The sequence below is a fragment of the Prunus avium genome, chromosome 1 (genome assembly GCF_965620075.1).
Source record: "Prunus avium chromosome 1, drPruAviu1.hap1.1, whole genome shotgun sequence".
Classification (NCBI taxonomy): domain Eukaryota; kingdom Viridiplantae; phylum Streptophyta; class Magnoliopsida; order Rosales; family Rosaceae; genus Prunus; species Prunus avium.
In genome coordinates, this window is record NC_142284.1 from 4,604,742 (window position 1) to 4,718,474 (window position 113,733).

Below are 113,733 nucleotides of genomic sequence, written 5' to 3' on the forward strand. Positions count from 1 at the left end.
TAGATAATGTTTATTGACTTCTTCGTAACTCAACTTTTGTCACGAAATGATTTTTCGACACTCCTTATGTTGAACGCAATACTGGTCACGATTGCTTCAAACTCGCCAGAGGAAAACCGTCACCACGGTCTTGGTGCCTTCAACCATATGAGTCACCGAACATGCAAACGAATGAAATATGAATGATGAAGGTATTTGATAAATCACAAAGTAAACATGGAACACTTGATGACTTATCTCAAAGATGTGTACAGCAGCTTTTGTTAGGAAATTTAGATGCTCAACCTAAATGTCTAAAAGCTATAATTGAAACAATCGTCCTATCTTTATACAGACCTATTCTCCTATTTCCAAGAGAATTGCATAAAGCCAAGAGATAAAATCTTGCCTAATCATATTTGATTCTCTCGACAATTTCGTCAGCTTATGCGTTCTTTAAAATAACTTCCAATCCCATCAATTGTTATTCTAGGAAACAATACATACAAAGATGAAACAATTAAACCAAATAGAACGTGCTCTCCAAGTCAAAGATGAAAAAGGATATTTTAACTTAAACCAAAATAAGGTCCAACTAGGAAAGTAATCTCAAGAGATAAAATATAATCCTATTAAAAATAGGACTAACATAAAAGTATTTGAGTGAAAAAAACTCCAACTAAAAATCTTATAATGAATGCATGATTATGTCATGATTTACCTGAAACCAGTTTCCTTATTCGATAAAGTCACACTTTGAAAATCCAGGATTGAATGTATTGCGTCAAAGCTTCCAGTAAAATATATTCACACACTAATTACCGACCTATGCTAGAGTCTAGGAAATGCCAATACAATTTTCATACTAATACTCAATTGGACCCCAGGGTATCAATTTTATTAATTTACACCATTACGTTTGCAATATCGTCCAATTTCATCATTATATTAAGTTGACCATGTGATCAATTGTTAAATGCTGACGTGTATACTGTGGAACCCACCTACTAACCAACTAGTTCCTAAAAAAAATTATATAAAATGATAAAATAACATAAATTAAAAGAAATAAACTTAAAAAATCTCAACCCCTCCCCAGGCAAACAAACCCAATGCCCCCTATTCACCCCCTCTTGCCCCACACCAACCCTAGCCCCCATCCATCTCTCTCTAGTGTCAGCTCGTGGCGGAACACCAAAACCCAATTCTAGTAAGAAAAAAAAAATGAATGTAGATTTTTTGAGAGTAACAAAGCAACGCACAATTCAAAATTCAGATTTCATAAGCGAAATAAATAAAAAATAAAGGAAGGAAGATTTTTTTAGAGTAACAAAGCAAACATCAATGGAAAATCAAAGCAGTATGATTAGCCTATGACTGGGACGAAGCGGCTACGGAACTAGAAAAATGGAGAAGCTTGATTTCAACTTGCGTCGACTCGACGTCTGAATATGTTCGCGATAGCGGCGCCCCCACCCTTTCCCCACCATATCACCCTCCCTCTCTTCATCCCGCTTTCTCTCTATCTTCGTCCCACTCTCCCCTAGCTCCCCTTCCCTATCAATATATACAAATTATGCTTGGAGTGAGGTATGGAGGGATAGCCTAGGTGAGAGAGTTGTGCTCAGAGGCTCGTTTTCTCGCAGAACGATTAGCAGCCTCAAGGAGCATAGAGCCCAATTGAAGAGCGCGATCGATAAACTTGGTCTGATTGGCATCGCAGGACCTAGACTAGAGAAGCCTCTCGAAGGAGAGGTCGATGGTGAAAGAGGGGGGGAATTGGAGAACTCGAGAAGATGGGATGGAGGAGAAAGGGATGGAGAGAGAGACAAAGGGACGAGAAGAGGGAGGGGGGCTTGGGTGGGTGCGCTATAGGGGTGGTTGCAGTTCGGTAACCGCGAATTTTTGCCCAAACTGCAAACCGACCGACTATTTGCGTCGTGAATTAGCGGTTTAAAACCGCAAGTTCTTTTTGTGTCATAAAAATCCAACTTCTCAAGCATATATAAATTCACAATCTCCTCAACTTCTCAAGCATTCACAATCTAAAGAAAATTAAAGTTCAATTCCAAGCATTCCAATTAAAGTTAAACTTTTCAAGCATTCCAATTCCAAATTTTTTAAAGTTACAAACCAAAAGGAAAATGCAATGCAAAATGAATTAAAGTTACAACCCGAAAGAAAATCTAATTCAAAGTTAATTAAAGTTACAAACTAAAAGGAAAATGCAATGCACCAATGTTACAAACTAAAGTTACAAACTCAAGTGTTAGTGGTGGTGAGTGGATTTGAAGAACCCCGTTGTGTTGTTTGAGCACCAATGCTATCTACAAATAAAACAACATAAGTTTAGTACATTTTATTATAAGAAGAAGCATAAATAACATGAGCATAAATAAACTAATTACTTACAAGTTGTCATATATTCCATTTCCTTGTAGAATTCAACCTCATCATCCGTTGGTTCCTTGTAAAAGGAAAATTCGTCCGCTCTAAGCCAATCATTAGTACACACTAATGCCTCTACCATTTTAGGATGCAAAGAACTTCTAAAAGGATCCACAATTCTCTTGCCTAGGCTAAAAGCATTTTCACTAGCAACCGTAGAACTTGGAATTGCAAAGATATCCTTGGCAACTTGTGAAAGAATAGGATATTTTACATATAATATAATATAGACAATATTATTTAAAATATATTCGCGGTTTGCGGTAACCGCAAGTTTTGAAAATCAAATACCGCAACCGCAACCGCAAATGCGGTTCGGTTTACCGCGATTGCGGTTTCATTGCCGTAAATTATCGGTTGGTTTTTGCGGTTTTTCGGTTTTTTGGTATAAAATGCCACCCCTAGTGCGCTGTGTGTCTGGTTGTTTTATTTTTTATATTTTTATATATTTAGTTTTTGTTTAATTATATATTATTTTATCATTTTATGTAATAAAAATTTGGGAATTGATTAGTGGATGGGTCCCACAGTAGACACGTCAGCATTTAACGATTGACCACATGGTCAACTTAACAGAATGATGAAATTGGACGATGTTGCAAACGTAAGGGTGTAAATTGATAAAATTGATACCCTAGGGTCCATATTGAGAACCATTCCAAACTTGTAGGGTGTCTTTTGTCGTTAGCCCATTCCCTTTTATTAAAGGGTTAAATAACCTTTTTGGTCATTGAGTTTTACACGAAATTTCAATTTGGTCGCATGGAAAAATATTTAGCAAAATTAATCACTGCATTACCCAAATTTTACAATATGTAGACTTGTTGTTAGTTTCCATTAAGTTAGTGGGTTAAAAACCTCTAGATTTTACACGGAATTTCATTTTGGTCACTCAAAAAAAAAAAAAAAAACCCATGCAAATGTTATGCTCTTGCAACTTTGTTATAAACTTCTTTTTTACTTTTTATTTTTTGTCAAATCCATGTATTGACATAGTTATGGATTTGAATTTTTGTGAATCTGAGAATGTGATAATGATTGAGAGAAGGGCGGAACTAAACAATTTTCAACGGGTGGGCTAACTAAATTATTAGCTTGAAATCTAATAATTTTTTTTGTTGTACCCATAATTTCTAAAGTTTTTCTAGAAATAAAAGGATTCATTAAATCATATCTACCACACTAATTTATAGGTCCACCCAATAATTTTCAATAAGCTTTAACATAAAATAAGTACATATTAAATGAACACAAAAAAGCTTCACAAATGCAAATTGCAAAAATATAAACAATTAAGTTTTGCACATATATTAGTTGTAAGCATAAAAACAATGAAATTAGAGCCATATTAGCAAATGGGTGAATTTCACTTAGAAAATTGCTTCTCTTTTGGAGACAAATCAATGAAAAATATTAAAATTGAGGAGTTAGAGTTGAGGACTAGCGTTGATGTGGGACAATTTTTGACAGTGGCCACAACACGGAAGACCTTTAACTATATGCACTGGCATTGGTTGTGTATTGTTATATATGTATTTAGGTTAACATAGCGGGTTGTATACGCAACAAAAATAATAGTAGGAAGTGTATTCTTTTTTTTGTTTTTCCCCAAAACCTTCCCTGGGCTATATCCCACAGGAGCCGAAAAAACTTGCCTGCACCGGGGATAGGACACTCCTATCCCCCTCCAATCGCAACACGCCACGTGTCCAACTTTGTCAAAAAATGGACACATGGCGGGTTGTGATTGGAGGGGGATAGGACTGTTGTCCTATTCCCGGTGCATGCAAGTCTCACTCCACATGAGCCCATCTATGTGGTTCCGCCTGTGGATTAAGATTATAATTGGAGCTTTTTGGAAAGATGGATTTGCCTTTCTATGTGGTGTTAACCCTTGGTGAATGATTAAGAATTTTCATTCAGATATGAACTTATTTTATCATGATATGATTATTTTTTTAAATCTCTTTGCTATTTGTTACCTTGATTATTTGAGGGGATTCTTAAACCTTATTAATATGAATTAGTTAAAGAATAAGTTTAGCTTTAATTGATACTACACCTACCATAAATTTTTAGCATATGAGCAACCTATGCAAGAGCATATCATTTTCATTGCTTAATGACCAAATTGAAATTTCATATAAAATTCAATAACCAAGAGAGTACTTAACCCAACCACTTAACGGAAACTAAATGCATTTCTATAAATTGTAAACTTTGAGTAAAACAATAACCAATTTGAAATTTCCAATAAAATTCAGTGATCAATTTGAAAATTTCTATAAAATTCATAGACCAAAAATATATTTAACAATTCTTTTTAATATTGAAAAATAAATAGCATTGTTGGTGGTTCTTCATTTACTAGCTCCAAGCAATATTGTATAGGTAAATATTCTTAAGCGCTCGAACTACAAGCCTCTTTCATACTACAAGCCTCTTTCCTTTAACTAAATGTTATTTATATGCATGAATTAAATAAAAAACAAGGTTGCATCTCTGTGTAAATTCTTAAATACGGGGAAGATATTTTAAAAAAATGTGATTAATCTATATATCTTATTTGAGAACAATCAATTTGTTGATAAATCGGCAACAAATCGGTTTCCATAGAAGAGAATTTGCATATGTTTTGTACTGCGAAATGAAATCACTATAATAATGGTTAGATCCACTTAGAAGCCCCCTAGAGAGGCCATCTTGCTCTTGTATTAGATAGCCACCCACAGGTGCTGTGCTGGTAAGCACTGAACCTATCAAAACATATTCTAAGAAAGAAAGACGCACACATTTTGGAATATGCATTTGTGCCTGATATAGGGAAGCTTGACAGGGGCTATCGGAAATACCCATACAAAACCAGACAACCTTACTCAATACTGATTATATGGCCATCAAATTCAATCAAAAGTCAACCCGAAACTGCGAGGAATCAATTATTGTTTTACCCTCTCGTGAGTCATATCTAATTGAAAAACCATCCATGTCAATATAGACCATAGCCTTCATCCATCATTTACAAAACAGATCATATCAGATAGACATATAACACTTCCAACAATTGGCATACAAGATGCCTTCTAGTGGTAACCAACGGGAGCTGGTGCCTCTCTCAATTCCTTGCCCTGAAAATGAATATCCTGCATACACAAAGGCAGACAGAATCCGGAAATCCAGAATTAATAAGACGAGCCTTGAGATAATGTAAAGAACACGTGAACATGGTTGTCTGTTTATAGGAAAACAGGCTAAAACAGACACGGGTGCTCATTATAGGCTTCACAAAATGAATTAGAATCGTGAAAGCTTCCACAGAAAACAGAGCTCAACACATCTAAACAATTGACAAACTTGTAAAACCAATGAAAGGCATGATAATGGAAAAGGTGTTTAATACTCACAGATGCAAAATGGTTGACATCTCGATGATGAGCTTCATCAGCACGAATCACAGTAATAACATCCTTCAGTGTAGAATCTTTAGGAAGCCTCCAGTAGTCAATTGCGATTGCAGGAGCCCGTACATTTTCAATCTTGCCACTATCGATATCCTTCAAATACTCTGTATAAGAGTGTATAGCCTCCTCCTCCAGATACCCAACAACCCTATGTGCCAGTTTGGGGGACAGCACATAAAGAACAAAGAAGGCATTGAAGAACACTCCCTGCACAGCGAGAACCAGTAGTCTCTCGTACCACGCGGGCTTCACAAGTTCCACCATCGTCATGAGGTGCATCCTCTCATTCTCTGCCTCTTCAAGTAAAGCCTTGATCCAACCACCACTCTGCTGGAACTTGCGGAGAGACCTTAAGTGCAGTAGCATTCCTCCCACCATACCAGGTACAGCTGCCACAGTTTCCAGCATCATTGCACGGCACCCATACCGCCTCTGAAACATACATTTCACTAGTTCAGAACTTCAGATCATATTGGAAAGAAAAGTAAAAAAAAAAAGGCTTTAACCATGACTTTTAACTAGTATGATTATGAACAATAACTTAGGAAGCTTCTACACAGATTACAACTCCTGACAACAAAGATTGCAAATGTTTACCCACAAAAATCAACAAACTTGACATGCATTTACAATAAAAAGTGGTTCCATTTTTCGCCTTGAAACCCAAGAAGTTATAGAGCTAACTACATTTCCCCTAATTGATGTTTACGGAGAGATTCCCTTAATGGAATGTAGATAAACTAATTAAAGAATACCAGCTATGCATAACTCTGTGACCATATAAGCAATAACAAACAGTCTGATCAACAACGCTGTTTTCTCTTCACACCAATGTTCTCAGTAAAATTCAGTAAACAAAAATGAGAGGAAAACAATGATAACATGAACCAAAAATATTCTACGATTGACATGTTCTGCTTCTTGTGTCAATCGATTGTATTGAAAAATTAGTATTTGCAAAACATGAAAGAGATTAAAAATAAGCAAAAAGTAACAAAAACCTGAAAGAAAACATCAGTTGGAATCCGAAGAAGCTTGACGGTCCTATACGCAACTCTGTCCAGAAACGTCTTCGGCACATGATGCTTGCTCAGATCAATCGACAAGTCTGGCTTATAAGTCTCCCATGGCTACATGGATTAAACAAAATTCAAGATCTGCTAATTCATATATATAAACAAAATTCAAAAATTCAAAAATATATAAATATAATTCTGACTAGTGCTTCTAACCATGAAGCAATTCCAAGGCCACTCACTCCCGTCCTCCCTTGTGATCTTCGGCCTCTGAATCCCCCAGTAATTCGAAACGACAACGCTATCACTTCCTTTCTTGGCGTCGTCGGAGACCGAGCTCTGGCTCTCCTTCTGCTCCTTCTCCCCCAGCGACGCCGTTTCAGCAGACTGCGGCACCGTGCTCATCATCCTCCTCCAGTAAAACCCGCCCAAAACGTCACCGTTCCGGTGATTCAGAAACTCGGCGCCGTCCAAAGGCCTGACGGGCACCGCCGTGGAAATGTAGCGGTTGCAGTTCCGGCCGCCGAGCAGGCCGCCGACAACCGACCTCACCGCGATCCGGTTCATCTTCTACGGTCCGAGAGGGTTTTAGAGATCGTTAATTTGGGGTTTTTTTTTGTAATAAATCGGTTACTTAGTTGATTTTGTGTGGCTTTTGAGTCTTCAGGGACAAGCAGTAGGGACATATATTATATATGGCAAAGGAGCAGAAGTTACTGGAAAGGGTTTTGATCTCCTGTTTCGCGGGAAGATCAAATGATTTTACGCCGTTTGCTTGGAGAGCAAGTTCGGCATTTATTTCTTCCATCACGTCAATCTCGTTGGACAATGGCGGTTATGTTGTGTGTGTGTGTGTGGGTGGGATTAGTAATTCTCTGCGCTCAGTGCTACAATTCTTCATCTTTCTCCTAGAAAATTTATTTACTGTTCACCTGTGTGCAGAAAAGTCAATGGTAAAATCACTGTCTTGACCAGCAGCAAAACTTGAGTTAAACGGGGATAGTCAAGTGAAAAAAATTTCACGTATGACGTATTGTGCTCGATGGAATAACAAAACAGTTATATTTTCGTTCCAACTTCCACGCAAGTGTTTTCCACTTGACCTGACCCTGTGTGTAATTTTATATGTGGAATTACGGAATTACCCTTCGCTGGATTCGAAGCACCTAGGAGACGTTGTCATGGGCATTGCTGGGTGGTTCGGACAATTGCGTGGCTCCATCTATTTTGGACACCCGCTTCCTTTTGTCTAAATGTTTTATGTGGAATTACGGAACTGCCCTTATCTGGATTCCAAATACGCGGGACTTTGTCATGGACACTGCTGGGGTGGTTCGGACAATTACGTGGCTCCAATTATTTTGGACACCTGCACTTACGTCGCTGCTACTTTTTAGTGACACGTGTACGACGGTGGTATTTCCAAATAGCACCGGCGGACTTTTATATTTCAAAATTCGTCATTGAAAATTCTGTAAAGGCAGATGTGGGGCAGGAACCATGTACCAGTTTTCTAATTACAATTAAAAAAGGAAAACACATGGCATGCACTTTAATTTAATTATCAAATTTACTTGCTTCCCTAGGAGGTAGAAATTATCAAACATTCTAATCATATAGAATTGGGCATGCTCCAATGGAAATGACAAGCAAAAGCAATTAGATTTGTCAATTTGATTATTATTTGTTTGCACTTTTTCAAGTCAAGTCAGGTGTGCACCAGTTGAACTTTCCCATCCTCAATGTTGTGATGTATCGAAGATGTGAGTTAGGCTAATTAGTGTACTCTTTACACTCGAGTTCGATTTGTCTTTCGTAATTTCGTGTAATTTAGACTATCACTGGTATATTAAAAAAAAGGGGCTAACTCATCCTGATTATAAAAATATGCCACTATATCCAATCAAAACGAAATTAAGAAGATAGAAAACATGCTGTTTACAATCTTATTAGATGTGTTTATATAAATCATTTATAATCTTTACGAATATACAAGAGAAAGAATTTATTAGATCATAAAGAAAGAAAAAAAACTCTTTTAATTCTTGACGTACATACAAGATGACTTTTAGTGATAACCAAGGGGAGCTGGTGCTTCTCTCAACTCCTTTCCCTGAAAATGAATATCCTGCAAAACAAAACACAAAACAGATGAGAAACCCAAATTGATAAGACACACCACCTTAAGATAAGATTATTTTGAGACAAATAATGCTGCTCCATGTATCAAAGGAAGAAGTAACAAAAATTGTAAAGATCATGGAAAGGCAATTTATAATGCTCACAGATGCAAAATGGTTGACGTCGCGATGGTGAGCTTCATCGGCCCGAATCACAGTGATAACATCGTGAAGTGTGGCATCCTTAGGCAGCCTCCAGTAGTCAATTGCGATTGCAGGAGCCTTCACATTTTCAATGTTGCCATTTTCAATATCCTTCAAGTAATCTGTGTACGACTGCACAGCTTCCTCCTCCAGATACCCAACAACCCTATGAGCCAGTTTTGGGGAAAGCGCATAAAGCACAAAGAAGGCATTGAAGAACACTCCCTGAACGGCGAGAACCAGAAGCCTCTCGTGCCACGCGGGCTTCACGAGTTCCACCACCGTCATCAGGTGCATCCTCTCATTCTCTGCCTCTTCAAGTAAAGCTTTGATCCAGCCACCGCTGTGCTCGAATTTACGGAGAGACTTCAAATGCAGCATCATGCCTCCCACCATTCCGGGGACAGCTGCCACAGTTTCCAGCATCATTGCATGGCACCCATGCCGCTTCTGCAACATGAATAATGTTCAGTTTATAATTTCCTCCAACCATGTCAACTTTTTATGTTCCCCTTTTATAATTTACTAAGAACAAACATCGAAATTCCGAAATTCACAAATTCACAAGCATTTTTACATTGATTCAAGCTTGTAACAGAGTCATAACATAAAATCAAAACAAAAGGGGAAAAAAAGAAGATGCGAGTGAGAAGGTAACAAATCAAAACCTGAAAGTAAAGATCCGAAAGAACTCGAAGAGACTTGACAGTCCTGAACGCCGTTTTGTCCAGAAACGTCTTCGGCACATGGTGCTTGCTCAGATCAATCGACAAGTCCGCTTCATAAGTCTCCCATGGCTGCACTCAAAATTCAAAATTCCATAAATAAATAAATAAATCATTTCAATAATTCAAAGTAGTCTAATTAGTCCTCCTCCTGACCTTGAAGCAATTCCATGGCCACTCAGTCCCGTCCTCCCTTTTAATCTTGGGCCTCTGAATACCCCAGTAACTGGAAACGACAACGCTACCATTGTCGTTCGAGCTCTCCTTCTTCTGTTCCTTCTCCGCCAACGGCGTCGTTTCGCCAGTCGACCCCGTGCTCATCATCATCCTAGTCCTCCACTGAAACGCGCCCAAAACGCCGTCGCTCCTCCGTCTCAGAAACTCCGAGCTCTCCAACGGCCTCACCGCCACCGCCGTCGAAATGTAGCGATTGAAGTTCCGGCCATTGGCGACACCTCCGATCACCGACTTCAATACGACCCTGTTCATCTTCGTCGCTCAAATTTGGGTTTTTGCTTGTAGAAAATCGATTTGTTTTTTCTTTTGTCGTGGTGAAGCTGAAGCGGGCTTGAGCATTTTATATGGTGATTGATTTCCCTGGAAAGTTTGAAATTCAACGGTAAAATTTTGGCAGTTGACGATCTTGACTTTGCCAACTCTCTTCGTTTTGTCTAGATTCCAAGTCTGTGGGGTTGTATCGGTGCGGTCAAATTGCGTGGACCGATAAAATTCTTGCGTCCCACGTCGGAGTTTAGGGAGTGACACGTGTCCATGTTGGTACTTTCCGGGAAGGGGCTGACCGGCGCGGCGGCTGAGAGAGGTAAGAAAGAATTGACTATTTCAATCATTCATAAGAAAGAATCAAGCATATCCTCAATCCCGATTCCCGACTATGCATCTAGAACAAAAACACAGTCTTATTCGGTATAAACAGTGGCAGTAGTCCCGTTCTCCTGGACCCTGTGGTTAACGACCCTTGGATTAGATCTAAGGGTTGAGAAAAAAAACTGACTAAAAAATTATAATTGTATCATCAAAACACTATTTTGATTATTAAAAATAAGTTAGAAAAAAACCAAACAACCACCACCATCATCCGATTGAAAAGAGGCAGAACTTTCCACCAGCAGGTGATCAACTTCCACCCTTAGAAAATTCTAAATAAAATCTTTAAAAACAACATCTCTATAAAATAAAATAAAAAAAGGCAGCCCCACCACATTAGATCTCCCCATCGCCTGTCTCAGACCCGCGTCCACCTGCCCCTCTCTGTATGTTTCTCGATGACTCTCTATCATGTGGGATGGGTGTGGTGAGAAGAAAAATCCAGTACATCTAGCCACCCACACAACGGTGAATTGTCGTTTTCGGAATCTCGCCCCTCCTCTCGACCAGATTGACACCAATGACCAGATTCTCTCATGGGTAGGGTCCTTCATCGCCACCATTCAAATGGGTCAGTTGTAGGATCGTGTTGAGGCCGCGAACGAGCTCGCTTCCCCTAGTTTGTTGTAATTTCAACCGGAGTTGGTGGCTGTGAGCGTCGATGGATGCAAGAACATGTTCTTCGTTTTCGCCAGAGAGCGTGTTTTGCTTTCTTTTACTTTTTTAATTTTAGTTTTTGTTAAATAAAATTAATATAAAATGATAACATATTGATTTTTAAACTTGTTTTTAATCTAATGGTTGGTGACCACATTTTCCTTGGACAATAAAAGAGAATAAAGCCGAACGGCTATACTATTTTGGAAAAAAAAAACAGGTATAGCCGGGCGGCTATACTATTTATAAATGTAAAAAAACCGGCCTAGCGCTTAAGGGCTCAAGTGTCAAACAGGTATAGCCGCGCGGCTATACGGTTTTTAAAAAAAATACCCCAGCATAGCCGCGCGGCTATACTATTTTTGGGAAAAAAGGACACGTGTAGCGCTACACGTATCAAAACAAGTATATCCGATCGGCTATACTATTTTTGTTTCAAAAAAATGCCCCAGGCTATACGTTGTTGGGAAAAAAAAAAAAGCATTACCGTAGTATAGCCGAGCGGCGATACTATTTAAATATTATATTTTAAAAGTTTAGCCTACCTTTTATTAATTTTTTTTTTTATAAAAAAAGTTCCCTCCTAATTGCATTAGTTTATACTTTATTGATATTAATTGGTTAGTTTCAACATATCCAGAGTGGATATTGAAGAGAGAAATTTCAGAGTAAATCAATATAAGAGTTCAATTTTTTTTTTTCTTCTTTTTTTGTGGGAATGTTTGCTTTTAATCTAACTCGTTCTCTCGAGTGAAACTTGTTGGAGGAGCAAATCAATATTATTCTAATAATTTAATTAAACAATTAAATTAAACAACAAATAGAATAATGAAATTAAATATGGCTAACAATTAAAAACTATTCCAATAGGTATTAGATAAGGACAAATTCAATCAAACAAAAACATTATATAATATTTGAATTTTAAAAATAATTCAAATAAATAAATAAATAATTAACTAATCGGATTTAATTTAAATCACAAAGCCAAGATGTGTATAGAAAACAGTTGGATTACTGAAAAATATGTACATACGTGTATAATACGAGTATTAAACATGAAAATGCTAAATTATTTATATGGGTAATAACTTTGGCAAAGTAAAAAATCAAAGGAGACAATAGCTACTCGAGTAATGTCCTAATAGTAATAGATAATGCTCTAAACTACTCTTATCGATAAAAGAAAATCGAAGGGGACTATATATATGAGAAAGCAGTTTGACGTTTGGTAAACTTTTTGATAAAAGTGTTGTTAGTACAATAATCAGTTTCTAAGTGTTTGGTAAATTTTTTGTGAAAGTGTTGTGAGCTGTGCATAATGACTAAAAATGTCATTATATTGAAATGACTTTTCTATTCAAGTGTTTGATAAAAGGGAAAGCACTTTCACGTTCACTTATATATTTTGTATTAAATATGTTTCCATCACACCGTAAAAATTATTTTAATTAGAAAATAAATAAAGTATTATGTTGAAAATTAAATATTTGTATCCAAAAGCTAATTAGTAATTATATTAATTAAATAAGACTAAGATATTACTCAATTAAAATATTACAAAAGAAATAATAATTAAAATATCCCTACATGCATTAGAACTGTAAGTGGCATTCTTTGCTCGGCCTATCTCTTGGGTTACGCTGCACACAGAAAGACCTACATGCATGAAATAATCTCACAACTTCATGTAGATCACCCGAGTCCCCTATTGATGTATCAAGCACTTCAATGGACCAGCCTTTTGTGTATAGCATCCATGCCTAAAAGAATTTATCAAAAGTTCAAAATCACTGGGCTTACTTAAAAGAAGAAATGAAAACAAAATAAGGGCCCATTCGGTAACGTTTTAAGGGGTTGTTTTCATTTTCAGAGAACAACAACGAGGCAAAAACACGTTCTGTGGCCCAAAAATAGAAAACACTGAGAATGTTTTCATAAAATGAAAACAAGTTCATGTGTACTTGTAGAAAACATAAAAAAAGTTGTTTTCATTCTCATGGGAAACATTTTCATAAAAATTACTCACATATTATTATTTCAAATTGTACTACCAGACACGTTTTCATTGTTTTTGTTTTCTGAAGATCTTTTCTAATTAATCTACCAGAGGCATTTTCATTTCCTGAAAATACAAATTTGTTTTCTTGTTTTCATTCTTTGAAAATATTATAAGAAAACATTCTTCGAAAATGTTACCGAACGGGCACTAAGTAAATTCTATGTTTCTCTTCCCACTCACTATCTCTAGCACCAACCCACCAAAACTATAGACATCGAATTTTATCGAGTAGAACCCATCAATTGTGTATTCTGAGGACATGTAACCACTACAAACCAGTCAATCAAGAACTAAGTTCACAAGCAAATCAAGTATACTATATGTGTGTATTGGTTCTTTTGTGATATATACTTACTATGTTGCAACCGCTTTCTTGGTTTTTAAGAGCACAAAATAATTCAGAGATGGCTGCTTTACTATTTTGGAACTGTGCGTGGCTTCTTTACTATTTTGGACTCCATCTTCTTATAAGAAGTTTCGCCAATTAACTAAGACATCCGTTAATTGCTTCTCCCCAATATGCTCATTTCCAGAAGCTACAGAAGTCTTTGTTTCTCCTATAACTGAGATAAGAAATCATAAGCATTACACGAGATCTCTTTCTTCGCTATCTGCATGATTATGTTCAACAACACAAGTGTTACCACATAAAGGAAGGAAGGTAGGTTCAATAAATGACAAGGCAACAAAATTACCAACCACAGTCACAACCGCGCTACAATTTCGATGTTGAGAAGATATATAATCTTAACTTGTTAGGAAAGAATTGGACACCCAAAAATAACACCTAAATATATTACCAATTTTATTAAACTTAAAAGAAGACTTGAAGTATAACCAATTCTGCAGTTCCAAAATAAATAAAATAATAATTTGTAAGTCATATCCCTTGCTTGGACTGGAAATAGGTGATGAGTGCCTCATTGTTGGAACTGTGCGTGGCTCCTTTACTATTTTGGACTCCATCTTCTTATAAGAAGTTTCGCCAATTAACTAAGACATCCGTTAATTGCTTCTCCCCAATATGCTCATTTCCACTAAGAGTATATCAAACAGCAAAAACTTTCACTATCTAGCGTGTACTCAATCATCCATATATACAAGGGGAGAATGGAGATGATGTGGCTCATAGAATCAAAGCACGATAGGTAAAATGGAGGGTTTTGTTAGAAAACAGACATATTCATATTAGCCAAATGTTACAACCAGCACAGTGATATGCACACCTCTATCTCTGTTTCTCTAACGGCATATTAACCATTATTAGACACAAATTCTTAAGAGATCAGATTAAAATATTTGTCACCTTTTGAATCCTTCAAAATTGGAGATGTTTGCTGAATAATCTTTGCTACCCTTCAAAATTGAAGGGTCATTGCCTCAACCACAAAAACCTGGTTGGGTCATTGCCCTCGAGTCAAATTTATCTCGATGTAATCCTTGAATATGAACAAAACAAACACAGCCAAAGATACGAAGATGAGAAAGATCAATTTTCCTTCCTTTGAGAATTTCAAGAGGAGATTTGTAGTTAAGAACTCGACTTGGAAGCCTATTGATCGCATAGGCTGCCGTAAGAACTCCTTGAGACCAAAACTTCTTAGGAACATTCATTTGCAGCATGAGCGACCGCGTTTTTTCAAGGAGATCACGATTTTTTCTCTCTGCCACCCCATTTTGTTGGGGTGTGCCAACACAACTTGTCTGATGAATTACACCATAAGAACTTAAGTATTGTGAAAGGGTACTGTTCATAAATTCAGTACCATTGTCAGATCTCAGAACTTTAAGCTGGGCTGAAAATTGATTCATTATAAGCTGATGGAACTCTTTGAAGACAGAAGCAACCTCACTCTTTGATTTCAATAGATATAACCAAGTAGCCCGAGAGAAATCATCGACAAAGATAAGAAAATATTTAAAGCCATCAAAAGATTCTAAGGGTGCTGGCCCCCATACATCTGAGTGAACAATCTCAAAAGGTCTGGTAGTTTTTGACAATGAATGACTAAATGGCAGACGTGTCTGCTTTGAAAAATGGCAAATATCACAATCTTGGGATGCCTTATCCAGTGCTGGAAATAAGCTTGACAAAACAGATTCAGAGGGATGTCCCAGACGTTGATGCCACAAAACACGATTTGGGAGAGAATTGACTTGGAGCCCTCTTGAGTTGTTAGGAAAATGATGAAGAAGATACAACCCATTTGAGTAAACACCTTCACCAATCTTCTTCTTGGTAATTCGATCCTGAAAAATCACATTAGAAGGAGAAAAAATGGCATCACAATTTAAGGAATTTGTCAGTTTCCCTACCGACAACAACTGAAAAGGGAATGATGGCACGTATAAGGCAGTAGACTCAACATCTGTACCAAGAAATTTAACCTTCCCTTGGCCCAAAACTGAGACATCAGTACCATTAGCTACAGAGACAGAGTGAGCCTTAGTGAAATTCTTAAATTCACAAAGATACTGTTTTTGATTCGTCATGTGATCGGTGGCTCCCGAATCTATAACCCAAACATTTGACATAGTGCTGGAAATAAGAGCAGTCACAAAGGCTTTGACAATACCTGAGACATCAGAAGTAGATGTTTTTCCATATTGTTGAAGAAAATTAGCAAACTGGCCAAGAAGAGTAGTAGAGTTCGAGGCAAGATTTGCTCCAGCATTATTGGAGAGACTTGCATCAATTTTACAATTGGGATTCTCATTTTTTTGGTGGAGATACGCAGCAAACTCACCAAGAAAAGCTGAAGGGTTGGTGGTGAATTTTTCAAAATCATCAGCAGCAGAAACTTGATTGGCACTGTGTTTTTGTTCTCCCTTGCCTTCCTTTCCAAATTTTGGTTTCAAATGAGGGTGGAGAATCCAACACCTATCCTTGGTGTGACCTTTTTGTTCGCAATAACTACACTCCAGATTGCCTTTTTTTCCTTTGAAATTTTTGCTTGCTTGTTTTTTAGCACCAGCTACAAAAGCTTTAGATTCAGAACTTCCAGCGCCTGATTTGGTTTCTACGTTCATGACTTTCTTCCTTACCTCTTCTCGTTGAATAGTAGTACAAACAGTATTGAAAGAAGGCATTTCAGCACTCATCAAAATGTGACTGCGTAAGTCTTCATAATTTGGATCCAAACTTGCCAAGAGTTGGAAAATTTTATCCTCTTCAGCCCTTTTCAAAAGAGTGGCTGAATCAATAGTATGAGGTCTGTAAAGATCTAGCTCATTCCACATGCCTTTAAGCTTTCCCAGATGTTCAATAAAAGATTTTCCATCTTGATTCACCCCAGCAATATCCTTCTTTAGTTGAAAAATCCTGGCTGCATTATTTTGATTTCCATACATTTCTTTGACAGCAGTCCAAAGATGTTGTGCAGAATCAGAAAAACTGAAAATCTCAGCAACCTGAGGCTCCATAGAGTTGAGCAACCAAGACATGACAAGTTGATCCTTGCAGAACCAATCCTCATACTTTGGATCATCAACAGCGGGTGCAGGAATATTTCCATTGATGAAGCCAAGTTTCGATCTTCCTCCAAGAGCCAAACTGACAGCTCTTGACCAAGGAATATAGTTAAATCCATTTAGAAGAACCGAACAAAGGCGAAGATTGGGATTCCCATCAGATTCGCCGGGAAAAACAGAAGCTCTCCCAGAAGAATCACCCATTGAGAAGACAAAGAGACAGGATTTTCAAAGGTCCTGCTCTGATACCATGTAGAAATCAGAGAAAAAGAAGAAAACAGAACCACACAAGTTTAACGAGGTTCGGCAAATTTGAACCTACGTCCCCGGTGAAGTTTGAGATTCTTATTCATCGTATGGATATCAGTACAACAGGCTGCATATATAGGCAAGCCTTTTACAGTCATTAGAAGCAGCAATAAAGACTTTTACAGTACCAAGAAAATACAGTTGTTGGAAGATGAAGAGTTTCCAGCAACTGTAAGAAGACAAAGAGTTTCCAGCAGCAGTTAATTATTTTACACATTCCAATATGCTTGCTTCGGCTTCCCAATCTCAATATCAAGCTCAAATTTGCAGCTAAACTTTTTCAATTTCGGGTTTCAGACTTTCAGTCAATCGCAGTGTTCGAAAAATTGGCCTAGGCGGGTGGCTAGGCGGCTAGGATGGCGCTAGGCGACTAGGCGGCTAGGCGGGCGCTAAGCGGCTAGGCGGGCCTCCTAGGCGGGTTGGGTCTTTTTTCGGTGCCGAAGAGGGAGGACGAAGCAGCCGAAACCGCTTGAGTTGATGGAGAAGTGAAATGGCTGCGATTGCGTCTGCAAGCTCCGTCCTCTGCGAGTGCAAGCTTCGTGTTCGTTTCGAATGTATTTAAAGAGTATAGCCGACCGGCTATACTGCTTAAATATTCGAATATATTAATATTTAACGAGTATAGCCGAACGGCCATACGTTTAAAATATCCGAATGTATTTAGACAGTACAGCCGTGCGGCTATAATGTTTAAATATACAATTTTGTCATATCAATTTCGGGTTTAGGGCTAAAATACCACTTTAGCCCATTGGGCTAGAGTTATTTCTTCAATTATTTTATTTATACAAGCGATATTGGGGAATAAGAATTTAAATTCTTTCTTATACCTCCCATTCTAATGATTTCATATATTAGCCCATTTGGGCAAGAATAAAAAATTAATTTTATTTATAACACATAATATAGGTTAAACCCATAAATACAAACCAAAAAAAAAAAAAAAAAAAAACAGGATAGGGACCTACCAACATTTTGTGGATCAAAGAATGTTGAATTTCATAGTATAAATTGCTTGTATAGCAATTTACTTCCTAAAATGTATCCATTGTAATTATGAGCTAAACTCAATTACAGCCTTTTTTTTCTCATTACACTTGACAATCACGCTCTTCTGCTATTAGAGATATTAGTTTGCGCTGTATTCTATGTAGATGAAAAATTGGATACAAAACAGTCTAACGAGACAACGAAGAGAAGTTTGCAGTTATGTTTGGAAATTAATAGAAGGTATCAGAGGTCATATGACATTGATATATGAACTATTCTAAATGAGAATTCAAATATGTGTTAGATGAGAAGTAGCATCTCATTCTTGAATATAACATATTATTTCATTTGTCTACTGGTTGTGCCTGTTGTTAAGTTGGTGCAACCAACATTTTTTCACCAAGAAATTTTTCCTCAACCTCGAAGAAATTTAGCTAGGAAAACCTTTGGTGGGAAGGGAAAGTTAAGATAGAAATAGAGGCAAAGCCAAGGGTGAAGAACAATCACGAGCACATGTGATATTACAAAAAATGTAGCGAAGGAATTTAGAATGACCATTTTCCAAATGAAGCACACATCTTATAATGAAATCAAGATAGGAACTTATAACAAGCCCTCATTAGAGTACAATGTCCAAAAACACAAGATAAACACCACACCACACCACACTCAACACACATAATTGCTCATTAGTGTTGTAAATATAAAAAAAGATGAGATATCGCTTAGTACAATCAAATAGTTCTTCATTCCTAGTTGCCCAAATCATTGAAAGTATCGTGCAAATCATTGAGCATTTCATCCCATGTCTCCTCCACATGCAGATGAAATGAGTATGCATCAACAAGAAGAACAAAGTTGTCCATACCACGAAGAAATTCAGGAAATTCAGAACCCTCGCACATAAATTTACTAATATGAGAAGCAAGCTTTGATATTTCATCATCGTTCTCATCGAAACCAGAACAATCTCTGGCGTCCAACATCACCATATCTTTGCATTCGCGCAGCAACGTGACAAGACCATCCTGATTAACTTTTGCACCCTTCACCACTTAGCATTAGAACTATAACAGGCACACTCAGCCTATCTTCTGGGTTCCACTGCACACATGAATTAATCTCACAACTTCATGTGGATCACCTGGGTCCCATATTGATGTATCAAGCACTTCAATGGACATGCCTTCTGTGTATGGCATCCATGCCTATAAGAATTTATCAAAAGTTCAAAACCATTGTGCTTATTTAAAAGAAGAAACAAAAACAAGCAATGATTAAATTCTATATTTCTATTTTCCACTCACTATCTCTAGCACCAACACACCAAAACTATAGACATCGGATTTTATCGAGTAGAACTCATCAATTGCATATTCTGGGGACGTGTAACCACTACAAACTAGTCAATCAGAAACTAAGTTAATAAGCAAATCAAATATACTATATGCATTATGTTTTGGTTCTTTTGTGATTTATACTTACTATGCTGCAACAACTTTCTTGGTTTTTAAGTGCACAAAATAATTCATAAAAATTAATTACTATTTGATGAGTAATTTATGAAACAAATTAAATATTTAAATACTAATTATTCACAAAAAAATAATAACTAAAAGCTAATTAGTAATTATATTAATTAAATAAGACTAAGATATTACTCAATTAAAATATTACTAAAGAAATAATAATTAAAAGACCTATGTGCATTACAACTGTAAGTGGCATGCTCTGCTCGGTCTATCTCCCGGATTACGCTGCACACAAAAAAGACCTACATGCATGAAATAATCTTACAACTTCATGCAGATCACCTGAGTCCCCTATTGATGTATCAAGCACTTCAATGGACCATCCTTCTGTGTATAGCATCCATGCCAAAAAGAATTTATCAAAAGTTCAAAATCATCATGCGTACTCAAAAGAAGAAACGAAAACAAACAATAAGTAAATTCTATGTTTCTCTTCCCACTCACTATCTCTAGCACCAACCCACCAAAACTATAGACATCAAATTTTATCGAGTAGAACCCATCAATTGTGTATTCTGAGGACATGTAACCACTACAAACCATTCGATCAAGAACTAAGTTCACAAGCAAATCAAGTATACTATATGTATGTATTGGTTCTTTTGTGATGTATACTTACTATGTTGCAACCACTTTCTTGGTTTTTAAGAGCACAAAATAATTCATAAAAATTAATTACTATTTGATAAGTAATTTATGAAACAAATAATAACTAAAAGCTAATTAGTAATTCAATTAAAAATATTAATTAATTAGCTATTCCAAAAAATAATAATTTTTCCCTATGAAAATTAAAGTCTGAAAAATATTAAAACATAATAATTACTATTTATTAAGTAATATAATTTTTGAATTTAATTAAAATATTTAATACTAATTGTTCACTAAAGAAAGAATGATTAAAACAAAATTACAAATAAAATTACTTAAAATAAAGCAAAGATATTATTTAATTACAAAAAAGAAAATAAAAAAACCTAAAGAAACTAATTTAATATTGCACAGCCGCCCAGGCCGCCTAGCCTGATTTTTTGAAAATATCCTTGTGATTCTTTATGTTATCGGCTTGATCTTGCCTCTTATGTTGCCCACGTCAATTCTGGTCAATCATGGAATTGAAAATTGTCGTTGACGTTGTCTGCCAAAGAACAAATAGCATGCGAAGATCACCTGTTAGACCCTTTTGTTGAGAATTTCGTAGTCGAAAATCAAAGTCTACTTCTGGTAAGCCCTCAAAATCGTCAAAATAATCTTGTTCTGGTCTATTTCTTTGTTGTTTTTACAAGGAAAACTATATCTTATTCATAACAGAGAAAGAAAATATTGAATTTCTAAAGAGTTGTATTTTGTATTATCAAATCATAATCTATTACAATTGTGCAGAGATGAATATAAAGGAGACAAACCCTCCTACATGAGACTTAGGGAAGGTAAACGGCAGCCCCTTTAATTAAGAACAACCTTCTATACAAATAGTTCCTAAACACAAGAAAGAGAACTACATGGGGAACGGGAATACACAGACAAACAAAAAACGCTGGACAACTTCCAATACAATGCTGGCACGCTGGACAACTTCCAATACTCCCCCTCAAGCTGGATCCAGAAGGTTGATGGATCCAAGCTTGGATAGAAGCCTTTGAAACTGATGAGAAGCCAAAGGTTTGGTGAATATGTCGGCCAACTGATCGAAGCTTCTTGTATAATGGGTCTGAATCACCTGCGACTGGACTTGTTCCCGAACATAATGACAGTCAACTTCGATGTGTTTCGTTCTCTCATGAAACACTGGGTTTGATGCTATGTGCATTGCTGCCTGGTTATCACAGAATAAGGACATAGGATGAGTTGTAAACACACCTAAATCACATAGAAGACCCTTTAGCCATATCAGTTCACACGCAGTTGAGGCCATTGCTCGGTATTCAGCTTCGGCACTTGATCTTGCGATGACAGTTTGCTTTTTACTCTTCCATGTGACCAGGTTCCCACCTACGAAAGTACAGTAACCAGTTGTGGACTTGCGATCGATTGCGTTTCCTGCCCAATCAGCATCGCAATATCCCATGATTTGGGTGTTCTCATTCTTCTTCATGATGATGCCACGACCCACAGACCCTTTTAAGTAGCGTAGGATCCTTTTAACAAGGTTCAAATGTTCGACTGTGGGAGATTGCATGAATTGGCTTGCGATACTCACTGAATATGTTATGTCAGGTCTGGTGATTGTTAGGTAGATCAACTTACCAACAAGTCTTTGATAATAGCTTATATTCGTGAGTGGCGTGCCCTCCAAGCTGAGTTTAAGCTTGCTATCAAGGGGAGTTATTGCTGGTTTAGCATTGCTCATGTTAGCTTCCTTGAGCAGATCTATAACATACTTTCTTTGATTAAGAAATAATCCCTTGTGTGAAGTTGCCATTTCTATTCCAAGAAAATACTTCAAAACACCAAGGTCTTTAATTGCAAACCTTTGTTGAAGTGATTGTTTGAGCTTGGAGATCTCTTCAGCATTATCACCTGTAATTATTAAGTCATCGACATAGATCAACACAACTAATTTTCCCACAGCTCCAGTGCGAACAAACAATGATGAATCGGCATTACTTCTTTTGAAACCAATACTCTGAAGAACTGAACTTAGCTTGGCATACCAAGCTCGAGGAGATTGTTTCAGTCCATAAATTGATTTGTGCAATTTGCACACTAAATCAGGTTCATTGTTTTGAGGATGTCCTGGTGGCAATTTCATGTAGACTTCTTCTTCGAGATCACCGTGCAAAAAAGCATTCTTCACGTCCATCTGATACATGGACCATCCCTTGTTGACCGCAACAGACAATAGAACCCTAACTGAGTTCATTTTCGCAACAGGTGCAAATGTTTCTTTGTAATCCACCTCGAATGTTTGAGTGAATCCCCGAGCCACCAGCCTTGCTTTATGCCTCTCAATGGAACCATCTGAATTAAATTTGATCTTATAGATCCACTTACAACCCACTGCCCTTTTTCCTTTTGGAAGTTTGGTGATGCTCCAGGTTTGGTGCTGGTCTAGAGCTTTAAGTTCTTCTTGCATTGCCTCTTTCCACACAGCATGGTTGTTAGCCTCATGAAAATTCTGAGGCTCACTGTAACTTGAAATATTGTTTAGAAATGCAGCATGTGAGGGAGTCACCCTTTGGTATGATACACAATGGGAGATCGGATGCTTGGGTTTGTAGGTGACAAAATCTTGAAACCTTGTGGGGGGTTGTCTATCACGCATAGGATTGCGTCGTGGTGCTGCAAGTGTTGTCTCACACTCATTCAAATCTTCAGATACATCTTGAAGTTCACCTTGGTTGTCACCATCCTCATGCAGTGTCTCATCAGGCTGAGTGGCTTCATTGTTACTCTCAGTGAATGGTACACTGAGACTTTTATTTGTTGAAGCATAAGGAATGTTGAGCTCAATTCTTGGTAGAGGAAACAAATCCAAGACACACTCCCCTTGAATTGTGGTTTCAAGTAACTTGCTGTAAAAAGGATTAGTTTCATGGAATCGAACATCTTTAGACACAATCATTTTTCTCAGTTGGGGATTATAACACTTATATCCCTTTTGTGTTGATGAATAACCAAGAAAGATGCATTTAACAGCTCTAGGGTCCAATTTATCTCGATGATGAGGTTGGACATGAACAAAACAAATACAACCAAAGACTCTAAGATGTGAAATATCAACTTTTCTTCCTTTCATGACCTCTATGGGAGATTTAAAGCCCAAGACTCGGCTAGGTAGTCTATTAATGAGGTAAGCCGCTGCCATGACTCCTTGAGACCAAAATCTCTTTGGTACATTCATTTGTAGCATTAAAGCTCTAGTTTTTTCAAGTAAATCACGGTTTTTTCTTTCCGCTATGCCATTTTGTTGAGGAGTGCCAACACAACTTGTTTGATGCATGATGCCATGATTGCTCAAATATTGTGTCATGACATGGGACATATATTCGGTGCCATTGTCAGACCTTAAGGTTTGAATTTGAGAAGAGAAATGGTTTGTAACAAGATTATGAAAATCCTTAAACACTTCCATAACTTCGTTTTTAGACTTTAAAAGGTACAACCATGTGGCTCTAGAGAAATCATCCACAAAAATTACAAAATACTTAAAACCATCAAAAGATTCACTCGTTGGCCCCCATACATCCGAATGAACAAGTTCAAACATCTTACTAGCCCTGGATAAAGATGAGCTAAAAGGTAGTCTAGTGGCCTTAGACATATGGCAGGTTTCACATGAAATGGAATCCTTCCCTAGGTTTGGCAACAAGGTTGACAAAATAGGTTGCGAAGGATGAGCTAAACGTTGATGCCACAATTGGTTATCTTGAAGCGAGGTGGACTTGGCTTGAAAAACTCTGGGACTGCTCTTTGATATGTAATAGAGGCCATCTAGAAAAAACCCTTCACCAATCGTCTTCTTGGTGACACAATCCTGAAAAATGACATTGTGAGGAGAGAAGATGGCTAAACAATTCAAGTTATTGGTGATTTTTCCCACAGATAGCAGTTGAAATGGAAAGGAAGGAACATATAAGGCCACTGACTCAATTTTATCTGACATCAAATTGATTTTTCCCTTTCCCAAGACATCAGCACCCTCACCATTTGCAATTGAGACTTGAGAAGGTTTTGATAATTTTTCAAACTTATGAAACTTAGACACATGGTTGGTCATGTGATCTGTGGCACCCGAATCTACAACCCAAAAATCATGCAACATATTTACATTAAGAGCAGTTTTGAAAGCATTCATGACACCTTGCCTGTCTTGTTGAGGTATGTGTTCAGTGTCTGCCAGAAAACCAGCAAACTTGCCTAGCAACGCTGACGAGTTTCCATCTTCAATACTGGTTGTATGGTTACTTCCAGCCCCTCCATTTTTGCTTTGAAGATACGATGCAAACTCATTTATAAGTGCAGTTGGATTTGCTGTGAAGTTCTTGAGTGTATCAGATCCATTGAAGATGGAGACAGATGCATGGTTGGCTCTGTGTGTAGTACGATTCAGCCTTTGTGAGCCCTTGTTTTCTTTCATGAAATTAGGTTTTAATTCTGGGTGCAAAATCCAACATGTCTCCTTAACATGACCAGGGTAGTTACAGTGTTGGCACTTCAAGTTTGGATGCTTCCCTCTGTACTTCCTCTCGTTGGTTAGATAAGCCCTTGCTTCAGATACATTGGCCTTTGTACCAATGTTCATGACTTTTCTACGTACTTCTTCACGTTGAATAGTTGAACATACACTGGTGAAGGAAGGGAGTTCGGTGTTCATGAGTATGTGGCTTCGTAGGTCTTCATATTCTGAGTCAAGACTGGACAAGAGTTGAAATATCTTGTCTTCTTCAGCCCTCTTTAGTAACGTAGAAGCATCAGTTGTATGCGGGCGATATGTTTCCAGCTCATTCCACATGCTCTTCATGCTACCTAGAAGTTGTACAAAAGGCTTTCCTTCTTGTTGCAGGTTGGAGATGTCCTTCTTCAATTGGAAAACGCGTGCAGCATTGTTCTGACTGCTGTACATTTCCTTGACAGTCTCCCATAGCTTGGATGATGATTCAGAGTAACTGAATATTTCAGCTAGTTTACGTTCCATAGAATTTAGGAGCCACGACATAACCAGCTGATCTTTGCTAAGCCAGGATTCATAAGTTGATGAAGAAGCATCAGGGGCTTCGATGCTTCCATTTATGAATCCTAACTTGGACCTTCCTCCTAGAGCAAGAGATACTGCTCTCGACCAGGGCAAGTAGTTAAACTCATTCAACAAGACTGAGCTTAATCTTTGATTTGGATTTACATCCACCTCAGACAAATTCACGGATGAAGGAACTTGTGAACTTTCTGCTTCAGACCCAAAAGGATTATCTTCAGCCATTTTGAAGGTTGAAGGAGATCAGATAGAAGTAACGCAGAAGCAGATTATTTTCCCTGCTCTGATACCATATTGAATTTCTAAAGAGTTGTATTTTGTATTATCAAATCATAATCTATTACAATTGTGCAGAGATGAATATAAAGGAGACAAACCCTCCTACATGAGACTTAGGGAAGGTAAACGGCAGCCCCTTTAATTAAGAACAACCTTCTATACAAATAGTTCCTAAACACAAGAAAGAGAACTACATGGGGAACGGGAATACACAGACAAACAAAAAACGCTGGACAACTTCCAATACAATGCTGGCACGCTGGACAACTTCCAATAGAAAACCTACAAGATAGATGGGCTAGAAAGGAAACAGAGAAAGGAAAACTATTTCTTTGTTCTTTTCGTCTTCAAAGATATCTTGTAGAATTACAAGCCTTTTCTTGTCTGGGAATTTATATGATGATCAATTGGTTCTTGTGCATGAATTGCTTTTTGGATATTGGTTATAGATCACTGGTTTGCAAATGGTAGTTTATAACGATTATAAACTATAATGATCACCCAGGCCAAACAAAATATGATGACCTCATTATTCCAAATGATAGAAATAGATGCTGATATTTGAAGATGAAAGTACATAATCAGTTAATATGAAATTGCTGACATCTTACTTTCTGAAGGTAAATATTATAGGTGTTCTTATATGTCTCAGTTGCATGCAAAGATGGGTCCACTTTTCTAGTTTCTCTAGGTAGAAGATGTAGTCTCTTGTGCTACTGATGGTGAGGCTTCTACAATACATGATCTGGACTTTTCTTCGTTGCGCTCCCAGTTAGATCTTCTGGCTGCAGTAAGTGCTTAGAGTGTTAAGTCTATATCGAGCACCTTGGACAGTGGATTGCTGCAGGCACCTGATGGTGACGGTGGATCAAGAGACTACGTGAGATTTACCAGACGCCAGTGGGAAAGATGGTGCAGCTACTGAACCTTGGGATGATTCTTCAAAATCTGATGTTGCGGAGCTTGACACTTCAATTTTCCTTTCTTTTGATTCGAGAAATGAAGAACCGTATGAGAAAGCCGTACAGCGGTATTGTAGTTCTGTCTTGTTTCAAAATTCATTCAAATGGACAATTACTCGATAACTTCTTCAGTTGACTTCTATTGTTATCTTCTTCCGGTGTTCTGTATGAATGTTTATACATTCTGGCATATTTACTTTGAATTCTAGGGTGGGACTCACATTGCTAAGTCAGTTTTTCGAATTGTATGATCAACTAAGATACATACTCAGAGATCTTCCACTAGAAATAAAGCATGATCGTATGACTAGTTCTAGTGCTGAAAAGCCATGGACTGACAGAAGACTTCGTAAAAATAAGGAAATTTATGAGAAAAATACTTTAGTTTCTATGGACTTTTATGCATAAATTATCTGGTTTTGGAGAGCATATATATTTGGAATTGCCTCTTTTTTTTTTCTTTTTTTTTTTAAAGGGAAGGGAGGGTGTGTTATTGGCTGCAATTCTGTTCTTCTCTTGTTTGCTTTCCAGATAATTTTGTCATCATGCTTACAATTGAAGGTGGCATTTCTATTTCCAGTCACTGATTGCTGTCATTTAACAGATTGATAGATGAAGGAAAACTCATGGACGCTCTTGCACTTTCTGATCGCTTACGTAAAGGAGCTTCAGATCAGTTACTCCTGCTAATCATTGAATGGTTAATTGACCAACCTCCGTCAAATCCGGCAGAGAGTATATTTAAGTCAGGAACCAAAATATGGTCCCGAACTGCAAAATAGTCTGCGTTCCCACACCAACCCTTTTCCCTGGGGGCATTAATGTTGTAACCTGCTCCTGATCCTTCTCCAATCATAGTACAGAAACCATCATCAATAGCTGGATAAAAGGCTTCCAAACTCATGCCCGAAAGTAGCACAGCTCCATACTGTCATCATAACTAGAACTTTAATCTTTTGTGAGACAAGTCAACCAAGCAAGTTACAAGCTAGAAGCTGATCTAATGAGAAAAACTTTTGATAGAATGCAAAAACTTAGAAATTGTTTTCACAATAAGGAGTCTCTCAGTCAACTACAACCAAATTTTGATACCGTAGGCCAGAGATGGCTACTTCCATGAGATGGTGCAGGCCAACTTCCCCATCATTATCCAAGGACTTGAACAGATTATGGCCACCCCTGGTCACCGACGACAAGACACGGGCACCGTCTCGTAGGGGTCGAGATGCCAAAACACAATATGTGGCATTGCATCACCTTAGCCTTTCTCCTTAAGATTTTTTTGTAATGCCTCATAATCCGACTCCCAGCAACTACCACCAGCCCTATCAAAGTTTTCCAAACGGGTGAGCACAAACACCTTCTTGTCCATCTGATCCGACCTCAAATTCCCATCCACAGCCACTTGGAGAATCATATCAAACACTTTGCGAAAATAAATTTCCATGCCGCAGACCATCCTCCCCACAGAGGCGCACTTGGACATAAGAGCATCATTGTCAATGTCATCCCCCAAATTATGCAGCTCAAGCTCTGCTCTGCTCAATGTCATGGGGATTGTGGATCCAACTTCCCCATGACGTGTTGATGGCCAACTTCCCCATCGTTATCCAAGAAGGACTTGAACAAATTATTGGAGAAGGGCAACATCTCCTTATGATAGTTGCTTCACCCACATAACTCAAATACCAAAACCATGCAACCAGAAGACAGAAAAGAGCTCTCAATGTCTTGGAAGATATCAGTCCAAAGATTGGATCGAGGAAGCCAGTTAGCATTGAGGATGAGAGGCATTTTTTTGTGAAAATGCATAGGCTTTAGAATGGACCTTACATGGAGGTCGTGCTTGGAACCCACCAATGAATTCTCCAGTTGTGGATGCATCAAGGATGAAGCCTCCCCTAAAGAAAGAAACATCAATGAAGCTTTTGGGAGCACTTAATTAACTTGATATATGTAAATATGTAAAACAGCAGCCATGACAAAACAGTGCATTCAGAACATAAACATAGGATGCAAAAGCGATCCCACTAGAAGATTTAAGTTGAAAAAGAAAAAAAACCACACATATTCTCAAGCAACATTTTTCTGATCAACTTCTAATACCAAACAATATATTAACTCTAATTCAAATCACAACATGAGTTGTTGAAATCATGATAGAACACACATACGTAACATCTTAAAAGGAGAAGTTACCCACTTCCAAGGAGCATCTCGAGCAGGAAGATTCGAAAGCTTTAGACTAAGACTAGAAAAAAATTTCACGAGATCTCTTTCTTCACTATCTGCATGATTATGTTCAACAACACAAGTGTTACCACATAAAGGAAGGAAGGTAGGTTCAATAAATGACAAGGCAACAAAATTACCAACCACAATCACAACTATGTTACAATTTCGATGTTGCGAAGACATATACTCTTAACTTGTGAGGAAAGAATTGGACACCCAAAAATAACACCTAAATATATTACCAATTTTATTAAACTTAAAAGAAGACTTAAAGTATAACCAATTCTGCAGTTCCAAAATAAATAAAATAATAATTTGTAAGTCATATCCCTTGCTGGATGAGTGCCTCAATGTTGGAACTGTGCCTGGCTCCTTTACTATTTTGGACTCCATCTTCTTATAAGAAGTTTCGCCAATTAACTAAGACATCCGTTAATTGCTTCTCCCCAATATGCTCATTTCCAGAAGCTACGGAAGTCTTCGTTTCTCCTATAACTGAGATAAGAAATCATAAGAGCATTGCACATATACCATCCATTTACCAGAGGAATAAAATGCTGCCTTCACACTTTTAATAACACATCCAAAATATTTTGAACAAAAAAAAGCTGAGTAGATACAACAAGTCTGTCTCAACACATTTACTAACCAAATTCTGTTGCATGAACTCTACAATAAGAGCAATTTATAATTTTTCTTTTTATAAGAAACACAAATTAAGTTACAAACTTTCATTAAAACAAAGAAAGAGAATCGTGATGCAGAAGACACTGTTGATAATAATAGTGAAGATTTTTTGTACCATTCCTTCTACTCAGTTCTGATGATTTGACTTCAGTAGCAGGCAAAGTTGCATCTACTAGATGGTCACTGGAACCATATTCCTTTGAATTCTGCTAACCAAGTGGAGCCTTTGGATCTGACGAAGACATAAGAGCAACCAATTGCACCACTAAGAGTATATCAAAAAGCAAAAACTTTCACTATCTAGCGTGTACTCAATCATCCATATATACAAGGGGAGAATGGAGATGATGTGGCTCATAGAATCAAAGCACGATAGGTAAAATGGAGGGTTTTGTTAAGCATATATATAGTGTGATCATCATATTTTGCTAGAATTGAAAGCTAAGTTTATAGAACATTTGTTAGACCAGCCACGCTATATGGGATTGAATGCTGGACAGTTAGAAAACAGACATATTCATAGTTCCCGTAGGTACATATTAGCCAAATGTTACAACCTGCACAGTGATATGCACACCTCTATCTCTGTTCCTCTAACGGCATATTAACCATTATTAGACACAAATTCTTAAGAGATCAGATTAAAATATTTGTCAACTTTTGAATCCTTCAAAATTGGAGATGTTGGCTGAATAATCTTTGCTACCCTTCAAAATTGAAGGGTCATTGCCTCAACCTCAAAAACCTGGTTGGGAGAGAGCCTAGAGAGAAGAGAATAAGGCGGGAAACAGGGCGAGGAATGGAATTAGATGAATTAAGAGTCTCATGATCTCTTCTTCTATGGACCTGACTTGTGCTTGCTTCGGTTTCCCAATCTCAAGATCAAGCTCAAATTTGCAGCTAAACTTTTTCAATTTCGGGTTTCAGACTTTCAGTCAATCGCAGTGTTCGAAAAATCGGCCTAGGTGGGCGGCTAGGCGGCTAGGCGGCTAGGCGGGCTGCTGGGCGGCTAGGCGGCTAGGCGGGCCTCCTAGGCGGGTTGGGTCTTTTTTCGGTGCCGAACAGGGAGGACAAAGCAGTCGAAACCGCTTGAGTTGATGGAGAAGCGAAATGGCTGCGACTGCGTCTGCAAGCTCCGTCCTCTGAGAGTGCAAGCTTCATGTTCGTTTTGAATATTTTTAAAGCGTATAGCCGCACGGCTATACTCTTAAAATATTCGAATATATTAATATTTAACATGTATAGCCGAACGGCTATACTTTTAAAATATCCGAATGTATTTAAGAAAGTGTAGCCGCTCGGCTATATGTTTTAAATATACAATTTTGTCATATCAATTTAGGGTTTAGGGCTAAAATACCTCTTTAGCCATTTGGGCTAGAGTTATTTCTTCAATTATTTTATTTATACAAGCGATATTGGGGAATGAGAATTTAAATTCTTTCTGATACCTCCCATTCTAATGATTTCAGCTAATAGCCCATTTGGGCAAGAATAAAAAATTAATTTTATTTATAACAAATAATACAGGTTAATCCCATAAATACAAAAAAACAAAAAAACAAAAGAACAAAACAAAAAGAAAAAAAAAAGGGATAGGGACCTGCCAACATTTTGTGGATCAAAGAATAATTTCATAGTATAAATTGCTTTTTAAAATATCCAAAAGATGTTAATACTAAAAGTTGTACTTGGGTGTTCGGAATAAAAGGGAATATACCAATTTTGTATGACACAATGTTTCTGGTAGAAACAAGGAATGTTGGGTTTCTCCATATTTACAGATGTAGTCATACTTCCTTATTGCACATTTACGGAGACCAACATATTATCTTTAAGGGTTATTAAATACACGGAGCATATCACCAGAAGCGATTCCCTAAAGATGTATAAATAGCTGGGCTAAAGCTATATAATGCGTCATAAAGTTTAATCCCTTAAACAAAATCCCTGAAGGATTGAAATTGTATGAAGCAAGTCCCAGAAGGACGTGTGCCTGAAGCACAAATTTTGTACTCAATACTAATGTGTATAAATTGCCTCAATGAGTACATTAATTATGATATGGTTGCAACACATTACAACTCCCGAAGAGTTGATAATTGAATCAAAACTCCTGAAGAGTTAATACTTGGTCAAAACTCCTGAAGAGTTCAAGAAATATAATTGTCTCGGCCTGAAGATCGAGCATTACGCCAACGAGATTATTGCTTATACTAAAAAAGTATTGAAGCATTTTATGTAGATTATCCGTTGGGCACTTAAAGGATTTTCCGGAAATATACTGGACCGGACATTGTATTTTCCAGATAGAACTCAACTTCATCACCATCACTTTGGGACATATTTGATGCTATCTCCGCATAACATCATATACGGGCATATTTTTTTCAAGTGAACTTACAAATAGTCCAAATTTTGTTGGATACACGGACTCTGGAAATTTCTATGGTCGCTTATTGGAAAAAGTTAGTCATGAAGATTTCAGGGGGAGATATTCTTCAGGGGGAGCATCCAACAATATTACAAGATTGACTCACAGAAGCAGTGTCAATTATATGATATCCAGTAAGATGATCAGCAGTATGGCTTAAAGATATTTTGCCAAGCATCAGGGGGAGTGTGCTATCAATAAAGACCTTCACACACTGTACTCTTTTTCCTTCGTCCAGGTTTTTATCCCACTGGATTTTTCCTGGCAAGGTTTTAACGAGGCAGTGTTGCACGCGTGTCAATATACACAGAATTTTATGTTACACATGGTTAAGTACTCTTTTTCCCTTCGACCAGTTTTTGTCCCACTAGGTTTTACTGGCAAGGTTTTTAACGAGGCATATTCCATACATGTGGTCTCCAAGGGGGAGTGTTGTAAAGAATGTGGTGGAGCCCACACAAAGAAAATAGGAAAATGATAGTCAAAGGTTTAATGACGATGTTGGGGGAAGATTTTGGAGATGCATTGCACATCCACGGGAAGCCAAGAGACTTTGCCTATAAGTGGACTTCCTCCCTTCATTGTAATATAGAGAACATAAGAAAGTCTAAATGAAAATATCAGATTTCTATTACAGCTCAAGTTTTCTCTATATTCTCTCCACAATCTCTTTAGTTTTATAACAATCTACAAAATCAACTAAATGGGCTTAATTTTTCTTTGAGAGAGGTTCTTTATTCTTATTATCTACTTATTCATTGTATGACAACCTATGTACTAGGTATATCAACATTATATAACGTACCGAAAGTGATTTACCCAACAATTCCATATATTCCCTACTTCTTTGCTTTTTCATTAATTAATGTGGCATTCTATCTCACCACTTTAAAATGTTGTTGCACCAACAATTGCTCATGTTGATAACAGAAGAAGAAAAGAAGAATCGAGAAGCTTCATGATGATAGAGAGAAAACAGAAAAGAAGAAGAATTCAAGAAACTGATCTTTCTGTTATTGACCGAATGACTTACACTTTACGCGTGATAGGTTTTTATGTTACAAGTACACCAATAGCAGCCAAGTAATCGGGCTAACTAATCTAACTAACCTGAGACTAAACACATGATTTACTATAGCAGCCTAACAATACTCACGCGTCACCTAACTAATCATTAGGCAAACAGATTCAACTCCACATTTCCAACCTATAAATTGATAAACACCCTGCAAACAAAATGCATATCCTCCTTACAAAAACAAAACACAAAGATGAATCAATTGAGGGTGTTGCTAGTGACATTTTTGCTCGCGGCTATTGGTGTCGCTGCAATGCCAGCCACGCAGTTCAGATCTAGCGGCGGCATTCTTGACACACATATTCGTATTACCAACGGTCTAGGTCCAGACGTAGATCTCAGTATTCATTGTAAGTCTGCAGATGATGATCTAGGAGAACATCTGATTCATTATGAAACTGTCTATGGGTTTGATTTCAGAATTAAGATTTTTGGGGGTACACAATTCTTTTGTAGCTTTCAGTGGCCTGGCCAATTCCATTGGTTTGATATTTTCATACAAGATAGAGATAACTGCGAGAATTGTGCATGGTTGATCAAAGCTGACGGTCCACGCAGATTTAACAGTGAAACTCGTAGTTATGATGATGTATATCAGTGGAACGAGTAAATTTGTGTCGACGCATAGCTAGTAGAAGAAACTTCAAACATGGGACTATAATATCAAGTACTTATGTTGACGTGGGACTATAATATCAAGTACTTCAGACTTACCTACACTTGTTACCCACCCGAAGTTCTTTACTTTTTATTAACCTTGCATATATTGATTATGTTATGAGTAGAATAGTTATATATATATATAGGGAGCTTCTCCAATGCGAACTCCAAGATGCGAACTCCAATGCGAACTTGTGTTTTAACCGTTGGATGACTTGTGTGCTTTATTTTCTTTCTTTTCGCTCTTCATCCAACAGTTAAAACACAAGTTCGCATTGGAGTTCGCATCTTGAAGTTCGCATTGGAGAAGCTCCCTATATATATATATATATATATATATATATATATATATATATATAAAATTCGGGGATATTCGGGGCAGGTTTGGGAGGCATTCCCTCGACGGGAACAGGGACAGGGATTCCCTAAAAGTTCTAACTGGGGATAGGGGTGGGGATGAATAGCAGGGAAGGGGATGATATTGTGATACCCAGCTCCGAACCAGCCCGTTACCATCCCTAGATGGGAAGATAGGACAATGAGTAGAGATAGCAGCACTCACAAAAAAAAAACAAAAAAACAAAAAACAAAAAAAAGAAGAAGAATTACTATGAGGGTAAATTCGCCATTCCCATTACAACCACAACTCATCCCACCTTTTTCTTTCTTTTCCTAATGTTTTAAAAAAAAAATAAAAAAAAAGTTGAAAGTTTGTTACTTTCCTATTATTTTGCTTGTAAAATTACAATGTAAATTACTTTTGTTTAAATAGAAGTTTATGTTCAGTTCTCATGTTTCTTGATATTTAAATTTTTAGTTTTATAAATAAATAAATAAATATATATATATAATAAAAAATTGGGGTGTGACAAGAGGAGGAGGGGTCGGGACCTCCTCCCCGTCACTGAGATGGAGCGGAGTTGGATGTGGGTTTTCGCTAGTTGAGATAGAAAGCGGTGCTTCCAAACCCTCGAGGAGAGGTAAGCACATCAAGTCATGTAGTGTAGCGGCACTTTGACCAAGATAAAAATCACCCATTGAAATAAAATCCTAACTCTCTTGATTCTAGGAATTAGGAATACCCAGAACAATGAGAGAATGTATGTAATTCTCAAATCTAGAGAGGAAGCACTTGTAGGGAGAAACTCAATTTCATTCAACATATTCAAAATTTGTTTTACACCACCAAACTCAAACAACTATTAATAGACATTACATTGATAAATGGAAAAAAGGCCTCTTCTTTTTTTTTTTTTTTTTTTTCTTTCACTTACAATAGTAGACTGATGCAACGAGAAACATTTTTCATCTTTTTCAATATGAAAAAAATGTTTGGCTAAGGAAGAGCTTATCATACATTGGCCGGACAACATTTATGAATTCTACCTCAATAATATTTTAGAAAAACAAATATTATATATAGTAAAACTAACCTAGAAACAAAAAAACATTTATGGTAACAACAAAATTTATGCAATAATTACCATATAAAGAAATATAAATGTGGTAAATATTTCTTATTAAGAATAAGTTGGCGGTGATGCGGGACAAAGCATTTACAGTATTCCACAACCCAAAAAAAAAAAAAAATATCAATTACAGATAACCTATTAAAGAAAAAGGATGAATGTGGCAATATATTTCTTACCAAAAATAACTTTGGCATGATGTGACACCCATACATGAATATCATATACTGGACAATATTCATGGTATTTATTGTTGATGGGGGCATATTCTAATATGTATTAGGTAGATACTTATATGTGTGAATCTCTCCAAAGCAGTCTTGGCCTATAAATTGTTGGGCATCCCACATACCCAATGTGTCTCAACATACAAAATACATACAAAGATGGACAAATTGATCATTTTGTTACTGATTTTTGCACTCATTACCATGTGTGAGGGTAAATTTTGGGGTATAACGCATGTTAAAATTATCAATGGTTTGGAACCACCGGCAGATGTTAGTGTTCATTGTAAATCCAAAGACGATGATCTTGGTGCTCGTCAACTTCAGTACAATGCTAGCTTTCAGTTTCAGTTTAAGCCCAACTTTTGGGGAAGTACACAATTCTACTGCAGCTTTGTGTGGCCAAAACAAATTCAGTGGTTCGACATTTTCAAACACAGCAGAGATGATTGCAAGTTTTGTACGTGGATTGTCAAAACTGGAGGTCCATGTATGTACAATTATGCCTCTGAGAGCTTTGATCAATGTCATCCCTGGAACAAGAAAATTTGATGTGCATATTACAACTTGATCAAGGGTTGCTCTGAGTTGTGTTCTAACTTTCCATTCATGAATAAATGTTTTGTTTTGACTTCTCTTTTTCTGTTTTTTTTTTTTCCCCTGAGTGCATGACATCTTAGATATATCCATTGGGCAATTTCGGTACTACTACCATAACATTTTTTCTAGTAAAATAAATATGCATTGGCAGTCCAAAAAAAAAAAAGACAAAAAGAAATATGCATTAAGAAAACCAGTACCCTCAAAGCATACTGAAGTAAAGGTGAATAATAACCATGAGATGTGGTGTGGTGGTAGCTCACCTCATTCCTTAACCATGAGGTTGGGGGTTCGATCCCCTCCCATGGGAATGGAGCGCATTTCGTGGCCAGCCGTTTACCTCCATTGGGAGAGCTCCCGCGGCGAAAGGGATTAGTCACTACTGTTAACCGGAAAACGTTTGACAATTTTTTTTGGGTGCTGATGATTTTTCCACTTCCCTTTTGTCCACTTACAATCCCTTTTATTTTATAATTCTTTTTACAATAACATATAAGGGAGTATTGTTTATACCCAGATGAACGGCCAATAAGAACAAGACACGTGGAAGAAATCGAGCCTGGTCATGGTTGCCCTCGGCACCCAGCCTACCGATCCGTCTATTAGGGCAACGCCCTCTCCTGGGACACATGGCATGCTCATCATTGATGTCCACAGTCCCACATCGAAATTCTAAACAAAGTGCACACATCCCAAGGCCTATAAAGGAGGCCAACTATCCCAAAATAGAGGTAATCAGAACTAACGGCATACAAGCCTATTGATCTGTCAGTTTAATTTACTAAATCCGAACTTACTTAAGCATTGGAGAGCCTTCTGCCGGTACCACACCGGTGCCCTAGGTCTTACCGAGCGTTTTCTCATATTGCAGATCATGCTCCCTACCGAGACCACAAGGATACCGAAGGCCCAAAATCACTAAGTTGAGCTTAAGAGTGCTAAATCACTTTTTCGCATCAACAAGTATAATTTCCAACAAAGAGAGTGTAAGTAGTTAAAAGAGAAGTGGGAAAATCAATTCTCTCTTTTTTACTTATTTATTATCAAACCTAAGACAAATTTGTTCAAAGGGGAAATAAAATTCTATGCCCTTTAGTTTGACCTAGGTTTAGTTTTAACTGTTTAATCAAATTCCATTGTTTACTAATAGTTTCAATTGGTCGAAACTATAATTTCCTCAATTGTTTAGAAGGTGGTGATGATGGTGATGGTGGTGGCAATGGCCATGGTAAGGCGGTGGTGGCAATGGCCATGATGTTAGTAGGGATGGTGGCATCAACGAGGATGGTGATGGTCATTTCCAAGTTAATGTGGTGGTGGCAACGACATAAAAATTGAAAATGAAAAGAAATATACACAAACCCTTTTTTTTTTCTTTTTTTTTTTTTGGAGAAAGAAAGAGATTTTTCATTAATCATGAAAAAGAAACATCAGCAGCCAAACGAGTGCCATCCCACCCGATCTTCAACTTTGGGACCATTGTTGTCCTTGTTGCAGTCACCCAACCCACCGCCAGTACCAATTAGGTCAAATTGTGGATTTAGCAACGAGGAAGATGTGCGGGTTGGGTCCAAAGCCCTCCATCTTTCTTGTTCTAGTTTTCATAGTTGATGATCTTATAAGTCCAAAGCTGAGACTCAGATATGGTTTTTCGTACTAGTTTCATTAATCATTATGTCTATTTGTTTTTTGTTTTTTTTTTTATCATGAAGTTTATTTGGGTTGGTGAATCTGTATTATTGCTCTTTCTTCTTTGCACTCCAGAGGATACAGAGAAGATATGTCATGGCTCGAGCCATCATGAAAATAAATTAAGGAAAACAACTGATGTTAGGGATTACATAGATGAGTATATATCCCTTGCATCGGATTTTTTTTTTTCTTTTCATGCAAGGTTAAATCTGGTGTTCAAAAAACTGGAGTTTTTTTTTCCTAAATTTTTCTGTAAAAGTTTTGCAATGATGGTGATAGTACCACGAAGGTTAGGCCTTCTCCAATCCATTTGGTCTTAAACTCAAATTTTCTCCCTCTAAAAAGTAACTACTTGGGTTTTTCCCGAACTCAAACCCTTTTTCCCCCAACCCTTCAGACTCAAATTTTAAATCTGCAACTTTATTAAATTGTTTAAGAGTGGTTTAATTCTAATTTTTTTTTTAAATGGATAACTTTTCTTCATTTAATCTTTTTAAATAACTTCATAATTTAATTTTTTAAACAATTTGACCTAAAAAAGATTGAAATCCCACAAAAATAATTTTATTCCAAAAGAAACACACAATACTTCAAATTCACCATACATGAAACCCAATAGGAATAATTTTTGGGGTTGGATCTGATTTAGATTAATTTAAAATATTATTTTAACCATTTGATTTAAATTTCAGCCGTTGGATCTTTATTTTTATCATTAAAATAGCTTGAATTTAATATGAATCATTGATTTGAGTTACTATTGGAATTATAAATAAAATTAAATAAAAAGATTATGTTTGAATTGTTGCCATTGGATTCCAATGACAACATCACCAGGCTTGCCACGTGGCGAGACAATAGCTACAGCACAGCAGCAGTGGCGGGGCCCACAGATTCTTCCTTGCACATGGACTGCTTCTGCTTTGAGTGGGCTCCATCAAAACATTTTCCAGTCCAAGCAATAGCTAGACTAGTATTTGACCCCAAATTTGAGTTTTCCCAAATTTTGGCTCTTACTTTTCTTGAGTTTGGAGATGAATTAGGCTATAATTTGGGATTATTTGGGTTTGGCCTCATGAGTTGGAGATGGCCTTATGAAAGAGCTGTAGAGCGGCAATGGAGGGTGTTCTTAGGTTGTGGCTGCGTTCAATGGATGAAAGATGTCTATTTAAGATATAAACATATAAAAGTTATATAAATTAATACAAATTAACCAAATAAAATAAGATAAAATAAAATGAAGGATGTGGCAATCACTTGGATTACCATATCATATGCCATGTCAGTTGGTAATAAATAGTTGTTATAAGAGTTGGTATATATCTCCTCTAACAACCATCTATATTTATCGAGTGGCAAATATGGTAGCTAACAATTTAGCTGATCTTGGCCATCCACATATGAACTTTCATGTATCTGTAATTTTACATATTAAAATTTCAGATGTATACAAGCATTTATAGTATATGAAATTTCCAAAGAGAATTCTCTTTGTAATTGACATTCATTTATAAAAAATATAAATAAATATTAAAAAAAAGCATTTATAGTATTCTACAACAAAAAAAGATATCTTGTCAATGAAAAGAAAATATATAACCTACGAAAGAAAAAGGATGAATAGTATAACTTGGACAACTTTCATATTCTAACGTATATTAGGTATGTGTGGATGTCTCCGGAACACTCTTGCCCTATAAATTTCTACGCATCCCACACACTAAATGTGTATCAACATACAAAAATACAAGCAAAGATGGAGCGATGGATCATCATCATATCGTTGATTTTTGCACTGATTACCATTTGTGAGGGTAATCTTTGTGGAATTATCAATGGTTTGGTTCCAAAGTCGGATGTTCTCGTTCATTGTAAATCCAAAGAAGACGATCTTGGCGTTCACCTACTTCACTACAATGCTACCTATGAGTTTGAATTCAAGCCCAACATTTGGGGAACTACACGATTCTACTGCAGCTTTACGTGGCCATCCCGAATTGAATGGTTCGACATTTACAAACACCAGAGGGATGAACTGGCGTATTGTTTGTGGATGGTCAAGCCTGATGGTCCATGTAGGTACAATCGTGACCACAAGAGCTTTGCTGATTGCTATAAATGGAACAACAAAATTTGATGTGCGTATACGGCTGATGGTTGTTACAGTCTTGTCAAGGATTCCTCTAAGTTCTTGTGTTCTAGTTATGGATCCACAAATTAATGTTCTTTTTTGGGCTGAGTTCATGAATTAATGTTTTTTTATAAGATTCGAAAGGATCTAAAAGTGAGTGAAGTTTATATTCATTAATAAGAATAAAAATCAGTTGGTTGAGTTTTTCCACCTCTACCAATGCGGGCAAAGGTTCAAAACCCTTTTGTTGATTGTTTGTCCAAAAATGATGATTTCATAATTGGGTGATTTGCAGCAACCTCCGTCAAAGACGATGTAGAATCAAATTTAGAGGACATGAGCAGCATTACGGAGTTGGTTTTGAGAGTAGAATTTGATTGAGAACATAGACTAAAAGGGGTGATGTGTGGAACTTCAATCTAACCATGGCTTAGAAGAAACCACCACAATGGGTTTTTTATTCAAAACGCCCAGTGGACTTATTCATTAACCTAAAAGGAAAAGAAGATAAGAGAGGAGGGGGAGGAGGAGCAGTGACGCTTCTTCCTCCTCCCCCCTCTATGGAATTTTCCTTTAGGACTCACAGAGGGAGAGAGCGGCTAGGATTTGGTAATCAGTTGTATATCAAAAAGTCGTCATTTCTAAAATTCAAAGAGAGATTGAGTTTTTAAAAAATATAACTTTACGAATAAAGGTTAAATTATGTATTTCAAATATGTTACCCAAACAAGAAACTTTACAAATTATAGAATATTAATTTCCGTCATTTATGAATTCCTTTGTACTTTTAAATTTCCTCATCCAAACGCACTGTTAGTGTTCTTCTATTGTCCCAGATATTTGGTATCTCCTCCCACACTTATCCATATTTATCGAGTGGCAAGTATGGTAGCTAATTAACAGTTTAGCTGATCTTGGCCATCAATATATAATCATTCATGTATTCTGTAATTTTACATCTTATGTTCTTTTTAGACTAAAATTTCACTTGTGTGGTAATAGAATATGTTGATTCTCTTCTTGACCAAAAATTAAGAAGAAAAAAAAGGAAAAAAGCATTTATAGTATTGTACCAAAAATATATATAACTTGTCAATGAAAAGATATAACCTATGAAAGAAAAAGGATGAATACTAACATGTATTAGGTATGTGTGGATGTCTCTATAGAACACTCTTGTATAAATTTCTACGCATCCCACACACTAAATGTGTCTCAACATACAAAAATACAAGCAAAGATGGATCGATGGATCATCATCATATCGTTGATTTTTGCACTCATTACCATGTGTGAGGGTATGACTTGTGGAATTATCAATGGTTTACTGAATCCAAAGTCGGATGTTCTCGTTCATTGTAAATCCAAAAATGACGATCTTGGCATTCACCGACTTCACTACAATGCTAGCTTTGAGTTTCATTTCTCGCCCAACTTTTGGGGAACTACACAATTCTACTGCAGCTTTGGGTGCCCATCTCGAATCGAATGGTTCGACGTTTACAAGCACAAGAGGAATGCATATGATTTATGTTTGTGGATGGTCAAGCATGATGGTCCATGTAGGTTCGATCATGGCCACCAGAGCTTTGATGATTGCTTTAAATGGAACAACAGAATTTGATGTGCGTATACGGCTGATGGTTGTTACATATGGCGGGCTATGGTTGGCAAAATTGACATATATATATATATAAGCAAAAGAAAAGATGCCTCTGCTTCTCTGTGATCATATCTGGGGTGGAGGTTCTAGGTTCGTGCGTGCTGGTGTTGCGGCCTAGGGTAGAGGGTTCTGGGTTTGTGGTGCTGGGGTTGGGGAAAGAAGAGATCGTGGGGGGAAGTGGGAGAGCGCAGAGGAGGGGAGAGAGAGAGAGAGAGAGAGAGAGAGAGAGAAATTATGAATTTTCCAAATTGCCCTTAATTTTGACAGAAAATTTAACTGAGTTGACGGAAAAACCAATGATACAACATGAGATCTAATTGAAACACCACCATAACAATTTAACAATATGAGGGACGAAAAGTAAAGTTTGGTCTTAGTCGAGGGACCATTGCTACAATTTTGCCTAATAAAAAATACGTAATCCAAATCATATCATATCATTACTTCATATCTTGGTTATCTTTCACAAATTGTACCCAGCATGTGACCTCTATTGGCCTCACTACCCAATGTCCCCATTTGGTACATTTATCCTTCAGATACTCCTTCACTGAAGTTCTCATGTTCCATAAATAGTACGTACTTCACAAAAACTTCAAAAATATATATATATTGTATAAAATATTGCACAAATTAGACTTGCTTCACTTAAAAATATAGAGAGATTTGTAAATAGAATAAATCCATGATTTTCACATTAATCACAAATAAAAACTTTTAGAACACATTACATAACCCACACACCAGGATAATGATAATTATAAAATCTTGCAAGACAAACCCACATGTTCTCCATCTTGTTTCTCTCTCTTCTTCTTCTTCTTCTTCTTCTTCTAGCTATGGAAGTAACAAGCATATTAGAATCTTAAGGGAATAAATGACTCATTCCTTTCCACCAATGATATCATAAGGGAATATGTGATTCATTCATTTCCACCAACGATATCATAAAGGAATATGGGACTCATTCACTTCTACCAATGATATCTTTACACAACTTGTCACTACTACAAAAAATGAAATAGACGACAGGGATCCACTGTCGTTGTGATGCTTTGAAAACCGTCGTTAAATCGATAGCCATCTTTTGAAGTATCAAACTACGACAGCTTTTTACCATCATTGTTTATCTGTAAAGACGAGGGTTTTTAGCAATGACCGTCGTTGTTCTGATGTAAAGACGACAGTCTTTTGTTAAAAACTGTGGTTGTTTATGGGTAAAGACGACAATTTATTAAAAATTGCCGTCATTTATGGGTAAAGATTTCGGTATTTTGTTAAAAACTATCGTTGATTGTATATAAAGATGACAGTATTGTTTTAAAAATGGAGACAGTATTGTGTTAACAGTAGTCATTGATTATATATATAGACAACAATTTTTCCAATAAAACCATCATTTTATTATCTTTAAAAATGACGTCTAATAAGTTCCCAAGCTGTCACATTTTAGTTTTTTGTTTCCTATGATTCTATACAACGATTTTAACTAGAAAGCCAATTATAATGCTTTATTAACGAATATATAAACTCAAAATTTATTTTTTTCATAAAACTTGAAGATTCAATAGTTATTACATAGTCAACCAATCTTTATTCTATTACATACATACTTCCTACCTATAATTAGAAATAAAGGAGCTCACAAATTCTACTAATTTGATCTTAACTTAATCAATTTATTCTTGGGTTGACTTAGCTCTACCTTCTTGCACATTTTTCAAGTTGTTGTTTTCCCCTCCCCTGTAATAACATCAGCAACGGCAGGTCCTTCTACAAGACTTTTGTCTTTACGTTCTCTTCAAGTGCCTGTAAATTTAGAATCTTCAGCCAACATGACGAAGAGAACATGGCAAAAAGATAGAGACAAAGAGATAGACCGTTGTGCTGCGACAAGCTATCAAATGTGATGTCAAACCCAGGCACCTCAATCCATGAACATTGTGCTGGGGTGGTTTTGTTTTCTGAATATAATAAGCATAATTAAGTACATTCATTAGAGCAATTTAGTAGTTTGCTCTCATGACTGAGAAATATAAACAGAGGTTAAATCATCTATCTGCCAGAAAAAAGCTAGTGAACACACAATTACAAGAAGCTTACCTGAAAATGGCATCATACTGCAGGCCGGTTTCTTGACATTTAAGCATTTAAACTAGGAATTGTACCAGCTCAGCTTCAAAGTACACTTCGAAAAAAGCTGAGAGCAATTGTGTCATACTGATAAAAATTTCAAGGTTATGACAGAATTTATCCAGTGATAACAACAAGGATTCCACCATAAGCTGCACAAACAGCAGTTGATGAGATTTATTTAGCGCAACCCCAAAAAAATGCATATCAACAAAATTTTCAAATGATAGAGTATGTTGGAATTTTAAAAGGTTTTAAAATTTTAACCGTTTCATTTATTTAATTATTTTTTTATTTTATTTTATTTATTGTGGGGGTTATAAATATTTAATATTCAGGTTTTATTTCTGGTTGGTGAATGCCTTAATTTTTTGGTTGGTGAAGGTTACATGTTTTTTGATGCCTATAAAAGGTCACTCCTCCTTCACATTTGATACACACACAGTACACCATTAGAATATCACATACCACAATCACCACCATAAACTAATTCTCTCCTTTTCTACTTCTATATATATTCTCTACTTTATATTATTATTTTGGCAATGGTTCTGTGACTTGGATACCCATATCCGTCTATGAATGTGCTCATAGCGGATCTTGAGTTTGTGTACAAGGGGTCGTATCTTGGAGTCTTGTAGACTGTCAGTACCTGCACGTAGGGAGACTACAAAGGCTTTAGGACAACGTCTTTGACGTGCTTCACCGTACCAAACTCACCTTCTTACTTATTATTTATTTTCCTTTTACTTACCTATTATTTTGTTTTCTTCAATTTCATTATACCTTAAAAGCTTTCTTATTTATTTATTATAACATTATTTATAATATAATGTTTTGTGTTTGGCTTTACGGAAAAGGAAAACTATATTTTGTATATATTTTTTATAACAATCTAAAGCCTTTGTAGATTAAAACTACTTTCTTTCCGTACTGTTGTTGAAGCCTCAATTGAATACTTGATTGATGAGATTACCACTTGCCGCTTGGTTCAAACTGTAGTAAACAATTATCTTACATGTATTTCGAATAAATCATATTTGTTAGGTTGTGTCTTTATCATAGCATAAGTTTGATTCTATATGTGAAACCATATGTCTATTAAACCTTTGTACGTTAAAGTTGTTTTCTTCCCGTACTGTTATTGCTTTAATACCATTTAACTCTTTGACTGAAGTTTTTGTATTGTACTAGATTTTCAAAATGAAAATTACGATTTATTTTGGGTAGATGCAGTTTAAAGCTTTCATGTTGTCTATGCAATTTCAATTACTTTAAATATTGTTAGTACATTTATATTTTTATAATTTGTTGCTAACGTTTGGGCAATTACTGCTAGTGTTTGAAAATAAAAAACCTACATACTAATTTATGTGGTATTATTATTATAGCTCAACGTTACTGCTACTTGGTATAAATATCCTATCAGTTATGAAATAAATAAAAAAAACTAATTTATTTTGCTTTTGATTTCTTTCAGCCGTTAGCCTTACAACATCATGTTATATCTACAACTTTAATATATTTATATTTTAATTACTATCAAAATTTACTTCAATGTCATTGGAACAGTCTATTGCTACTCATTCTGAAATATTTACTATGGATTCAGTTTTGGTTTCGGTTTAACAAATTTTGTCTTTAATGGGTGTATTGTTTTTTTGTCAATTAATATTTGATAATATTATAGATTTTTATGTTTCAAAAATGGGTAGAAAAGTATATGAGATTTTATTGCTATTGAAATGTTTTAAAATAAATTTTGGAGCAGCCAACAACTGTAAAATCGGTGTTGGCTAATTGATTCAGAAGTTTTTGGAACCAACCTCAATTTATTGAGAACTAAATCTTTTACATTTATGGAGAAATTAAATTTGACACTATTCTATGTTGTGCATATGCATATGTTTTCAAAATTTTCATTACTCCCGTATAATGTGCTATATTGAAATCTTAAATGTGGAACAATTTATTTTGGACGGTAGCTTTTGAGATCCATTGTTGTCATTAACTTAAATTAGAAGCTTTGCAACGGCCATTTCATTTATATAATTGTTTTGTACTTTGGTATTGCTTTAAATCATTATTTTAGTGGCTTCATTTCAATTGCTCTTTCAAATATGGGAATTTCTTAATGTGGTGATTATTTTGATTTGTTGAAAGTTGATTACAATTTTTTTTACTGAAGCAATCAAAGTTTTTTTCTCCCAACCGTGTAATATTCCAAGGAAATTCTTCATTCAACAAAATCTAAATGTTTCTGGTGGAGGAATTAATGGATATTAATGGTGCTTCTCCATTACTTTTGTAAACGTATAATTATACAATATTTCAGTGAGTATGAATTAGCATGCCTTCTTTATTTTGTCGAATTGAAAAGCCGTGCATGCATAATTAAATTTTTCCTAAATTATTTTCTTTCTTAATTGTTATATTAATTCTTTTGTATTCAATTGCGTCAGTTTTGGTATTAATTGTTTGAATATAAAATCTAAGAGCCTTATTTTGGCAGTAAAGTTGTTGATATTGTTAGGTGATTATTGCCTTTAATGTTCTGAACATTTATGCAATTAATTACATTTTGTTTAAATGTCTTGGATTCATTTTAAAGTTGCCAACGCCTATATATTTCAATTGTGCAATCCTTCATATTAGTTACTTGAGTTAATCTTGATAAAATATATTGAGTGAACTAATGTTCTTTTGAGTGTGAAGCCTTGACAGCTGTCACATTGAGTTAATTGCCAGGAAGTGTACTTTGTGAAACCTTCTGGAGAAAATTGAAATAAAATGATAAATTATATCATTGTAATTTTGAGTTTTGGTATAAGGCTTTCAAACCCTAAATTTTTTTAGGCATTTTTGTTTACATTTATTTTTGTGAGGCGGTTTCACTATTATATTTACATTAACTATCAATATGATTGTGAGTTAGCATATCTTGTGGATTTAAATTTTAAAATTAAATAAAATTTTGGTACATCTTCATATATTTTGAGAATTCCCTTAATTTGTGGGGGTTGAGTTTTTCCTTAACTATGTGGGTATTTTTTGGAATTTTGTGGGTATTTCAAATACAAAATTAATTTCAATACTTGTTTTATGTTGAATTTAATTTTCCAGATTTTGAGTCGTTTTGATTATCTCTTTAAAACTGAAGTTATGTTGTAGAGTTATTATAAAGTTTTGCATTCTTAATTATTTTTAAACAGTTTAGACAATTTGTGGAAGTTGAATTTTCCTAAATGGGAACTTTAATGCTGTAATTTTATTTGTTAACATTATGCAGTCTTGCTTTTATGCTGGAAAATATTAGATTCATTTATGTAGGCTTTCCTTCTTTCTTTCCCATAATTTTTTTTTTTGTGTGTTTTCAATTTCTTTATGCTCTCATGGGAAAGATTCATTATATTCATTTAGTGACATAATAATTTTATATTTTCTTGGCAAATACGGTGTGTGTGTGTGGAATTTGTTTCATTATGCAAGTTTATTATGAGACTAATTTATCTTCAATTTTGATATGTAAATGTGTGCAACTAATGATTACCTTGGTATAAAATTTTGGTAGAGACTTCTTACTGTCTTATAGGTTCCTATTGAGAATCAAGAAGATACAATGACAACTTGGATATGTGTTCATGATTTCAGCCGTTGGAGTGCACAAAAGGGGAGTAAGAGTATCCTGAAATACTCAATGTTTATAGTTAAATTTATTTAATGAATTAATTTTATATTGTCATTCATAAGTGGTAGAGAGTGTACTCAAAGTTTCATGGACTTGAGAGGTACTCTTGATCATAAGATTTAATGTATGATGTTTTCTGTTATACTTAAATATATACCAATCCGTATCTAATTTCCGATTATACTGAGGTGAAAGTCACTAATCGTTTGTGTGCAAGATTGTGTAGGAAATATTTCCAATAACAAGCAGGTTTAGAGCGCACTAAAACGGAGAACAAAGATATGACCTACATTATATATGCCTTGTGAAGGCTAGTCTTGATATGCATGCCTCGTGGAGAAGGCTATTAATGCAAAATGTCGAGGGGGATGTGCTTAAGCCCATAAGGGAGTCACCTAGGGAGGTAACCCAACTTCTGTGATTGGAGATCCCATGAAGGAAGTTCAATGTGGTAGAAACAATCCATACTGCGTGACTCATATAGCACTGATAAAATTATGGAGATATCCTTGAGATATTCTTCTGCTCATCCCTAAGGCAAAAGTGCTATTTTATGTGACGTTAGGAAGGGATTTATCCCTGAATGAGTTTCGAGGCGGGCAAACTCCCGCAGGGTGCAGGTCACATGTACTCTTGGAGAACTCACCTAAGTGAGAGACGTCGTGAGGCCGCGACTATGAGAATTGGGCTATTCTCTAGTAACTCTCATGAGAATCAAGATGAGCGCATGGCCATAAATAGCGCTACCCCGCATCCAAGTCTCAACTAATACTATGTGTGGGATATGTTGAAGTTTGGTCAAAGGTGCCGAGTTCAATACTGTGTACACTCAGGTTCCTCAAATGGAGACTGTCATCACTAAGTGAAGGTTCAAGCCCGAAAGGCACCTACACCTATTACATAGTATTATATTGCCATATATATTATATATTTTTCACTTTTTTTTGTCACGGTAAAATTTTAAAAACCTTGTGGGTGATTGTTGGAATTTTAAAAGGTTTTAAAAATTTAACCGTTTTATTTATTTAATTATTTTTCTATTTTATTTTATTTATTGTGGGGGTTATAAATATTTAATATTCAGGTTTTCTTTCTGGTTGGTGAATGCCTTAATTTTATGGTTGGTGAACTTTTATGGTTGGTGAAGGTTACATGTTTTTTGATGCCTATAAAAGGTCACTCCTCCTTTACATTTGATACACACACAGTACACCATTAGAATATCACATACCACAATCACCACCATAAACTAATTCTCTTCTTTTCTACTTCTATATATATTCTCTACTTTATATTATTATTTTGGCAATGGTTCTGTGACTTGGATACCCATATCCGTCTATGAACATGCTCATAGCGGATCTTGAGTTTGTGTACAAGGGGTCGTATCTTGGAGTCTTGTAGACCGTCAGTACCTGCACGTAGGGAGGCTACAAAGGCTTTAGGACAGCGTCTTTTACGTGCTTCACCGTACCAAACTCACCTTCTTACTTATTATTTATTTTCCTTTTACTTACCTATTATTTTGTTTTCTTCAATTTCATTATACCTTAAAGCTTTCTTATTTATTTATTATAACATTATTTATAATATAATGTTTTGTGTTTGGCTTTACGGAAAAGGAAAACTATATTTTGTATATATTTTTTATAACAGAGTAAAGGAACAAGCAGAGTTGCATACCTCTTGTGGAGCTTTCCTAGTGCTAATAGCACCATTCTCATTCAATATAGGAACAAGCAGAGTTGCATACCTCTTGTACTATTTATTTCTTTGACACAAAGAACTTAACTTAGAAATTAAGAACCAAAACTAAATTAACAAGAACAATGCTATAAAATTTAGAGAGGGAAAAGGGAACATACAAAACAAAAACATCAAACCATATTTAAAAATAAAAATACAGTGGCAATCAGCAACACATCTAAAGAAAGCAAAACCAAGCAAGAAACTTGGGAAGACACATAAAACCCAATAGTATACATTTTCATGTCGCTGTCAACAGAACAATAAAGGGAATTACACCGTGTAGCATGGTAGTTGTCAATACCTGAGAATATCCTCATAAAAATCATGGCGTTTTGTTCAGTTCATCTACTGAAAGAGAAGCATATTTTAACTAAGATAATGTATGTGAAAAATATTAGATTGGAAATAATAAAGAAATACTAAAAACTTACAAAAACCAAACGCATAGACCTTCAAAAATATTAGTTTTGCATAATCCTTCCAACTCTGGGCAGCGACTAATTCGATGTTGTCTCTGTACAGACAACCTATGGCTACTAAGCCGCCAATTTGTTTTGTTTAAAATAGTATAGCCGCGCGGCTATACGCGGAGGAAAGACAATTTTTTATTTAAGAGTGCGGCTATACTATTTTTAAGACGCGCGCCTTTTCGTTATTATTATACTCGGTGTGTTTTTTAATAAAACGCGTATAGCCAAGCGGCTTTACTACGGTTTTTATTATTTAAAAATAGTATTACCGCGCGGCTATACTATTTTTGACATGCGTCGAAATGGGCACTAGGCGTAGGCGCCATGCGGGTAATTTTTTATATAGATTATTATAAATAAACTCAATTCTAGGCATGTATTTATAAAAAAGCCCACACACTATTTAAATATAGAAACACACCCAAAATCAATTCTAAAATAAACAATTGTATATTTTTTGGGTGTGTTTATAAATGGGTTTTGAGTGTGTGTAATGATGGGATTTGGGTGTGTTTATAAAGTGTTTTGGGTGTTGGGTTTTTTTATAATTTCAGCCCCCATTTTGGGTGTTTTAGTGAAACCCCCTTTTTTATATAAAAAAATAGTATAGCCGGGAAGCTATACTGTTTTGACACGTGGCAAAGCGGCGCAGGCCCAGGCAGGTCCCTTTTGATAAATAGTATAGCCGTGCGGCGATACTACGGTTTTTTATTATTAAAAAATCATATCGCCGCACAGCTATACACGGGATATTTTATATATAAAAAAAAAGGTATAGTCGCGCGGCTTTACTGGGGTCCTTTTTTTATAAATAGTATAGCCGAGCGGCTATACTCTTTACATAAGTTGATTTGCTCAGAAATTTCTCTTTAAATAAACTAATGCAACTAGTAAGGTCTTTTTATATATATATATAGTAACTAGGTTTGAGTCACCTTATCTCGATTACGTTGAAAGCAAGTACATGAGTCAAAAGTTAGTTACTTTAACCCAGGAAAAGTGGGAAAAAGCCGACAACACCAAAGTTATTAGTGTCACCCCCCAGTTGAAACAATAGTAATTAGTCACAAAAATTCCAAAGTTGTAGCCAGTCCTTACAAAGTTTCTGAGTCAAAAGATGATCAGGTTAAGAAAGTCATAGAACAAAATAATTATGCCAACACAAACCTAATAGTCATAGGTATATATATAGTATAGCCGTGCGGCTATAGGAGTATATTTCTCCTTTTTTTTTAAACTGTGGCAGTACATTTCTTACTTAAAATAACTTGTAAAATGGTATGGTATCCACCATATATCGGAAAATAAAAACATTTATTCCCTTCCCCTAGGTTATTTTTAGTTATTTACCTCTATTCATGGTACTCTAATATGTAATTTTAGACGTTTTCTTTCATAATTGAACTCTTTCTTGCCCTATAAATAAATGTATAGGCAGCCAGCAACCCTCAAACTCAAGGCCTCTCTCTCACATCCAAACACAGAGATATGAAGCAAACGATAATATTGTTGGTTTTTGCACTCAGTACCACCACCATCTGTGAGGCTTATTCTTTTTTTGTTTCAACGGACGTTAAAATTATCAATGCTTTGGGCCCACAGACGGATCTGGACGTTCATTGTAGATCTAAGAATGATGATATGGGGTTGCATAATCTCCACCATGAAGACAACTTCCAGTTTCATTTCAGACCAAACTATTGGAGGAGCACCAAATTCTACTGCAGCTTCAAATGGTCTGACCAATTTCATTGGTTTGACATTTTCATACACAACAGGGACGATTGCAAACATTGTACATGGATGATCAAATCTGGAGGGCCATGCAGGTACAACGACGAAACTGAAAGTTTCGACAAATGCTACCTTTGGAACGACAAGGGAGACTCAAATTGAGAGGGCATATGACATCAAAGTTTTATCAGGGGTTGCTTCAAGTTTTGTTCTAGTCTACTTGTTCTTAGCACCACACCAACCTGATTTTTGCACTACCGGTTGACCCGGGTTGTGAATATGGTTCAACGGTCGACTGACCGGTAGAGTAAAAAATCATGTATGTGCATTCACACCTGAAGCAAACTCTAGTTTAGATGAGTATGGATAGGAGGGAAGGCAAGGACTAGACAAACAGAAGGTCCTAGAGCAATGGTTTCAGTTATCATCATGATGAAGATTGGAAGTAACACTATATTTAATGTTTTGTTTGCCAAGACAAGAAGCTTTAAAACTATTTAAGTCAGGTAGAGCATCAACCTAATCCCTTCCAAAATTGTTATCTTGCTCTTGTAAATCGTCAGCCTAATATTCAGTAATGCAAAATAGATACACGTGGATAAGCAATTTAATAAATAAATAGAGAACTTGCATAAGTATCTTCATAAATTAGAGCATGTTACCTATAATACATCCACGACTAAATAAGAAAAGCGTACCCTTATAGTAAAAAAAAGGTGGCGAATTGTGAGGAAAACGGATCGATTCTACAAATTTCTTGTGTTGGTCCAAATGGAAAACAAAACAAAATAACTGCAGAAAACTTTCAAGAAATCAAAAGTTACATTACACTCATGGACATTATCTGACGAGCAAGACCTGGATCTTGGTTCAATAGCTCCCTCAAGTTGTTCTCCACCTCTGCAACCTGTTTCTCGATGTATTCCTTTGAGATCTGTCCAAAGCACAAAAGAAATAATTTTACTTCTGCCGAAGTCCAGAAGAGAAAATGTTTCATCTTAAAAGTATCATGTAAACATGATCTTCAAATTATTTTTCTTCAGAAACAGAAGGATTTAATTTATTTTATCCATAAAGATTAAAAGTACAAACATAGGGCAAGCTACACTAGAACACATGCAATGTCTCAACCAACCAGCAACTAACAACAAAAACGTCTAAAACAAACTCAAAAACATTTCATAACAGCTCAGCTAACAAATAAAAGTTATGAGACTGCCGCCTTCCACTCTGCATGAATATGAAAAAATAGAAAATCCAAGCGAATTGAAGCTTACAATGATGCCCAAAAGCACATTATCCCACAAATGCTCCACTTCCTCACCCCTATAACTTTCCGAAAAAATGTGTTTCGTTCAATTTATAGGGATTGCACAAAAATTCCACAAAGTTCTTGCTCTTTTCCCCTCTCCAAAAGCAAATTATTTTTTTTCCCACGAACAAAGAAATGCAGAAATTTGCAAATCACCCACAACACAAGTCATGAACCTCATCTTGACTTAAGCCTCAAATCTATGCTTGATTAACTAATGAAAATTATCGATAGCTTTGACTGGCACTTTTGAGGTGAAGACAAGTCAGGGGGGGAAGGATTAGCACAGTTCAGCTCATTCGTAAAAAGAAGTGTTTTTTGGCATTTCCTACAATTTTGAAATTAAAATTTTAAGACAATGGAATACTACTTTATTAGGAGCTTTATCTCTCAAAATTAGTTCAATAATTTGAACCTCTCTATCATAAATAGGATAAAATTATCTTCTTAAGCCTTACCACCCAAGTAGTTGTTTTGGTTAAATCTGACAAACAAAGCTGTAGACTTGTATCAGTTAAAAAATCTCCACCTTTCTAAAACGACAAAGATTAGTACTAGATGTCCACGTCTTAGGGATTGAAAAATTTTCTTAAAAGTGCAAGGCAATGTTTTTCCATCTACAGATTTGGAAAATTGTATTTAGACACATTCTTAGGACATAATTATAACAATGTTCCCACTCTGTCCTAGTTATTGCATCAGTCTTCTGTTCACTGTCATCGCTAACAATATTATATAAAGCTTCATAGCAAATCCTTTTAAGGTTTTTACTTTCACATGTCTCAACTTGACAGATTCAACTGAAACAAAGTCTAACAATGTAAAAGAAAGTTACGAAAAACTAAAAATTCAAGATGATGGGATATTAAAAGGTTTTTTATTTTTTGGTAACTTGATATTAAAAGGACTATAAGTTGTCAGTGGAGTCTGGAGAATGCAAAAAAGAACTCGTCAAGGTAATATAAGTTCGTATACTGGGGTTATGGATGAGGTAGAGCAGGTTTCTTCAAGTCCATGTACATATGGCAGCATATTTTGAATTTTATAAATGAAACAAATTTTATCGAGTATTGAGTCTATTGACATCTAAACTTTCTAGAGGTATCTCTAAGAAGGTTAATTGAATATATTCACTTTGTTCCACAAAGAAACAGAACAAATGGTGTAAACACACTACAAAGAACGAAAAGAGACCATCATAATTCACAAGAAATTAGAGATATACCTGCAGTGAGGCAATTGCACTCTCACTGTCCTTGAGCTTCTGTTCCTGTTCATTCACTAACACTGACTTGGGCTCTAAAACAAACCTGGCCACCATGAGCAACGAGTTTATCAGAGTATGTCATATATGTATCAGGCAACTCATAAATCAACAAGACCTGAATTCCATCTAATTTTCATGCTTAAAAGAGGCAATCCAGAACTCACGTTCTCCCTGAAAAACATATTAAAACCCAAAAAAAATCATCAAAATTAAATCCCAACATCCCAAAAGAAAATGGGTCCTTTTCTCAAATTAAATTTGACAATTGAGGCAATGGGTTGATTGAAATGAAGTACCTATAGATTTGTAAGTATTTGCTTCATCAGATAAAGGCCGCAGCTCCTCCAGGGTTAGAAAAGCACGCTTCTTTTCTCCTTCTTTGTTCCTCATCTGCGTCTGCACCTGAAACCCATCTCAATTCTCACTGAATAAGTTAACTTTTTCATCATGTATATTTATATTGACATTAATCATATACATAAATAAATAAATAAATAAATAAATAAGGTCAAGACCTGCTTCAGTTTCGCAGTGAGCTCAATCATGCGACCTTGAATCTCAAAGAATGCCTATAAAAATTTGATTATCCTGGTAAATAGCAGCAACCAAGAGAATATGGAAAATCAAGAGACAAAGAGAAAGGACTTACAGCTCTGTTGGCTTCGTCGGCCATTTTCACAAGATTGATTCTTTCGACCTATTGCTCTCAGAGCTTGAGGGATGCTGAAATCTGAACTCGTCAGTGACTTGGTATGGGTTTTTGGGTATTGGGTCGGGTTTGGCCCTCAGAAGCCCAAATTATTTATTAAGCCCAGTAATTCTTAGATAGTGGGTCGGGTTTGTTATTTATTCAACATGCAACCAAAAACGCATTCTGTTCTTGCATTTATCAACCCAATAATCAAGCATCCATCTCAATATTATAACAATAATGACACGTGTAACAATGTTATTGGTGGTAAAAATGAGAATGTCCTAATTACTAATGCTCTTTTAATCATGTTAGTGATTACTAGAATGATGTAATTGTCCTTAATCACATATGATTGATTGGTCAAAGAAATAATTATACATATGTTCTTTTAATCATGTTAGTGATTAGAGGAGTTTAGAACCATAATCAAGTAATTCTCCTTAATCACATATGATTGATTGGTTAATGACAACCTATGCAAACATATTATAGACCGAGAAAAATTTCTTTTTACACCGTGAAATCCATTTTTACCCTCGCACCACCATCGCCAACCTCCCCTACTGTCCATGCCACCACTCTCATTCTCTCTCTTCTCTTTTCTTTCTCTCTAAGAGCACTTCCGCCCATCCCCTTTTGTCATGACAAAAAGGGACCTAGGCTCCAAAAACAACCCATACCAAGAAAAAATTGTCATGGCACGAAGTGGGCCCCATGAAATTGGGCTACTGTTGACGTCATGCTGACGTGAGCGGCCAATTTAACTACCAAATAAATTGAAATGAAAAGGGAAAAAATTCAAGGATTTTTTTCTTCTATAAATACCTAACCATGCTCTTCACTTCCCACACCAAAATTGATACAAATTCATCTCCTCATATCTCATGTGAATAGTGGTTGCACTTGGGTTGTTATGGCAATGGGTAGGAATGCATAAATAAAAAAATTGATAGTGTAGGCACTATTCACATAACTGCTCTTGCCTCCCTTTGCCTTTTACCATGACAGATGAGTGGAAGCGCTCTGAGGGGAAAAATGAGACAATACCACCTTACTTACTATACAAATGTAGTAAGCTTAGAAACTATGATTGTGGGGTGTCACATTACTCAGTATACAAATTTAGTAAATTTAGCAATTATCATTGTGGGGTCTTAGATGTCCAATAAACAATGACAAGTCGTCTTCAAGTAGATGTAGCAAACAAGGTAAGAAGGAATAATCTAAACAAACACTTGAGTCCAAAAACAAGGAAAGTGACATGGTAGGTAGCTGATCCGACTAAATGTTTTTTTTTTTTTGGGAAGTCTTTTGGTAATTGTGGTTTAGACTCTTTTTTTTTTTTTTTTTTTTTTGTCATAGTGGTTTAGACTTTGAGGACTATGAAGTCTTTAAAAAAAGAAACATTATTGCGTTTAGTGTGTCTTTCTCAAGACCAAAAGTAAATAAAATTAGTGCCTTTTTTCCACACCAAATATAAATATTTTTTTTTTCTACACCAAAACAAAAAGAAAAAGAAAAAAAAAAGTGTATTTTCAACGAGACTAGTTCCTTGTTTGGTCTGACAAAGACCTGGCAAAAATAATACAAAGCAAAATGATAGAAAATGCAAGTGGTTGAATGGAGTGGCACTCAAAAACGTACCAAAAATACTCATAATTCCCTCTTTCAATTTTGATTGACAATTTGACACAATCAATAAAACCCCTCAAAAAACCAAAAATCCCAACTTGAAGATTTTTTTTGGCGGAATCAGAGCAAGGCACACACAGATTTCTGAGAAAGGAAAGCAAAGACCAAAGAAGCCATTGAGTTTGAAGATTGAGCCAAGAAAGGTTTTGGGTTACGTCTGGTTTGGCGCTTTCTTCGCCCCAATGCCCTCAACCTTAACCAAATAACTGGACCAAATCTCTCTCTCTCTTCGAAAAATAACTTACCTTCTCTCCATTTTACTACTTTCTCTCTCTCTTCCCTTTATTTATCTTCTCTTTTATTCAAACTTTGAGTGGCTTTCTGGTAGCCCAAAACAAAACAAAAACAGATACACAAAATTTTTCCTCCATTTCCCGGCTACCCACATCGGAAGTTCACATCTTTGCTCCGACCCAGATCGAATCCGGACCCGAATACCAAGCCACCAACCCCGCATTGACAATTGCGATGAACCCACAATAGAAATGCATGTGGGTCATTAAGCGTGTCAGTTGTCAATGATAAAAGTTGGAGGAAGGGGTTGAAATGTAAAGCCGGATTCGGGTGCGGATACGGGTTTGTTTTCAGATTCATGGGGATTTGTTTCAGTTCTGAAAAGAAGCAGCATTCCAATTGTAATCAGACAAGCCCACCAGGTATTATATCATGTATGAATATATTTTGCTTCACATTTAATTATGCATTAATTTTAAAATGGGTAATCATTAATCTGTATCTAATGTTTTTTATTAGCTTTGAATGCATTTGGAGTTTTGGGACCTTTTATTTCGATTAATAAAATTTGTGATCTTTCGTCCAAAAAAAATAAATTTTGTGATCTTATGTTGGTTTCCTTCCAAATGTATGACTCACAATGGAAATTACGCACAGTTATGGGGGAAGGGAAAAAATTGTGTGTTCTTGCATCATATCTTGTGAAAAATCAAAGTTTTCAGTTTTTACCTTTTGTCATTTGTCACATTTTCTAACCAGTTGACTGGATTTGAAGCATTTATTGGAGTTTGTATAAGTGAGTAAATGTGTGCCACACATAGTTTTTTTTTTTTTTTGTGGACATCTTTGATGTTGGAGTACTTTTTTTTTTTTTTCTTACTGGTGTGCTTCCGAAGGCATTAAGTTTTGATACATGAAATTAGGAGGTTGTTGAATTTCTTTTGTACTTCTTAAATATAGTTCTGATATATGTGATTGTTTATGACAGTTATTTTATAGCATTCTATGCATTTATTGCGGCCAATATGTTTCTGTACTTCAGTTTCAACTTTTTAAACGGTGTGTTGTGGTTGCTGAATACCCGGTTATTATAATGAATTTTCATGAGAGTATGGTTGAGAAGCAACCAGTAAGAAACATATTCTTTCTATGGTAGGCTCGTGGCTGATGGGAGCATTTTTGGAAGTAATGGTTAACTGATAACATAACTTTTCTCTTTTTCTTGTGAAAAAATTTAAATGCAGTAGGACATGGCTCTGCTGCTTGTCCAACTCCCGATAAAAGTGCAATCAACACTCCTTTGGCTTCCAAGAATGTCAAAGACCTACGGCAAAGTCCCGGATATATCAATGTCAGCATCTTTACTTACGATGAGATGAGTTTGGCCACAAAACGTTTCCGGCCAGAGCTAATTCTTGGTGAGGGTGGGTTTGGAGTTGTATATAAAGGAGTTGTTGATGACACCGTGAGGACAGGTTACAAGACCACACAAGTTGCCATCAAGGAGCTTAATCGAGAAGGGTACCAAGGTGATAGGGAATGGCTGGTATTTGACTTATCTTTCCCTTTTATCGTATTTATTTTCTTAGAAATGAGGCTTTACTATATTCAATTTGTATACTTTTCTCCATTCTGATAGAGAAGATAAATTGTTGTAATCAGAACATAGTAGAGGGAGGTTCTTTTGCCGATTCTGCCCAATGTTGATGATGAATACATTCTGATACTGCTGACAGAATGGTCTGTTAGAGTGAAAGCTTTCGTAAATCCATTCCATATATTATGTTGTCTCTTGCTGTGCAAGACAGTTTTTCATACTGTTCTTGACTTATGAAGAAGCTCCATCAGAAATAGCTTAACTATCTCTCAACTGTTGATGCCCTTGGAAAGTAATGAGGGTTATCTTGTTACGAACCATAGCATTCATACAAGTTGCATTGCAAATAGACATTTCCCCAAGCTGTCCCTTTTTTCTTTCCTTCTCTCCTTTTTTGGTCATGGTAGGATAATACTTACACTAGTGTTCTAGTAGCTTTTAGAACTAGTTATTCATTAACATTCCTTTTGGAGACATCAAAAGTGGAATGCATGTATTCAGTGCAACATGTTTTTCAGTGGTTATTAGGTGAAAAATTAAATGATAGATTCCTTAATCGAATTTAGTCCAGCATTGTTTAGAATCCGTTATTCATTAAAATTCCTTTTGGAGACATCAAAAGTCAACGGCAGATGTGTGTGGTGCAACATTTTTATAATGAGTAGTGCATTGGTAATTAGGAGCCAAATCAAAGGACAGATTTGAAGTGCGAAGTTGATTTTTAATTTCCTATATCAAGGATTTTCTGAAAGAGAAACAAAAATGGAAAATCATGGCCTTGATAACTGACATGGACAGTAAGACATTGATCTAACAAGTATGTTAGATGGTGTTTCTTGCTTAAACAGGTAGTTGTCTCTCAACAATTCCTAGTTCACTAAACTGGAAAACCATGTCCAATCGGTGGCATTTGGCATAATTTATCATCTGATTACTTCTTCTTTTTTTTAATTTGCTAATAAACTAAGCCTTCTTCCGGGGTGTTTGCATGTATAGTGGAGATTAATTTGAATCCTTTTGTCATGCCTTATTTTTCTTGCAGGCAGAAGTTAACTATCTAGGTCAGCTTAGTCACCCTAATCTTGTGAAGCTGATTGGCTACTGCTGTGAGGATGAGCATCGGCTACTGGTCTACGAATACATGGCAAGTGGCAGCCTGGAAAAACATCTATTTCGTAGTAAGTGTTTTATGGCATGTTAAGAAAATGATGTTTTAGGTGAAGCCTATTTATAGGACTTTTAGATTAATTCCATTTATTGCTATAATGGATGATGGAGTCAAAGTATCACGAATTCTATTTTTATTGTTTATCATCCCCATCATCTTTTTTGTATGTTTTGGCACTTGCTACCGTCCACTGTTTAAGTTGCTGGCAAAACCAAATCTATTTCTCCCTTGTCATAATCCCTACGCTTCAGCATATCGTGTACCACCTTTTAGTGTTTGTTCACTGCTTAGCTTTTATAATCAAAGGTCTTTTGCACTTTTAATCTCAAGAATGTTAAAAGCCATTCATCTAGCTTGACTTTGATTGTCATATACAGTCCAGAGCGGAAGCTATGTATAGGGTTTGAAGGCTTTTCAAGTTCTTATGAAAACTGTCTTTCTAATAATAAACAAGAAGGCGGTCAAGGGAAGGTGAAATAAAGTACTCAAATATGCATGTGATTTTACTTATTTTTTGACAAATGTACAAGTAAACTGCATTTATCAGTGTAAAAATGTGTTACAGTTTAGAATACTTAGAAACTTAACACTTGTGTGTGGAAATTTGACTTTTATTAGATACGAACAAGCATTTCTTCTAGTTGTTCATCTTAATCATCTGAAGTGTTATGGACCATTGTTTATATAAATTATATGCCTGCAGGAAGTGTACATGTAGACTGTATGCAGATATTAACTTCCCCAAACTGCATATTGATCCACCAACAGTCTATTGCAACAACATTCAATTGAGTGTTCTGGTGGATACTTTTGACACATGAAAAACATTGTGCCTCTTTTGGTTAACACCGTAATCATTTCTTTTATTTTGGGTGGTAGGAGTGGGCTGTACGCTTACATGGTCAAGAAGAATGAAGATTGCTTTAGATGCTGCAAAAGGGCTTGCTTTTCTTCATGGTGCAGAGCGACCAATCATTTACCGTGACTTTAAGACATCAAATATATTGTTGGATGGGGTTAGTTGTCTTCTTTTTGTTATCTTTTATGTAGCACTTATTACCATTGAGCATCTTATTGGAGGTGCTGTCAGAAAAAAATTTCAAATATTTCAGAAGTCTAATTTCACAAATGAAACCCGAACCAGAAGATGTGTACACAAATGCTTCTTGTCATGAGTCTTTGTCCATTTCTGGAAAACAAATATTGGTATTTTTTGAATGAAAGTTGTATGTTTTGGCATATGAGTGATTACTTCCGGGGAAGTTAGGTTGGTTTATGTTGCTGAAAATCTAACGATAACATGCAGGATTTTAATGCAAAGCTTTCGGACTTCGGCCTTGCAAAGGAAGGGCCTATGGGAGATCAAACCCATGTTTCAACAAGAGTGATGGGCACATATGGATATGCTGCTCCTGAGTATGTAATGACTGGTGAGTTTCATAACTACGTCGCCGAGTCATATCATAAAATGTTATGCTTTTTCTTTTTCCTCTATACAGATTGACAAATGCTTTCTGTTGCCAAGCGAAGAGATTATTTTGATGTTTATTTATCATGTATCAACTTGATTTTTCAATAACAGTTCACCTAAAGTAATATTGTATAATTCCTTTCTCATTTTTGGCAATGTTTACATCATAGATTGGTAGATTAGACCATAGTAATCTATCACTGAGTATTAAGTTGATCCAAACAGGGCATCTAACTGCTCGAAGTGATGTTTATGGATTTGGAGTGGTGCTACTTGAGCTGCTCATTGGACGAAGAGCAATGGATAAGAGCAGGCCCAGCCGAGAACACAACCTGGTTGAGTGGGCTCGTCCACTCTTGAACCACAATAAGAAGCTTCTGAGGATTGTAGACCCTAGGTTGGAAGGGCAGTACTCATTTAAAACTGCAATGAAGGTGGCCCAGTTGGCATATCAATGCCTTAGCCAAAACCCCAAAGGGAGGCCCCTTATGAGCCAGGTGGTTGACATCCTTGAGACTCTTCAGTCATCAGGAAACCACGAACTTCAAAGCGGAGATGGTGCTGTAACTCTTTACGAGGCTCCCAAGGGAACAATTGTTAGTCCTGCTAAGAAGAGAAGCCAGAACAGAAGAGACGGTGAAAGGGGAGGAGAGGCGCATAGGAGCAATCCGGGAAATGGAAGGAGCAAGAGTGAGCCTATGAATGATTTCGATCGTAATAACTTGTCTCCAAATTTTGTGTCGCATGAAAAGTAGCTTTTAAACTTGTACCAGATAATGGATGGAGGTTGAAATTGTACAAGATAATATCAACTGGGCTATCCATTTGGTGTTTTTGAGTTAAATTCATGCCCCCTCGGGGCCAAATTTGTGATTTATAATTTGTAATACATTTTCTAACACTATTGTATGCGCTACCTTGTACGTTGTGATTTTAGTATAGCATCTGAAGAAAGGCCTTCAGCATTCTCTTCTCGCATTCTTAAATTTATTTTTTTCAGTTTGTTTTGTCATTAAAATTGAGGACAGAACGATAGTCCCTTACCCTACAGTGTGTGGTAAAATATTCCGTCGCTTTTTATTCTGGTCAACAAAAATTCTACCATTATAAATCCATGGAATGTGGATTACCGTCATTATATCCATTATCTCTACCTTTGTTTGTTTTGTAACATATGTTATTAGTATAGTAATTAGTAGGTACTTATCAAAGATGAAGACAACAAGTTCATAGAACAAATTCTCTATCTTTCTCTTCCTCTTATTGCTCTCTACAATTCCTCTTAGTTTTATAACACATTATCAGCACGATGTTGCTCTTTGTATCATTTCTTTATCTGAATTTTCTTTTCCGTCTGAGATAGAGTCATCATATGGTATAGAGTTCTCTTTGTAGTCACCATCGGACTTCACTATGCTTGTTTTTAAAAATAGAAATAAAAATTTCTTAATCTTAGGCATGAATGCCATGTTTGATATTTTTCTTTTGGTTGCATGCTTGCCTTAGTTAATATTTATGGCATTTTGTAGGTTACATCACTTTCATTGTTATTTCATATAGGGTAATGCTAGGCTTACAACATTTTTATACCACATTATGTACCACATCTCTAATAGAGGTGGAGCCTACCAATACAATGGGGTTCATCTCTATTAGAGATGTGGTATACAATGTGGTATAAAAATGTGGTAAAAATGTGGTAAAAATGTGGTAAGCCTAGCATTTTCCTTTCATATATTCATACAATTCTAACCTTATCATGGCTTAGTTTATTTCTTTCTTTCTTTAAGCATGATTTTAATTAATTATTATATCTTATGATGAGTTGATATTATACAAGAGATCAGGACCTGAAGTTCCTTGATCTTCATCACACAACTAGATTAGGACCTAAAGGTCCTTGATAGAATTAGAATCTAAAGTTCTTTGATTTTAAATAATTGAGGGCCTGAAGTTCCTCAATTCCAATTGTAAACATCTCAAATCAGAAGTTTTGGTAGATGTATTAGTGTTTACTCCATAAACCACTAGAAGTGGAACAAACAAGAAAAGGCAAAGGGCCCCCCAAAATATGACTGATAATTGGGGAAGCTTGTCATAGTTGTGGTGCAGATGGGCACTAGGCACGCGTCTACCGCACGCCAAAACATTTGGAAGATCTTTATCAAGCCTCAATCTAGGGCAAAGAAAAAACGGTTGTGGCACACTGGTTTGAAGCTAATCCTATGGACTTGTACCCAGTGGATATAACCCACCTAGATGTTTCAAACTTCTTCACTAATACTAATGAAAAATCACATGATTCCATGATTAGTGGTGGGGTCCTCCCAACTAATTTGATGTCTTATTTTCTTTTCATATTTTTTTAGCTTAATTTGGATATTTTATTTTGATCTTATTTGATGATTTTTTTCAATTATATTTTTTAATTTATTTCTTGTTATGAGTTCTTTTAAATCAAGATTTAATTTCTTTATCTTTATGTTGGATTGTTAGTTAATGGTAATGTTTTTGCATATACCCCCAATATTGACAGCCAAAGGCTTCTATTGGAAAAACTTCCTACTTTTTTTTTTGTGAGTTGTATTACACAACCATTAAAGTAAGAAGCCCATATCAATTTATATAATTACAGTTTAGTTTGGTTGAGGCATGTTTCCAACCAACAACAATCCCTCCTTAAATCTCGTTTATGGCATTCACATACATTTATGTGCCTATTGCACAAACATAATGTACGCGTTGAATTATCAATGCAAATTGAAAATCTAAGTTGGTTTTGGTTGTGCCCACACTTTACCGTATGTTTTAAGGATTGTCCATTTCATGAGACAATTTTCCCGCCATCAAGAGGAGATATGACAATTCTTGAAGAACGTCGTGAAATAGTGCTGAATTAGTCTACTTTTGTCTCATCAAGGTAATGCATATATAAGTTATACATATGCTAACATGCATTGATATTCTTGTATCACAATCCATTAACATTATAATAAGTGACTATCAACTAATCTATTACATGCCTGAAGCATGACAGATCTATAGGTTCTAAAGAGTTAACTCCCCAAAAGTGGAGATTATTTGAAAAATCCAAGCCCTATAAAAAATAACACTCTAAAGGAGGTTATATTCTAAATAATTCATCGTAAAAGAGATGTTTGCCCCATAAGTAACAACATAAGCCCCTAAAGAGGCATTGCTATCCCAAAGCAATGAGATGCTTATAAATTATGCATGCGCATGCATATGAGAATTGTGGGGTCACAAATTGATGATACATTTGGTTTATTAGTAGCTACTATAATCATCAAGGGCTATGATTATATTAAATCTCACTTTATGAATGTTGACAAGTTAAGTGATTGGCCAAAATGGAAATAGCCAATTCCATTTATCACTAAATATGAATATTCAATATTGAACCTATAGCTCAAACACTGAATTACAAATGTTAAGTATGAAGGTTATGTATTGGTGTTTATGAAGTGAAATAAGATCACTAATATGACATAAGGTTTCTTAGTAGAGACATGGTTTTAGTCTCTCATCCCATTGTATATGCATCTACATTTCTATAAGTACAATTGTTATTTTAACGAGAAACTTATAGCATGTGTTAAATGCATATTTATTAAGACATAGTACATGAAAATCCTAAAAGTTTATGAAATATTTGAAATATATCACAGAAGCGACCCTTGAAGGATATAAAGTATCACAATAGTCTTGACTAAGAGTTAACACTAAGAGTCCGAGTATTTTGAATTCAAATTTGATATTGTTGTAACATATTCTAACTATTATATTAGTTGTTGATGCTCCTAAAGAGTTCAATCATTTATGAAGACAATGTTGCTTGTATTGCTCAAATCAAAGAATGGTTTACGAAGGGTGACATAGTTTCAAAAAAATCTAAGAGATTGGAGTTAGACAAATTCATTCACAACATAATATGGTGAACCTTTTGTACCAATGCTTGTTCGAAACCTATATTCCAAAAGTTAATGAAAATCAGGAGCATATATCAATCAGGTGGAGCATCCCAATTTTACTACATACAGGACATATGCGCGTTGTACTCTTTTTCCCTTCGACTAGGTTTTTGTCCTATTGGGTTTTTCATAGCAATGTTTTAACGAGGCAACATAAGTGTATCCAACATCATATTAATGATCGAGAAGAAAGTTGTACTCTTTTTCCCTTTTCTTCGGTTTTGCCCCATTATGTTTTCCAAGCAAGGTTTTTAATGAGGCAACAATGTCATTGTATGGTGGACATCCAAAGGGGAGTGCTATAAATCCATGGAATGTGGATGACCACCATTATATCCATTATCTCCACCTTTTGTTGTTTTGTAACATATGTTATTAGTATAGTAACTAATAGCCTTTAATCTATATTTAGTGGGTTAATTTCCTATGGTTGTAAGCCTATAAATAGGTACTTATCAAAGATGAAGACAACAAGTTCATAGAACAAATTTTCTGTCTTTCTCTTCCTCTTATTGCTCTCTACAATTCCCCGTAGTTTATAACATCTACCACTTTTTTTTATACAAACAATATCCTATCTTAATCTAATCTAAACTATGGGAGGAATTCAAACTCAGGTGCAGAGTGGGAAGCACATCTACTCTAGTCAACTTGGCTGGCTAAGTCCATGTATGCAAACATTCTACAACTTGAGTTATGCTTTTTCACCTCTTAAACATTTTCTTATATCTAAGATAATAAAAATTACTGAGAGTTATCACCCAAGGCGATAAAAAAGCCCATAAGAAAATTATGCTTAAAAAAATAGAAATGGGCAATCATTTCCATAAATGGGCAATCATTTCCATAAATTAAACTATGTTCTTCGGCAAGCAGATGGGTAACTTATTAAATAAATAATGTTCAATTTCTTCACAAAGTTTTAATATTTGAAGTTTGTTCTTACTCTTTGATATTTTTAAATTGAATGGCTCTCTTTCTTTATGATATATTAAAGACCTTTCCCAAAAAAAAAATTGTTATATTAAAAGAAATAACATTAACTTCTAGTACGTAAGTTTTTCCTGGCAAAAAAAAAAAAAACAATTTTAGTAGTGTTTTGGGAATATAATTGCACTAGGATGCATAATAGTTTAAACTTTAAAATTCTATTGTATCAAATCTATGCTCTCAGATGATCTGGAAGGAGCAACTTCCCTTTCTGCTATTAAACAAAACCAGACCAAAAAATTAAAAAAATTGATAATTTCAAAAAAATTAAAAAAAAACCCTTTCAACAGTATGCTGAAAATGGGAACTCCCATACTGACGAAAACGGAAGAACTCTTTGTTTTCGATACAAGATGGAGCGATGGATGTGCACATTACATATAACAGGAAAATGAATTTCTGACTGAAATTGTACTACCAGTACTAAAGTATCTTACACAATGAGTGGAATCTGCAAGCACCATAACATCATAACCTTGGTTTATTATCTGAATATCAGGAGCATTATCCTACAGAAGCAGAAGATTGTCGTTAGTGACACGCCTTTGAACGGAAAATTTAGAAACTGTACTAAAAATATAAGTGTTGGACAAGGAGCATGTATATGATAACAGAGATATGTTAAGCAGCCTTACCCCATAAATGATGCAACTTCACAGCTAATTGAGTAACGGATCTTCTCTCTGAAGGATTCGAAAATTCCATGTTCACAGCTTCCTGGATAGAAGACAAGAATTCTTGCTTTGCTTTTGCAGACAGACCAAGGTAATTTGGTCCATGAGTGGTGCTCAAGTCAGCAATCTAAATGAGTGAAAATGACAGCATGTGTTAACATTTTGCTCTGGAACACATTTTGGTTTCTATGTAACAAAATTTCGAAATGGCTAACAGAGGTGGAATTAAAGCCCCGTTGGTTGCTTCTTAGCAAGTTTGAATCATTTTAACAAATTCAAATTTCAGTTGTATAACATGACAGTGCATAATATGAACTAAAGTGAAGATCTAGAAGTTCTGCAGCAAGTTACAACGAGGCTGCTCTATAGTTACGGACATAGTTCTTAAAATATAATTCTATGCTACTATAATATATGGAAAGAATGTAGTGTTGGCACTCAATTTGTTCATAATAAAAGTTGCGATGTATTAATCATGTATAAAAGCACTTGCCTGCTGCAACCAAGGAATTATGGTATTGATAAACCTTTGTTCTAGGAGGTATGACGCTAAAATGCTCAAAACACCACTGGCAGTTTTAGGAGACAAACATGCTAGCACTGGACCAGTTCCATCAAGAAGCTCAACCAGAACAATTTCATCACCGGAACAAAGAGCTTCCACATATGCAGAGTCTAGGTCCCCTTCACATAGAAAACCTTTCACTTGTTTCCAGAGGCTATTCTTACTTTCTACCACATTTTGTCTCACTTTAGTACTAGAAGCTGAAGAAAACATAGCATCAGTCCTTGTTTGACTATTACCTATCCTTTGTGTTCCCTGCCCAGGAATTTTTCGAATGTCTCTCCCAGTAGGATTCCTGGTAAGCTTCACCTTAGTATTGCTCCATGTCTCTGTACTTTGTCTTGCAGAACCGTTCGCTTGGCTCCTGCCAAATGTGTTTTCCTCCCAAATATCAGAATGTTTCACTGACAACAACGAAGGCTGTCTGTTGCGCACATCTATAGATGGCCTAGGAGTGCTAGTGGAGAGTCTTGGAGAATGCACAGGTTGGCTTTGTTTCATGAGTTTGGAGGTTGCTAAATTGGAATGCTCCTCCCTGTGTACAAAGTTCTGAGCTAATCCATCTACAACATGTTCTAGACCTACCACCCTTGTTTGTAACATAGACAAGCTATCCATTATGCCAGACGTAAAGACCTGTGAAAGAGTTCAATACAAGAGCTAAATTACAGGGTTCACAGTAATTAACAATGTATGGGGAAAAAAAGATATTCTGATTTCTAAGCAATATATGACAGAATGACCATATATTTCAAATACAATTAGACTGCTCAAAATGTCAGGTAGGACCTCTAGGCACAGTGTTTACAACAATAGGGTTTAGTAATTAGACCTTAGGCAAGACGGCCAGCTAGAAGTTTACCTCAAGAATTGGAGAGGGAAAAAAATGGAACTAAGATGACACAAGATGCAATGCTAAAAATTACTTTCAGACGTTCAGGATTAAAAAAAAATAATAATCTGATATGAAAGGATACGGTGACTCCAGAACTTAAAAATTTTGTACCTGGAAATTGAATGGCATGCCTACCCTTTCATGTAGCAACAAATGCAGTGTTATCAATTGATTGTTGTTGATATAAAGTTCAAAAAATCTTACAGATGGCACTCTAAGTTTTTGCATAGAACAGTATATCAAATGTTTAATTAATTATCTAAGAGTTTAAACAAATGGTGAAGCAACTAACACACATCATGTCCGAAAATATCAATATATGTACCTGTAAAAGATCCATTAAGTTGGACTGTTTGGTTTCAATCTCCATTAGTTGTTTTCTAATGCAAACCACTTCATTTGCCATTTGTGAACAGCATCCATGTGGAGAATGGGAACCAGATTCTGTCACGGTTGAATCAAGACTTCTACGGTCGTGTATCCTTTCAGAGTACATCTGTTTCTCACTACTAATATCTTCAGCTGCAAATCGCTGATTTCTTCCTACTGGCTTCTGCAAGCCACCTTTATCACTGCTATGAGAACCTGTAACAAACTTCGCCTCAAGGTCATCCGTGACAAGATTGGACCCAGATGAACACTCTTGCTTTTCATCCATAGGCACATATTCATATCCAATGTCCTGTGTGCTTGTAAAATCTGCGCTTGTCTGTTCCAAAGTCTTTGTAATAGAGCTACCCTCAGATTCTTCATTGTTAAATTCGGACAAAGAAGCATTGTGGGTTTTTGGAACTGCAATTTCAATACGCCAATCATCTTCATTGGAACGTTGATGATTTTCCACATAACTTGGACATGTTTTTTTCATAGACAAAGGAATCCTGCTCTTAGTTGAGCCAGTAACAGCTTTCTTGATTGTGATATCCTTCCGTCCAGATTCACTAGCACTAGTGATATCACTGTAGTCACCTCCACAGAAATTCTCTGAAGAAAATTGGTAAAGCATTATCAGAACAAGCAAAGCGCATTAAGTCAAGAAACATTCCAGAACAAAAAAGAAAAAAACAACAAGATATTTTCTTATCAATCAAAGCAGGCTTTCTATGCACTAGTAATATACATGAGGAATTAGCTTCGGCTCCCCTGTCATAAAAGAAAAATGAAGAGAAAACATAAATGAGAAAGCAGTATAACACGAAAGATATCATGATGAAAGACGATCTCTTTATCCACACTGCGTTGGAAGCTAAAGTAACTCATCAGAGGAATATTAATAAGTTCATATGATGAAAGATGTGGAACATTGTCAAACAAGACTGCTTTCACCTATTAAACCTGTTCCTCCAAAAGTACACCAACATTTGAAGGGGAGTTTATGGAGCAGGACCATGTATATTTTAAGTATGGGTTCAACTAGACCCTTATCATCAAAACCAAGTATGATAAATAAAATCGGCTACAAGTCAAGTTCATATTTGGACTTTCAGGTTAAACACTTCATAAACTCCTTACATAAGTTGAAGTTTTCATTTCATCCTAATATAACTATTCTCAAGGAATTTGATTGAATTTCAGGTAATAGAATAGTTTCCTTTACTAGGTTAATAAAACTGCACAACTATGCTAGTCATTGTAGGATTCAAGATGCATCACAAAATGTCCAAATCCGATTGAACTGCACTAGCTTCCAAATCTTCTTAGCTTAATAGGAAGCATCCAGAAGCAACACAAACAAAGTACCAGAAAACAAGTAAAACCAACCATGGATTTAGATGTTTATGCGAGCATCCAGCACACAAGATAGAATTGAAGTAAAATGCAGCAAGTAAAACCAATCTGAACACACATATACAGATACTGGCACCAGTCAGTAAACCTTTTATGGAAGATCCAGCTTCTGAAGGTTCAGGAGTATCTGTTCCTGGATGACTTTTCCAGCACTGTAGAGCCTGCAGGACCGTGTCCCTAACTGGTTTCACCTAGAAACAAAAGAAACACCAAACAGATCTAGTTTAATCATCTGCATGAAAGAAGATTCTCCGACTGTAGATCTTTAATTAACACTAACCTTGTCAAAGCGACAAGATTCAAGGGAACGAACGCAGGAAGCCTTAAAAGAGCCCAAGAAGGATCCACCACCTGAAGCTATTTCCCCTAACGCTATGCATGCAGCTTTGCGTGTTGTCCAGTCATTACTCTTGAGAGATTCTTGAATGCTAGCCATTGCAGCAGAGAGAACATTTTGTGTTGGAGCACCCCCTGCCTAGAGCAGAAAATCAAATTGTGCACCAAAAAACATTTATACCACACAAAGTACAAAAAGTATAGGTGCTACAAAAATATACAGTAAAATAAAATAAACACAAGCATGTGAAGTATCAAAGTAGGTTGTTTAGAAGCGTAGTAGCCAATGGCACTATCCCATCCCATTCACTGATTAATTGAAAAAACGCACTGTACTATGATTGAGAGGGAACACCATATAGCATGTTTTACAAATTCTAATAATTAATGTGAAAACTGAGATTCAAAGAAGATTCTTTTGTACACAAATAAGTACGCAAACTAATGCTATTCATGCAAATACATCAATCTGTGATGATTAAACGAACTGTCATCTTAAATTGCTTTCATTGGTATAGATTGTAAACTCAACATTAAAAACCTCTCCTGATTATGTGAACAATAACTCGAATGATTTGCAGATAGAAATCAATTAACAGTTCTTCATACAGCATTTGGAAAAACAAAATTTGCAATACCAGAATCATAAAAGACAATCAATAATATCATGAACTTATGTTTGCTTAAGAACTCACCAGGATAATACTTCTGTTCAATTCAATAATTGCTGGCTTCGCCATGAAATGTGGATTTTTTAACAACTTTATTGTTCGGTTCAACATGCGCTGCAGAATTGAAACTGGAGGATCATGACTATTGTCAATGACCCTAGCTAAACACAATGCTGAACCCCACTGCACCTGCCTGTTTTGTTCACCCAGAGCTTCGAAAAGTGGCCTTACTAAGACAACAAAGACTCCATCACCCTCACCTGTATCATTACTCAATTTTGATGCCAAAACACCAACAGTCTCCACACATGCATCTCTCACAACAGAGTCTGGGTCTTTTAGTCGCTTAACAATGCTGGCAACCATCTTACCAAGATGCAGCCCAACAAGCCCCTCATGATATCTCACTAATGTACCAACCAGTTTAATACATTCCTTTCGAACTGCACTCTTTTGTTCTGAATCTGTATCCAAAATACAAGACAGAAATGGAGCAATCCCTTCTGGGGTTAAGCACTCAGCCATCTTCTCAAGTTCCTCAACGCCTATTTGGTAAGTATCTCGATCAGCAAGCTTGTTCAGTGCACAAACCACCTTGTGTTTTAACTCAAAAACCACCTGTTGCGTATTGACTCTTGTGGGTCCCCTCCCTTTAACATGTGCATGTCTCTTCATCTTGTATAGTAGCAAGAAATACGCAAGTCCTAACTATACAAGATTAATTCCCTTCAAAGTTGGGATTGCTGATGGGTATAAAAGACATCACAACTTAAATATACCAGTGGAAAATACTTGGTTTTATTGTTCAAAATATTGAAATCCTGCAAAGTCAAAGTAGACAGGAGTTAAACAAAGCAAACTAAACATTATTAATTTCTTATACCATGATGGAATGAAACCAAGTAGTAACTAATAAAATGCAACCCGATATTGCTTCATTCAATTTCTTCTTTTCTTTTCTTTTTCTTCTCAAAAGTCTATTTTAATTAAGAAAAAAAGGCGAAACAAGTTGAAACTTCAAGCATAGATGTTGGACAGTTTAGGACCAACAAAAAAAAGGTAGTACAATCAATCATGTGGTTCAAAGTTTGAGCCTTTTTTTGAACTTTTTAAGAAAACACACAAACCACATAAAAGAGGAAAAAAATTCAAAACACTCCCACTATTTATTACTCAATGTTCCTAGAATTAGTGTTTTGAGCATCAAGCTAAATCCTAAATGTTTTTTTTTATTTATAAAAATTCAAGGAACTCTAAAACAAATTATGAAACAACTAAGATTTAAACCCTAAAAGTCTTAGAGCAAGCACTTACACATAGTCTCTGTCAGTTCCCGAGTAGAATTACCCCGGGGCCAAAAAGGAGAGTTTTGCATTGTTACTTCAGAACGCAGTATCAAAGCTTCCTCTTCTCCCATTTTCTTTTATTTTTCCGGCTCTTTCTCGGCTGCCAAACGGAAAATAAAATGTAGAGAGAGATTAAGGAACAAAGTTTGAAAGAATGCCTTGGAGATTAACGAAACTTAGAATATAAACAAAGGAATTAATAAAATACTCAAAAGAACGAATCTCAGGGAGCGTTACTTCTGGGACGGAGTTCGAGAAAATCTTACCCTGAGAGAGAGAGAGAGAGAGAGAGAGAGAGAGAGAGAGAGAGAGAGAGAGAGAGAGAGAATTTTTTTCTTGGTTTTTTGTTTTTTGAAATGATGATGGCCTTAGCTTCAAATTTCGCGCTCAGTGCTGGGTTTTCAAATTTAGAAAGGGAGCGTTTGGATTGGAGCTTGGGGTTTGTTTTAACCAATAATTGCAGCTTGGGCACGTGGAGCCCTCATGCAAATACTGATCTCCTTAACCTAAGCCGAAGAGCATAATAATGCTTTTAAAAACCATAAATTATTAATTTCAAATGTGGAATGATAATTTGAGAATGTGAAAATATTGTTAAACAAGGAGTAGTTATAATGTGGTATCGAAATGTAATCTGGTATAACTCGTTCACGTGTTATAATAGGAAGTTGATGTTTACTAATGTTACCATACAAGAATTTCTCTTGGAAGAAGTTCAATTTCAGTTTAATTATTCAACTTTGTTTAGTAAAAATTTATTTTCTGTTATTCTTAATTTATTCATCTAATTATTTTTAATAGCAAATTTAGCATTGGTGTCAAATCCAAATCCTTTCTTTAACCTTCATCCAAGTGGAGCCATAGGGTCACAATCCAAATATTTCAAATTTAAAGTGGATTTGGGCTTACTAAAGTAATTCCAAACAGGACTCCTCCCAATCCCTCAATTCAAACAGGCCCTAAAATTTATTTTAACTTCCAATAAACCCTCGCCCAAGGCAAACACAATGAAAGGGCTGTTATTAGAGAGAATATTGAATGCATAAATTTTATTTTACAATTGTGCACTATATTTTTCTACCATAAGAATTGAACAAGATTGGTTGATTCCTCATGCAAGTTAATGAGTATGCCTCACTGAGGGTTAGATGGGTAAAAGCTGCGCCTCAGCCAGGTAACTTCAAAATTACCATATGAGATACCACTATGATACACAATCACCTGGAATTTGTTATGATTTATTTCCTTTTCTTTTATGAAATTTTTTTAGTCACTATAACTCATTACTTTGCGATGTTTAGTTGACAAAAAAGGTAGTTGAATTTGAAATACATTAGGATGATTGAGAGAATGTTATACAAATTAATGGCAAGGTTAGCTCATGAAGCCTGCAACACCCGGCAGCGGTATTCTCCCAGTGCCCAGATAGGGAATATGTTCCGGTATGCGGCATACGTGATCATACAGTTCCGGTTGAAGACACCCATGATTTCCTGTAAAAAAATTGTCAAAGGAAAATGATTAAACGCACCTTCAACAGGTGACACAGTAAAATTAAATCATCATTGCACTAATAGACCCCATATTAATGTTTCGGAAATGACATCAAAATTTAACAAAACAATTTATTGAGATTAGAAGCTAGCATTAACTTCATTTTGGCAGAACATCCAACAACACCTTGATAGTAAAAGGGATTTATTAATGCTGTCCCTAAGGTTAATGTTTCAGGGTTTGAGTTCCATTCTTTCTTGACCCTTTTAATTAGGGATTTCAATTACTATACAGCAAATACTTTTACATGATACCAAAAGAGAATGACTTAATCATACCTCTCACCCTTACCTAAATTAATTCACACAAATTGTAATGAAATGCACTACAATTCAACGAACTCTCTCCTATTGATTAGTCAAAATTCCTCCACATAAATCAACATCCAAAACTTTGTTCAACGTTAAGAAGAATTAAAATGATGAGAAATACCCATATAATTCTAAAACCATCCTGGCTTGACATGGTTTCTTGTTATCTTCTGCATGCTTTTCTTTATGCATTTTAAATCAACCAAAAGCACAATGACTTTTCTTCCATCCAAAAAACGAGTCAAGATAAAGCTCAGAGCAAAACAACATCATTTTCCATACAAAAGTGTGCCAATATTACGAGGAATTAATACGATGTATTCATAATTTTCCCAAAAAGTTTGTTCAATTTATAATACAAATAACTATCTTATCAATATCATATGTTCATATCCTAACATGAAGAGATCTTGTTGTTCAATGCAATATTCACTAGAAACCCAAAACGACAAGAATCATGCAAAATGGTAGAAACTTAGAGCACTTGTTCTCAGGTTATGCATTTTAAATAGTACTGTAACAAACAATGAAGTACCTCTTGAGGAAAATCCCCGTTCTCCATTTGAGAATTTATCAAACGTCTTGCTGCACAGTGCAACGGTGTTGGATCTCTCTCAGCCTGCTCCAATTAAAAAGACTACCACAATCAGCAAAAAATTCAAACACTAGGAATAACACCAAGGAAAGCAGTGTACAAAAATCCCTATGATTAGCTCATATTAATAAAACTACTTGTTCTTATCCAAGAAAGAAAAAAAAAAACCAAAACAATTGTTGCGACATGAGAATAAGTTGAATAAAAACATACGCATGTACATGAAACATATTTGGTAAAACTACATGCATACCTGCCCAGCGTCAATAAGAGCCAACATGGCCCATCCAGTATTTACCACATGAGACCTATCACCCTCAAGATTTGTGTACACCTGTCCAGAAAAGCGATAAGAAGAACATTAGAAGACAAGAATCACAAAAACTATCACAATAAAATTTTAACCTAGAACCAATTTAATATTGTCACCTCAGTCAAGAACCATCCCATTACTAGCAAAGTTACAATCTCTTCAAGAGTCTCTTTTTTGGCAAACGCATCAACATATTAGGTACACTATGAAATAAAAGTAAAAAGATAGTGCATTTTCAAAAACAAACGTTACAAATATTTTAAACCTTGTTAACCTGTTCTCTATCAAATCACTGTCTGAGAGTCTTTTACTAAAAGAAAAAAATAAGGACTCAAGACTGTCACAGGTTTTCATGGCCATATAACCATACATTGATGATTAGGAAACAGCAGCTTCATTTAGATTCAATATATAAATGCACAGACACACACATACACATACAAACACATATCTTGTTCTATGCTTTTATCAGGATTGATGAACCACTTGATAATTTATAGAAAAATATGTGCATTTATTTGATTACTAAGAAACAATTAAAATGAACAGACTTACCTTGTTTTGACATGATAGATAACTCTCAGCCCAGCCACCAGAAGCAAGCTGTTTTGATAGCAGAAAATCACAAGCTTTACGAATGCTAGAGCTATTGTTATAGTTCCTTCCAGCAGCCACCAACCCTTTTACCCCAAACCATGTACCATAAGTGAAGCAAACCCCCCATGAACCATACCTGCTCAGCAATTTTAGAAATAAAAGGTGCGATCAAACTGAGAACATTGAAGTTTTTTGTAGAAGCAACAAACAGGGAATCATAAATTGTGTTACACTTAAAAAGTGTACATGCATTGATTGAGCAAATTCTAAAAAACAGATTGATCAGAGAATAAGAAAGCAGCTAGAAAGAGCTTATAAAGTGATAAACAGGGGCAAACCATGAACCATCAGATTCTTGTATCTTTTCAAAAAACTCAACAGCTCTTTTGATGCAATGCTCAATTTCTTCGCTCCGATGACCAGGATATAGTTTCTTAAACGATGCCAGAGCTTGAATAGCAGCTGAGGTACATTCGACATAACTACCGAGACATGTAGAAAGTACTTATTACTAATTAAGTAATTTGAAAAACAAAAACAAAAAAGTAATAGAAACTGACGCAGTTCAAGGTGCTGATATCTTACGGATAATCGATAACAATGTCACCAAAGGTTTCAGCAGGGTTGATCAACTGGAAAAAGAGAAGAAACAGAGAAAAAGATTAGGTCCCCATGATCTCAGGAGGTAATGGTGAAAAGCATAGATTATTGCGACAGATTCTACATTTGGGCCAAAAAGAAGGGCAGCAACTTTAAATCATTAAATCATTATATGAGTCATCACATGCGATAGTGACTTTTTCCAAGTTTGAAGTAAAATTTACTAGAGAAGAAATGATAATTTTTCCTTAAAACGAATTATGAGAGCGTGATCTACATCTCGATGGTAAAATTTTCTTATACATTTTCCATTGTTTGAGTGGTTTTCACTATCTTGAGTTAATAAACAACAGGAGAATGAAGATGCCCTTAAACAGGAATCTCAGGATATCTTGCGTTAAGGGCTTTGATGATGTGCAATCACCAAACAGAATTGGACATATAGAGTAATGAGGTCCTTTTAAGGTGCAGTACAGAAATTCTAACACTTACTAGATGGAGGAGATTATTAGATGGCAGTCATATTACTGGATCATGGACGTGAGCAGAATCCACCAAAATAAAATGACGAAAAGTGAATGATAATGGAGAGTCTACCTCTAACCACCTGTAGGATCTTGTAAGTTCGTATGTTGCAAAGCCACCATCACTATTCTGCAATCACATTATAATAGATAGCTATCAGCGATTAAAAAAATTCTTTCGGGTTATAGATCAGTTGTTACGGAAAAAGCAAAGAAGAGCATTAATTAGAAATCTGTAGACAGGGAAAGAAAGAAGCATCATGATCAATTAGCACAGTTCAGATTGTAATGCAATAATAGGTCCAAACGAAAAAGGCGTTGTCACATATACTATGTGGCAGTATAAGCTTTATTTATTTCACCTTTAAATCATCACAACTCACCTCCACACCAGAATTTTAAGAGAATCAGATTACTTTAAAGTTCCATCCCTCTCTTTAGATTTTCGTAAATAAGGGTATATATACATAAAAAAATCAGACTTGCCTGTATCCATCAGCTTAGGCATAAAAAAATGGTTATAAAAATACAGGTAAGGTTCAAGGTAGGTGCAACCTAGGATATCAATTTAAAATAGGTACTACAAAATGCTGCTGCTGACGATGATGATCTTGACATCGTTGATACATTTGATGGGGTATTTAATCTAAGTGATAGATAAATCTAGCACAGGATGGGAGTGAAGCCTCTGATAGAAAGCTTAATGGATTGAGAAATGAGATCCTGTACTCTAGACAATATTAATAAAATTGGTTCTTGCAAAGTTTGAAAAGTTTCTTGTTCTAGGCCTGTAATCACCTTATAAATAAATGTAACTTTATCACATATTTATAGTCACATGCAAGCTGCATGTTTACCGCTTCTAAAGACACCCTTCAGTGCATAAATCAGTAGTTCTTGGTGATGTTATGGGTCGTAGAAAATTAATACACGTATCTACTTCAGACTATAATGGCCTCAGCTAACCTGCAATGAGAGTAGGACATTAACAGAATCGTATAACCGCCTTGCATCTAGTGGTTCACCAACAATTTCCGATGGAATTTTTGACAATGATAGAACAGCCTGAAAAAAGAAAGACTTAGAAATAGTGAAAAAGGAATAAACAAATGCATCGTGTTCAATTTGGTCAACACTCACTTTCAATCCTTCTGCAGTGCAGTCTGAGATGGGCCATCCATGATCAGCAGTAGAAAAAGGCCAAGCACCCTTTGAAATGTGGCGATACCAAAAGTCAAGATCCCCTGGGCAATTTTCTAGAACCTTGATAAAAAAAAAAAAAAAACAGTCAATTAGGGCAATATAACAGTATTAAGAAGCCCAATGATTTCTGATACACATGGAAACGCCACCTGTGAATCTTTGATGAATTTATGTCCCTTTCTTAGAGTTGAACCAAATTCTTCTAAAAGGTTGGTTGAGATAATTGCTTGAACAGCAAAAGCAGTGTCCCATAACTGGCTTCCATTGTACCCCTGCAGTGAGTCATAAAATCAGGATGCTCAACAGAAAACTCATTAAACAAATGTTGTCTCATTAATTGCTGTAAAACAAATAAGCATAACTGAATTTATTCACAGTTAGAGGGTATTAAGACTTTCAAATGTGTCTGTCTCGGTAAGCACAGCAATGCAAGTATCTGGATAGTTGAATAAATCACAGCAGCTATAAAAACTTCAAAAACTTGTTCACCTACCTAGCCATTGTATTAAACTTGATCACATGTATTTTTGTAGAAAGGGAAATTACTGTATCATATTATTGGTGACTACTGAATACAACTAGCACTGAGAGTTATGTAGTAATGTTTTTCAATAAGCATTCTAAAAGCTGTAACGTCACATTCACCAAACCAGAAACATGGAAGAATTATTAAAAACAGTTCAAGGTAAGATGGTAGCATACAGACCTGCATTTTCATGCCATCCTCAGCAATCCATAGATAATCATAGATTCTGGGAAGATGCAACTTGAAAGCCTCTGAATTCGGATCTTCTACCCAACAACAAAGCATATTTAACACCTGCAATCCACAACAACTTCAAACTGTAATTGCCAAATAGAAATATGTGAACGGAAGGGGGTTTTTAATGTACTGGTTACCAAAACATGAACATCAATAAAAACATAAGTGAATAACTAAAACACAGTTAAAAAAGTCATCCAGAAAAGGATCAGATTGATCAAAGATCAGTGAAGGCATAAAAGAACCTAACTAATAAATAAACTTCAATAACAGTCTCATAATTATCACCGAGTTTGGTAGGCCAGAAAGTGGAAGGGATAAAGGGATGGAAAGATGGGAGATCCTTCATTTGGTAAAGATATAGGTCAGGAGAAAGGAAAATAGGGTGGATGAAAAGCCCCTGCAGACCCACCAAAACCAATGCCCTCATGGTATGATTGGAAGAAATCTATACAAATTGTTATAAAATTACTTATAGAATATTAAAATTACTTATAAAATTAATAAAGGGCAAAATGTAATCTTTTATATCAAACTGTCCTTCTTCCTCTTTCCTTTCTTTCTACCAAACAAGAAGAAGAAAAACTTATATCCTTCTCACTTTCTATCTTTCCCATGTCTACTACCTGTTTTCTCCTTCCCACTCTCCATCATCTCTTCAAAATGTAGTATAAGTCACAACATTAAAAAATTATCTTTACTCCGCTTAACAGACAGAAAGTTTAACACACAAGTGTGTGTCCCGCTGAACCACTTGGATACATACCTTATTCACAGGTCCAATGCAAAGATAACGAGTATTCTCATCTTCATAATGTATGTGCTCAATTGCAGTTTTAAGAGCTTTTTCTCTCAACTTCTTTCCAGGCCAACGCATTAAGATTGGTTCAACAGCAATATGGAGAGAGGACCAAAGTATATCCTGTACAAGGGGGTGTGGGTAGTACAAATCTTCCTGCAAAAATAAAGAAATGAGTTTTCTTATAAGAAAAATCAGGATCAATGTGAAAGCAGAGTTCATCAATGTATCTTTTTTTTTTATAGGAACCAGATATATATATATTAATAGGCAGAAATGTGAAAATGATAGACAAAACATTAGTAAATACTTAACACTTCAGTCAAGTTGTTGAAGAAGATTTATTACTCAACACTTTTTTTTTAATCACAATCACTTTGACCAACCTTTGCACACTGGTTGCGAGCCACATTCCAATCAATTTCATGATAGGGGACATTGAAAAGCTCTTTCCTCAAAGACAAGACTGTTGGTGTGATTGGGCCAACAAACCTCTTTCCATATAAGTAAGACATTGGCAAATAAACCATTCGGCAATGACACCACATCCTTCCTGCAGAGTAAAAAGAAAATCAATTCCTCCGCTAGCGGATTTATTGGAAGATCAAAACGATAGTTCATGTATACCACAAGAAACCTTTATTTCAACTTATAGACAAAAGTCAACATTGCACAGCTGAAACTTCACTATAACAAAACTATAAACATACTAGTTGAGAATGATAGTATTCGAAGTCTCACTCGTAGGACAAAGAGCACAATTTTAAGAAGGGAACAAAAAAACCACTAGAATACAGCATATTTTGTTCATGGTTAGCAGAATAGGAATGCCATATCATGTGGAAGATGCCAAAAAAAATAAACCAGAGCTTGATCTTTTCAGCATTCAATCTGATGAAAAAAGAGGTTCAGTGTGAAGCATAAAATGTAGGCTATCGAATTAATATGAACACCCAAACTATGTTGATTATCTTAGCTGATAGTACATTACAAGTTACTATCAACCACATTAGACAAAATTACAGAAACACCTGTTCTTTTTTCTTTTCTTTTTTTATAAAATGAAATCACTTATTCTCCAGAATCACAGCATACATACAGGAAATACACTCATCCACATAGAATGCATAAATGGCAAGAACCTGGATGGATAGGCAGCATGTACGGAAGAAGCCATATCTCAGGGGGCAGGGGATTATTGCCAGACCATTCAAATGCTCCCAGTACCTATTACAGACCACCAATACCACAACGAATAAACAAATGGACTAGATTGTGGATATATAGAACTCATTCCAACATAAACTAGTAATCAAATGTGAAGGTCAGTTAGACAAACAAGATGAAGGTTAAGTTCTGAACTGATAACCACATTTTCCCCCACGATGTAATTGCAGTAGCACCACCATGGTCCAGAATCCATTTACGCCCAGTCTCCATCGCTCCTTGTCCATCTTTAGCTCCTTCACCAAGCAACCTTAATGTAACATAAGTCAAGACACTACCAAACATAGTACTTGGGCCCTCAATGTGTAAGCCCCACCCACCATCTTTGTTCTGCAATTAAACATCTCTAAATTAACAAATTTTGATCCCACGTGCAGAAGGTCTACAATAATATGTCCCACAATCTAAATTGATGCTTACCTGATGATTGTAAAGGTATCGACAAATCTCCTTCTTATGCTCATCTGATAAGACTGCATTCAATGCCCCAGTGATAGACAAAGTAATTACCTGATCATTTGATGGGAAGTGTCCAGAATTAAAATGATTATTTCTTTCTGCAATGGATTTATTGTATAAGGAATAAATAAAAAATGAATGTTTGCAGTTAACTTTTATGTTCTTGAAGGCTGAGACAATTGATTTAAAATACAATCCACCCATTTCGGGATTAGCTGGAATATTTTCCACAACATACAGTTGCTATTGGCAGCAGCATCAACACTTACCAGGCCAGGCAATAGAAACATAGGGCCACCATAGTCCCCGGGCCAATGTCCATCATGGGCTTGAAGACTTGAATGGAAATTTATACCCCTTCTTAATGTATTTGTCACTGTCTCCTCAGTCACATCTTCTGTGTCTTTTACTTTGATCTGGGGTAAAACAGCATGACCTGGGTTCTCCTTGGATAACTATTTTTCAGTGAGGAATGATAAATAGTTATAATAAGTGATAACATTTATATATCATATGAAAATAACTTAATAGAAGACTAATGTTTGAGCATTGACAGGCTCATTCACCATTCCCCAAAGAGCAGAGCTAAAAAATACTATTATATGATCATTATCCCTTAAAACTATTGTATTAAAACCACTAAGCATTAGCTAACTATTGATTCACCGTCTGACTGATGGTTCCAGTGACAGGGAAATGTAATGAAACAAACAACTTTATCTGAAACGGTAATGATAACATGTAGAACAATCGATATTTTGAATGATCCTCTTTCATCATGATTTTCCTCAAAACAGATAATATAATCACTGATGGTCTATCCTTTTCCAGTTGAAAGATTTTAGGATGATTTTCACAAAAATAAATAAATAAATTCAAGGATGCAGCTTGATATTCTGGATGACTACAGTAGCAAATCATAAAATCTTTGCCACCGTTCCAACTATGGAACGCATACGAAATTCTAGATTCAATTTTTTGTAAGAAACCTTAAATTCTATTATTAGAAAATTAGAACTATGATTATTCTTCATATAATATTGGACAATATGTCAAAGGGAAAGCCTTTCCGAGAGTCTCCTGCTGTTCAAACTCAATAGCTCACTAGATGGAACCCACAAAAAAGAATTTTTTACAATCATACCAAGAAGTGGAAACCTGGGGAGGCAAAACACTAAGATGTTCTTTTTTGGATAAATGCAAAGGTGAAGGATTATGATTGCATACCTTAGAACCCAAGTCATTACAATATCTCCTCTATCAGTCCATTAAACAGTAAGAATAATCCAAATTTTAGGATAACTGCAAAGGTTGACGTATTTTCAGGAATACTTCCAATGAGTATTCTTACACACTTTTCCCCTTAACATTTAAAATGAAAAGAAATAAAAGGTCAATCGTTTACAAGATTTGTCATTGACTACAAGTACATGAATATAACAATATTGTGCAAAGTGTTTCCTGCTCCTTTAGCTTAATTTAGTGACACAAATTTTATATCTAGTTGCATACTGACTTGTACTTGTTCATGTTGGCAGCTTTGGAATTTTAAAAGCGGAGTACTTTGTTCAATGAAATTTCAAAAGAAATGGCACTAAAATGATGTGGAGTGAAGGGCTTCTCCTGGATTACAATGATATAATATATAAAAAATGTTTTAAAAAGAGATTGGCAAAGGAGTCAGCAGCATCCAACCAACATGACAATTAAGCCGGAAACAGTAGATAGCAACTTGAAAATCATTCAGAAACCAAAAATCACATGTAAATATTCAACGATAAAAGTAGCAGTATCCTAGTTTTTTATCCTCAGAGGCAGCTATCATTGACTCTATAATTTTGTGGCATTTTCTGAAATTGGAACCAAGAAGGAGATTGAAAAAAGGTTAATACTAAAGACAAATCCCCATTTGCTTAGAAATCTCATCCAAGGGAGACAAGAGAGCATATTTAGGAACTCTTCCAGAAGACTCAAAGTGACGCAAACAAGCTGCTATCAATTAGTTTTCCATCCCCCAACTTCATAAACACTCAAGAACTTCCCTTTCTCCATCATGGTTTCACAATTCACACCACCACGCAATTCCGCACTAACCCACGGATGACTTAGTCAAACCAGGTCTTTCTGGGGTCAAATTCAATTCTAAAATATAATATCAAAATATAAAATACATTTCATATTCAAGTCTTCAAGAAAGCACAAGATCCACAAATGAAAACCACATTACTTAAAGTTCAAGTAAGCACTCTCAAAACAAGCAGCAGAGCTTTCATTTTCATCAAACCAATAACGCACTTAAACACACACAGTAAATAATTACCTGCATGCGCATGAGCAGATCGGAGCTGTGTTTCTTAACGAACCGATTGTTGTGAAAGTGCTCGCGAGCTTTCTCGATCTCGAGGAGCTCTTCGGGGGTGCCAAGCTTGGGATCAAACTCCCACACTTGCCTGCCCACATGATTGTTGAGTGTGCGCAGCCACGGGCTCCCTCCCTCCGCAATTTTCAGCTTCCACATTTTCTGGGTTCTTCGGTTTGGTTCCCGAGAAAACCAAAATGCCAGAAAATGAGCTAACTTTAACGAAAAGAAAACAATTACAACCAATACAATACCGAAAGTAGTTTGCTTTTTGGGAGTTTAAGATCTGTGAAGCGAAAGCTTACCAGATTTCGATTGTCAGTCAAATATTTGTACTGGTAGAGAAGAGACGGATAGAAAGCGGAAATGCAGCGCTCTCTCTCTCTCTTCTCTCTGCCTTGCTCACTCAGAGTGAGAAGTATAGATGGGACTCTGAATGAGGCAGGTGGCAGTTGAGAAATTTAAATAATTTGGATTCAAAGTCGTGATGAGAGAGAATGGCAGACAAATACACCGTGATTGCTTTTGGCTGCTTTTGGATTTTTTGTTTTTTCCCATTTTTAAGAAGCCACCGAATAGGCATTTTTAGCAATTTTGTGTTTTTAAAATTGAGGTCTTCTAGAAAACAATTTGTGATTGAATGGTTAGGGGATGAACTCATTAAAGAATTTAAATTTAGAATAATAATTAATAATTTCAATTACAATAATGTGACCTTCTAGATGCATAAAGTATGAAGGCTCCAGTTCTAGAATGTGATGTACATGACCATTAACTTGTGGCTCACCACTCCACACTCCTCAGTTTGTTTTGCTGCCATTTGCAGAATTGTTTGATTAAAGTTTCCTGTTTTAAGTGTTTATTCATGCATCCGAAGTGAATTCGATTATCTCTTCTCCCAATATCGCTTGTATTAAAATAAAAAAATAAAAAACTTTCCATACTTTTTTTTTGTTTATCTATTAGGTATGGGAATCATAGATGTTTGAATAAATTATTGATTGTGAAATGATGTATCGAAAGATAAGAGTGATATTGTTGACTGTCTCACTGTCACGGGTATTGGAGGAATTGTATTGAGATGTCTTATTTTGGGAGAAATTGGGTTTTTAGGATCACAACCTCAACAAAATTATGATGTCTTGGAATAGAAAATCGCAAACATATAGAGGCCAAGAATCCATATGATGTAATCAATCACGTAAGGGTAGATTCATGAAGTCCGTGACAATGACATCCACATACACTCCTTCTCCTTCAAATTTAATGCAATCATCAACATCTCCAAACCATCCAAATACTGTCCACGCTACCATCATCTTTTCACATGCAAACTTCCGACATCAAGACTAGAGAGATGTGCTCAAAAGGGCCATTTGGTATAAAATATGAGAGGAAAAGAAATTGTATTTGAAGGACAACCTCATTTGATCGGTTGCTATAAAAGCTTGTCTGTCGAAGCTCCTAGGCATTGGTGCCCTCCTCCTTTTGTTTGGTACAAATGTAAATGTGGATGGTATGTACTTGCAAACAGCATTTAAATCAAATTAGTGCTGGGGGGCCTCTTGAGAAGATTTGATGGTTCTTGGATAAAAGGTTTTTCTTACAAGGTAAGAGCAACTCCACCCATTTGCCCCTTGCCATGGCAAGGGGGGCTAGGGCAGTCACTATTCACGTGAATAGTTGTCGTCCTTGCAAATAGTAAATTTTGTGTTTCCACCCATTGCCATGGCTAAGGGCAATTACTATTCATTTTTTTGTTTTTTTCACAATTTTTTTTACCTCAATAATTAATTTGGATAATATTTTCGGATAAGATTTTTGGGTTCTTACATGTCAATACTATTCATATCTCATAATCGGATAAAATTTTCAATTTCAAATTTTAGATAAATTTTAAAAAAAATTGGCTGGTATTTATAGAAAAAAATTCATTAATTTTTGGGTATTTTTTTAAAAAAATTCAGAATTTTTTCTAGTATTTTATTGCAAAAAAATTGGCTGCCGTTGGATTGGAGGAAAAAACAGATCGGAGAGCCCAGACGACGCCATGTGGCAACAGAAAAAAAAATCACATGAACGGTACTGTAGCATGGGGGCACTGTAGCGATACTGTAGCAGCACTGTAGCACAGCCTGCGTTTTGGACCTCGGGCTGAACTGGCCTTCGGGCCAGCCCGAGTTGCGTGGGACCCACTCCAGCCCTTGCTTGGGCTCACCGCTGGAAACCCATTTTTGCTAAAAACTCCCCCAGCCCGAGGCAAGGGGGCCTCGGTGGAGTTGCTCTAAGTGTTGGTTGGCTTGAGAGGTGAATTATGGAGTCTATTTATAAGGGCCTTTCTCTTTTTTTTTAATTCTTTTTTTTTTTTAAATACATATATATATATATATATATATATATATATATATATATATAAATTCTCTTATACAGATGTCCGGACGTTATTATCGTGCGGACGCCATGTATTTTCTACTATCCTTCTATGTTTTCCTCTTTATTTACAATGGCATCCGCACGATAATAATGTACGGACATCCGGATGAGAGAATAACTATATATATATATATATATATATATTTATTTATTTTATGAGGGCCTCTCTCTTGCTTAGGATGAAGGGTTTCGACATATTTTGGTTGAATGTGATTCAAACTCTGTATTTTGTCTCTGTTGTTTTGGTTGAATGGATGATTACAATAATTGATCTTTCTGCATTTAAGAAAACAAACTAGTTCTTGGTCCTTTGTAAATTTATTTGAAACAAATTAATTGTTAGTCAAATAATATTTATTTTCTTAATTCGAAAGATTTTTTTTATTGTTCAAATAAGGCGAATATTGAAAGAAGTTTTAAGTTCAAATTTTCCATCTTTAAAAAAAAAAAAACAAGTGATTGATAATACTCAAATTATGTAACTGTTTAGAATAGGGCTGGTCATTTATACCGAAAACCCGACCGAACCGGCCGAATTGAACCGGTTTTGGCGAGTTGGTTCGGTTTTTAAATTAAAATAATTGAAATCGGCAGGAAAACCGACCGACCCGATTGTGAACCGATTTGAATTTTATAAAACCGACGAAACCCGAACCGGACCGATTCCATTAAATTGCCTAAAAATTCAGACAAATGCCATGATAGGGAATCGAACTCTGTTCAGAGTACAAATACAAAGCCCAAATACCATTGGACTGCTGTGGCTTCTTGTGCAATATGTGTATAATTGTATTATTTATTACAATCTAGAACATTTTTTTTTAAAAAGTTAGGGTTTTCCCAGCCCCCAGACTCTCCTTTTCTTTTTCTTTTCTCTTCTCCCATCCCAGCCGTCATCCCTTCTTTCTTCTCTTCTCTCGCCATCTTTTTGTCATTCCTTCTGTTTATCTTTTATTCTTTTTCTTCTTTCTTCTTCCTCCCCATACCCTCAACCACGAAGTGGTCCTCAAGCTATTGGCTGCATCTTCTTCTTCTTCTTTCCCTCTTCTCTCCATCTTCTTCTTTCCTTCTTCTTCCTCGGCTTCTTCTTCTTTTCTTATTCTTCCTCCTCATACCCTCAACCAGGAAGTGGTCCTCAAGCCCTCAATCTTAGTTAAATCCTCTGTCATTGATGCTCGCCGAACCAAACCAAACCGCACCGACTTCTCGGCGTGCCGATTGTAGTCGGTCTCACATCTCCTCGGCCCGGCGGCGGTCTCCAAAATAGGTGAGCCGATGACCTCCGGTTCGGTGGTCGGCAACTCCTCCAAGATATGGTTATCGAACCGTGAACAGCCCTAGTTTAGACTAAGATTTTTTTCATTCATGAGCTTATGGAAGATGGGCACTTAAGAAAGAAGAGATCAAGGCCATGAGTTGCAAACCCACACAAATGTTTGGATAGGGATGAGAGACCGAGCTTTTAGGAAAAGGGTAGGGGTTTGCCTCACCGTGGATAGAGATAAAGGGAAGCTTGCTTACTTAGTGATTTGCTCCAGAAGGAGTAAGCTCGACTACACCAAACTGACCAGAGCGTTTTTGCTTCACTGAGGAAGAAAACAAAAGCATTGTCTCACTGAATGAGACATTGAGGTCAACGATGAAGTTAGAATAGCACCGCCCAAGGCAATCGAGGTTCATCTTTTCCACCACTCAAATTGTTAGAATGCGGCTGAATATCATCTTTTTCATTGCCTATTTTCACCAATCACAAGTGAAAGCGTGCAAGGAAAGTCATGGAGCTTATTGGACGCATCTCAGAAGCTCGCCCAAGATTTGCCAATTCGGCCAAGAAATATGTGAAGTCTATAAATAGAAGTAAAAGGAACAAGGGTCCAACACCAATCAACTCAAAAGCCCTTCAACGCTTAAAAAACCCTTTTTATATTTTTATCATGAAATTCCTAGTTTTCAATGTTTTTCTTTAGGATTTAGGGTAACTCTGTTAGAAAATCTCATAAACTGTTCTAAATTTGTGGTCAGTCCCTACTTCAATCATTCATTTTATATATCAACAAGAGTTTCTTTGTTTATCATTTTCAAAGCTAATTCTTGAGCACCATCCAATCCATCCAAATACCTTTGGATATCCACATTTCCTGAGCTATCTCAACCCACTGAGCTACCGAGCCCAGTGCCACCATCAATCTACCGAGTTCGGTGACACTATCAAACCACGCGCTTATTCTAAAGGCCTTGTAGTCGAGGCCTAGAACCTTACGGCCGAGAATTTGTTCCTCTATTGGCCACAGTCACTCGATAACAAGTCAAGATCAACAACACACCCATCACTCACTCGTACCCACAACAATTTCTAGCCATGGTATTGACACGCCACACACACATCACTAACGAATGACGTCTTTGTTACCAAGTCTGCTCGACCTGCTTGAATATTTTATTATGAAATAATTGACACGTGGCCGAAAAGATTCATAGTTTAATTGTAATGTGACTCACATTGAATGTATTCTAATCACTTTACACATTCTACATTCTTCTTCCTTTTTCGCCAATAACACTCAAATATTTCCATTGGTTTTTTATATTTGAAAGAAAAAAAAACACTTGTAGCATCCTCATCATCACTTTTTTTTTTTTGTGGTTGAAAATTTGTCTCTTTTCTATCATCACTATTTCTTCTTTTTTGTTACATTGGAAGGAGTCGAACTGTTGACATATCCCTCTACCCTCTTTTTATCATTGACTAACTTTAAAGACTGACATTGTGTGATATTTCATCTTTACATATATATACCAGGTACTGGCCCAGACTCTTAAGAGCAAAAATTTTCTCAATCAATTTTAAGCTTTCGAGCGGAAGGTAGTGTAGAGACGTAGAGAATAAACATAATTATTATGAGGAATTCAAACATACAAAGCCAAAACCAAGGATAATAATATAGGGAAATTAAATACGATATCAAACGTAGTATCATTAATATTCAACAAACTTACATAGAAGCAGGGAAGGCAGTAGTGCTTAACAGAAGCTTCGCAGAAGCAGCACTCGAAAACACTCAAAACACTTAAAACACTCCAAAACACTCAAAACACAAAGTTTATTTTCTGCTTGAGAGGCGATCTTTTTCGGTGCTTCGCAAAGGAGGAGAAGCCCTTCATTTAAAGCCTCCTGGCTGTTGACGTGTCAATTAGAGGCAGAAGATCACAAAGCAGCCTACAGTAGAGCGGCATCTTCACTTTAATGATTCTGTCCGAACGTTCACGCAAGCGGCCAAAAAAGGAAAAAGGCAGACTCTTACAAAAGGCAAATAAAAACAGAGTAAAAGCAGGAACGTATTGCTTTTACCAGAAAAACGTAAAAGTAAAAAGCTTTATCACAAATTACAGTAAACACAAATTGTCTTCTTATCAGACATAATATTACTTGGGCCCACCATAAAGATCCGAATGGAGATCTGGATGAAAGTGGTCAAGCATGTCTTCATTAGCAAAAGGGTCCACCTCATCTTCAGGTTGAGTGGCGGAAGCTGATGCCATCGACTCGTCATCTAAATCCAGGATCTCGAGGACTTTCTTTTTCAAATCTTCTTTTGATGAAGAAGAGCCTGGCTGATCTATCAGCATCTGTAGCCTTTGCGAAACACTTAGACTGGCAGGAGAAGTGGCCAAAGGCTGAGCAGCAACAGGATCAAAGGAGGGAATAATTGCTGGGGTGATCTTGACAGGAACTAAGTGGTCTCTTGTGAATTTATCCCACCAACGAATTAAGATGCTGCGGACTAAGTTAGGAATATAGGTCCATTCTTCATCAATGTCTTCCGAGATGACATATTCCCACTTTAATATCCAAGGTAGCTCATACATTATCATGAACCACATGAACAAAGTCCTTTGATCAGGATGATTCTTATTCCATTTACAAAATTTCATTTGAAAAGACTCCTTAATTTCAGGAGGAAGGTATTCCATAGTAGGACCCCAGATAAGGAAAAAGCTCTTGAACCAATTTGGGAGTTCTTTCAGAGCCCGAAGCTTAAATTGGATGAACCAAGTATGAGAATAGTTTTGATTTTGAAAACATAAGACATATTCCCATGCTTTTTTATAATCCCAGAAATTATATGAATATGGCCTAATTTCAGGATGGATAAATCTTTTAGCCCTTTCAGGGCTAGGACCCCATTCTTCCAAAGAAATAACATTTAGAATTTGGATTTTGGAAAAGGCTATTGTGTTGGTATTTTCACCCCTATGACGATGAACTATATTAACAGATTTAGTTTCAATTAGGAGAGTTTCATAGAATAGACGGGGCTTATTTAAGGGAGGAAGGTTATCCCTTAAATATTTTTCAGCTAGAAAATTCGGATGTTTGTCCAGATCATTCATTTCAATAATTGCTACAGACATATTCATATATTCACGGAATGGATTTTCAGCAATCTGCTTCTCCTTACCCTTATTATATGGAGAAGAAGTCATCAAGGGCTTTGGATCAGTCGGGGAAGACCTAGCAAGAGCTCCTGAAGAGCTCCTACTTGGAGTCATTTGTCCGGAACTCCTGGTTCGCACCCTGCAAAAATTCTCGAGTTAAGAAATCAGGGAGCGCATTAGTTTCACCTTTAATAAATTCAATATCAAAATCGAAAGCAGATAGTATTCCTTGCCATCTTGCGAAAATTTGTTTTGATGCTAAATTTTTTACATCTTTAAACAGAATGTCTTTTGCAGCCTTGCAATCCACTCTTATCAGGAATTTTTTATTTAAAAGATCACTTTCGAATTTAGAAACAGCATGGACTATGGCTAGCATTTCTTTCTTAACAGTAGAATAATTCTTTTGAGCCGGTTTCCAAACTCCAGAAGTGAATCTAACCAGTTGTTCTGAATTATTGACCTTCTGTTTTAGGATTCCTCCATACCCGATTTCTGAAGCATCTGTTTCTACTATTTTAAAGGCTTCGGGGTTGGCTAAGGCTAAGCAAGGAAGTTCTTTGACTTTAATTTTCAACCTTCTTACCGCTTTAGTGTGTTCTTCTGACCAGGGAGTTGGGTTCTTTTTCAACCTTTGGTATAACAATTTTGAATCTTGAGCCAAATCTTTATAAAAATCTTTTATATAATTAAGACTTCCTAAGAACCTTTGTAACTGTTGCTTGTCCCTTATCTCATCAGGGAATTTTTCAGCAAAGGATATTGCTCGATCAATAGGAACTATCAGTCCCTTATTAATATTGTGTCCCAAAAAACGAATCTTTGAAGAAAATAATTTCATTTTCTTTGCCGAAACCACTAATCCTGCATGCTTCACAACTTTCAAAAAGATATTCAGATGTTTAAAGTGTTGTTCTAAAGAATTAGAATAAACTAAAACATCATCAATATAAACAATGGTGAAAGCTGTGTAAGGATTAAATATATCATTCATAATATTTTGAAACTCAGAGGGAGCATTTTTTAGACCAAACGGTAAAACATTCCATTCGTAATGTCCGAAGGGGACATTAAAGGCTGTTTTGTACCTGTCTTTTTCTGCAATTTGAATCTGCCAATATCCCGATTTCATATCAAATTTAGAAAAAATTACTGCCTTATTCAATCTATCCAAAAGGTCCTTTTTATTAGGAATTGGATATCTAACCCATTTTAAGGCTTTATTAAGAGGTTTGTAGTTTATCACCAATCTAGGTACCCCTCTTTCTAATTCTGCTGCGTTTTCTACATAGAAGGCAGAACAGCTCCAGGGAGATGAGCTTTTCCTAATTAACTTTTTCCCTAATAAATCTTGAATTTCAGATTTACATATTTCCATTAGCCTAGCATTCATTTGAATTGGCCTAGCTTTGGTTGGGATTTTCTTTTCATCAAAATCAGGCTCATATGGCAATTCCACTATGTGTCTTTTCCTATTCCAAAAAGCATTGGGTATTTCGGCACAAACTTGATTTTCAAACATCTTTTGGACTTCTTCTACCTTTTCTTTTACCCTATTGTCTTGCAGTTGTTCCTCTATTCTTTTGTACTGCAATTCTTCTTTCAGGTGATATAGATAACTTTCTTTCTTCTTTATCTTTTCTTGAATTTCATTAATATACTTATGCTTGGGTGGTTGAGAGAACCTAAAGACTATAGGTTGACCCTCTACCTCAGTTCTTATTCCCTCTTCAGAAACAGAGAAAGGATAAAGCATATTAATGAAAGGGGTTCCTAATATCAGGGACTGGTTTAATCCTTTCACCAAGACAAAAGGGGTTTCAAAGCAAATTCCTTGATTAAGTACAGCATCGTCAGATAATTTAAACTGAATCCCCATCCTTTGACTATTGACTGCTGTGTGTAGGACTTGGGTAGTTTTCTGAAAATACCTCGTTGGTACAACACCTTCATTTATACAATTAAGATCGGCTCCAGTGTCTATCAGCCCTTCAACAGTAAACTTGTAGGTTTTATTAATAACAATAGTTATCATAGCATACCATTTTTGTGATATTACCTTATCTATGCTATTAATGAATCTCATAGTATTAACTTGTTCTTCCTGTAGGGTTTCTCTTGTTACAGGTTCTATTTTTTCTTGAAATTCTTCCATTAGGTTTTCGAATTCTAATTGCTCAGATTTTTCTTCTGTATCTTTTTCTGAAAAAGGACGATAGAGTTCTAAAACTCTAACCCTATTTTTTAACTCTCTAAGTTCTTCTTTCACCTCATGGACCTCGCACTGAAGGTCGTTGAGCGTAGGTTCCTTTTTATGAATTTTATCATTCATTCTGTTTACTATAGTCTTAAAACTATAGTTTTCAACTGGTTGTCTTACATTAGCTATGGCCGGTTGGGGATTATTTGGTCCGGTTCTAGCTAGCGAGATATAACTTTCCAAAGCTTCTCTCTTCTTTTCTGGATCTTCTATTTTATCAATTAAGTCTACTATTAGACTTTCTTCTTTTGTTAAGACACATATTCTCAGATCTTTAAATTGACAGGCGCACTCTTCCTCGCTACCTGAGCTAGTCTCAGCATCTGATTCAAACAATTCTTCATTTTCTAGTTGGGCTAGTTCGTCATCACTATCTTGTTCAGAACTAGATGAATTAAGCATTATTTGGCAAAGCTGTTGTTTAAGGTCTTCACTAATGCTTAGGTTACTGATTTTATCCTTCATTTTGCACTCAGATTTATAATGTCCTACTTTTCCACACTTATAGCATGTAGGGACAGCTCCTTTCTTTCCTTTACTAGCCTTTTTGCTAGTATCTCCTGTGTATTTCCTTTTTCTGAAAGTTCTATATGGCTTCTTGGGTTCAGACTTATATTTCTCGTATTTTTTAGTCTTACGCCCCCCAAATTTCTTTCCCTTCTTGTATGTTTTATGTGAATATGATTTTATTGGTTCAAAACCAAATTGTTCACAAAAGTCACCTAATTCCTTTTTTCCTAGGGCCTTTTGCTTATCAAGCTGTTTTTTTAATTTCATATCTGTGCAAAGAGCTAATCCTTCTGCGCAGATTTCAGAGGACAATTCCCCATAGGTGTAAGACCCATAAGGAATGACACCACCATTTTTCTCTTTAATTCTATTCCTAACCTTTTCAGCGAATAGAAGTGGCAATCCTGAAAGAAATTTCTCTTTCCAAAAGTCAGCATTACAGTCTTGCCTAGTGAACACCTTGGAGTAAAACACGTCCTTATACCACCTAAAATGGGACAAGGTAGGACACTTAAGGTTCATTAAGAGTTCTCTAGACCTGTCGTGCTGTAATTCTGTAGTTCCTACAAAATGTAGAGTAATTGTGTAAATTAGTGAATTTACCGCATCTTCCTGGTAAATGTTTTCACTTTTGATTAATCCAGTTACTGGGTCTTGTACATTCTGCTGACCAATAGCCACCTGGGCGTTCAGGATTTGGGCTCTTGCTGAGTCGCTTAGGTGGAAATCCCACCATCCTTTTAATTGACCTACAAAGCCTGCGATGATAGCTTCAGCCACCCTCTTATCTCCATTTCCTTTTATCTTAGAGGCTGTAGCGTACATCATCATATGTTTCATTGCATTAATGATCTGATATTCCGTTAGACCATCAATATTCCATTCTACTATGGAGCTTCCATCATACTGAGCGGAATTCCACATTCCATCTTCCTCAAACTGTAAATCTACTGGAGTGGGTCTGGGGTAGTAATTTCTTGTTTTAGCAGTTTGAGTGAATTTCTTTTCATTTGTTAACTTATTAATTTCAGGTCGTTCTTCCTTAAACATCGTTTCAAGGTCCTCTATTTCTCCTTCAGTGAGAACCGACACTTGAGGTCCTTTTCCTTTATCTGACAATTTTACTTCTGATAATTTCTTTGCTAGGATATCAACAAAATTTTCATCTTCTGACAATGTTCTTCCCATCTTAAAGTTTTTATTATCTAAAGGGGGAGGTGGTTTGAAGAACACCTGACTACTCATTTCCTTGATCCTTTTAGTTTCTGAGGGACCGGGGTCGGATTTCTGCTCCTTTACAGAAACAGACGTTTCAATCCTAGTGACTTGCTTTCCTAGAGACTGCAGAAACAGGTTGGTGTAATTATTCTGCTGAATAACTGCGCCTATATCCTCTTTACTAGCTGTGCGAAAATTATTGGCGCTATCATCAAGGAAAGTGGTTTCTTTGTAGGGAGCCGCTATCATATCTTTCTGTTTAATTACCATCTCGGGTGGATGTACGGCTTTTACTGATTTCCCATCTTTGGAAGTGTAAGTCGAGAATGGGCTTCCTATCATCTCTATATGGCTCCTATATTCAGGAATGTCATATTTCTGAGCACACCAATCTAACCACGTAAAAAAGAAACAATTGAATTTCTTTTCTTTCATAAAGGCGGTATGGGCTTTCCAGAGATGATTTTGCCTATGCTCCTGAAAGGCTGTTTCAAACCAGATTCTTTTATTAATATTTTCAATACTCAGATAATTCCTTTTTATCTTTTCGTGTTCTATTTCGAAGGATTTTAACATATTTATTTCAAATTCTACATCCGAGAAGGAAGGCTCGGGTTGAGGTGGATTCATCCTAATTCCTGGGTTTGGAAGGGTTTGCTCAAACCTGTAGGCTGGCCTTTGTGTCTGTTCCTGGGTTCTCCTAAGACCTGCCAAGATCATTCTGTCATGGTCTAGATCGTAAGCTATATCAGAGGAGGTGCTCGACCTATGGGGTTCTAGGTTGGATCTAGAGGGTGCTAGATCAATCCTAGAGGTACTCGACCTATGTGGTTCTAGGTTAGATCCAAAGGGCGCTAGATCAATCCTAGTTTTTCTAGCGTTGGAGAATTGTATTTCTACCTCTCCATCAGCGAATTGGGAGATCCGAGTAGGTTCTTGATTTTCAAGGGGCTTCTTTGGGACTATTTCATCCAAAATCCACTTTTCTGGTAGGGTTATATCACTCCACTTTATCATTTTTGGGACTGCCACGTTTGATTTTTCAAGGTTGGTTTGGAACAAGGTAGTTTCACCTTTGCTGTCTAAATCTTTAGCTTTGGGACAGACAGTGTTCATAACCTTATATGAAACCCTATAAATGATCGCTAGATTTTGGGATCCTGGGTCCATATCATAACCCTGAGTTTGAATATTTAATGTTAAAGCTTTTAAGACATTTACGTCGGAAAGTGCAACAGAAAAGTTTGGGAAACAGTTAAAGTATATCGGACCTTCCCCTAAGGTTGACTCAACTATTCCTAACAAGGAATCCGTGAACTTTCTATGTCTTCCATCTCTTACACAAAGCAAGATTGAACTGGGCAATCCTGTTCTGGTAAGTGGTTTCACCGCTACCTGCACCAATCCTATGTGCAAATAGTTATAATTTCTCTCCAGATGCTGGTCGATTTGACTCTGGGTGAATAGCTGAAAACTATCTTTTTTATCAATGACAGATATCGTTTTTTCAACAGTTTTTATTGCGTAATCAGATCTGAACTTGAAAGATCCTTTATAGTATATATCAGTGATGGGTACTCTGGGTATATCCCAGTTGCACAACTCCTTTTCTACGTCCCGCATGATTATTTCTTGAGAGTTTTTAACTCGTAGGGTTCTATGGCTAGGACTGTTACTAGAGCTTGCTTCTCCAGAAGAACGGATAGACAACATTCTCCTAAGGCTTGCCATTTTAAAATTCTGGATTTTATGCTTTCCTTCTGTTCTCCTCCTAATTCAAGGTTGCTAGTCCCTGCCTAGGTCTCTCAACGCCTTAGCTTAACGGGCAACGGCTAATGAGCCTATCTGACAGCTAGACAACTCGATGACTAGTGAGTAAAGGAAACTTGACAGAAAAACCAGAAGATTAAACCAACAACTTAGTTTGAACCTTAAACTTAACCACTCTTCTAGGGACTTTTGGCTCTGATACCAGGTACTGGCCCAGACTCTTAAGAGCAAAAATTTTCTCAATCAATTTTAAGCTTTCGAGCGGAAGGTAGTGTAGAGACGTAGAGAATAAACATAATTATTATGAGGAATTCAAACATACAAAGCCAAAACCAAGGATAATAATATAGGGAAATTAAATACGATATCAAACGTAGTATCATTAATATTCAACAAACTTACATAGAAGCAGGGAAGGCAGTAGTGCTTAACAGAAGCTTCGCAGAAGCAGCACTCGAAAACACTCAAAACACTTAAAACACTCCAAAACACTCAAAACACAAAGTTTATTTTCTGCTTGAGAGGCGATCTTTTTCGGTGCTTCGCAAAGGAGGAGAAGCCCTTCATTTAAAGCCTCCTGGCTGTTGACGTGTCAATTAGAGGCAGAAGATCACAAAGCAGCCTACAGTAGAGCGGCATCTTCACTTTAATGATTCTGTCCGAACGTTCACGCAAGCGGCCAAAAAAGGAAAAAGGCAGACTCTTACAAAAGGCAAATAAAAACAGAGTAAAAGCAGGAACGTATTGCTTTTACCAGAAAAACGTAAAAGTAAAAAGCTTTATCACAAATTACAGTAAACACAAATTGTCTTCTTATCAGACATAATATTACTTGGGCCCACCATAAAGATCCGAATGGAGATCTGGATGAAAGTGGTCAAGCATGTCTTCATTAGCAAAAGGGTCCACCTCATCTTCAGGTTGAGTGGCGGAAGCTGATGCCATCGACTCGTCATCTAAATCCAGGATCTCGAGGACTTTCTTTTTCAAATCTTCTTTTGATGAAGAAGAGCCTGGCTGATCTATCAGCATCTGTAGCCTTTGCGAAACACTTAGACTGGCAGGAGAAGTGGCCAAAGGCTGAGCAGCAACAGGATCAAAGGAGGGAATAATTGCTGGGGTGATCTTGACAGGAACTAAGTGGTCTCTTGTGAATTTATCCCACCAACGAATTAAGATGCTGCGGACTAAGTTAGGAATATAGGTCCATTCTTCATCAATGTCTTCCGAGATGACATATTCCCACTTTAATATCCAAGGTAGCTCATACATTATCATGAACCACATGAACAAAGTCCTTTGATCAGGATGATTCTTATTCCATTTACAAAATTTCATTTGAAAAGACTCCTTAATTTCAGGAGGAAGGTATTCCATAGTAGGACCCCAGATAAGGAAAAAGCTCTTGAACCAATTTGGGAGTTCTTTCAGAGCCCGAAGCTTAAATTGGATGAACCAAGTATGAGAATAGTTTTGATTTTGAAAACATAAGACATATTCCCATGCTTTTTTATAATCCCAGAAATTATATGAATATGGCCTAATTTCAGGATGGATAAATCTTTTAGCCCTTTCAGGGCTAGGACCCCATTCTTCCAAAGAAATAACATTTAGAATTTGGATTTTGGAAAAGGCTATTGTGTTGGTATTTTCACCCCTATGACGATGAACTATATTAACAGATTTAGTTTCAATTAGGAGAGTTTCATAGAATAGACGGGGCTTATTTAAGGGAGGAAGGTTATCCCTTAAATATTTTTCAGCTAGAAAATTCGGATGTTTGTCCAGATCATTCATTTCAATAATTGCTACAGACATATTCATATATTCACGGAATGGATTTTCAGCAATCTGCTTCTCCTTACCCTTATTATATGGAGAAGAAGTCATCAAGGGCTTTGGATCAGTCGGGGAAGACCTAGCAAGAGCTCCTGAAGAGCTCCTACTTGGAGTCATTTGTCCGGAACTCCTGGTTCGCACCCTGCAAAAATTCTCGAGTTAAGAAATCAGGGAGCGCATTAGTTTCACCTTTAATAAATTCAATATCAAAATCGAAAGCAGATAGTATTCCTTGCCATCTTGCGAAAATTTGTTTTGATGCTAAATTTTTTACATCTTTAAACAGAATGTCTTTTGCAGCCTTGCAATCCACTCTTATCAGGAATTTTTTATTTAAAAGATCACTTTCGAATTTAGAAACAGCATGGACTATGGCTAGCATTTCTTTCTTAACAGTAGAATAATTCTTTTGAGCCGGTTTCCAAACTCCAGAAGTGAATCTAACCAGTTGTTCTGAATTATTGACCTTCTGTTTTAGGATTCCTCCATACCCGATTTCTGAAGCATCTGTTTCTACTATTTTAAAGGCTTCGGGGTTGGCTAAGGCTAAGCAAGGAAGTTCTTTGACTTTAATTTTCAACCTTCTTACCGCTTTAGTGTGTTCTTCTGACCAGGGAGTTGGGTTCTTTTTCAACCTTTGGTATAACAATTTTGAATCTTGAGCCAAATCTTTATAAAAATCTTTTATATAATTAAGACTTCCTAAGAACCTTTGTAACTGTTGCTTGTCCCTTATCTCATCAGGGAATTTTTCAGCAAAGGATATTGCTCGATCAATAGGAACTATCAGTCCCTTATTAATATTGTGTCCCAAAAAACGAATCTTTGAAGAAAATAATTTCATTTTCTTTGCCGAAACCACTAATCCTGCATGCTTCACAACTTTCAAAAAGATATTCAGATGTTTAAAGTGTTGTTCTAAAGAATTAGAATAAACTAAAACATCATCAATATAAACAATGGTGAAAGCTGTGTAAGGATTAAATATATCATTCATAATATTTTGAAACTCAGAGGGAGCATTTTTTAGACCAAACGGTAAAACATTCCATTCGTAATGTCCGAAGGGGACATTAAAGGCTGTTTTGTACCTGTCTTTTTCTGCAATTTGAATCTGCCAATATCCCGATTTCATATCAAATTTAGAAAAAATTACTGCCTTATTCAATCTATCCAAAAGGTCCTTTTTATTAGGAATTGGATATCTAACCCATTTTAAGGCTTTATTAAGAGGTTTGTAGTTTATCACCAATCTAGGTACCCCTCTTTCTAATTCTGCTGCGTTTTCTACATAGAAGGCAGAACAGCTCCAGGGAGATGAGCTTTTCCTAATTAACTTTTTCCCTAATAAATCTTGAATTTCAGATTTACATATTTCCATTAGCCTAGCATTCATTTGAATTGGCCTAGCTTTGGTTGGGATTTTCTTTTCATCAAAATCAGGCTCATATGGCAATTCCACTATGTGTCTTTTCCTATTCCAAAAAGCATTGGGTATTTCGGCACAAACTTGATTTTCAAACATCTTTTGGACTTCTTCTACCTTTTCTTTTACCCTATTGTCTTGCAGTTGTTCCTCTATTCTTTTGTACTGCAATTCTTCTTTCAGGTGATATAGATAACTTTCTTTCTTCTTTATCTTTTCTTGAATTTCATTAATATACTTATGCTTGGGTGGTTGAGAGAACCTAAAGACTATAGGTTGACCCTCTACCTCAGTTCTTATTCCCTCTTCAGAAACAGAGAAAGGATAAAGCATATTAATGAAAGGGGTTCCTAATATCAGGGACTGGTTTAATCCTTTCACCAAGACAAAAGGGGTTTCAAAGCAAATTCCTTGATTAAGTACAGCATCGTCAGATAATTTAAACTGAATCCCCATCCTTTGACTATTGACTGCTGTGTGTAGGACTTGGGTAGTTTTCTGAAAATACCTCGTTGGTACAACACCTTCATTTATACAATTAAGATCGGCTCCAGTGTCTATCAGCCCTTCAACAGTAAACTTGTAGGTTTTATTAATAACAATAGTTATCATAGCATACCATTTTTGTGATATTACCTTATCTATGCTATTAATGAATCTCATAGTATTAACTTGTTCTTCCTGTAGGGTTTCTCTTGTTACAGGTTCTATTTTTTCTTGAAATTCTTCCATTAGGTTTTCGAATTCTAATTGCTCAGATTTTTCTTCTGTATCTTTTTCTGAAAAAGGACGATAGAGTTCTAAAACTCTAACCCTATTTTTTAACTCTCTAAGTTCTTCTTTCACCTCATGGACCTCGCACTGAAGGTCGTTGAGCGTAGGTTCCTTTTTATGAATTTTATCATTCATTCTGTTTACTATAGTCTTAAAACTATAGTTTTCAACTGGTTGTCTTACATTAGCTATGGCCGGTTGGGGATTATTTGGTCCGGTTCTAGCTAGCGAGATATAACTTTCCAAAGCTTCTCTCTTCTTTTCTGGATCTTCTATTTTATCAATTAAGTCTACTATTAGACTTTCTTCTTTTGTTAAGACACATATTCTCAGATCTTTAAATTGACAGGCGCACTCTTCCTCGCTACCTGAGCTAGTCTCAGCATCTGATTCAAACAATTCTTCATTTTCTAGTTGGGCTAGTTCGTCATCACTATCTTGTTCAGAACTAGATGAATTAAGCATTATTTGGCAAAGCTGTTGTTTAAGGTCTTCACTAATGCTTAGGTTACTGATTTTATCCTTCATTTTGCACTCAGATTTATAATGTCCTACTTTTCCACACTTATAGCATGTAGGGACAGCTCCTTTCTTTCCTTTACTAGCCTTTTTGCTAGTATCTCCTGTGTATTTCCTTTTTCTGAAAGTTCTATATGGCTTCTTGGGTTCAGACTTATATTTCTCGTATTTTTTAGTCTTACGCCCCCCAAATTTCTTTCCCTTCTTGTATGTTTTATGTGAATATGATTTTATTGGTTCAAAACCAAATTGTTCACAAAAGTCACCTAATTCCTTTTTTCCTAGGGCCTTTTGCTTATCAAGCTGTTTTTTTAATTTCATATCTGTGCAAAGAGCTAATCCTTCTGCGCAGATTTCAGAGGACAATTCCCCATAGGTGTAAGACCCATAAGGAATGACACCACCATTTTTCTCTTTAATTCTATTCCTAACCTTTTCAGCGAATAGAAGTGGCAATCCTGAAAGAAATTTCTCTTTCCAAAAGTCAGCATTACAGTCTTGCCTAGTGAACACCTTGGAGTAAAACACGTCCTTATACCACCTAAAATGGGACAAGGTAGGACACTTAAGGTTCATTAAGAGTTCTCTAGACCTGTCGTGCTGTAATTCTGTAGTTCCTACAAAATGTAGAGTAATTGTGTAAATTAGTGAATTTACCGCATCTTCCTGGTAAATGTTTTCACTTTTGATTAATCCAGTTACTGGGTCTTGTACATTCTGCTGACCAATAGCCACCTGGGCGTTCAGGATTTGGGCTCTTGCTGAGTCGCTTAGGTGGAAATCCCACCATCCTTTTAATTGACCTACAAAGCCTGCGATGATAGCTTCAGCCACCCTCTTATCTCCATTTCCTTTTATCTTAGAGGCTGTAGCGTACATCATCATATGTTTCATTGCATTAATGATCTGATATTCCGTTAGACCATCAATATTCCATTCTACTATGGAGCTTCCATCATACTGAGCGGAATTCCACATTCCATCTTCCTCAAACTGTAAATCTACTGGAGTGGGTCTGGGGTAGTAATTTCTTGTTTTAGCAGTTTGAGTGAATTTCTTTTCATTTGTTAACTTATTAATTTCAGGTCGTTCTTCCTTAAACATCGTTTCAAGGTCCTCTATTTCTCCTTCAGTGAGAACCGACACTTGAGGTCCTTTTCCTTTATCTGACAATTTTACTTCTGATAATTTCTTTGCTAGGATATCAACAAAATTTTCATCTTCTGACAATGTTCTTCCCATCTTAAAGTTTTTATTATCTAAAGGGGGAGGTGGTTTGAAGAACACCTGACTACTCATTTCCTTGATCCTTTTAGTTTCTGAGGGACCGGGGTCGGATTTCTGCTCCTTTACAGAAACAGACGTTTCAATCCTAGTGACTTGCTTTCCTAGAGACTGCAGAAACAGGTTGGTGTAATTATTCTGCTGAATAACTGCGCCTATATCCTCTTTACTAGCTGTGCGAAAATTATTGGCGCTATCATCAAGGAAAGTGGTTTCTTTGTAGGGAGCCGCTATCATATCTTTCTGTTTAATTACCATCTCGGGTGGATGTACGGCTTTTACTGATTTCCCATCTTTGGAAGTGTAAGTCGAGAATGGGCTTCCTATCATCTCTATATGGCTCCTATATTCAGGAATGTCATATTTCTGAGCACACCAATCTAACCACGTAAAAAAGAAACAATTGAATTTCTTTTCTTTCATAAAGGCGGTATGGGCTTTCCAGAGATGATTTTGCCTATGCTCCTGAAAGGCTGTTTCAAACCAGATTCTTTTATTAATATTTTCAATACTCAGATAATTCCTTTTTATCTTTTCGTGTTCTATTTCGAAGGATTTTAACATATTTATTTCAAATTCTACATCCGAGAAGGAAGGCTCGGGTTGAGGTGGATTCATCCTAATTCCTGGGTTTGGAAGGGTTTGCTCAAACCTGTAGGCTGGCCTTTGTGTCTGTTCCTGGGTTCTCCTAAGACCTGCCAAGATCATTCTGTCATGGTCTAGATCGTAAGCTATATCAGAGGAGGTGCTCGACCTATGGGGTTCTAGGTTGGATCTAGAGGGTGCTAGATCAATCCTAGAGGTACTCGACCTATGTGGTTCTAGGTTAGATCCAAAGGGCGCTAGATCAATCCTAGTTTTTCTAGCGTTGGAGAATTGTATTTCTACCTCTCCATCAGCGAATTGGGAGATCCGAGTAGGTTCTTGATTTTCAAGGGGCTTCTTTGGGACTATTTCATCCAAAATCCACTTTTCTGGTAGGGTTATATCACTCCACTTTATCATTTTTGGGACTGCCACGTTTGATTTTTCAAGGTTGGTTTGGAACAAGGTAGTTTCACCTTTGCTGTCTAAATCTTTAGCTTTGGGACAGACAGTGTTCATAACCTTATATGAAACCCTATAAATGATCGCTAGATTTTGGGATCCTGGGTCCATATCATAACCCTGAGTTTGAATATTTAATGTTAAAGCTTTTAAGACATTTACGTCGGAAAGTGCAACAGAAAAGTTTGGGAAACAGTTAAAGTATATCGGACCTTCCCCTAAGGTTGACTCAACTATTCCTAACAAGGAATCCGTGAACTTTCTATGTCTTCCATCTCTTACACAAAGCAAGATTGAACTGGGCAATCCTGTTCTGGTAAGTGGTTTCACCGCTACCTGCACCAATCCTATGTGCAAATAGTTATAATTTCTCTCCAGATGCTGGTCGATTTGACTCTGGGTGAATAGCTGAAAACTATCTTTTTTATCAATGACAGATATCGTTTTTTCAACAGTTTTTATTGCGTAATCAGATCTGAACTTGAAAGATCCTTTATAGTATATATCAGTGATGGGTACTCTGGGTATATCCCAGTTGCACAACTCCTTTTCTACGTCCCGCATGATTATTTCTTGAGAGTTTTTAACTCGTAGGGTTCTATGGCTAGGACTGTTACTAGAGCTTGCTTCTCCAGAAGAACGGATAGACAACATTCTCCTAAGGCTTGCCATTTTAAAATTCTGGATTTTATGCTTTCCTTCTGTTCTCCTCCTAATTCAAGGTTGCTAGTCCCTGCCTAGGTCTCTCAACGCCTTAGCTTAACGGGCAACGGCTAATGAGCCTATCTGACAGCTAGACAACTCGATGACTAGTGAGTAAAGGAAACTTGACAGAAAAACCAGAAGATTAAACCAACAACTTAGTTTGAACCTTAAACTTAACCACTCTTCTAGGGACTTTTGGCTCTGATACCAGGTACTGGCCCAGACTCTTAATATATATATATATATATACAGTTATTCTCTCATCAGGATATCTGCACGGTAACAAAAAGAAAAGAAGAGAGAGGTAATATATATATATATATATATATATATATATGACATTGTGTGATATTTCATCTTTACATATATATACACAGTTATTCTATCATTCGGATGTCTGCACGGTAACAAAAAGAAAAGCAGGGAGAGGTAATAAAAAATATATGGTGTCCGCACTATAATAACGTCCAGACGTCCGCATAGGAGAATTTCTGTATATATATATATATTTAAGAGATGACATGAAACTTCGAATAGATTTCAAAGATAACATGAAATTTTCCAGAGATGGAGTGTGATGCTAGGCTTACCACATTTTTCATACCACACTCATACCACCTCTCTAATAGAGGTGGAGCCCACCAATACAATGGGGCCCACCTATATTAGAGAGATGGTATGAGTGTGGTATGAAAAATGTGATAAGCCTAGCATTTTCCATAAAAATAAGGAAAATGCTAGGCATATCACATTTATATACCACATTGTGAACCACCTCTCTAATAGGAGTGGACCCCATTGTATTGGTGGCATATAAATATGGTATGCCTAGCATTACCCTAAAAATAATATGCAGAGAGTGACAAAATTAGGTAATATGGGGCATGCAATGTGAATGACTTATTTGTTCCTTATATATATATATAAACTTGTAGCATCTTCTCTCGCATCACTTTTTGTTCTTTATTTTTTGAAAATGTGTCTCTTTTCTACCATCACTGTTTTCATGTACTAGTTAAAGAAAACCCAAGATACAAATTTTAGCCCCACAACGAAGGGTCGGAATAAAGAATCACTAGTCTCCACCTCTTGCGTACGCCATCAATCACATTGTTAACACCTTCAATCATAATATTGCATTAGGAATCGAAATTGTTCTGAAATTTAGGGTAGTTCAACTAATATTGTTCTTTTTTGTTTAAATATGAAACTAATGGTTGTTTGATTATGTTTGTTGTGGTAGCTTGGAACGAAAGGTCGTGTGATGTCTTCTTTTTTTTTTGTTACATTAGAACGAGTCAAACTGTTGATATATATCCTAATCCTAATTCTAATTCATTTCACATTTTCTCGTCATTTGGAGTAACTTTAAAAACTGACGTTGTGTGATATTTTTTTTGGACGAAACGTTGTGTGATATTTCATCTTAGCGATAAGCTCTTTATTTATATATATGGGTTACTACGGGGCCATGCAATGTGAACGACTTAGTTGTAAAACTAATTTACCTTGATTTTCTCGAATCATTGTTGAATTTCTCTTCAGTTTGTTAAAAAGAAAAACAAGAGAGTTGATTATGGTTTTAATAAAAGGTAGAACATGTTTAATTAACACCATTTTAACATTGAGTTGTTTTAAACATAATCTCCAATGATCATTGTGAATTATTGATAGTATGTCTCATGTTATGACAACTTGTAATACTTCTTAATTAGAATAATTTATGTTCCAAAGATTTACAACTCAATGCCTCAAGACTTATACCTTTTTTAACGAAACTAAAAACACATCGCCTTATAAAAACTTAGCCCATACTGCCGATTTAGCTTGGATTTAGGTATGTTTTGTGTGATATTAATTAATGTGTTTCTTCAGCTATTCTAGCAACCGACTTTGTTAGAGTTAATCATTGTGATCACATTGTTATAAACACTAGTAGAGCTCTTTTTGTAACTGTCTTGATTCATTCTAATATAGTGAACAACTTTTCCCCTTCTACTCTTCTCTCTCACTTTTCCTCTCATTCTAATATAGCGAATAACTCTTCCCCTACTGTTGCCTTGGCAAGAGTGGGCTCCAAGCTTTTCTTATGCTTTGATTTTTATCGCAAATAAAATAACAAGTTTTGAGTTTTAGCCCCTAGCCCCTCACCACTATTAGAACCACACAAAATTTGAGAGGCTAGATTTTATGAATAGTACCATTTTGAGGCTAGACATGCTCTAATATAGAAGATTTCTGGTAGTGTAAGCTCTTATATGTTGTTTTCTTTGGCTTCGGCTCTACCAAAGTGATAAAAGGAAATAAATAATTGAAGTTGGTGTTATATGATGATTTTAGATCATGCAATGTATCTTGTGATGAAATCATTTAATTGTCATCTAAATGGACCCAAAAAAAAAAGTGTTTTCGTATATACTATTGCAATTTATTATTATTATCGTTGTTCTTGTTTTTAGGTTTTTATTTGTTCATATATTTAGGTTTATTTTGAATCTTATTCTATATATATTAAAAAGTTCTTTATATAAGATAAAATGGTCCAAAACCTTCAAAATTGGACAAATTGGTCTAGTTACTGTCCGATAGTGATATGAAATAACTCTTATGTCAGTGTCGGATAGTGACATGAAAGTTATTCAATTTCACTCTCAATGAGTGACATAAGAGTTATTTCATGTCACTATCGAACACTGAACCGGTTTGTCAAATTTTGGAAGTGCTGGACCATTTTGTCTTCCTACCCCTTCTATATATCTATGAAATGTTTAGGGAAAATATTGTCATTTTATCTAGTCAACGAAATTTAAGAAATTTTTTGGCAACTCTATAGCTTGCATAATAAAACTCAAAAGTGGGCCATATTTTCATTATGTTTTCTTTTTCCTCTAATATATTTTTGTTCGTCATTCGTTATAGGAGGGGGAGGGGAAGAGGAAGTAATATATTAGGTTGTCTTAAGATTGTCTATTACGTGACTCAAACCCGAGTGCACTTTGGAAAGGGGAAATAATACATTAGGTTACCTCAAGATTGTCTCTTACGTGACTCGAACCCGATTGCACTTTGGATGGGGGAAGGGTGCACTAGAGTTGTCTTTCTTGTGTGATTGTGTATAATACGAAACAAAGAGATTAGTATTCTAACTTATGGAAACAAAGAGAAAAATTTCTTAATTACTTTTTCACTCTGGTGCCACCCATGTGCTCTTTTTCCTCTAATCTACTTTTGAAAATTTCATTCGTTTTTATGTATCTGTTTTATTAATTTCTGCTTTTGTGTCATTAATACTTTGAGAAAAAAAGATCACTTGAGTTTTTCTAACGGAAGGATATATACTTTCTCATTGCTATCAAAAGGTTCCAAATATATATCATATCATATAGAATTGCTATTAAAAAAAAAAAAAAAGGAAGTATTATATGAGTATTATACGGAAAATATAAGTATTATTTAAAATACATATATATGTGTATAATACGAGTATTAAACGGGAAAATATTAAATTCTTTATAAGGATAATAACAACTCTGGAAAAGTAAAAAATAAAAAAAAAACAATAAACAAAACTCGAGTAGTGGCCTAATAAGACATGTATTGAGATATTTCTCTTCAACTCTACAAAAATGTTCTACCATAATGAGGAGGAGGAGGAGTATCAATGTTGATTTTTTGGTCCTGAAGGGCTCGTTTGGTACATGGGACTGTCTTGGCATGGACTATGCTTAGAGACTGTCTTGGCTTGGCTTGGCTTGGTCTAAGTTGGATAACACTTATCCTGCGTTTGGTGTACGCTTGGACTAGGACTAGATTTTTTATTTTTTATTTCAAAACTATCTATGTATATGTATATATGTATAAATACATATATTATGTATGTGTACATATGTATTTTATAATATATGTGACATGTATGTGTATATACATGTATATATGTATATTATAAATAATATAAACATATGTATGTATATATATATACACATACATGTATATACATGTATATATATATATATATATGTATTATACCCATGTATATATGTATATTTTATATATTTATACATAACATATATATATATATATATATATATATATATATATATATATACATACATTATACATATATAATATATGTGTATATAGGTGTATATATGTATATTATAATATATACATGGGTATAATACATATATATATATATATATATGTATTTTATAATATATATATATATATATATATATATGTATTTTACAATATATTATATATATATATATGTATTTTACAATATATTATATATATATATATATGTATTTTACAATATATTATATATATTGTAATATACATATATACATGTATATACATGTGTATATATATAATATACATATATATAATATAGCATACGTGTATATATATAATATACATATAATATACATATACATATATATATATATGTTATATATATATACATGTATATATATATAATATACATATATATATATATATATACATATATACATATATATATATATATATATGTTATATATATATACATGTATATATATATAATATACATATATATATATATATATATATATATATATATGTATATTATATATATACACGTATGCTATATTATATATATAATATATGTATAATATATGTATATTATATTATAATATATATTATATATATACACGTATGCTATTATTATAATATTAATATGTATATGTGTATATGGGTATATTATAATAATAATATACATGTATATATGTATATGTATATTATATATATTATATATGTATATATGTGTATGTATATATATACATATATACATATATACATATATGATATATTTATGTGTATATACATGTATATATGTACATTATAGTATATGTGTAAGTAAGTTTAATAATAATAATATATGTTATTAATTTTACAATATAATATATGCATTTTATACATTGGTCACCATTAGGACTAGCTAATCCTCCCTTTCCACATGGGATTAGTAGGCCCCTCCTAAGGAGGTGTTTTTGGTGGGCCCGGTATTAGCAATCCCATCTAAGACTAGGATTAGATAAAACAAACATGGTACTAAATTTAGTCCAAGCCAATCCTATGTACCAAACGAGCCCGAAGAGTATTAATGTTGATTTGATGATACAAGTACAGGCCCACGAAAATAACAATAATATTTTATAAAATTACTAAAACTAGAAAGGGTGATGTGTTGCTGATAAAGTCGGTAGTGCAGGACGAATGGGGTGTCATTGTCGTTTGGTATACCTACCGATGTCGTTTTTGTTCAAAAATAGATACTTGGGTCCCATGAATGCCCACCAGCTTGATTGGAATCGTGCTAGAAGAAGTCAATGCGCCAAGGTAAAGGATAATGGTTTCAATAATTTTTTTTACGTATTTTTCATGTTGTTAAACTTTTAATTTCAAGATAATATAAGTATAGCATATCAATTATCAAAATGAAATAAAAGAACATTTTTCAATATAGCAACTTAAAAAATAAAAATAAAAACCAAGAACAAGAATCTTGATGTTGATTAGAAGAGCTTTAGATTTCATTTTCTATATGAATTATTTTACGAGTCTTACAATTTCAAGAATCTGTACTTGTATCAATTATTAAACAACTAACCATAGAGTAACAATTTTTATTTTATATATTTAAAAAATACAATAGTCTGCCTCTTGCATCCGAGTTCGATTCTCCTCTTCTATCTAGTTTAAAATAGTTTATTATTGATCAATCCTTCAAAGTCAAGGCTCAACTATTAAACAACTAATGATAGAGTAAAAATTTTCATTTATAAATTTAAAAAGGGATATTTGTAGAAATGTCACATGAACTTATACATCAGTTTCAATTTGTCACCTTAAAGAAAAATTTAAGCGAAATGTCACTGTAAGCTTTCAAAATTCATGATTTGTCACTTGACTATAACATCATCCAATTTTCCATTTGTTTTTAGGGTATTTTAGTCTTTCTATTTTGAAGAGAATTTTCAGACTCTGTTTCAAGATCCCCAAACTCCAAATTTGGGAAGGTTGCAGCACTACTGTAGACATTGGAAAGATTAAAATACCTTTCAAAATGAATGAAAATTGGATAATGTTATAGTCAGGTGACAAATCATGGAATTTGAAAACTTAAGGTGACATTTCGTTTAAATTTTTCTTTAAGGTGACAAATTGAAACTGATGTATAAGTTCAAGTGACATTTATACAAAAATCCCATTTAAAAAACACAATAGTCTTCCACTTGCATCCGAATTCGATTCTCCTCCCCTATTTAGTTTAAAATGGTTTATTATTGATTGTATATTAGTTTCATTTGTTCATATTGAAATCCACTCTAAGTTTCATTTATTTTTAACAGCTAGATATTACAAATGCAACCCCATGGTGGGTTTGTGTTCAACTTGACAACCCCATAAAGCATTGGCCCAAATACTTTTGGGCCCTTTCATTATTATCTAATCTTGATGAAGAACATATTAATCGGAAAGGCTAGAATGAGGAGGTTAGGTGAGATGGGCATCCTCAAATAGCCTCCTCATTATAGAAGCTCCCCATATTAATTGCATTGCAGGAAGACTTATATTTTCCTCATCACCTGTTGCAGGACTCGTTCTGGGAGCATCTTAACAAGTTTGGGGAGCTTCTTCTAAAGCGATATCCCTTCTCTAAGCTAAGGCAAAAGGCTCTCGACACTGTCATGCACCATATGTTTGACCGTTGAAGGTTTTTAAAATTTGAACCGTTTAAAAAAAAAAATATTTTGGATGTTGTCTTTTATTGATTATGGGAGTTACAATTATTTAATTTTCAGATTTTATTTTTATATTGAATGTCTTAATTTTCTCGTTTATTGTAGTGGAGGTTATATGTCCTTGGATGCCTATAAAAGGTCACTCCTCCTTCACATTTGACACACCACAATATGATTTCTCTCTTCTCCTATTTTCCTACTTTTTCTACTTTCGATTATTATTTTTGGGCAACAGTTTTGTGATTTGGAGACATTTATCCGACTATGAACATGCTCATAGCGGACCTTGAGCTTGTGTATAAGGGATCGTATCTTGAAGTCTTGTAGACCATCAGTACATGTACGTATGGAGGCTACAAAGGCTTTAGGACAATGTCCTTGATGTCAGGTACTGACGGTCTACAAGACTCCAAGATACGACCTCTAATACACAAGCTCAAGATCCGCTATGAGCACGCTCACAGTCGGATAAATGTCTCCAAGTCACAAAACCGTTGCCCAAAAATAATAATCGAAAGTAGAGAAAGTATGAAAGTAGAGGAAGGGAGAAGTCATATTGTGGTGTGTGATAAGCATATATTTTATATATATATTGTACCTCTTTTATCTATTTATTTATTGTTATCCTTGATTTAAATTGTTTGTTTTAATATGTTTCGTGAGATTTGTGAAGGATTTGTGGAAATATGAGAAATTGAGCTAAAAAAGGGCAAGAAGATGAAGATTTTGTACAAATCAAGTAAAGAAGTCAAATCATTCATTTTGTCACAAGAGTGTTGTCAAAGTTCCTAGTTCAAGATGGTTCAAGTCTTATCCAAGTCAAACAAGGAGAATCAAGAAGACCCTAGATTAGTAGGAATCCTATTTTTATAATAATTGTAATTATATCTCATATAGGTAGGATTTCTAGGAGTCCTATAAATAGGGAGTTTCGGCCATTGAGAGAAGAACCTTGGGCCATCAAATTCCTACGAACAATGTGTTTTAAATGTGAAGGAGGAGTGGACTTTTATTGGTATCTAAGAACATGTAACCTCCACCACATTAAACCAAAAAATTAAGGCAATAAATAGAAAATAAAAACTGAAAAATTAAACAATTGTAACTCTCATAATAAATATAAAAAAACAGTCAAAGAATTAAAATCAAATTTAAAAATCAAAACGTTAAAATTTTAAAAACCTTTTAAATGTCAACACCATATTCACCCTATGAGGATGAATATGGTTCAATGCTAAAGAAGGCTCAAGAGTTCATCAAGAACACACAGGTACTGAACCCGAAATCAACCTTTGTGAAGTAAATAACGTTGTTTACTCTAAGTTTCTGTAGCCACAACTGTACATTCATAACTTTCTAACTACGGCTTGATTTCGGTTCGAAGATTAGGGAAGATTGCCCTGAAAATGAGAAATGGTATCGCCAAGTTTCCAAAGGTGGACGGCCCTTGTCCACTCAAGACCAGGCTTGGCTTGTTTCGGATTGTAGTGCACAAGGTTTGAAGGTAATCAAAATTCAATGCACCGTGCAGAAAAGGTTTTGAACTTTTGAGCAATTACCCAATGGAAAATGGAGATTTTCCTCAACAAGTATAAAGCCACACGCATGTATTAAACAAAGTATTTTAGTAGAGGATAATACTCTTGTTATCGGAATTGTCTTGCCTCATTTTCAATTTAGACCACACATTCAAATCAGGCAAGAATCAACCTGATTAATGGTCCGAATTTACAATTTTCAATAGAAGCCAAACACTTGTGGCGATATAACATTTACCCTTTTAATATATACATTATTATATTGTTTAATTGATAATTATTACTACGTATACTTGCTTAGTTAATTCTGCCTAGAGAAATATCTCATATGGGCACTTGGAGCATATCGCAATTATGTAGTATTGCCCTCTAGAATATGTTGAACGTACGAGTGCAATTGTAGCTACACACTAATTTTGTATAGTATATAGTATAGTCCCTTTGGTGGACACCAATCAAATTAGTTTCACGATCAGAATGCCCTAATTAATTCTGTCATAGCATCATCCAAGAAGTTAGCTTCACGAAACATGTGATGAAATTGAATGTGTTGAAGAGAAGTAGCTAGCTGACGAATATAACGAATAATATTACAAATCCTCTACAGAACATTGGATTTGTCCAAGAAAGAAGCTAACATTTGAGTCTCCTTCAACTATGATTTGAGAAAAACCTTCTTAACATGAATGAGCCATTCTCGACCCTCAGCAATGAGGACATTACCAAAACCCAAATATTAACACCACGCAGGAGTCATTCTATAATGAGGTAAGGCCCTTAAATTAATGCGGTCGTATCTCTTAATTGTTGAATCAAGAGATTATATCTTTTTAATGAGGTCATATATAGTAAGGGTCTGAATTGTGTTCAAGATGGAACCGACCAAGTTTCTGAAATGGGTTGGGTTGAAGACTGTGAACTGTGGCCTACGATTATGAGTGCCTAGTTGGTTAGTTTGATCCAACAGTTAAAAGATAAGACCTAACCTAAGGGGCATATATAAGGCCCTCACTATAGACTGACTCTAATTACTTGTGTTTTTGTTGCTCAAATGAAACCAAAATAATCCCAAGGCATAATTGAAAGAAGGATGTGAGGTATAATTATTCCTAGCTAGGGACGGAGAGGTCATACAAGAACAAATAATTAAGTTAATGTATTATGATTGATTAAGAATTTTTTTAAAAAAAACCATGAGCTTTTGAAGTGAGGCGCACAAAGAAAAATTGTCCTATTTTGGATAAACACTAAAATGATCGAGGCGATGACAATCAATGTGGTCCTAATTTCTTTTCTTCATTTAAAAAATTATGTTCAACAATGTGGTCCTTTTTCTTTTTTTGGTCAACCCAATGTGGTCCTTATATATACACAATGACTCACACATATACAGTACATGTGTATGGATGTCATTGGATTGAAAATTCATGTGGGATGTACATAAGTCAATTTCTACAAGTATATTCTTTAGGGTTTAGCATTATTCAAGATAATATTATTCCAAATTACTTAAAGAGATATTTAGTCTATACTCATTCTTAGCATTAATAATATAGATAAACCCTACATCATTTAATTTCTTTTTTTTGGTCTGAACCATGAGGTGGTCCTGGATGGGCCCCAACTATGGGTGGCACCTTTAAGCCTTAACCACAACCCAGACTAATCCCCACTCACACCGGGTCGGCCCGTAAGGGGTAAAGTGTTGGCCAAAGTGGTGACTCCGTACGAGAGCAGGGATCGAACCCCT

At 35.7% G+C, this 113,733-nt stretch overlaps 8 protein-coding genes across 12 annotated transcripts; 3 read left to right on the forward strand and 5 right to left on the reverse strand.

Annotated features, from left to right (window-relative positions):
• Window positions 1–5,313: 5,313 nt before the first annotated feature.
• On the reverse strand, window positions 5,314–7,646 carry LOC110750877 (ubiquinol oxidase, mitochondrial). Its single transcript, XM_021951255.2, has 4 exons — window positions 7,121–7,646; window positions 6,890–7,018; window positions 5,832–6,320; window positions 5,314–5,570 (listed from the first exon to the last, which is right to left on the reverse strand). The coding sequence occupies exons 1-4, from the start codon at window positions 7,469–7,471 to the stop codon at window positions 5,511–5,513; spliced, it is 1,029 nt and encodes a 342-aa protein (XP_021806947.1). The 5' UTR covers window positions 7,472–7,646; the 3' UTR covers window positions 5,314–5,510.
• Window positions 7,647–8,827: 1,181 nt separating this feature from the next.
• LOC110750878 (ubiquinol oxidase, mitochondrial-like) lies at window positions 8,828–10,534 on the reverse strand. The gene is made up of 4 exons (XM_021951256.2): window positions 10,110–10,534; window positions 9,897–10,025; window positions 9,190–9,678; window positions 8,828–9,032 (listed from the first exon to the last, which is right to left on the reverse strand). The coding sequence occupies exons 1-4, from the start codon at window positions 10,440–10,442 to the stop codon at window positions 8,973–8,975; spliced, it is 1,011 nt and encodes a 336-aa protein (XP_021806948.1). The 5' UTR covers window positions 10,443–10,534; the 3' UTR covers window positions 8,828–8,972.
• A 22,888-nt stretch (window positions 10,535–33,422) lies between these two features.
• Window positions 33,423–33,839, forward strand: LOC110750899 (S-protein homolog 3-like). Its single transcript, XM_021951283.1, has one exon. The coding sequence runs from the start codon at window positions 33,423–33,425 to the stop codon at window positions 33,837–33,839; it is 417 nt and encodes a 138-aa protein (XP_021806975.1).
• Window positions 33,840–39,633: 5,794 nt separating this feature from the next.
• Window positions 39,634–40,389, forward strand: LOC110750901 (S-protein homolog 5-like). The gene is made up of 2 exons (XM_021951285.1): window positions 39,634–39,952; window positions 40,304–40,389. Exons 1-2 carry the CDS (start codon window positions 39,634–39,636, stop codon window positions 40,387–40,389), a joined length of 405 nt encoding a protein of 134 aa, XP_021806977.1.
• An 11,662-nt stretch (window positions 40,390–52,051) lies between these two features.
• On the reverse strand, window positions 52,052–54,815 carry PFD1 (PREFOLDIN 1). Its single transcript, XM_021951223.2, has 6 exons — window positions 54,674–54,815; window positions 54,540–54,593; window positions 54,321–54,426; window positions 54,189–54,195; window positions 53,983–54,067; window positions 52,052–52,379 (listed from the first exon to the last, which is right to left on the reverse strand). Exons 1-6 carry the CDS (start codon window positions 54,695–54,697, stop codon window positions 52,266–52,268), a joined length of 390 nt encoding a protein of 129 aa, XP_021806915.1. The 5' UTR covers window positions 54,698–54,815; the 3' UTR covers window positions 52,052–52,265.
• A 1,535-nt stretch (window positions 54,816–56,350) lies between these two features.
• On the forward strand, window positions 56,351–61,858 carry LOC110750882 (Protein kinase superfamily protein). Of its 3 annotated transcripts, none has more exons than XM_088247475.1 (6): window positions 56,351–57,078; window positions 57,889–58,190; window positions 59,284–59,419; window positions 60,289–60,425; window positions 60,716–60,839; window positions 61,106–61,858. In XM_088247475.1, the coding sequence occupies exons 1-6, from the start codon at window positions 57,003–57,005 to the stop codon at window positions 61,633–61,635; spliced, it is 1,305 nt and encodes a 434-aa protein (XP_088103601.1). In that variant the 5' UTR covers window positions 56,351–57,002; the 3' UTR covers window positions 61,636–61,858. The 3 variants fall into 3 exon arrangements, with proteins under 3 accessions (XP_088103601.1, XP_021806954.1, XP_021806953.1); XM_021951262.2 differs by having other exon boundaries at window positions 56,351–57,066; window positions 57,892–58,190; XM_021951261.2 differs by having other exon boundaries at window positions 56,354–57,066.
• A 4,296-nt stretch (window positions 61,859–66,154) lies between these two features.
• Window positions 66,155–72,556, reverse strand: LOC110750881 (ARM repeat superfamily protein). Of its 3 annotated transcripts, none has more exons than XM_021951259.2 (8): window positions 72,106–72,382; window positions 70,816–71,612; window positions 70,065–70,259; window positions 69,873–69,975; window positions 68,322–68,980; window positions 67,030–67,737; window positions 66,498–66,663; window positions 66,155–66,371 (listed from the first exon to the last, which is right to left on the reverse strand). In XM_021951259.2, exons 2-8 carry the CDS (start codon window positions 71,464–71,466, stop codon window positions 66,367–66,369), a joined length of 2,487 nt encoding a protein of 828 aa, XP_021806951.1. In that variant the 5' UTR covers window positions 71,467–71,612; window positions 72,106–72,382; the 3' UTR covers window positions 66,155–66,366. The 3 variants fall into 3 exon arrangements, with proteins under 3 accessions (XP_021806951.1, XP_021806949.1, XP_021806950.1); XM_021951257.2 differs by lacking the exon at window positions 66,155–66,371 and adding an exon at window positions 72,404–72,556 and having other exon boundaries at window positions 66,484–66,663; window positions 72,106–72,237; XM_021951258.2 differs by lacking the exon at window positions 66,155–66,371 and having other exon boundaries at window positions 66,484–66,663; window positions 72,106–72,383.
• Window positions 72,557–73,347: 791 nt separating this feature from the next.
• On the reverse strand, window positions 73,348–83,901 carry CAS1 (cycloartenol synthase 1). Its single transcript, XM_021951264.2, has 19 exons — window positions 83,747–83,901; window positions 83,403–83,657; window positions 81,352–81,537; window positions 81,044–81,133; window positions 80,759–80,953; window positions 80,539–80,623; window positions 79,783–79,949; window positions 79,364–79,552; window positions 78,541–78,654; window positions 77,984–78,106; window positions 77,772–77,894; window positions 77,598–77,696; window positions 76,705–76,761; window positions 76,093–76,139; window positions 75,846–75,989; window positions 75,466–75,643; window positions 74,851–74,931; window positions 74,538–74,621; window positions 73,348–73,630 (listed from the first exon to the last, which is right to left on the reverse strand). The coding sequence occupies exons 2-19, from the start codon at window positions 83,598–83,600 to the stop codon at window positions 73,517–73,519; spliced, it is 2,274 nt and encodes a 757-aa protein (XP_021806956.1). The 5' UTR covers window positions 83,601–83,657; window positions 83,747–83,901; the 3' UTR covers window positions 73,348–73,516.
• Between the last annotated feature and the right edge of the window lie 29,832 nt (window positions 83,902–113,733).

What these genes read in the sequence shown, in the direction of transcription:
- LOC110750882 (XM_088247475.1), top strand. Translation starts at nt 57,003, where the DNA reads ATGGGGATTTGTTTCAGTTCTGAAAAGAAGCAGCATTCCAATTGTAAT. An exon ending in CAAATATATTGTTGGATGGG is followed by an intron (nt 60,426 to 60,715) that starts GTTAGTTGTCTT and finishes GATAACATGCAG; the next exon opens with GATTTTAATGCAAAGCTTTC. An exon ending in TCCTGAGTATGTAATGACTG is followed by an intron (nt 60,840 to 61,105) that starts GTGAGTTTCATA and finishes TGATCCAAACAG; the next exon opens with GGCATCTAACTGCTCGAAGT.
- LOC110750901 (XM_021951285.1), top strand. Translation starts at nt 39,634, where the DNA reads ATGGAGCGATGGATCATCATCATATCGTTGATTTTTGCACTGATTACC. An exon ending in GGTCAAGCCTGATGGTCCAT is followed by an intron (nt 39,953 to 40,303) that starts GTAGGTACAATC and finishes GGTGATTTGCAG; the next exon opens with CAACCTCCGTCAAAGACGAT.
- CAS1 (XM_021951264.2), bottom strand. Translation starts at nt 83,600, where the DNA reads ATGTGGAAGCTGAAAATTGCGGAGGGAGGGAGCCCGTGGCTGCGCACA. An exon ending in ATGTCCTACTCTCATTGCAG is followed by an intron (nt 76,762 to 77,597) that starts GTTAGCTGAGGC and finishes ATGTGATTGCAG; the next exon opens with AATAGTGATGGTGGCTTTGC. An exon ending in CTCTTATTGACGCTGGGCAG is followed by an intron (nt 74,622 to 74,850) that starts GTATGCATGTAG and finishes TAATTGGAGCAG; the next exon opens with GCTGAGAGAGATCCAACACC.
- LOC110750877 (XM_021951255.2), bottom strand. Translation starts at nt 7,471, where the DNA reads ATGAACCGGATCGCGGTGAGGTCGGTTGTCGGCGGCCTGCTCGGCGGC. An exon ending in CAACTGATGTTTTCTTTCAG is followed by an intron (nt 6,321 to 6,889) that starts GTTTTTGTTACT and finishes TGTATGTTTCAG; the next exon opens with AGGCGGTATGGGTGCCGTGC. An exon ending in ATGTCAACCATTTTGCATCT is followed by an intron (nt 5,571 to 5,831) that starts GTGAGTATTAAA and finishes TTGTGTATGCAG; the next exon opens with GATATTCATTTTCAGGGCAA.
- PFD1 (XM_021951223.2), bottom strand. Translation starts at nt 54,697, where the DNA reads ATGGCCGACGAAGCCAACAGAGCT. An exon ending in CCGACGAAGCCAACAGAGCT is followed by an intron (nt 54,594 to 54,673) that starts GTAAGTCCTTTC and finishes AAATTTTTATAG; the next exon opens with GCATTCTTTGAGATTCAAGG. An exon ending in GTGCAATTGCCTCACTGCAG is followed by an intron (nt 52,380 to 53,982) that starts GTATATCTCTAA and finishes TGCTTTGGACAG; the next exon opens with ATCTCAAAGGAATACATCGA.
- LOC110750899 (XM_021951283.1), top strand. Translation starts at nt 33,423, where the DNA reads ATGAATCAATTGAGGGTGTTGCTAGTGACATTTTTGCTCGCGGCTATT.
- LOC110750881 (XM_021951257.2), bottom strand. Translation starts at nt 71,466, where the DNA reads ATGAAGAGACATGCACATGTTAAAGGGAGGGGACCCACAAGAGTCAAT. An exon ending in TGAACAGAAGTATTATCCTG is followed by an intron (nt 70,260 to 70,815) that starts GTGAGTTCTTAA and finishes TTTCTGCTCTAG; the next exon opens with GCAGGGGGTGCTCCAACACA. An exon ending in AGCTGGATCTTCCATAAAAG is followed by an intron (nt 68,981 to 69,872) that starts GTTTACTGACTG and finishes AATTTTCTTCAG; the next exon opens with AGAATTTCTGTGGAGGTGAC.
- LOC110750878 (XM_021951256.2), bottom strand. Translation starts at nt 10,442, where the DNA reads ATGAACAGGGTCGTATTGAAGTCGGTGATCGGAGGTGTCGCCAATGGC. An exon ending in TTTCGGATCTTTACTTTCAG is followed by an intron (nt 9,679 to 9,896) that starts GTTTTGATTTGT and finishes TTCATGTTGCAG; the next exon opens with AAGCGGCATGGGTGCCATGC. An exon ending in ACGTCAACCATTTTGCATCT is followed by an intron (nt 9,033 to 9,189) that starts GTGAGCATTATA and finishes TTTGTTTTGCAG; the next exon opens with GATATTCATTTTCAGGGAAA.